The sequence below is a fragment of the Rhynchophorus ferrugineus genome, unplaced genomic scaffold (genome assembly GCF_030347505.1).
Source record: "Rhynchophorus ferrugineus isolate W39M unplaced genomic scaffold, kcgeb_rfMv2 rfM30, whole genome shotgun sequence".
Lineage (NCBI taxonomy): Eukaryota > Metazoa > Arthropoda > Insecta > Coleoptera > Curculionidae > Rhynchophorus > Rhynchophorus ferrugineus.
Window position 1 is genome coordinate 1087923 of NW_027472609.1, and position 144179 is coordinate 1232101.

The 144179-nt window shown below is 37.3% G+C and overlaps 4 long non-coding RNA genes across 5 annotated transcripts; all 4 read right to left on the minus strand.

Annotated features, from left to right (window-relative positions):
- Positions 1-6432: 6432 nt before the first annotated feature.
- On the minus strand, positions 6433-15466 carry LOC143205906 (uncharacterized). Its single transcript, XR_013007983.1, has 3 exons — positions 15420-15466; positions 15276-15324; positions 6433-6560 (listed from the first exon to the last, which is right to left on the minus strand). It is a non-coding gene; the product is annotated as an uncharacterized LOC143205906 (long non-coding RNA).
- An 891-nt stretch (positions 15467-16357) lies between these two features.
- LOC143205901 (uncharacterized) lies at positions 16358-50198 on the minus strand. 2 transcript variants are annotated; one of them, XR_013007975.1, is made up of 4 exons: positions 50080-50198; positions 49690-49853; positions 27931-28080; positions 27579-27697 (listed from the first exon to the last, which is right to left on the minus strand). It is a non-coding gene; the product is annotated as an uncharacterized LOC143205901 (long non-coding RNA). The 2 variants fall into 2 exon arrangements; XR_013007976.1 differs by lacking the exons at positions 27579-27697; positions 27931-28080; positions 49690-49853; positions 50080-50198 and adding exons at positions 16358-16488; positions 27290-27411.
- Positions 50080-71571, minus strand: LOC143205900 (uncharacterized). Its single transcript, XR_013007974.1, has 4 exons — positions 71453-71571; positions 71063-71226; positions 50446-50595; positions 50080-50212 (listed from the first exon to the last, which is right to left on the minus strand). It is a non-coding gene; the product is annotated as an uncharacterized LOC143205900 (long non-coding RNA).
- LOC143205899 (uncharacterized) lies at positions 71453-94086 on the minus strand. The gene is made up of 4 exons (XR_013007973.1): positions 93968-94086; positions 93578-93741; positions 71819-71968; positions 71453-71585 (listed from the first exon to the last, which is right to left on the minus strand). It is a non-coding gene; the product is annotated as an uncharacterized LOC143205899 (long non-coding RNA).
- Between the last annotated feature and the right edge of the window lie 50093 nt (positions 94087-144179).

Sequence of the window (144179 nt, forward strand, 5' to 3'; positions counted from 1 at the left end):
TGGAACCTAATTTTAGTTTTGAAGATTTTAGGAAAAAAGTTTCGACAAACAAGACACTTGGACAAAAATCGTGAAAAAAGTATTACCTATTATACCAGTCCAAACAAAGTATTACCTATTATACTAGTCAAAAGTATCTTACTATTTATCATTTACAATTTAAATTTATTGCCCCCGAAACCTAGCGTTCCAAAATGCTGCTACATTAATTTACAATATATAGTTATTCACAAGCAAATTAAAAAAAAACATAAAACCACATATATTACATATAAATCTATATAAACATAAATTCGGCGCATTACTTTCATGCATTTGAAAATAGTAACTAAACATAAATGACTGAAACAGCCGATAGTAAATAGTAATAAAATCAGTCGGACCGAAAATAATGACTGAAAACAGTCGAACCAAAAATAGCGGACTAAAATGTCGATAGTAAAAAATAGTCATTTACTGAACAGTCGATAGTCGATTATTCCCAATACTAGCAGTAACATATCCTTAGAACTGTAGGTGTGGTGCATTACGAGTGATCATAGATTCACATTGAATATACCAAGAAATATTGAATATTTAGAGCTTTAGAACAGATCTTGTTATATTATTTCTTAGTGAATTTTCGGTATTTATAATCTCTTTATTAGTAATTGTTAGAGTAATTTCCAGGAATATATTGAATTAATTATTATCTCGAAACGTATTTCATCGAAACAGCTTATAAATTGTCCAAATCGGTATATCGACTAATAGGCATCTTCTAATACTTATAACTATTATTAACCTTTATTATTAATATTTAATAAATTTATATATAATGGATAAAACTATCAAAATCGTCATCGAAAGAAATATCGACAATAGGGTCACAACTACTAGACAGCTCAGATCAAGGAGCATATCCGTTAGTAGCGAGAGCGGGTTGGGGAACATTGTGACCGCTCCTGCTAAAGTGAACGGGGGCAGGAGCAGGAGAGGGAGCGCAAGAAGCTCAGTGGAATCTAGAGACAGCGTTCTAGACACTATAATGGAGAATACTAAGATAGTAGAGACAGACAGTACCATTGACTTCGAATTCTACAGACGAGGACTGCGCGGATTGAGTGCAACTGAACTGGCTGACGTCATGAAAGATCTGACTGAGCAAGTTAGGCTCGTAACCAGCAGATATTGTCTAAAATATAAGACATATCGATTCATCTCCACAGCCAGAACCCGCGTCGCGAATATTCAGAGCATTACGAATGCGGAAGCAATGGTGGAGGAGATGATAAACAGAAAATTGGGACAAATACAGCACGAAACAGACAAGAGAATACAAAAAATAGAATCCTTATTGCAAGAGAGTATTCTCCAGCAGTCCTCGCCAGGCCAGTGATGATGGATGTGAGCACGCAGACCGACATCAGCAGAAGAATCGAGATGACTACCGTGGAGTTACAGACCGAAAATACATCCAATACGATCTGTACGTACAATGAGGTCGCGGCGACAAAAAAGAATAATGAAAATAAAACACTGCCAAACCCACAAAAAGCCCAGTCAAAGGCATCGAAATCCACCAGACCTAATCTAGAATGGCAAAATCCGAAACAGATTAATAATATATACGAAATTAAAATCAGAAAGGAAAAAGCAAGTGGCGCGGAGACATTAGCCGCCATCAGAGGCAAGCTAACCCGTAAAGAGTTAGCAGGAGATGGCCTCAAACACGTAAGAGTACACAGACATGGACTGTGGACTGGAAATAAGCTATGTACATGGTATCAAAATCGATAATAGTGAAAAACGTCCCAAATTCAGAATCACAGGGGTATCCAGGGAGATCACAGACGAACAAATAATAAAGGATCTGGCTGATCAAAACGAAGAAAATATGAACATCATCCAAGAAGAAAGAAAAAAGACTGACAACAACGAAGAACCAGAAGAAATCATCAAGGTAGTAAAGAAATATATATGCAAAAACCCAGAAAGAAACAACGTTATAATCGAAACAATTCCCAGCATATACAGAGCAGTGTTAAAAAAGGGCAAAGTCTCTGTAGGGTACTTGAGACAATTCGTTGATGATTTCAACGCAATTCTACTATGCTATAAATGCAGCAGATTCGGGCACAAGCAGATAAATTGTAGAAGCGCACAGTGTTGTTAAATATATGCAGGACCGCACGGGGGAAGGGACTGCAAGAGTAGCACCACGAATTGTGCGAACTGCAAAAGAGCAGGAGCACCGGAGGTAAACTCAAACAATAGAGTAAATGATAGGACCTGTCCAATATACAAGAAAAGAACAGAAGAAGCCATCGAAGAAATGAAACAGAAATGGCTCTAAAAATCCTACAGATAAACATCGAAAAAGGCATCCAGGCCAGCAAGCTCATGAGAGCGAAAGCCGACAAAGAAAAATATGACATAATCTTGGTGCGAGAACCAGCAACAAGAACTAAGAAATGTCGGGACCGGTCAAAGTCATAGTCAAACTATTAGACTACGATTTACTAATAACCAACGTATACGCGCATCCGACAGGAGACAACATAAATTGCTTAGAAGAAAAAGAAGAACAATGGCAGAAATACAAGAAGAAATGGATAGTCGCTGATGATTTTAATGCCAAGCACACTTTATGTTTATTGTATAACAACAAAGGTTCAAATCTGATAATCTGGACCATATCATACCGACTGGAATTAGTGCAGAATGAACAAACAGCTCCCACCTTTATCAGTAGTAGGGGAAACAGCAACATTGATGAGTGACCAGAAGTGAACGTGATTAACTGGACGGTACAAGAAACTGAAGAGACACTAAGCGACCACAAACCTTAGAAATAGAGGGTAAACCCCAGAGAAGTAAGACATCGAAGAAAAAATTTGATTATCACGGCACCAGCTGGCAAAGAGTCACTGACGGGTTGCTAGTCGCGAGCACAGAAATAAGGGCGACGATGCAAATAGACGAAATTGAAAAACAAGCGGAGCAAATGCAAGCAGCTTTCAAGAAATTTACTAAACTGTTAAAAACAACCACCATCATAATAAAACAAGACAACGAATGATGGGATGGAGAACGCCAACAGAAGAAATTGGAACTTAGAAGAAAAGCCGATTCGATCAGACGAGAAGACGGGGATAAGACCGACCTCGTGAGGGAATATGTAGTAATGAAGCGAGCATTCAAGAAGCTTGTCAAAGAAAAGAAGAAGAAGCATGTAAAAGAAATAATTATAAATAGAAAACACATTCGACATTGAACCATGGCATAGAGTCTGCAAAATAATAAAGACTCTAGGAGTCAGCAGGGGGAAAATAGTTGAAATAATGGAAGATGTAGAACCGGGCAATATGTATAACCTGGAGAAAGAAAAGGTAAAAAAATATCATCCAAAACAAGAGGAGGAAGAAAAAGAACAACTTGTAAGGATCATGACAAGGGTCACCAATGGAGAATGGAGCAAACAAGAAGAAGACGAAGAAGAAATACAAGAAGCTGAACTAGACTGGGTCATAATGAACTTAAAAAACAACAAGTAATCAGCAACAAAATCGAGTTCGGAATAGAGAAGGGGTGCCCACAAGGGTCGAGCATAGGCCCGACTCTATGGTTGATTAATATCAACTCCTGGTTCGATAAGATAGCTGATATTGACACACAACAGACACATGTGAGAGCACAAACGTTCGCCGACGACCAAATCATCGCAATCAGCCATTGAACACCTACTGAAATTAAAGAAGAATGGAACAAATGCTGGCGCAAATGCTTAGAATGGAAAGAATATTCAAGAGCACATTACAATATAGAAAAATCGGAAGCTATGATATATCCAAAGGAGATCCCCTTTACGATGGAAGAATTGAAGAAAAGAAGAAATGACCGCAAGAGATAAATCCCAGTAGTACCCAGGAGGACCAGATTTCCGAAGATAGGAAATAAATTAAACGAAGAAATCATAACTCCTAAAGACCAGATGAGGTAATTGGGAGTAATATTGGATAAGACAAAAATATACATTAACCATCTGAATGCGATTAAAGAAAAGGTCGAAACCGTCGTCGCCAAAACGGCGGGACCAATAAGCAGGAAGTACGGAAATAAGGTAAGGGACATAATGAAAAATGTATACGAGAGAGTCGTAAAGCCAGCCATATTATAAGGGTCCGAGAAATGGGGACGGTACGTAGATAAAGTACACACTCAGAGAAAGCTAAACGCGATTCAAAGATACGCCCAGGGCCCAAGGGCGGAGTAAAAATACATGTGCTGGCCATGAGAAAAACCGTCGATTCGTTGGGGACCGAGCAGTACGAGATAGGAAGACACATAGCGAAGGTATGGATGGATGTTAATGTGAAGCAGGAAAAAGCAGGAGCGACGGGACGGAGGAAGAGGCATGCATCAGGCTAGAAGAAAATGGAATTAACAGAGAGTAGCTGAATTTCCAGCCGTACAAGAAGCCATAAGAATACTAGAAGAGAAACATGGCGATATGCATGCCGTCAACACTTACAAGCACTGCAAAACAGTAGGGTTTGAAAGTTTAGAGCTAAACCGAAAAGCAGTGCAACTGATAACAAACCATGGAAACATGGAAGCATACATCAAGAGATTCAGACTGGAAATCACGGAAGGAGTATGCGGATGCAGCCAAGATCAAGAAGATAGTCATCATAAATGAATGCACAAACGCCGAAAGGTTGAGCGCCAGAGATCTTTATAAAATTCCGAATGATCAGATGGAAATGAGAAATGCACTCAACAAAACAAACAAGAAGAAAATTGAAATATTGAATGATTGGACAAACAAAGTTATTAATGAAGAAGAAAATATCGCTGAAGTCCAGCAATCCCAGAACTGACAACTGATAATAACAAAAACAACAAGAAGAAATCAGTAATATAAACCCTCATTATTAATTAAACCAATAAAGCACAATACGAATAATAGCTATGTCAAGATAACTCTCTATACATATAAGAGATGCCCCTTGAGAAACATAGAGATAGACACAGACAATTCCACAATCCCACAAATAGACATTCAAAATGATTAATATTAGGCATACTATTATTAGATGTTAGCGCTACTGCATGCAACTATTACATAGTTTTTTAAGTCAAAATAATGGTTGCTATAATAAAAGCATCATTAAGTAATTAATATAATAATAATAAGCAAGAAAAAAAAGCCAAATTATAGGAACCATTAAACAATTAAAATAAGCTGACCATTCGAAACGACGAGCATGGGAGAATATGCTTCAATCATGTAAAATGGCATGGAGAAGATCGAGAGGTGCTGATGGTTTGCTTTAGTTTGAGCAATAGCACTACAGATCCGCACCTTCATCATATACACAATCATAGGAGTCTCGTTTTGTCGCCCAACCTACCTAAAAATAAAGAGAATAAGTAAATGGGGTTAAGGACTGCTCAAATAGACAAATAATATCAAAATCCATGAAGAATTACAAATTTTCTAATTTACCAAATAAGATGGCATAAATTCATATCATCTCATATCGTCAAGGTCGTATCTATCTTCGCAAAATAACCTCCTAACAACCTTTGCATAAAACACAATCATCTAAAACAATCATTCAAAGGACAGAGACACACCTCATAAAACAAGACAAATAATACTCATCTTATGGTGTAGAAAACTAGCAAATTCATAGTATCAATAGTCCCAAAATGCTTTCCACCACTAGGACACAATCAATTCCATCAACTCTGCCAAAGAATTCCTAACCTAAAACATAAAAAATCATAAATAAACTGTTGATATCCCTATGGGAGGATGATTGGCAATAAAAGTAGTTGAACAATATGAAACACATTCACGAAGTTACTGCACCGACCCACGGGGTTGTAATCTGAATAGACCTCATACCTTGCAAATCAAAACACATAAGTCATCTAATTAATACATTTTTGAACAGATAAGTCTAATAAAAACAAATATAATATTCAACATACCCGAAAGTACCCAAGCAAAAGTAAAATCCTAATCTGATAGCGTTTAATCATCGAGTACAGAAGGGCTGCATGGTGCCACAGATAGCTTCGGATATATCATCTCCAAATAAATCACGGTCAATTCTGCCAAAGAATCTGGACGCAGATAACCTAAAAAATAGAAAAAACATAAATACACTGCTGATATCCTGGTGGGAAAATAACTAACAAGAAAATAAAATAAAACAAAGGTAGTTAAACAACATCAAAACATATTTATGGCGTCACTTCACCGTCCCACGGAGTGGTAATCTCAGTGGACTTCATGCCTTACAAAATCAAAACACAAGGGTCATCTAATTAATCAATTCCGAATAAGAAAAGGCGGATAAAGATGATATCTAAACTCACCCTGAAATAATACCAAATATTCATAAAAAAGTACAATCCTAGTCTGGTGGTATTCAATCGTCAAGCACAAGCAAATTTCCTAGTGACACAGATGGTGTCCGACAAAATCTCCAAGTGGTGTGAGGGGGTAAAACAAACAAGTCGTAGGTCGCCAAATCACACAAGATCGGCCTAATCCATAAGAAAACCTAAAAACACAACAATAATAAAATAAAATAAACAAAACATATAAACAGAACGAAGACATAACCTCCCATGCGGGTACGTCAATTCTCCAGAATGAGAGACGAAAACAATATCCAACAACATAAATTACAGGTAATTCTAATTTAATTAATAAAAGGAAAAGATAATCAAAACGGGAATATAAGAAATAATCTACAAAATCTACAAATTAATTGCGAAAATATTAACTAGAGAAAGAGAACAAGCGGCGCGCGACATCTAGCATGAACTTAAGCAATCAAAGGATAGGAATTTCAAAAGTGAAAAACCGTAAAATTGTCATCAATATCTTTAAAAAAATATTTTAAAAACTATAATATATTCTACTATATTCTACTCTAAATTAATGAAATAAATTAAATTTCTTTTTTATAACATCTTTATTAGATACGCTTAGTACAATCTTAATTGTTATTCTTATTACAATTAATTTATTACTACTTTTCCTATGTGCTTGGATTAATTAGCAAGCAAGACGAGTGCGAGAAAATACATCAGTATGTATTCCTCAATTATAAAATTACAATTATTTATTAATTATTAACTTATAGCTATAGTTTACACTAATAATACATACTAAATATTCACACAAGTTCGTATGGTTTTGTTCGTTTCAATCTCTTGACATCCTGTGCGCTGTCCAGCACTTGTATTGCTTCCACGTTAGAATGATTTAGTAATCTTCTTTCGTGTTTCAAGGCGAAATCCTGCACAACTTCGCAAATCCATTTGATTTCCAGGTCATCGTGCAGTTCTTCATTGGTTACATAGCGATAGGCATTGGTAATCAATCGAAGAATCTTGTTTTGACAGCGCTGTATGACTAACTGATTTGAATTTTTAGTGCAACCCCATATTTGCACCCCATAGGTCCAAATTGGCTTTATAATTGTATTATAGATCAACCTCTTTGATTTTAGATCAAGTTGAGAGTATCTTCCGACTAACCAGTACAGTTGTTTTATTTTGGTTCTAATGTGTTTTGCTTTTTGTCTAACGTGATGCTTCCAATTTAATCTACCGTCAAGATGATTTCGCCTTAATGCAAAATTAACGTGGATAGATTTGGAGCTATTAAGTTGAATTTTCCAATCTTTTGTCCATTTGTAGATTTTGTTGACTGCCACTTGCACTTTTTCTATTGCCCTAGGCAGAGATATATCTTTGCCATAATAACTGTGTCATCAGCAAAGGTTCCAAGAAGTATTTCTTTTGTTGTTGGAATGTCAGCAGTGTAGAGCAGATACAGGAGAGGTCCTAAGACGCTACCTTGTGGAATTCCAGCCGAGATATTTTTAAATGTCGAGAACGCCATTTCGTGCGATACTCTAAATTTTCTTTCGAATAAATATGACTCCAGCAATTGACAATAGTTACGCGGTAACAATTTGCTCATCTTACAGATTAATCCAAAATGCCAAACCCGATCAAAAGCTTGTGAGACATCCAGGAATATTGCAGGGCAGTATTTCTTTTCTTCAAACGCTCTTTCAATAGCCGCAGTTACTCTGTGCACTGATCGATAGTTGAATGGTGATTTCGAAAACCAAACTGGAAATCTGGTATTGTTACCAAGTGTTTAACACGTTTATATATCAGCTTCTCAAATAGCTTTGATATAGCAGGTAGTAGCGAAATAGGCCTGTAAGATTCGACTTGTTCTGCAGGTTTGTCAGGTTTTTTGAGCATAATTATTTGTGCAACTTTAAAGCATTCCGGGACATGCTTCAGCTTTAAACAGGCATTAAATATATATATCAACATGATGATTGCTTTTCGTGGCAGTTCTTTCAATAATCCAGGTGAAATGTCATCTATACCAGGTGCTTTTTAGGATTGAGGTTATCAATTTCAGTGGCAACTTCCAGTGGAGAAATTAGATTTAGATCTACATCGGGTTGATAAATAGGAGATGTATCCATGGTAGATTATATATCATTTGGCCGAAAAATGTTAGCTAAATATTCTGCGAACAATTCAGCTTTTTCATTGTCGCGTCGAACCCATTCATTTCGATCATTTTTAATAGGCGGTACTCGAATAATTGGTCTTTTAAATCTTCGAGTTGCTTTCCATAGCGAATAATCTTTGTCTGCTTGTGGGCTTAATTCACTTAAATACTTTTGAAAGCAATTCTGTTTATATTACTAATTCTATTAAACGTGGTTTTGTCAGCAGCATTTCTGGTCCTGTGCCATACTCTTCTAGCTTTTCGTCTTTCTTTTATCATTTCTCTAATTTCGAGGGGGTAAAGTACTTCATATTCTGATTTCTCTCTTGCAATTGGAGTAGCATCTTTTGCAGCTGACCGAATTTGTTCAGCTATATGTTTGGTTTGTTGCTCAAGATCATCTATAGTTTTAAGTCTTACTTTTGAACTGATTTGTTCCTGCAGTATTAATCTGAATTTGTCCCAGTCAGTATATTTGTTGGTAAGATTAGGCTTTTTTGCTTTTCTTAGGATTGTCGCGCCCAGTGTTAACAATACTGGAGTGTGATCAGATGTTAGATCGCACAAGATTTCTGTACTAATTTGATTTAATGAAATGCCTTTTGTAATGTAGAAATCCAGCAGGTCTGGGACTTTATTACTATCTGTGGGCCAGTAAGTGGGTTCGCGCCCTGAATGATAATTACAATTTGTAAGGTTAATGGCTTCGAGTAATTCGTTTCCTTTTCCAGGTGTTATTATTCGTGAACCCCAAGCTGTATGTTTAACATTAAAGTCTCCACCAATAATAAACCGTGGGCCTAATTTTGAAAAGATATCTTTATATTGTTGTTGTGTCATTTTATGTCTCGGTGGACAATATATAGCGCCAATATTTATTTCAGCCCCGTTTTTTTCGATACTAATTATCGTAGCTTGTATTTCTTCATTTTTTATCTCTTCTTGTTAGAAATGTTGTATATTTTGTTTAATTATTAAAGTTGTTCTGCCTCGAGCTCGTTCACTGGGGTGTAGTGTCCAGTAAGCATCATAACTCCGTATTTTAATGTAGTTTTTTTTAGAAAAATGTGTTTCCGATATGAGAGCTATATCTATGTTATTTGTTTTTAAGAATAATTCTAGTTCCCGGACTCTTTGATTTAGTCCGTTTGCGTTCCAAGTTATAATTCTTAAAAAAGAATTACTCATTTTGATTTCTCTTTAGCTTGTTTTGGGTAGATTTCCCCAATCCGGATTTCTTCAATTTTTCCACCCTGTCTGCTAACTGACTGAATTTCTGTCTCATTTCGGTCTGGAATTCTTTGAGCAATTTCATCATGTCGACGATAGTTGGCTCGTTGGCCGCAGCTTTCTGCGGTTTCGTATCAATTTGTTTATCATTTGATATTTTGACGTTTATATTTTTGACCGATGGTCTTACGGTTTCATGGTTTTTTTTTATTTTCAACGGTAGATGTTGTTTCAGAGTTTTTAACTTTGTCAATTTGTCTTAAGCGTTGTTCTGCTGTAATTTTCTTTGGCTCGAGTTCTTTTTTTTTTGATATACTGCACATCCTTTATAATTGGCAGGGTGACCTTTTTCATTGCACAACACGCATGTCGCTACACTATTGCGTTGTTTTCTGCACTGAGTTGTGTGATGTTTACCGGCACATTTCACACATCTTGGTTCCCTACTGCAAAAATTTTTAGTGTGTCCAAGATTTTGACAGTTTGTTCATTGTGGTATATTATTATTTTTCTTCGGAGGTTCCACTTTTATCCTACAGTCTAGTAAATAATTTATGTCGTATATATTTTTATTATTTTCCTTTTGTGTCATGTCTACATAGAACAACGGAAAAGTTTTAATTTGTTTTTCGCCATTTACATTTGTTGTCTTTTTCGCTATAGGCGTGACGGTCACTACTTCGTGCCCGCAAGCTCGTAATTCCGATTTAATATCGTCCTGATCTGTTGTGGACGGTAATCCTCTAATGACTACTCTATACCACTTATCACTTTTTAACTGATAAGTGTGATATTCAAGTTTATTGAATGAATTGTTTTTCTTCAACTCAATGAGATGCTTTTTTACATTCCTATAGTCTGTTTCATTGTTAAGGGTTACGTTAATATCATTGTTAGACAAAGCTTTAAACTGCACTCGGTCAGAGGCTACTCCCTTTATTTCTGATCTAAATAAATTAAAATTGCCAACACTGCTTACCTTGATCGGAGGGGGCAGAGGGATTTTGTTTTCTTGCTTCTTTTTTTTAATATTTATACCACTTTTTGCGATTGGCGATGGCGTCATCTGAGACTTCTTCCTCCTTTTATCCTTCTTGTTTGTTACTTCGGTCCAGTCAGACTGTTCCCCTACCTCTAATGCTAGTTCGTCTTCATCCGTGTAATAGTCTTCTGCATAATTAGTATATCTTTTTGGTGTATCTTGCGTGTGACCTTGCAGTTGCAAACGAATACAGAAACAGAAACAGAAAATTGGGATAAATATAGCACGAAACAGATAGAGAATACAAAAAATAGAATCCCTATTGCAAGAGAGTATTCTCCAGCAGTCCTCGCCAGGCCAGTGATGATGGATGTAAGCACGCAGACCGACATCAGCAGAAGAATCGAGATGACTACCGTGGAGTTACAGACCGAAAGTACATCCAATACGATCTGTACGTACAATGAGGTCGCGGCGACAAAAAAGAATAATGAAAATAAAACACTGTCGAAGCCACAAAAAGCCCAGTCAAAGGCATCGAAATCCACCAGACATAATCTAGAATGGCAAAATCCGAAACAGATTAATAATATACACGAACTTAAAATCAGAAAGGAAAAAGCAAGTGACGCTGAGACATTAGCCGCCATCAGAGGCAAGCTAACCCGTAAAGAGTTAGCAGGAGATGGCCTCAAACACGTAAGAGTACACAGACATGGACTGGTATCACTGATCTGTAAAGATCAGAAACAAAAGAAAGACCTGATAGAAAAAATAAGCTCTGTACATGGTATCAAAATCGATAATAGTGAAAAACGTCCCAAATTAAGAATCCCAGGGGTATCCAGGGAGATCACAGACCAACAAATAATAGAAGATCTGGCTGATCAAAACGAAGAGAATATGAACATCATCCAAGAAGAAAGAAAAAAGACTGACAACAACGAAGAACCAGAAGAAATCATCAAGGTAGTAAAGAAATATATATGCAAAAACCCAGAAAGAAACAACGTTATAATCGAAACAATTCCCAGCATATACAGAGCAGTGTTAAAAAAGGGCAAAGTCTTTGTAGGGTACTTGAGACAATTCGTTGATGATTTCAACGCAATTTTACTATGCTATAAATGCAGCAGATTCGGGCACAAGCAGATACATTGTAGAAGCGCACAGTGTTGTTATATATGTGCTGGACCGCACGGGGGAAGGGACTGCAAGAGTAGCACCACGAATTGTGCGAACTGCAAATGAGCAGGAGCACCGGAGGTAAACTCCAACAATAGAGTAAATGATAGAACCTGTCCAATATACAAGAAAAGAAAAGAAGAAGCCATCGAAGAAATGAAACAGAAATGGCTCTAAAAATCCTACAGATAAACATCGAAAAAGGCATCCAGGCCAGCACGCTCATGAGAGCGAAAGCCGACAAAGAAAAATACGACATAATCTTGGTGCGAGAACCAGCAACAAGAACTAAGAAATGTCGGGACCGGACAAAGTCAGAGTCAAACTATTAGACTGCGATTTACTAATCACCAACGTATACGCGCATCAGACAGGAGACAACATAAATTGCTTAGAAGAAAAAGAAGAACAATGGCAGAAATACCAGAAGAAATGGATAGTAGCTGGTGATTTTAATGCCAAGCACACTTTATGTTTATTGTATAACAACAAAGGTTCAAATCTGATAATCTAGACCATATCATACCGACTGGAATTAGTGCAGAATGAACAAACAGCTCCCACCTTTATCAGTAGTAGTGGAAACAGCAACATTGATGAGTGACGAGAAGTGAACGTGATCAACTGGACGGTACAAGAAACTGAAGAGACACTAAGCGACCACAAACACATCCTCTTCGAAATAGAGGGTAAACCCCAGAGAAATAAGACATCGAAGAAAAAGTTTGATTACCACGGGACCAGCTGGCAAAGAGTCACTGACGGGTTGCTAGTCGCGAGTACAGAAATAAGGGCGACGATGCAAATAGACGAAATTGAAAAACAAGCGGAGCAAATGCAAGCAGCTTTCAAGAAATCTACTAAACTGTTAAAAACAACCACCATAATAATAAAACAAGACAACGAATGATGGGATGGAGAACGCCAACAGAAGAAATTGGAACTTAGAAGAAAATCCGATTCGATCAGACGAGAAGACGGGGATAAGACCGACCTCGTGATTCCCTCACTCCCTATGGAGTAATGAAGCGAGCATTCAAGAAGCTTGTCAAAGAAAAGAAGAAGAAGCATGTAGAAGAAATAATTATAAATAGAAAACACATTCGACATTGAACCATGGCATAGAGTCTGGAAAATAATAAAGACTCTAGGAGTCAGCAGGGGGAAAATAGTTGAAATAATGGAAGATGCCGAACCGGGCAATATGTATAACCTGGAGAAAGAAAAGGTAGAAAAATATCATCCAAAACAAGAGGAGGAAGAAAAAGAACAACTTGTAAGGATCATGACAAGGGTCACCAATGGAGAATGGAGCAAACAAGAAGAAGACGAAGAAGAAATACAAGAAGCTGAACTAGACTGGGTCATAATGAACTTAAAAAACAACAGGTAATCAGCAACAAAATCGAGTTCGGAATAGAGAAGGGGTGCCCATAAGGGTCGAGCATAGGCCCGACTCTATGGTTGATTAATATCAACTCCTGGTTCGATAAGATAGCTGATATTGACACACAACAGACACATGTGAGAGCACAAACGTTCGCCGACGACGAAATCATCGCAATCAGCCATCGAACACCTACTGAAATTAAAGAAGAATGGAACAAATGCTGGCGCAAATGCTTAGAATGGAAAGAATATTCAAGAGCACATTACAATATAGAAAAATCGGAAACTATGATATATCCAAAGGAGATCCCCTTTACGATGGAAGAATTGAAGAAAAGAAGAAATGACCGCAAGAGATAAATCCCAGTAGTAACCAGGAGGACCAGATTTCTGAAGATAGGAATTAAATTAAACGAAGAAATCATAACTCCTAAAGACCAGATGAGGTAATTGGGAGTAATATTGGATAAGACAAAAATATACATTAACAATCTGAATGCGATTAAAGAAAAGGTCGAAACCGTCGTCGCCAAAACGGCGGGATCCATAAGCAGGAAGTACGGAAATAAGGTAAGGGACATAATTAAAAATGTATACGAGAGAGTCGTAAAGCCAGCCATATTATAAGGGTCCGAGAAATGGGGACGGTACGTAAATAAAGTACACACTCAGAGGAAGCTAAACGCGATTCAAAGATACGCCCCAATACTAATCACCGGCGCGTTTAAAACAGCACCGACGAGCGCGCTACAAGTAATCGCAGGAGTAGTTCCTCTACCAATAGAAGCCGAACCAAGAGCATGAGCGGCAGAAAAATGCGGTTATAGACAAGGCCCGCCAAGGGCGGAGTAAAAATACATGTGCTGGCCATGGGAAAAACCGTGGATTCGTTGGGGACCGAGCAGTACGAGATAGGAAGACACATAGCGAAGGTATGGATGGATGCTAATGTGAAGCAGGAAAAAGCAGGAGCGACGGGACGGAGGAAGAGGCATGCATCAGGCTAGAAGAAAATGGAATTAACAGAGATTAGCTGAATTTCTAGCCATACAATAAGCCATAAGAATACTAGAAGAAAAACATGGCGATATGCATGCCGTCAACACTTACAAGCACTGCAAAACAGTAGGGTTTGAAAGTTTAGAGCTAAACCGAAAAGCAGTGCAACTGATAACAAACCATGGAAACATGGAAGCATACATCAAGAGATTCATACTGGAAATCACGTAAGGAGTATGCGGATGCAGCCAAGATCAAGAAGATAGTCATCATAAATTAATGCACAAACGCCGAAAGGTTGAGCGCCAGAGATCTTTATAAAATTCCGAATGATCAGATGGAAATGAGAAATGCACTCAACAAAACAAACAAGAAGAAAATTGAAATATTGAATGATTGGGCAAACAAAGTTATTAATGAAGAAAATATCGCTGAAGTCCAGCAATCCCAGAACTGACAACTGATAATAACAAAAACAACAAGAAGAAATCAGTAATATAAACCCTCATTATTAATTAAACCAATAAAGCACAATACGAATAATAGCTATGTCAAGATAACTCTCTATACATATAAGAGATGCCCCTTGAGAAACATAGAGATAGGCACAGACAATTCCACAATCCCACAAATAGACATTCAAAATGATTAATATTAGGCATACTATTATTAGATGTTAGCGCTACTGCATGCAACTATTACATAGTTTTTTAAGTCAAAATAATGGTTGCTATAATAAAAGCATCATTAAGTAATTAATATAATAATAATAAGCAAGAAAAAAAAGCCAAATTATAGGAACCATTAAACAATTAAAATAAGCTGACCATCCGGAACGACGAGCATGGGAGAATATGCTTCAATCATGTAAAACGGCATGGAGAAGATCGAGAGGTGCTGATGGTTTGCTTTAGTGTGAGCAATAGCACTACAGATCCGCACCTTCATCACATACACAATCATAGGAGTCTCGTTTTGTCGCCCAACCTACCTAAAAATAAAGAGAATAAGTAAATGGGGTTAAGGACTGCTCAAATAGACAAATAATATCAAAATCCATGAAGAAATACAAATTTTCTAATTTACCAAATGAGATGGCATAAATTCATATCATCTCATATCGTCAAGGTCGTATCTATCTTCGCAAAATAACCTCCTAACAACCTTTGCATAAAACACAATCATTTAAAACAATCATTCAAAGGACAGAGACACACCTCATAAAACAAGACAAATAATACTCATCTTATGGTGTAGAAAACTAGCAAATTCATAGTATCAATAGTCCCAAAATGCTTTCCACCACTAGGACACAATCAATTCCATCAACTCTGCCAAAGAATCCCTAACCTAAAACATAAAAAATCATAAATAAACTGTTGATATCCCTATGAGAGGATGATTGGCAATAAAAGTAGTTGAACAATATGAAACACATTCACGAAGTTACTGCACCGACCCACGGGGTTGTAATCTCAATAGACCTCATACCTTGCAAATCAAAACACATAAGTCATCTAATTAATACATTTTCGAACAGATAAGTCTAATAAAAACAAATATAATATTCAACATACCCGAAAGTACCCAAGCAAAAGTAAAATCCTAATCTGATAGCGTTTAATCATCGAGTACAGAAGGGCTGCATGGTGCCACGGATAGCTTCGGATATATCATCTCCAAATAAATCACGGTCAATTCTGCCAAAGAATCTGGACGCAGATAACCTAAAAAATAGAAAAAACATAAATACACTGCTGATATCCTGGTGGGAAAATAACTAACAAGAAAATAAAATAAAACAAAGGTAGTTAAACAACATCAAAACATATTGACGGCGTCACTTCACCGTCCCACGGAGTGGTAATCTCAGTGGACTTCATGCCTTACAAAATCAAAACACAAGGGTCATCTAATTAATCAATTCCGAATAAGAAAAGGCGGATAAAGATGATATCTAAACTCACCCTGAAATAATACCAAATATTCATACAAAAGTACAATCCTAGTCTGGTGGTATTCAATCGTCAAGCACAAGCAAATTTCCTAGTGACACAGATGGTGTCCGACAAAATCTCCAAGTGGTGTGAGGGGGTAAAACAAACAAGTCGTAGGTCGCCAAATCACACAAGATCGGTCTAATCCATAAGAAAACCTAAAAACACAACAATAATAAAATAAAGAATGAGAGACGAAAACAATATCCAACAACATAAATTACGGGTAATTCTAATTTAATTAATAAAAGGAAAAGATAGTAATCAAAACGGGAATATAAGAAATAATCTACAAAATCTACAAATTAATTGCGAAAATATTAACTAGAGAAAGAGAACAAGCGGCGCGCGACATCTAGCATGAACTTAAGCAATCAAAGGATAGGAATTTCAAAAGTGGAAAACCGTAAAATTGTCATCAATATCTTTAAAAAAATATTTTAAAAATTATATTATATTCTACTATATTCTACTCTAAATTAATGAAATAAATTAATGTTCTTTTTTATAACATCTTTATTAGATACGCTTAGTATAATCTTAATTATTATTATTATTACAATTAATTTATTACTACTTTTCCTATGTGCTTGGATTAATTAGCAAGCAAGACGAGTGCGAGAAAATACATCAGTATGTATTTGTAGCGAATTGAGGCATGTCGAATTTTACATCGTGGAATAACGGTCTACAAAATACCCAGAAATATAATCCCAGATGTTGAACACGGGCGGGGTGCCAATTGGAACCCGACACCGAATAGCTGGCGGCAACCCCGAGACGTTTATCTGGGATATTATTGAAGGGTATTTCGGTCATTCAGTGCTCAACCCTCGTTTGGTTTAGACGTGCCACCATCGACTGCCCAAGCCTCGTCAACAGGTAACTCCGCTGCCATCCGTTTCATTATTTGTATTTTTTATATTGCTTTTATATTGTCAATAAATAACGGTCACATAATGTAAACACCACTGTTTCATTTCGATTTACCTCCATTCACCGAGCCACATCATTTTTACCCTAAAGTGGTGACCCCGACGTGATCTTTCGGAAAATTGAATTTGGACTCGTGAATGGAGGGTACGTGGAACATGGTGTTTGGTATGTATTTTACGTGGCCGTTATATTTTTTTTTGTTTCAAAATTTTAAATATATTTAATTCGATTCCTTTTCAATTTTACCTTCTAGATTCATTTTCATTTTATTCCGATTAATTTCATTATTTCCAATTCATTTTTTTAAATTTTTTTTTCTCAAAATTTTATTTCACAATCTTTTGGAATATTTTTACGTCACTGCTTAATCATCAGCGTCTCGGCTAAACATTTCTTTCGGCGCTATGTTTAAATCATAATGTCTTCCTTCGCTCGCCGTCTCCGTCATAATGGCAGATATTTTGATTTAAAAGGCTTTGGGCAGCTTCGGTCGGATACCGTCGTTATTTGTTTTTTATGAATTAACCTAACGTATGTGACTACGGATTAGTCACAGAGCAGCTCCAGAAGCTAGGTACCGATTGCACTCACCGTAGACTCGTCATGTCTTCGCCGAAGTACCAGAATTGCTAACGTCTCGTCGTCGAAGAAAATAAGCTACCACGTCGTCGAACAGTCGATCCTCCCACAGCGTCGATTACGGGAGCCCTGTCTGAAGAATAGCTTGTTTTCAACGTCGTCGATGGACCACATTCAAGTGCCAAAGCGACGATGATGCAACGGTATCTGTAGGACCGGAAGATATCAACAGCCGTACCAGATCACAACCGTTTCGAACTATCATATTTTTTACACAGCCCTTTTTGTTTGGCATATTTTTTTTTTTTGTATTTGATATTTTTTTTGCAAATATTTTTGTATTTTTGTTGAAGTAATTTTATGTAAAATTCTGGCAGGGGAGTATTGTAGCGAATTGAGGCATGTCGAATTTTACATCGTGGAATAACGGTCTACAAAATACCCAGAAATATAATCCCAGATGTTGAACACGGGCGGGGTGCCAATTGGAACCCGACACCGAATAGCTGGCGGCAACCCCGAGACGTTTATCTGGGATATTATTGAAGGGTATTTCGGTCATTCAGTGCTCAACCCTCGTTTGGTTTAGACGTGCCACCATCGACTGCCCAAGCCTCGTCAACAGGTAACTCCGCTGCCATCCGTTTCATTATTTGTATTTTTTATATTGCTTTTATATTGTCAATAAATAACGGTCACATAATGTAAACACCACTGTTTCATTTCGATTTACCTCCATTCACTGAGCCACATCATTTTACCCTAAATATTCATCAATTATAAAATTACAATTATTTATTAATTATTAACTTATAGCTACAGTTTACACTAATAATACACACTAAATGTTCACACAAGTTCGTATGGTTTTGTTCGTTTCAATCTCTTGACATCCTGTGCGCTGTCCAGCAGTTGTATTGCTTCCACGTTAGAATGATTTAGTAATCTTCCTTCGTGTTTCAAGGCGAAATCCTGCACAACTTCGCAAATCCATTTGATTTCCAGGTCATCGTGCAGTTCTTCATTGGTTACATAGCGATAGGCATTGGTAATCAATCGAAGAATCTTGTTTTGACAGCGCTGTATGACTAACTGATTTGAATTTTTAGTGCAACCCCATATTTGCACCCCATAGGTCCAAATTGGCTTTATAATTGTATTATAGATCAACCTCTTTGATTTTAGATCAAGTTGAGAGTATCTTCCGACTAACCAGTATAGTTGTTTTATTTTGGTTCTAATGTGTTTTGCTTTTTGTCTAACGTGATGCTTCCAATTTAATCTACCGTCAAGATGATTTCGCCTTAATGCAAAATTAACGTGGACAGATTTGGAGCTATTAAGTTGAATTTTCCAATCTTTTGTCCATTTGTAGATTTTGTTGACTGCCACTTGCACTTTTTCTATTGCCCTAGGCAGAGATATATCTTTTGCCATAATAACTGTGTCATCAGCAAAGGTTCCAAGAAGTGTTTCTTTTGTTGTTGGAATGTCAGCAGTGTAGAGCAGATACAGGAGAGGGCCTAAGACGCTACCTTGTGGAACTCCAGCCGAGATATTTTTAAATGTCGAGAACGCCATTTCGTGCGATACTCTAAATTTTCTTCCGAATAAATATGACTCCAGCAATTGACAATAGTTACGCGGTAACAATTTGCTCATCTTACAGATTAATCCCAAATGCCAAACCCGATCAAAAGCTTGTGAGACATCCAGGAATATTGCAGGGCAGTATTTCTTTTCTTCAAACGCTCTTTCAATAGACGCAGTTACTCTGTGCACTTGATCGATAGTTGAATGGTGATTTCGAAAACCAAACTGGAAATCTGGTATTGTTACCAAGTGTTTAACACGTTTATATATCAGCTTCTCAAATAGCTTTGATATTGCAGGTAGTAGCGAAACAGGCCTGTAAGATTCGACTTGTTCTGCAGGTTTGTCAGGTTTTTTGAGCATAATTATTTGTGCAACTTTAAAGCATTCCGGGACATGCTTCAGCCTTAAACAGGCATTAAATATATATGTCAACATGATGATTGCTTTTCGTGGCAGTTCTTTCAATAATCCAGGTGAAATGTCATCAATACCAGGTGCCTTTTTAGGATTGAGGTTATCAATTTCAGTGGCAACTTCCAGTGGAGAAATTAGATTTAGATCTAAATCGGGTTGATAAATAGGAGATGTATCCATGGTAGATTATATATCATTAGGCCGAAAAATGTTAGCTAAATATTCTGCGAACAATTCAGCTTTTTCATTGTCGCGTCGAACCCATTCATTTCGATCATTTTTAATAGGCGGTACTCGAATAATTGGTCTTTTAAATCTTCGAGTTGCTTTCCATAGCGAATAATCTTTGTCTGCTTGTGGGCTTAATTCACTTAAATACTTTTGAAAGCAATTCTGTTTATATTTTTGATCTTTTGATTGGTCTGATTACTAATTCTATTAAACGTGGTTTTGTCAGCAGCATTTCTGGTCCTGTGCCATACTCTTCTAGCTTTTCGTCTTTCTTTTATCATTTCTCTAATTTCGAGGGGGTAAAGTACTTCATATTCTGATTTCTCTCTTGCAATTGGGGTAGCATCTTTTGCAGCTAACCGAATTTGTTCAGTTATATGTTTGGTTTGTTGCTCAAGATCATCTATAGTTTTAAGTCTTACTTTTAAACTGATTTGTTCCTGCATTATTAATCTGAATTTGTCCCAGTCAGTATATTTGTTGGTAAGATTAGGCTTTTTTGCTTTTCTTAGGATTGTCGCGCCCAGTGTTAACAATACTGGAGTGTGATCAGATGTTAGATCGCACAAGCTTTCTGTACTAATTTGATTTAATGAGATGCCTTTTGTAATGTGGAAATCCAGCAGGTCTGGGACTTTATTACTGTCTGTGGGCCAGTAAGTGGGTTCGCGCCATGAATGATAATTACAATTTGTAAGGTTAATGACTTCGAGTAATTCGTTTCCTTTTCCAGGTATTATTATTCGTGAACCCCAAGCTGTATGTTTAACATTAAAGTCTCCACCAATAATAAACCGTGGGCCTAATTTTGAAAAGATATCTTTATATTGTTGTTGTGTCATTTTATGTCTCGGTGGACAATATATAGCGCCAATATTTATTTCAGCCCCGTTTTTTTCGATACTAATTATCGTAGCTTGTATTTCTTCATTTTTTATCTCTTCTTGTTAGAAGTGTTGTATATTTTGTTTAATTATTAAAGCTGTTCCGCCTCGAGCTCGTTCACTGGGGTGTAGTGTCCAGTAAGCATCATAACCCCGTATTTTAATGTAGTTTTTTTTAGAAAAATTTGTTTCCGATATGAGAGCTATATCTATTTTCCACCCTGTCTGCTAACTGACTGAATTTTTGTCTCATTTCGGTCTGGAATTCTTTGAGCAATTTCATCATGTCGACGATAGTTGGCTCGTTGGCCGCAGCGTTCTGCGGTTTCGTATCAATTTGTTTATCATTTGATATTTTGACGTTTATATTTTGACCGATGGTCTTACGGTTTCATGGGTTTTTTTATTTTCAACGGTAGATGTTGATTCAGAGTTTTTGACTTTGTCAATTTATCTTAAGCGTTGTTCTGCTGTAATTTTCTTTGGCTGGAGTTCTTTTTTTTTTGATATACTGCACATCCTTTATAATTGGCAGGGTGACCTTTTTCATTGCACAACACGCATGTCGCTACACTATTGCGTTGTTTTCTGCACTGAGTTGTGTGATGTTTACCGGCACATTTCACACATCTTGGTTCCCTACTGCAAAAATTTTTAGTGAGTCCAAGATTTTGACAGTTTGTGCATTGTGGTATATTATTATTTTTCTTCGGAGGTTCCACTTTTATCCTACAGTCTAATAAATAATTTATGTCGTATATATTTTTATTATTTTCCTTTTGTGTCATGTCTACATAGAACAACGGAAAAGTTTTAATTTGTTTTTCGCCATTTACATTTGTTGTCTTTTTCGCTATAGGCGTGACGGTCACTACTTCGTGCCCGCAAGCCCGCAATTCCGATTTAATGTCGTCCTGATCTGTTGTGGACGGTAATCCTCTAATGACTACTCTATACCACTTATCACTTTTTAACTGATAAGTGTGATATTCGAGTTTATTGAATGAATTGTTTTTCTTCATCTCAATGAGATGCTTTTTTACATTCCTATAGTCTGTTTCATTGTTAAGGGTTACGTTAATATCATTGTTAGACAAAGCTTTAAACTGCACTCGGTCAGAGGCTACTCCTTTTATTTCTGATCTAAATAAATTAAAATTGCCAACATTGCTTACCTTGATCGGAGGGGGCAGAGGGATTTTGTTTTCTTGCTTCTTTTTTTTAATATTTATACCACTTTTTGCGATTGGCGATGGCGTCATCTGAGACTTCTTCCTCTTTTTATCCTTCTTGTTTGTTACTTCGGTCCAGTCAGACTGTTCCCCTACCTCTAATGCTAGTTCGTCTTCATCCGTGTAGTAGTCTTCTGCATAATTAGTATACCTTTTTGGTGTATCTTGCGTGTGACCTTGCAGTTGCAAACGGATATCAGCCATATCCCTAGATAATTGCAACAGTTGTTGGTTCAGACGCTCATTATTCATTCTTAATTCCTTGTTTTCTTTCAATAATATATTCAAATCCATGTTGTTGTCCATGATGTTATAATTAAATGTTTTTTTCACTAACTTCCACTTTTTCCCTTTTCTGGAAAACGTAGAACGTCTTTTGTTTGAGAGTTTGAGTCTTTTATTTCCTTCAGGTTGGGTTGGCCGTTTCACCGTATACTGTACCTGGGAGTTCTTTGAAACCGTTAACAGAAATTGACCGTAAAGAATATATAGATATATTTTTATTTGATATTTACGGAGACTCGCTTTCGGGAAAGAAAAAACACGTCTTGACTCTATGAAGGTCGGGACCGAACTGAATTTTAATATAAATTAAATGATAGACTTTGAACAAGACATCTGACTGAGCAAGTTAGGCTCGTAACCAACAGATATTGTCTAAAATATAAGACATATCGATTCATCTCCACAGACAGAAACCGCGTCGCGAATATTTTAATGAAAATGGACATAGTAACAGAAAAGGTGCTGAAAGCCAAATCCGCAGTCGTGATACCAAATACTATATAAGTCCAGAGCATCACGAATGCGGAAGCAATGGTGGAGGAGATGATAAACAGAAAATTGGGACAAATACAGCACGAAACAGATAAGAGAATACAAAAAATTGAATCCCTATTGCAAGAGAGTATTCTCCAGCAGTCCTTGCCAGGTCAGTGATGATGGATGTAAGCACGCAGACCGACATCAGCAGAAGAATCGAGATGACTACCGTGGAGTTAAAGACCGAAAGTACATCCAATACGATCTGTACGTACAATGAGGTCGCGGCGACAAAATAGAATAATGAAAATAAAACACTGTCGAAGCCACAAAAAGCCCAGTCAAAGGCATCGAAATCCACCACACCTAATCTAGAATGGCAAAATCCGAAACAGATTAATATTATATACGAAATTAAAATCAGAAAGGAAAAAGCAAGTGGCGAGGAGACATTAGCCGCCATCAGAGGCAAGCTAACCCGTAAAGAGTTAGCAGGAGATGGCCTCAAACACGTACGAGTACACAGACATGGACTGGTATCACTGATCTGTAAAGACCAGAAACAAAAGAAAGACCTGATAGAAAAAATAAGCTCTGTACATGCTATCAAAATCGATAATAGTGAAAAACGTCCCAAATTCAGAATCACAGGGGTATCTAGGGAGATCACAGACGAACAAATAATAGAAGATCTGGCTGATCAAAACGAAGAGAATATGAACATCATCCAAGAAGAAAGAAAAAAGACTGACAACGAAGAACCAGAAGAAATCATCAAGGTAGTAAAGAAATATATATGCAAAAACCCAGAAAGAAACAACGTTATAATCGAAACAATTCCCAGCATATACAGAGCAGTGTTAAAAAAGGGCAAAGTCTTTGTAGGGTACTTGAGACAATTCGTTGATGATTTCAACGCAATTCTACTATGCTATAAATGCAGCAGATTCGGGCACAAGCAGATACATTGTAGAAGCGCACAGTGTTGTTATATATGTGCAGGACCGCACGGGGGAAAGGACTGCAAGAGTAGCACCACGAATTGTGCGAACTGCAAATGAGCAGGAGCACCGGAGGTAAACTCCAACAATAGAGTAAATGATAGAACCTGTCCAATATACAAGAAAGAAAAGAAGAAGCCATCGAAGAAATGAAACAGAAATGGCTCTAAAAATCCTACAGATAAACATCGAAAAAGGCATCCAGGCCAGCACGCTCATGAGAGCGAAAGCCGACAAAGAAAAATACGACATAATCTTGGTGCGAGAACCAGCAACAAGAACTAAGAAATGTCGGGACCGGACAAAGTCATAGTCAAACTATTAGACTGCGATTTACTAATCACTAACGTATACGCGCATCAGACAGGAGACAACATAAATTGCTTAGAAGAAAAAGAAGAACAATGGCAGAAATACTAGAAGAAATGGATAGTAGCTGGTGATTTTAATGCCAACGACACTATGTTTATTGTATAACAACAAAGGTTCAAATCTGATAATCTAGACCATATTATACCGACTGGAATTAGTGCAGAATGAACAAGCAGCTCCCACCTTTATCAGTAGTAGGGGAAACAGCAACATTGGTGAGTGACGAGAAGTGAACGTGATCAACTGGACGGTACAAGAAACTGAAGAGACACTAAGCGACCACAAACACATCCTCTTCGAAATAGAGGGTAAACCCCAGAGAAATAAGACATCGAAGAAAAAGTTTGATTATCACGGGACCAGCTGGCAAAGAGTCACTGACGGGTTGCTAGTTGCGAGCATAGAAATAAGGGCGACGATGCAAATAGACGAAATTGAAAAACAAGCGGAGCAAATGCAAGCAGCTTTCAAGAAATCTACTAAACTGTTAAAGACAACCACCATCATAATAAAACAAGACAACGAATGATGGGATGGAGAACGCCAACAGAAGAAATTGGAACTTAGAAGAAAAGCCGATTCGATCAGACGAGAAGACGGGGATAAGACCGACCTCGTGATTCCCTCACTCCCTATGGAGTAATGAAGCGAGCATTCAAGAAGCTTGTCAAAGAAAAGAAGAAGAAGCATGTAGAAGAAATAATTATAAATAGAAAACACATTCGACATTGAACCATAGCATAGAGTCTGGAAAATAATAAAGACTCTAGGAGTCAGCAGGGGGAAAATAGTTGAAATAATGGAAGATGCCGAACCGGGCAATATGTATAACCTGGAGAAAGAAAAGGTAGAAAAATATCATCCAAAACAAGAGGAGGAAGAAAAAGAACAACTTGTAAGGATCATGACAAGGGTCACCAATGGAGAATGGAGAAAACAAGAAGAAGACGAAGAAGAAATACAAGAAGCTGAACTAGACTGGGTCATAATGAACTTAAAAAACAACAGGTAATCAGCAACAAAATCGAGTTCGGAATAGAGAAGGGGTGCCCACAAGGGTCGAGCATAGGCCCGACTCTATGGTTGATTAATATCAACTCCTGGTTCGATAAGATAGCTGATATTGACACACAACAGACACATGTGAGAGCACAAACGTTCGCCGACGACCAAATCATCGCAATCAGCCATCGAACACCTACTGAAATTAAAGAAGAATGGAACAAATGCTGGCGCAAATGCTTAGAATGGAAAGAATATTCAAGAGCACATTGCAATATAGAAAAATCGGAAGCTATGATATATCCAAAGGAGATCCCCTTTACGATGGAAGAATTGAAGAAAAGAAGAAATGACCGCAATAGATAAATCCCAGTAGTACCCAGAAGGACCAGATTTCCGAAGATAGGAATTAAATTAAACGAAGAAATCATAACTCCTAAAGACCAGATGAGGTAATTGGGAGTAATATTGGATAACACAAAAATATACATTAACCATCTGAATGCGATTAAAGAAAAGGTCGAAACCGTCGTCGCCAAAACGGCGGGACCCATAAGCAGGAAGTACGGAATTAAGGTAAGGGACATAATTAAAAATGTATACGAGAGAGTCGTAAAGCCAGCCATATTATAAGGGTCCGAGAAATGGGGACGGTACGTAAATAAAGTACACACTCAGAGGAAGCTAAACGCGATTCAAAGATACGCCCCAATACTAATCACCGGCGCGTTTAAAACAGCACCGACGAGCGCGCTACAAGTAATCGCAGGAGTAGTTCCTCTACCAATAGAAGCCGAAGCAAGAGCATGAGCGGCAGAAAAATGCGGTTATACACCAGGCCCGCCAAGGCCGGAGTAAAAATACATGTGCTGGCCATGAGAAAAACTGTGGATTCGTTGGGGACCGAGCAGTACGAGATAGGAAGACACATAGCGAAGGTATGGATGGATGCTAATGTGAAGCAGGAAAAAGCAGGAGCGACGGGACGGAGGAAGAGGCATGCATCGGGCTAGAAGAAAATGGAATTAACAGAGAGTAGCTGAATTTCTAGCCGTACAAGAAGCCATAAGAATACTAGAAGAAAAACATGGCGATATGCATGCCGTCAACACTTACAAGCACTGCAAAACAGTAGGGTTTGAAAGTTTAGAGCTAAACCGAAAAGTAGTGCAATTGATAACAAACCATGGAAACATGGAAGCATACATCAAGAGATTCAGACTGGAAATCACGGAAGAAGTATGCGGATGCAGCCAAGATCAAAAAGATAGTCATCATAAATGAATGCACAAACGCCGAAAGGTTGAGCGCCAGAGATCTTTATAAAATTCCGAATGATCAGATGGAAATGAGAAATGCACTCAACAAAACAAACAAGAAGAAAATTGAAATATTGAATGATTGGACAAACAAAGTTATTAATGAAGAAGAAAATATCGCTGAAGTCCAGCAATCCCAGAACTGACAACTGATAATAACAAAAACAACAAGAAGAAATCAGTAATATAAACCCTCATTATTAATTAAACCAATAAAGCACAATACGAATAATAGCTATGTCAAGATAACTCTCTATACATATAAGAGATGCCCCTTGAGGAACATAGAGATAGGCACAGACAATTCCACAATCCCACAAATAGACATTCAAAATGATTAATATTAGGCATACTATTATTAGATGTTAGCGCTACTGCATGCAACTATTACATAGTTTTTTAAGTCAAAATAATGGCTGCTATAATAAAAGCATCATTAAGTAATTAATATAATAATAATAAGCAAGAAAAAAAAGCCAAATTATAGGAACCATTAAACAATTAAAATAAGCTGACCATCCGGAACGACGAGCATGGGAGAATATGCTTCAATCATGTAAAATGGCATGGAGAAGTTCGAGAGGTGCTGATGGTTTGCTTTAGTTTGAGCAATAGCACTACAGATCCGCACCTTCATCACATACACAATCATAGGAGTCTCGTTTTGTCGCCCAACCTACCTAAAAATAAAGAGAATAAGTAAATGGGGTTAAGGACTGCTCAAATAGACAAATAATATCAAAATCCATGAAGAAATACAAATTTTCTAATTTACCAAATGAGATGGCATAAATTCATATCATCTCATATCGTCAAGGTCGTATCTATCTTCGCAAAATAACCTCCTAACAACCTTTGCATAAAACACAATCATTTAAAACAATCATTCAAAGGACAGAGACACACCTCATAAAACAAGACAAATAATACTCATCTTATGGTGTAGAAAACTAGCAAATTCATAGTATCAATAGTCCCAAAATGCTTTCCACCACTAGGACACAATCAATTCCATCAACTCTGCCAAAGAATTCCTAACCTAAAACATAAAAAATCATAAATAAACTGTTGATATCCCTATGGGAGGATGATTGGCAATAAAAGTAGTTGAACAATATGAAACACATTCACGAAGTTACTGCACCGACCCACGGGGTTGTAATCTCAATAGACCTCATACCTTGCAAATCAAAACATGCAAATCAAAGTCATCTAATTAATAAATTTTCGAACAGATAAGTCTAATAAAAACAAATATAATATTCAACATACCCGAAAGTACCCAAGCAAAAGTAAAATCCTAATCTGATAGCGTTTAATCATCGAGTACAGAAGGGCTGCATGGTGCCACGGATAGCTTCGGATATATCATCTCCAAATAAATCACGGTCAGTTCTGCCAAAGAATCTGGACGCAGATAATCTAAAAAATAGAAAAAACATAAATACACTGCTCATATACTGGTGGGAAAATAACTAGCAAGAAAATAAAATAAAACAAAGGTAGTTAAACAACATCAAAACATATTTACGGCGTCACTTCACCGTCCCACGGAGTGGTAATCTCAGTGGACTTCATGCCTTACAAAATCAAAACACAAGGGTCATCTAATTAATCAATTCCGAATAAGAAAAGGCGGATAAAGATGATATCTAAACTCACCCTGAAATAATACCAAATATTCATAAAAAAGTACAATCCTAGTCTGGTGGTATTCAATCGTCAAGCACAAGCAAATTTCCTAGTGACACAGATAGTGTCCGACAAAATCTCCAAGTGGTGTGAGGAGGTAAAACAAACAAGTCGTAGGTCGCCAAATCACACAAGATCGGCCTAATCCATAAGAAAACCTAAAAACACAACAATAATAAAATAAAATAAACAAAACGTATAAACAGAACGAAGACATAACCTCCCATGCGGGTACGTCAATTCTCCTGAATGGGAGACGAAAACAATATCCAACAACATAAATTACGGGTAATTCTAATTTAATTAATAAAAGGAAAAGATAGTAATCAAAACGGGAATATAAGAAATAATCTACAAAATCTACAAATTAATTGCGAAAATATTAACTAGAGAAAGAGAACAACAAGTGGCGCGCGACATCTAGCATGAACTTAAGCAATCAAAGGATAGGAATTTCAAAAGTGGAAAACCGTAAAATTGTCAACAATATCTTTAAAAAAATATTTTAAAAATTATATTATATTCTACTCTAAATTAATGAAATAAATTTAATTTTTTTTATAACATCTTTATTAGATACGCTTAGTACAATCTTAATTGTTATTATTATTACAATTAATTTATTACTACTTTTCCTATGTGCGTTAATTAGCAAGCAAGACGAGTGCGAGAAAATATATCAGTATGTATTCCTCAATTATAAAATTACAATTATTTATTAATTATTAACTTATAGCTATAGTTTACACTAATAATACACACTAAATATTCACACAAGTTCGTATGGTTTTGTTCGTTTCAATCTCTTGACATCCTGTGCGCTGTCCAGCAGTTGTATTGCTTCCACGTTAGAATGATTTAGTAATCTTCCTTCGTGTTTCAAGGCGAAATCCTGCACAACTTCGCAAATCCATTTGATTTCCAGGTCATCGTGCAGTTCTTCATTGGTTACATAGCGATAGGCATTGGTAATCAATCGAAGAATCTTGTTTTGACAGCGCTGTATGACTAACTGATTTGAATTTTTAGTGCAACCCCATATTTGCACCCCATAGGTCCAAATTGGCTTTATAATTGTATTATAGATCAACCTCTTTGATTTTAGATCAAGTTGAGAGTATCTTCCGACTAACCAGTACAGTTGTTTTATTTTGGTTCTAATGTGTTTTGCTTTTTGTCTAACGTGATGCTTCCAATTTAATCTACCGTCAAGATGGATTCCAAGGTATTTTGCTGATTCTGCTTGAGGAATCGGGCATCCATTGAGTGATATAATTAAGTTTTTATTATTTCGCCTTCATGCAAAATTAACGTGGACAGATTTGGAGCTATTAAGTTGAAAAGATTGGAATCTTTTGTCCATTTGTAGATTTTGTTGACTGCCACTTGCACTTTTTCTATTGCCCTAGGCAGAGATATATCTTTTGCCATAATAACTGTGTCATCAGCAAAGGTTCCAAGAAGTGTTTCTTTTGTTGTTGGAATGTCAGCAGTGTAAAGCAGATACAGGAGAGGTCCTAAGACGCTACCTTGTGGAACTCCAGCCGAGATATTTTTAAATGTCGAGAACGCCATTTCGTGCGATACTCTAAATTTTCTTCCGAATAAATATGACTCCATCAATTGACAATAGTTACGCGGTAACAATTTGCTCATCTTACAGATTAACCAAAATGCCAAACCCGATCAAAAGCTTGTGAGACATCCAGGAATATTGCAGGGCAGTATTTCTTTTCTTCAAACGCTCTTTCAATAGCCGCAGTTACTCTGTGCACTTGATCGATAGTTGAATGGTGATTTCGAAAACCAAACTGGAAATCTGGTATTGTTACCAAGTGTTTAACACGTTTATATATCAGCTTCTCAAATAGCTTTGATATAGCAGGTAGTAGCGAAACAGGCCTGTAAGATTCGACTTGTCGACTTGCAGGTTTGTCAGGTTTTTTGAGCATAATTATTTGTGCAACTTTAAAGCATTCCGGGACATGCTTCAGCCTTAAACAGGCATTAAATATATATGTCAACATGATGATTGCTTTTCGTGGCAGTTCTTTCAATAATCCAGGTGAAATGTCATCAATACCAGGTGCCTTTTTAGGATTGAGGTTATCAATTTCAGTGGCAACTTCCAGTGGAGAAATTAGATTTAGATCTATATCGGGTTGATAAATAGGAGATGTATCCATGGTATATTATATATCATTTGGCCGAAAAATGTTAGCTAAATATTCTGCGAACAATTCAGCTTTTTCATTGTCGCGTCGAACCCATTCATTTCGATTATTTTTAATAGGCGGTACTCGAATAATTGGTCTTTTAAATCTTCGAGTTGCTTTCCATAGCGAATAATCTTTGTCTGCTTGTGGGCTTAATTCACTTAAATACTTTTGAAAGCAATTCTGTTTATATTACTAATTCCATTAAACGTGGTTTTGTCAGCAGCATTTCTGGTCCTGTGCCATACTCTTCTAGCTTTTCGTCTTTCTTTTATCATTTCTCTAATTTCGAGGGGGTAAAGTACTTCATATTCTGATTTCTCTCTTGCAATTGGGGTAGCATCTTTTGCAGCTGACCGAATTTGTTCAGTTATATGTTTGGTTTGTTGCTCAAGATCATCTATAGTTTTAGGTCTTACTTTTGAACTGATTTGTTCCTGCAGTATTAATCTGAATTTGTCCCAGTCAGTATATTTGTTGGTAAGATTAGGCTTTTTTGCTTTTCTTAGGATTGTCGCGCCCAGTGTTAACAATACTGGAGTGTGATCAGATGTTAGATCGCACAAGATTTCTGTACTAATTTGATTTAATGAGATGCCTTTTGTAATGTAGAAATCCAGCAGGTCTGGGACTTTATTACTATCTGTGGGCCAGTAAGTGGGTTCGAGCCCTGAATGATAATTACAATTTGTAAGGTTAATGGCTTCGAGTAATTCGTTTCCTTTTGCAGGTGTTATTATTCGTGAACCCCAAGCTGTATGTTTAACATTAAAGTCTCCACCAATAATAAACCGTGGGCCTAATTTTGAAAAGATATCTTTATATTGTTGTTGTGTCATTTTATGTCTCGGTGGACAATATATAGCGCCAATATTTATTTCAGCCCTGTTTTTTTCGATACTAATTATCGTAGCTTGTATTTCTTCATTTTTTATCTCTTCTTGTTAGAAATGTTGTATATTTTGTTTAATTATTAAAGTTGTTCTGCCTCGAGCTCGTTCACTGGGGTGTAGTGTCCAGTAAGCATCATAACTCCGTATTTTAATGTAGTTTTTTTTAGAAAAATGTGTTTCCGATATGAGAGCTATATCTATATTATTTGTTTTTAAGAATAATTCTAGTTCCCGGACTCTTTGATTTAGTCCGTTTGCGTTCCAAGTTATAATTCTTAAAAAAGAATTACTCATTTTGATTTCTCTTTAGCTTGTTTTGGGTAGATTTCCCCAATCCGGATTTCTCCAATTTTTCCACCCTGTCTGCTAACTGACTGAATTTCTGTCTCATTTCGGTCTGGAATTCTTTGAGCAATTTCATCATGTCGACGATAGTTGGCTCGTTGGCCGCAGCTTTCTGCGGTTTCGTATCAATTTGTTTATCATTTGATATTTTGACGTTTATATTTTTGACCGATGGTCTTACGGTTTCATGGGTTTTTTTATTTTCAACGGTAACTACTATCAGAGTTTTTGACTTTGTCAATTTGTCTTAAGCGTTGTTCTGCTGTAATTTTCTTTGACTGGAGTTTTTTTTTGATATACTGCACATCCTTTATAATTGGCAGGGTGACCTTTTTCATTGCACAACACGCATGTCGCTACACTATTGCGTTGTTTTCTGAACTGAGTTGTGTGATGTTTACCGGCACAATTCACACATCTTGGTTCCCTACTGCAAAAATTTTTAGTGAGTCCAAGATTTTGACAGTTTGTGCATTGTGGTATATTATTATTTTTCTTCGGAGGTTCCACTTTTATCCTACAGTCTAGTAAATAATTTATGTCGTATATATTTTTATTATTTTCCTTTTGTGTCATATCTACATAGAACAACGGAAAAGTTTTAATTTGTTTTTCGCCATTTACATTTGTCGTCTTTTTCGCTATAGGCGTGACGGTCACTACTTCGTGCCCGCAAGCCCGTAATTCCGATTTAATATCGTCCTGATCTGTTGTGGACGGTAATCCTCTAATGACTACTCTATACCACTTATCACTTTTTAACTGATAAATGTGATATTCGAGTTTATTGAATGAATTGTTTTTCTTCATCTCAATGAGATGCTTTTTTACATTCCTATAGTCTGTTTCATTGTTAAGGGTTACGTTAATATCATTGTTAGACAAAGCTTTAAACTGCACTCGGTCAGAGGCTACTCCCTTTATTTCTGATCTAAATAAATTAAAATTGCCAACACTGCTTACCTTGATCGGAGGGGGCAGAGGGATTTTGTTTTCTTGCTTCTTTTTTTTAATATTTATACCACTTTTTGCGATTGGCGATGGCGTCATCTGAGACTTCTTCCTCTTTTTATCCTTCTTGTTTGTTACTTCGGTCCAGTCAGACTGTTCCCCTACCTCTAATGCTAGTTCGTCTTCATCCGTATAGCAGTCTTCTGCATAATTAGTATACCTTTTTGGGGTATCTTGCGTGTGACCTTGCAGTTGCAAACGAATACAGAAACAGAAAATTGGGATAAATACAGCACGAAACAGATAAGAGAATACAAAAAATAGAATCCCTATTGCAAGAGAGTATTCTCCAGCAGTCCTCGCCAGGCCAGTGATGATGGATGTAAGCACGCAGACCGACATCAGCAGAAGAATCGAGATGACTACCGTGGAGTTACAGACCGAAAGTACATCCAATACGATCTGTACGTACAATGAGGTCGCGGCGACAAAAAAGAATAATGAAAATAAAACACTGTCGAAGCCACAAAAAGCCCAGTCAAAGGCATCGAAATCCACCAGACCTAATCTAGAATGGCAAAATCCGAAACAGATTAATAATATATACGAAATTAAAATCAGAAAGGAAAAAGCAAGTGGCGCGGAGACATTAGCCGCCATCAGAGGCAAGCTAACCCGTAAAGAGTTAGCAGGAGATGGCCTCAAACACGTAAGAGTACACAGACATGGACTGGTATCACTGATCTGTAAAGACCAGAAACAAAAGAAAGACCTGATAGAAAAAATAAGCTCTGTACATGGTATCAAAATCGATAATAGTGAAAAACGTCCCAAATTAAGAATCCCAGGGGTATCCAGGGAGATCACAGACCAACAAATAATAGAAGATCTGGCTGATCAAAACGAAGAGAATATGAACATCATCCAAGAAGAAAGAAAAAAGACTGACAACAACGAAGAACCAGAAGAAATTATCAAGGTAGTAAAGAAATATATATGCAAAAACCCAGAAAGAAACAACGTTATAATCGAAACAATTCCCAGCATACACAGAGCAGTGTTAAAAAAGGGCAAAGTCTTTGTAGGGTACTTGAGACAATTCGTTGATGATTTCAACGCAATTTTACTATGCTATAAATGCAGCAGATTCGGGCACAAGCAGATACATTGTAGAAGCGCACAGTGTTGTTATATATGTGCTGGACCGCACGGGGGAAGGGACTGCAAGAGTAGCACCACGAATTGTGCGAACTGCAAATGAGCAGGAGCACCGGAGGTAAACTCCAACAATAGAGTAAATGATAGAACCTGTCCAATATACAAGAAAAGAAAAGAAGAAGCCATCGAAGAAATGAAACAGAAATGGCTCTAAAAATCCTACAGATAAACATCGAAAAAGGCATCCAGGCCAGCACGCTCATGAGAGCGAAAGCCGACAAAGAAAAATACGACATAATCTTGGTGCGAGAACCAGCAACAAGAACTAAGAAATGTCGGGACCGGACAAAGTCATAGTCAAACTATTAGACTGCGATTTACTAATCACCAACGTATACGCGCATCAGACAGGAGACAACATAAATTGCTTAGAAGAAAAAGAAGAACAATGGCAGAAATACCAGAAGAAATGGATAGTAGCTGGTGATTTTAATGCCAAGCACACTTTATGTTTATTGTATAACAACAAAGGTTCAAATCTGATAATCTAGACCATATCATACCGACTGGAATTAGTGCAGAATGAACAAACAGCTCCCACCTTTATCAGTAGTAGGGGAAACAGCAACATTGATGAGTGACGAGAAGTGAACGTGATCAACTGGACGGTACAAGAAACTGAAGAGACACTAAGCGACCACAAACACATCCTCTTCGAAATAGAGGGTAAACCCCAGAGAAATAAGACATCGAAGAAAAAGTTTGATTACCACGGGACCAGCTGGCAAAGAGTCACTGACGGGTTGCTAGTCGCGAGTACAGAAATAAGGGCGACGATGCAAATAGACGAAATTGAAAAACAAGCGGAGCAAATGCAAGCAGCTTTCAAGAAATCTACTAAACTGTTAAAAACAACCACCATAATAATAAAACAAGACAACGAATGATGGGATGGAGAACGCCAACAGAAGAAATTGGAACTTAGAAGAAAATCCGATTCGATCAGACGAGAAGACGGGGATAAGACCGACCTCGTGATTCCCTCACTCCCTATGGAGTAATGAAGCGAGCATTCAAGAAGCTTGTCAAAGAAAAGAAGAAGAAGCATGTAGAAGAAATAATTATAAATAGAAAACACATTCGACATTGAACCATGGCATAGAGTCTGGAAAATAATAAAGACTCTAGGAGTCAGCAGGGGGAAAATAGTTGAAATAATGGAAGATGCCGAACCGGGCAATATGTATAACCTGGAGAAAGAAAAGGTAGAAAAATATCATCCAAAACAAGAGGAGGAAGAAAAAGAACAACTTGTAAGGATCATGACAAGGGTCACCAATGGAGAATGGAGCAAACAAGAAGAAGACGAAGAAGAAATACAAGAAGCTGAACTAGACTGGGTCATAATGAACTTAAAAAACAACAGGTAATCAGCAACAAAATCGAGTTCGGAATAGAGAAGGGGTGCCCACAAGGGTCGAGCATAGGCCCGACACTATGGTTGATTAATATCAACTCCTGGTTCGATAAGATAGCTGATATTGACACACAACAGACACATGTGAGAGCACAAACGTTCGCCGACGACCAAATCATCGCAATCAGCCATCGAACACCTACTGAAATTAAAGAAGAATGGACCAAATGCTGGCGCAAATGCTTAGAATGGAAAGAATATTCAAGAGCACATTACAATATAGAAAAATCGGAAGCTATGATATATCCAAAGGAGATCCCCTTTACGATGGAAGAATTGAAGAAAAGAAGAAATGACCGCAAGAGATAAATCCCAGTAGTACCCAGGAGGACCAGATTTCTGAAGATAGGAATTAAATTAAACGAAGAAATCATAACTCCTAAAGACCAGATGAGGTAATTGCGAGTAATATTGGATAAGACAAAAATATACATTAACCATCTGAATGCGATTAAAGAAAAGGTCGAAACCGTCGTCGCCAAAACGGCGGGATCCATAAGCAGGAAGTACGGAAATAAGGTAAGGGACATAATTAAAAATGTATACGAGAGAGTCGTAAAGCCAGCCATATTATAAGGGTCCGAGAAATGGGGACGGTACGTAAATAAAGTACACACTCAGAGGAAGCTAAACGCGATTCAAAGATACGCCCCAATACTAATCACCGGCGCGTTTAAAACAGCACCGACGAGCGCGCTACAAGTAATCGCAGGAGTAGTTCCTCTACCAATAGAAGCCGAAGCAAGAGCATGAGCGGCAGAAAAATGCGGTTATACACCAGGCCCGCCAAGGCCGGAGTAAAAATACATGTGCTGGCCATGAGAAAAACCGTGGATTCGTTGGGGACCGAGCAGTACGAGATAGGAAGACACATAGCGAAGGTATGGATGGATGCTAATGTGAAGCAGGAAAAAGCAGGAGCGACGGGACGGAGGAAGAGGCATGCATCGGGCTAGAAGAAAATGGAATTAACAGAGAGTAGCTGAATTTCTAGCCGTACAAGAAGCCATAAGAATCCTAGAAGAAAAACATGGCGATATGCATGCCGTCAACACTTACAAGCACTGCAAAACAGTAGGGTTTTAAAGTTTAGAGCTAAACCGAAAAGCAGTGCAACTGATAACAAACCATGGAAACATGGAAGCATACATCAAGAGATTCAGACTGGAAATCACGGAAGGAGTATGCGGATGCAGCCAAGATCAAAAAGATAGTCATCATAAATGAATGCACAAACGCCGAAAGGTTGAGCGCCAGAGATCTTTATAAAATTCCGAATGATCAGATGGAAATGAGAAATGCACTCAACAAAACAAACAAGAAGAAAATTGAAATATTGAATGATTGGGCAAACAAAGTTATTAATGAAGAAGAAAATATCGCTGAAGTCCAGCAATCCCAGAACTGACAACTGATAATAACAAAAACAACAAGAAGAAATCAGTAATATAAACCCTCGTTATTAATTAAACCAATAAAGCACAATACGAATAATAGCTATGTCAAGATAACTCTCTATACATATAAGAGATGCCCCTTGAGAAACATAGAGATAGGCACAGACAATTCCACAATCCCACAAATAGACATTCAAAATGATTAATATTAGGCATACTATTATTAGATGTTAGCGCCACTGCATGCAACTATTACATAGTTTTTTAAGTCAAAATAATGGTTGCTATAATAAAAGCATCATTAAGTAATTAATATAATAATAATAAGCAAGAAAAAAAAGCCAAATTATAGGAACCATTAAACAATTAAAATAAGCTGATCATTCGGAACGACGAGCATGGGAGAATATGCTTCAATCATGTAAAATGGCATGGAGAAGATCGAGAGGTGCTGATGGATTGCTTTAGTTTGAGCAATAGCACTACAGATCCGCATCTTCATCACATACACAATCATAGGAGTCTCGTTTTGTCGCCCAACCTACCTAAAAATAAAGAGAATAAGTAAATGGGGTTAAGGATTGCTCAAATAGACAAATAATATCAAAATCCATGAAGAATTACAAATTTTCTAATTTACCAAATGAGATGGCATAAATTCATATCATCTCATATCGTCAAGGTCGTATCTATCTTCGCAAAATAACCTCCTAACAACCTTTGCATAAAACACAATCATCCAAAACAATCATTCAAAGGACAGAGACACACCTCATAAAACAAGACAAATAATACTCATCTTATGGTGTAGAAAACTAGCAAATTCATAGTATCAATAGTCCCAAAATGCTTTCCAGCACTAGGACACAATCAATTCCATCAACTCTGCCAAAGAATCCCTAACCTAAAACATAATAAATCATAAATAAACTGTTGATATCCCTATGGGAGGATGATTGGCAATAAAAGTAGTTGAACAATATGAAACACATTCACGAAGTTACTGCACCGACCCACGGGGTTGTAATCTGAATAGACCTCATACCTTGCAAATCAAAACACATATGTCATCTAATTAATACGTTTTCCCATGCGGGTACGTCAATTCTCTTGAATGAGAGACGAAAACAATATCCAACAACATAAATTACGGGTAATTCTAATTTAATTAATAAAAGGAAAAGATAGTAATCAAAACGGGAATATAAGAAATAATCTACAAAATCTACAAATTAATTGTGAAAATTTTAACTAGAGAAAGAGAACAAGCGGCGCGCGACATCTAGCATGAACTTAAGCAATCAAAGGATAGGTATTTCAAAAGTGGAAAACCGTAAAATTGTCAATAATATCTTTAAAAAAATATTTTAAAAATTATATTATATTCTATTATATTCTACTCTAAATTAATGAAATAAATTAAATTTCTTTTTTATAACATCTTTATTAGATACGCTTAGTACAATCTTAATTATTATTATTACAATTAATTTATTACTACTTTTCCTATGTGCTTGGATTAATTAGCAAGCAAGACGAGTGCGAGAAAATACATCAGTATGTATTCCTCAATTATAAAATTACAATTATTTATTAATTATTAACTTATAGCTATAGTTTACACTAATAATACACACTAAATGTTCACACAAGTTCGTATGGTTTTGTTCGTTTCAATCTCTTGACATCCTGTGCGCTGTCCAGCAGTTGTATTGCTTCCACGTTAGAATGATTTAGTAATCTTCTTTCGTGTTTCAAGGCGAAATCCTGCACAACTTCGCAAATCCATTTGATTTCCAGGTCATCGTGCAGTTCTTCATTGGTTACATAGCGATAGGCATTGGTAATCAATCGAAGAATCTTGTTTTGACAGCGCTGTATGACTAACTGATTTGAATTTTTAGTGCAACCCCATATCTGCACCCCATAGGTCCAAATTGGCTTTATAATTGTATTATAGATCAACCTCTTTGATTTTAGATCAAGTTGAGAGTATCTTCCGACTAACCAGTACAGTTGTTTTATTTTGGTTCTAATGTGTTTTGCTTTTTGTCTAACGTGATGCTTCCAATTTAATCTACTGTCAAGATGGATTCCAAGGTATTTTGCTGATTCTGCTTGAGGAATCGGGCATCCATTGAGTGATATAATTAAGTTTTTATTATTTCGCCTTCATGCAAAATTAACGCGGACAGATTTGGAGCTATTAAGTTGAATTTTCCAATCTTTTGTCCATTTGTAGATTTTGTTGACTGCCACTTGCACTTTTTCTATTGCCCTAGGCAGAGATATATCTTTTGCCATAATAACTGTGTCATCAGCAAAGGTTCCAAGAAGTGTTTCTTTTGTTGTTGGAATGTCAGCAGTGCAAAGCAGATACAGGAGAGGTCCTAAGACGCTACCTTGTGGAACTCCAGCCGAGATATTTTTAAATGTCGAGAACGCCATTTCGTGCGATATTCTAAATTTTCTTCCGAATAAATATGACTCCAGCAATTGACAATAGTTACGCGGTAACAATTTGCTCATCTTACAGATTAATCCAAAATGCCAAACCCGATCAAAAGCTTGTGAGACATCCAGGAATATTGCAGGGCAGTATTTCTTTTCTTCAAACGCTCTTTCAATAGCCGCAGTTACTCTGTGCACTTGATCGATAGTTGAATGGTGATTTCGAAAACCAAACTGGAAATCTGGTATTGTTACCAAGTGTTTAACACGTTTATATATCAGCTTCTCAAATAGCTTTGATATTGCAGGTAGTAGCGAAACAGGCCTGTAAGATTCGACTTGTCGACTTGCAGGTTTGTCAGGTTTTTTGAGCATAATTATTTGTGCAACTTTAAAGCATTCCGGGACATGCTTCAGCCTTAAACAGGCATTAAATATATATGTCAACATGATGATTGCTTTTCGTGGCAGTTCTTTCAATAATCCAGGTGAAATGTCATCAATACCAGGTGCCTTTTTAGGATTGAGGTTATCAATTTCAGAAGCAACTTCCAGTGGAGAAATTAGATTTAGATCTATATCGGGTTGATAAATAGGAGATGTATCCATGGTAGATTATATATCATTAGGCCGAAAAATGTTAGCTAAATATTCTGCGAACAATTCAGCTTTTTCATTGTCGCGTCGAACCCATTCATTTCGATTATTTTTAATAGGCGGTACTCGAATAATTGGTCTTTTAAATCTTCGAGTTGCTTTCCATAGCGAATAATCTTTGTCTGCTTGTGGGCTTAATTCACTTAAATACTTTTGAAAGCAATTCTGTTTATATTCTTTGATCTTTTGATTTGTCTGATTACTAATTCTATTAAACGTGGTTTTGTCAGCAGCATTTCTGGTCCTGTGCCATACTCTTCTAGCTTTTCGTCTTTCTTTTATCATTTCTCTAATTTCGAGGGGGTAAAGTACTTCATATTCTGATTTCTCTCTTGCAATTGGGGTAGCATCTTTTGCAGCTGACCGAATTTGTTCGGTTATATGTTTGGTTTGTTGCTCAAGATCATCTATAGTTTTAAGTCTTACTTTTAAACTGATTTGTTCCTGCAGTATTAATCTGAATTTGTCCCAGTCAGTATATTTGTTGGTAAGATTAGGCTTTTTTGCTTTTCTTAGGATTGTCGCGCCCAGTGTTAACAATACTGGAGTGTGATCAGATGTTAGATCGCACAAGCTTTCTGTACTAATTTGATTTAATGAGATGCCTTTTGTAATGTAGAAGTCCAGCAGGTCTGGGACTTTATTACTGTCTGTGGGCCAGTAAGTGGGTTCGCGCCCTGAATGATAATTACAATTTGTAAGGTTAATGGCTTCGAGTAATTCGTTTCCTTTTCCAGGTGTTATTATTCGTGAACCCCAAGCTGTATGTTTAACATTAAAGTCTCCACCAATAGTAAACCGTGGGCCTAATTTTGAAAAGATATCTTTATATTGTTGTTGTGTCATTTTATGTCTCGGTGGACAATATATAGCGCCAATATTTATTTCAGCCCCGTTTATTTCGATACTAATTATCGTAGCTTGTATTTCTTCATTTTTTATCTCTTCTTGTTCGAAATGTTGTATATTTTGTTTAATTATTAAAGCTGTTCCGCCTCGAGCTCGTTCACTGGGGTGTAGTGTCCAGTAAGCATCATAACCCCGTATTTTAATGTAGTTTTTTTTAGAAAAATGTGTTTCCGATATGAGAGCTATATCTATGTTATTTGTTTTTAAGAATAATTCTAGTTCCCGGACTCTTTGATTTAGTCCGTTTGCGTTCCAAGTTTTAATTCTTAAAAAAGAATTACTCATTTTGATTTCTCTTTAGCTTGTTTTGGGTAGATTTCCCCAATTCGGATTTCTCCAATTTTTCCACCCTGTCTGCTAACTGACTGAATTTCTGTCTCATTTCGGTCTGGAATTCTTTGAGCAATTTCATCATGTCGACGATAGTTGGCTCGTTGGCCGCAGCGTTCTGCGGTTTCGTATCAATTTGTTTATCATTTGATATTTTGACGTTTATATTTTTGACCGTTGGTCTTACGGTTTCATAGGTTTTTTTATTTTCAACGGTAGATGTTGTTTCAGAGTTTTTGACTTTGTCAATTTGTCTTAAGCGTTGTTCTGCTGTAATTTTCTTTGGCTGGAGTCCTTTTTTTTTTGATATACTGCACATCCTTTATAATTGGTAGGGTGACCTTTTTCATTGCACAACACGCATGTCGTTACACTATTGCGTTGTTTTCTGCACTGAGTTGTGTGATGTTTACCGGCACATTTCACACATCTTGGTTCCCTACTGCAAAAATTTTAGTGTGTCCAAGATTTTGACAGTTTGTGCATTGTGGTATATTATTATTTTTCTTCGGAGGTTCCACTTTTATCCTACAGTCTAGTAAATAATTTATGTCGTATATATTTTTATTATTTTCCTTTTGTGTCATGTCTACATAGAACAACGGAAAAGTTTTAATTTGTTTTTCGCCATTTACATTTGTTGTCTTTTTCTTTATAGTCTTTTTCGCTATAGGCGTGACGGTCACTACTTCGTGCCCGCAAACCCGTAATTCCGATTTAATATCGTCCTGATCTGTTGTGGACGGTAATCCTCTAATGACTACTTTATACCACTTATCACTTTTTAACTGATAAGTGTGATATTCGAGTTTATTGAATGAATTGTTTTTCTTCATCTCAATGAGATGCTTTTTTACATTCCTATAGTCTGTTTCATTGTTAAAGGTTACGTTAATATCATTGTTAGACAAAGCTTTAAACTGCACTCGGTCAGAGGCTACTCCCTTTATTTCTGATCTAAATAAATTAAAATTGCCAACATTGCTTACCTTGATCGGAGGGGTCAGAGGGATTTTGTTTTCTTGCTTCTTTTTTTTAATATTTATACCACTTTTTGCGATTGGCGATGGCGTCATCTGAGACTTCTTCCTCTTTTTATCCTTCTTGTTTGTTACTTCGGTCCAGTCAGACTGTTCCCCTACCTCTAATGCTAGTTCGTCTTCATCCGTGTAGTAGTCTTCTGCATAATTAGTATGCCTTTTTGGTGTATCTTGCGTGTGACCTTGCAGTTGCAAACGGATAGCAGCCATATCCTTAGATAATTGCAACAGTTGTTGGTTCAGACGCTCATTATTCATTCTTAATTCCTTGTTTTCTTTCAATAATATATTCAAATCCATGTTGTTGTCCATGATGTTATAATTAAATGTTTTTTTCACTAACTTTCACTTTTTCCCTTTTCTGGAAAACGTAGAACGTCTTTTGTTTGAGAGTTTGAGTATTTTATTTCCTTCACGTTGGGTTGGCCGTTTCACCGTATCCCGAACCTGGGAGTTCTTTGAAACCGTTAACAGAAATTGACCGTAGAAAATATATAGATATATTTTTATTTGATATTTACGGAGACTCGTTTTCGGGAAAGAAAAAACACGTCTTGACTCTATGAAGGTCGGGACCGAACTGAATTTTAATATAAATTAAATGATAGACTTTGAACAAGACATCTGACTGAGCAAGTTAGGCTCGTAACCAACAGATATTGTCTAAAATATAAGACATATCGATTCATCTCCACAGACAGAAACCGCGTCGCGAATATTTTAATGAAAATGGACATAGTAACAGAAAAGGTGCTGAAAGCCAAATCCGCAGTCGTGATGCCAAATACTATATAAGTCCAGAGCATCACGAATGAGGAAGCAATTGTGGAGGAGATGATAAACAGAAAATTGGGACAAATACAGCACGAAACAGACAAGAGAATACAAAAAATAGAATCCCTATTGCAAGAGAGTATTCTCCAGCAGTCCTCGCCAGGCCAGTGATGATGGATGTAAGCACGCAGACCGACATTAGCAGAAGAATCGAGATGACTACCGTGGAGTTACAGACCGAAAGTACATCCAATACGATCTGTACGTACAATGAGGTCGCGGCGACAAAAAAGAATAATGAAAATAAAACACTGTCGAAGCCACAAAAAGCCCAGTCAAAGGCATCGAAATCCACCACACCTAATCTAGAATGGCAAAATCCGAAACAGATTAATAATATATACGAAATTAAAATCAGAAAGGAAAAAGCAAGTGGCGCGGAGACATTAGCCGCCATCAGAGGCAAGCTAACAAGTAAAGAGTTAGCAGGAGATGGCCTCAAACACGTAAGAGTACACAGACATGGACTGGTATCACTGATCTGTAAAGACCAGAAACAAAAGAAAGACCTGATAGAAAAAATAAGCTCTGTACATGCTATCAAAATCGATAATAGTGAAAAACGTCCCAAATTCAGAATCCCAGGGGTATCCAGGGATATCACAGACGAACAAATAATAGAAGATCTGGCTGATCAAAACGAAGAGAATGTGAACATCATCCAAGAAGAAAGAAAAAAGACTGACAACAACGAAGAACCAGAAGAAATCATCAAGGTAGTAAAGAAATATATATGCAAAAACCCAGAAAGAAACAACGTTATAATCGAAACAATTCCCAGCATATACAGAGCAGTGTTAAAAAAGGGCAAAGTCTTTGTAGGGTACTTGAGACAATTCGTTGATGATTTCAACGCAATTCTACTATGCTATAAATGCAGCAGATTCGGGCACAAGCAGATACATTGTAGAAGCGCACAGTGTTGTTATATATGTGCAGGACCGCACGGGGGAAGGGACTGCAAGAGTAGCACCACGAATTGTGCGAACTGCAAATGAGCAGGAGCACCGGAGGTAAACTCCAAAAATAGAGTAAATGATAGAACCTGTCCAATATACAAGAAAAGAAAAGAAGAAGCCATCGAAGAAATGAAACAGAAATGGCTCTAATAATTATACAGATAAACATCGAAAAAGGCATCCAGGCTAGCACGCTCATGAGAGCGAAAGCCGACAAAGAAAAATACGACATAATCTTGGTGCGAGAACCAGCAACAAGAACTAAGAAATGTCGGGACCGGACAAAGTCATAGTCAAACTATTAGACTGAGATTTACTAATCATCAACGTATACGCGCATCAGACAGGAGACAACATAAATTGCTTAGAAGAAAAAGAAGAACAATGGCAGAAATACCAGAAGAAATTGATATTAGCTGGTGATTTTAATGCCAAGCACACTTTATGTTTATTGTATAACAACAAAGGTTCAAATCTGATAATCTAGACCATATCATACCGACTGGAATTAGTGCAGAATGAACAAACAGCTCCCACCTTTATCAGTAGTAGGGGAAACAGCAACATTGATGAGTGACGAGAAGTGAACGTGATCAACTGGACGGTACAAGAAACTGAAGAGACACTAAGCGACCACAAACACATCCTCTTCGAAATAGAGGGTAAACCCCAGAGAAATAAGACATCGAAGAAAGAGTTTGATTATCACGGGACCAGCTGGCAAAGAGTCACTGACGGGTTGCTAGTCGCGAGCACAGAAATAAGGGCGACGATGCAAATAGACGAAATTGAAAAACAAGCGGAGCAAATGCAAGCAGCTTTCAAGAAATCTACTAAACTGTTAAAAACAACCACCATAATAATAAAACAAGACAACGAATGATGGGATGGAGAACGCCAACAGAAGAAATTGGAACTTAGAGAAAAGCCGATTCGATCAGACGAGAAGACGGGGATAAGACCGACCTCGTGATTCCCTCACTCCCTATGGAGTAATGAAGCGAGCATTCAAGAAGCTTGTTAAAGAAAAGAAGAAGAAGCATGTAGAAGAAATAATTATAAATAGAAAACACATTCGACATTGAACCATGGCATAGAGTCTGGAAAATAATAAAGACTCTAGGAGTCAGCAGGGGGAAAATAGTTGAAATAATGGAAGATGCCGAACCGGGCAATATGTATAACCTGGAGAAAGAAAAGGTAGAAAAATATCATCCAAAACAAGAGGAGGAAGAAAAAGAACAACTTGTAAGGATCATGACAAGGGTCACCAATGGAGAATGGAGCAAACAAGAAGAAGACGAAGAAGAAATACAAGAAGCTGAACTAGACTGGGCCATAATGAACTTAAAAAACAACAGGTAATCAGCAACAAAATCGAGTTCGGAATAGAGAAGGGGTGCCCACAAGGGTCGAGCATAGGCCCGACTCTATGGTTGATTAATATCAACTCCTGGTTCGATAAGATAGCTGATATTGACACACAACAGACACATGTGAGAGCACAAACGTTCGCCGACGACCAAATCATCGCAATCAGCCATCGAACACCTACTGAAAATTAAAGAAGAATGGAACAAATGCTGGCGCAAATGCTTAGAATGGAAAGAATATTCAAGAGCACATTACAATATAGAAAAATCGGAAGCTATGATATACCCAAAGGAGATCCCCTTTACGATGGAAGAATTGAAGAAAAGAAGAAATGACCGCAAGAGATAAATCCCAGTAGTACCCAGGAGGACCAGATTTCCGAAGATAGGAATTAAATTAAACGAAGAAATCATAACTCCTAAAGACCATATGGGGTAATTGGGAGTAATATTGAATAAGACAAAAATATACATTAACCATCTGAATGCGATTAAAGAAAAGGTCGAAACCGTCGTCGCCAAAACGGCGGGACCCATAAGCAGGAAGTACGGAAATAAGGTAAGGGACATAATTAAAAATGTATACGAGAGAGTCGTAAAGCCAGCCATATTATAAGGGTCCGAGAAATGGGGACGGTACGTAAATAAAGTACACACTCAGAGGAAGCTAAACGCGATTCAAAGATACGCCCCAATACTAATCACCGGCGCGTTTAAAACAGCACCGACGAGCGCGCTACAAGTAATCGCAGGAGTAGTTCCTCTACCAATAGAAGCCGAACCAAGAGCATGAGCGGCAGAAAAATGCGGTTATAGACAAGGCCCGCCAAGGGCGGAGTAAAAATACATGTGCTGGCCATGAGAAAAACCGTGGATTCGTTGGGGACAACAACGAAGAACCAGAAGAAATCATCAAGGTAGTAAAGAAATATATATGCAAAAACCCAGAAAGAAACAACGTTATAATCGAAACAATTCCCAGCATATACAGAGCAGTGTTAAAAAAGGGCAAAGACTTTGTAGGGTACTTGAGACAATTCGTTGATGATTTCAACGCAATTCTACTATGCTATAAATGCAGCAGATTCGGGCACAAGCAGATACATTGTAGAAGCGCACAGTGTTGTTATATATGTGCAGGACCGCACGGGGGAAGGGAGTGCAAGAGTAGCACCACGAATTGTGCGAACTGCAAATGAGCAGGAGCACCGGAGGTAAACTCCAACAATAGAGTAAATGATAGAACCTGTCCAATATACAAGAAAAGAAAAGAAGAAGCCATCGAAGAAATGAAACAGAAATGGCTCTAAAAATCCTACAGATAAACATCGAAAAAGGCATCCAGGCTAGCACGCTCATGAGAGCGAAAGCCGACAAAGAAAAATACGACATAATCTTGGTGAGAGAACCAGCAACAAGAACTAAGAAATGTCGGGACCGGACAAAGTCATAGTCAAACTATTAGACTGCGATTTACTAATCACCAACGTATACGCGCATCAGACAGGAGACAACATAAATTGCTTAGAAGAAAAAGAAGAACAATGGCAGAAATACCAGAAGAAATGGATAGTAGCTGGTGATTTTAATGCCAACGACACTATGTTTATTGTATAACAACAAAGGTTCAAATCTGATAATCTAGACCATATCATACCGACTGGAATTAGTGCAGAATGAACAAACAGCTGCCACCTTTATCAGTAGTAGGGGAAACAGCAACATTGATGAGTGACGAGAAGTGAACGTGATCAACTGGACGGTACAAGAAACTGAAGAGACACTAAGCGACCACAAACACATCCTCTTCGAAATAGAGGGTAAACCCCAGAGAAATAAGACATCGAAGAAAAAGTTTGATTATCACGGGACCAGCTGGCAAAGAGTCACTGACGGGTTGCTAGTCGCGAGCACAGAAATAAGGGCGACGATGCAAATAGACGAAATTGAAAAACAAGCGGAGCAAATGCAAGCAGCTTTCAAGAAATCTACTAAACTGTTAAAGACAACCACCATCATAATAAAACAAGACAACGAATGATGGGATGGAGAACGCCAACAGAAGAAATTGGAACTTAGAAGAAAAGCCGATTCGATCAGACGAGAAGACGGGGATAAGACCGACCTCGTGATTCCCTCACTCCCTATGGAGTAATGAAGCGAGCATTCAAGAAGCTTGTCAAAGAAAAGAAGAAGAAGCATGTAGAAGAAATAATTATAAATAGAAAACACATTCGACATTGAACCATAGCATAGAGTCTGGAAAATAATAAAGACTCTAGGAGTCAGCAGGGGGAAAATAGTTGAAATAATGGAAGATGCCGAACCGGGCAATATGTATAACCTGGAGAAAGAAAAGGTAGAAAAATATCATCCAAAACAAGAGGAGGAAGAAAAAGAACAACTTGTAAGGATCATGACAAGGGTCACCAATGGAGAATGGAGAAAACAAGAAGAAGACGAAGAAGAAATACAAGAAGCTGAACTAGACTGGGTCATAATGAACTTAAAAAACAACAGGTAATCAGCAACAAAATCGAGTTCGGAATAGAGAAGGGGTGCCCACAAGGGTCGAGCATAGGCCCGACTCTATGGTTGATTAATATCAACTCCTGGTTCGATAAGATAGCTGATATTGACACACAACAGACACATGTGAGAGCACAAACGTTCGCCGACGACCAAATCATCGCAATCAGCCATCGAACACCTACTGAAATTAAAGAAGAATGGAACAAATGCTGGCGCAAATGCTTAGAATGGAAAGAATATTCAAGAGCACATTGCAATATAGAAAAATCGGAAGCTATGATATATCCAAAGGAGATCCCCTTTACGATGGAAGAATTGAAGAAAAGAAGAAATGACCGCAATAGATAAATCCCAGTAGTACCCAGAAGGACCAGATTTCCGAAGATAGGAATTAAATTAAACGAAGAAATCATAACTCCTAAAGACCAGATGAGGTAATTGGGAGTAATATTGGATAACACAAAAATATACATTAACCATCTGAATGCGATTAAAGAAAAGGTCGAAACCGTCGTCGCCAAAACGGCGGGACCCATAAGCAGGAAGTACGGAATTAAGGTAAGGGACATAATTAAAAATGTATACGAGAGAGTCGTAAAGCCAGCCATATTATAAGGGTCCGAGAAATGGGGACGGTACGTAAATAAAGTACACACTCAGAGGAAGCTAAACGCGATTCAAAGATACGCCCCAATACTAATCACCGGCGCGTTTAAAACAGCACCGACGAGCGCGCTACAAGTAATCGCAGGAGTAGTTCCTCTACCAATAGAAGCCGAAGCAAGAGCATGAGCGGCAGAAAAATGCGGTTATACACCAGGCCCGCCAAGGCCGGAGTAAAAATACATGTGCTGGCCATGAGAAAAACTGTGGATTCGTTGGGGACCGAGCAGTACGAGATAGGAAGACACATAGCGAAGGTATGGATGGATGCTAATGTGAAGCAGGAAAAAGCAGGAGCGACGGGACGGAGGAAGAGGCATGCATCGGGCTAGAAGAAAATGGAATTAACAGAGAGTAGCTGAATTTCTAGCCGTACAAGAAGCCATAAGAATACTAGAAGAAAAACATGGCGATATGCATGCCGTCAACACTTACAAGCACTGCAAAACAGTAGGGTTTGAAAGTTTAGAGCTAAACCGAAAAGTAGTGCAATTGATAACAAACCATGGAAACATGGAAGCATACATCAAGAGATTCAGACTGGAAATCACGGAAGAAGTATGCGGATGCAGCCAAGATCAAAAAGATAGTCATCATAAATGAATGCACAAACGCCGAAAGGTTGAGCGCCAGAGATCTTTATAAAATTCCGAATGATCAGATGGAAATGAGAAATGCACTCAACAAAACAAACAAGAAGAAAATTGAAATATTGAATGATTGGACAAACAAAGTTATTAATGAAGAAGAAAATATCGCTGAAGTCCAGCAATCCCAGAACTGACAACTGATAATAACAAAAACAACAAGAAGAAATCAGTAATATAAACCCTCATTATTAATTAAACCAATAAAGCACAATACGAATAATAGCTATGTCAAGATAACTCTCTATACATATAAGAGATGCCCCTTGAGGAACATAGAGATAGGCACAGACAATTCCACAATCCCACAAATAGACATTCAAAATGATTAATATTAGGCATACTATTATTAGATGTTAGCGCTACTGCATGCAACTATTACATAGTTTTTTAAGTCAAAATAATGGCTGCTATAATAAAAGCATCATTAAGTAATTAATATAATAATAATAAGCAAGAAAAAAAAGCCAAATTATAGGAACCATTAAACAATTAAAATAAGCTGACCATCCGGAACGACGAGCATGGGAGAATATGCTTCAATCATGTAAAATGGCATGGAGAAGTTCGAGAGGTGCTGATGGTTTGCTTTAGTTTGAGCAATAGCACTACAGATCCGCACCTTCATCACATACACAATCATAGGAGTCTCGTTTTGTCGCCCAACCTACCTAAAAATAAAGAGAATAAGTAAATGGGGTTAAGGACTGCTCAAATAGACAAATAATATCAAAATCCATGAAGAAATACAAATTTTCTAATTTACCAAATGAGATGGCATAAATTCATATCATCTCATATCGTCAAGGTCGTATCTATCTTCGCAAAATAACCTCCTAACAACCTTTGCATAAAACACAATCATTTAAAACAATCATTCAAAGGACAGAGACACACCTCATAAAACAAGACAAATAATACTCATCTTATGGTGTAGAAAACTAGCAAATTCATAGTATCAATAGTCCCAAAATGCTTTCCACCACTAGGACACAATCAATTCCATCAACTCTGCCAAAGAATCCCTAACCTAAAACATAAAAAATCATAAATAAACTGTTGATATCCCTATGGGAGGATGATTGGCAATAAAAGTAGTTGAACAATATGAAACACATTCACGAAGTTACTGCACCGACCCACGGGGTTGTAATCTCAATAGACCTCATACCTTGCAAATCAAAACATGCAAATCAAAGTCATCTAATTAATAAATTTTCGAACAGATAAGTCTAATAAAAACAAATATAATATTCAACATACCCGAAAGTACCCAAGCAAAAGTAAAATCCTAATCTGATAGCGTTTAATCATCGAGTACAGAAGGGCTGCATGGTGCCACGGATAGCTTCGGATATATCATCTCCAAATAAATCACGGTCAGTTCTGCCAAAGAATCTGGACGCAGATAATCTAAAAAATAGAAAAAACATAAATACACTGCTCATATACTGGTGGGAAAATAACTAGCAAGAAAATAAAATAAAACAAAGGTAGTTAAACAACATCAAAACATATTTACGGCGTCACTTCACCGTCCCACGGAGTGGTAATCTCAGTGGACTTCATGCCTTACAAAATCAAAACACAAGGGTCATCTAATTAATCAATTCCGAATAAGAAAAGGCGGATAAAGATGATATCTAAACTCACCCTGAAATAATACCAAATATTCATAAAAAAGTACAATCCTAGTCTGGTGGTATTCAATCGTCAAGCACAAGCAAATTTCCTAGTGACACAGATAGTGTCCGACAAAATCTCCAAGTGGTGTGAGGAGGTAAAACAAACAAGTCGTAGGTCGCCAAATCACACAAGATCGGCCTAATCCATAAGAAAACCTAAAAACACAACAATAATAAAATAAAATAAACAAAACGTATAAACAGAACGAAGACATAACCTCCCATGCGGGTACGTCAATTCTCCTGAATGGGAGACGAAAACAATATCCAACAACATAAATTACGGGTAATTCTAATTTAATTAATAAAAGGAAAAGATAGTAATCAAAACGGGAATATAAGAAATAATCTACAAAATCTACAAATTAATTGCGAAAATATTAACTAGAGAAAGAGAACAACAAGTGGCGCGCGACATCTAGCATAAACTTAAGCAATCAAAGGATAGGAATTTCAAAAGTGGAAAACCGTAAAATTGTCAACAATATCTTTAAAAAAATATTTTAAAAATTATATTATATTCTACTCTAAATTAATGAAATAAATTTAATTTTTTTTATAACATCTTTATTAGATACGCTTAGTACAATCTTAATTGTTATTATTATTACAATTAATTTATTACTACTTTTCCTATGTGCGTTAATTAGCAAGCAAGACGAGTGCGAGAAAATATATCAGTATGTATTCCTCAATTATAAAATTACAATTATTTATTAATTATTAACTTATAGCTATAGTTTACACTAATAATACACACTAAATGTTCACACAAGTTCGTATGGTTTTGTTCGTTTCAATCTCTTGACATCCTGTGCGCTGTCCAGCAGTTGTATTGCTTCCACGTTAGAATGATTTAGTAATCTTCTTTCGTGTTTCAAGGCGAAATCCTGCACAACTTCGCAAATCCATTTGATTTCCAGGTCATCGTGCAGTTCTTCATTGGTTACATAGCGATAGGCATTGGTAATCAATCGAAGAATCTTGTTTTGACAGCGCTGTATGACTAACTGATTTGAATTTTTAGTGCAACCCCATATCTGCACCCCATAGGTCCAAATTGGCTTTATAATTGTATTATAGATCAACCTCTTTGATTTTAGATCAAGTTGAGAGTATCTTCCGACTAACCAGTACAGTTGTTTTATTTTGGTTCTAATGTGTTTTGCTTTTTGTCTAACGTGATGCTTCCAATTTAATCTACTGTCAAGATGGATTCCAAGGTATTTTGCTGATTCTGCTTGAGGAATCGGGCATCCATTGAGTGATATAATTAAGTTTTTATTATTTCGCCTTCATGCAAAATTAACGCGGACAGATTTGGAGCTATTAAGTTGAATTTTCCAATCTTTTGTCCATTTGTAGATTTTGTTGACTGTCACTTGCACTTTTTCTATTGCCCTAGGCAGAGATATATCTTTTGCCATAATAACTGTGTCATCAGCAAAGGTTCCAAGAAGTGTTTCTTTTGTTGTTGGAATGTCAGCAGTGCAAAGCAGATACAGGAGAGGTCCTAAGACGCTACCTTGTGGAACTCCAGCCGAGATATTTTTAAATGTCGAGAACGCCATTTCGTGCGATACTCTAAATTTTCTTCCGAATAAATATGACTCCATCAATTGACAATAGTTACGCGGTAACAATTTGCTCATCTTACAGATTAACCAAAATGCCAAACCCGATCAAAAGCTTGTGAGACATCCAGGAATATTGCAGGGCAGTATTTCTTTTCTTCAAACGCTCTTTCAATAGCCGCAGTTACTCTGTGCACTTGATCGATAGTTGAATGGTGATTTCGAAAACCAAACTGGAAATCTGGTATTGTTACCAAGTGTTTAACACGTTTATATATCAGCTTCTCAAATAGCTTTGATATAGCAGGTAGTAGCGAAACAGGCCTGTAAGATTCGACTTGTCGACTTGCAGGTTTGTCAGGTTTTTTGAGCATAATTATTTGTGCAACTTTAAAGCATTCCGGGACATGCTTCAGCCTTAAACAGGCATTAAATATATATGTCAACATGATGATTGCTTTTCGTGGCAGTTCTTTCAATAATCCAGGTGAAATGTCATCAATACCAGGTGCCTTTTTAGGATTGAGGTTATCAATTTCAGTGGCAACTTCCAGTGGAGAAATTAGATTTAGATCTATATCGGGTTGATAAATAGGAGATGTATCCATGGTATATTATATATCATTTGGCCGAAAAATGTTAGCTAAATATTCTGCGAACAATTCAGCTTTTTCATTGTCGCGTCGAACCCATTCATTTCGATTATTTTTAATAGGCGGTACTCGAATAATTGGTCTTTTAAATCTTCGAGTTGCTTTCCATAGCGAATAATCTTTGTCTGCTTGTGGGCTTAATTCACTTAAATACTTTTGAAAGCAATTCTGTTTATATTACTAATTCCATTAAACGTGGTTTTGTCAGCAGCATTTCTGGTCCTGTGCCATACTCTTCTAGCTTTTCGTCTTTCTTTTATCATTTCTCTAATTTCGAGGGGGTAAAGTACTTCATATTCTGATTTCTCTCTTGCAATTGGGGTAGCATCTTTTGCAGCTGACCGAATTTGTTCAGTTATATGTTTGGTTTGTTGCTCAAGATCATCTATAGTTTTAGGTCTTACTTTTGAACTGATTTGTTCCTGCAGTATTAATCTGAATTTGTCCCAGTCAGTATATTTGTTGGTAAGATTAGGCTTTTTTGCTTTTCTTAGGATTGTCGCGCCCAGTGTTAACAATACTGGAGTGTGATCAGATGTTAGATCGCACAAGATTTCTGTACTAATTTGATTTAATGAGATGCCTTTTGTAATGTAGAAATCCAGCAGGTCTGGGACTTTATTACTATCTGTGGGCCAGTAAGTGGGTTCGAGCCCTGAATGATAATTACAATTTGTAAGGTTAATGGCTTCGAGTAATTCGTTTCCTTTTGCAGGTGTTATTATTCGTGAACCCCAAGCTGTATGTTTAACATTAAAGTCTCCACCAATAATAAACCGTGGGCCTAATTTTGAAAAGATATCTTTATATTGTTGTTGTGTCATTTTATGTCTCGGTGGACAATATATAGCGCCAATATTTATTTCAGCCCTGTTTTTTTCGATACTAATTATCGTAGCTTGTATTTCTTCATTTTTTATCTCTTCTTGTTAGAAATGTTGTATATTTTGTTTAATTATTAAAGTTGTTCTGCCTCGAGCTCGTTCACTGGGGTGTAGTGTCCAGTAAGCATCATAACTCCGTATTTTAATGTAGTTTTTTTTAGAAAAATGTGTTTCCGATATGAGAGCTATATCTATATTATTTGTTTTTAAGAATAATTCTAGTTCCCGGACTCTTTGATTTAGTCCGTTTGCGTTCCAAGTTATAATTCTTAAAAAAGAATTACTCATTTTGATTTCTCTTTAGCTTGTTTTGGGTAGATTTCCCCAATCCGGATTTCTCCAATTTTTCCACCCTGTCTGCTAACTGACTGAATTTCTGTCTCATTTCGGTCTGGAATTCTTTGAGCAATTTCATCATGTCGACGATAGTTGGCTCGTTGGCCGCAGCTTTCTGCGGTTTCGTATCAATTTGTTTATCATTTGATATTTTGACGTTTATATTTTTGACCGATGGTCTTACGGTTTCATGGGTTTTTTTATTTTCAACGGTAACTACTATCAGAGTTTTTGACTTTGTCAATTTGTCTTAAGCGTTGTTCTGCTGTAATTTTCTTTGACTGGAGTTTTTTTTTGATATACTGCACATCCTTTATAATTGGCAGGGTGACCTTTTTCATTGCACAACACGCATGTCGCTACACTATTGCGTTGTTTTCTGAACTGAGTTGTGTGATGTTTACCGGCACAATTCACACATCTTGGTTCCCTACTGCAAAAATTTTTAGTGAGTCCAAGATTTTGACAGTTTGTGCATTGTGGTATATTATTATTTTTCTTCGGAGGTTCCACTTTTATCCTACAGTCTAGTAAATAATTTATGTCGTATATATTTTTATTATTTTCCTTTTGTGTCATATCTACATAGAACAACGGAAAAGTTTTAATTTGTTTTTCGCCATTTACATTTGTCGTCTTTTTCGCTATAGGCGTGACGGTCACTACTTCGTGCCCGCAAGCCCGTAATTCCGATTTAATATCGTCCTGATCTGTTGTGGACGGTAATCCTCTAATGACTACTCTATACCACTTATCACTTTTTAACTGATAAATGTGATATTCGAGTTTATTGAATGAATTGTTTTTCTTCATCTCAATGAGATGCTTTTTTACATTCCTATAGTCTGTTTCATTGTTAAGGGTTACGTTAATATCATTGTTAGACAAAGCTTTAAACTGCACTCGGTCAGAGGCTACTCCCTTTATTTCTGATCTAAATAAATTAAAATTGCCAACACTGCTTACCTTGATCGGAGGGGGCAGAGGGATTTTGTTTTCTTGCTTCTTTTTTTTAATATTTATACCACTTTTTGCGATTGGCGATGGCGTCATCTGAGACTTCTTCCTCTTTTTATCCTTCTTGTTTGTTACTTCGGTCCAGTCAGACTGTTCCCCTACCTCTAATGCTAGTTCGTCTTCATCCGTATAGTAGTCTTCTGCATAATTAGTATACCTTTTTGGTGTATCTTGCGTGTGACCTTGCAGTTGCAAACGAATACAGAAACAGAAAATTGGGATAAATACAGCACGAAACAGATAAGAGAATACAAAAAATAGAATCCCTATTGCAAGAGAGTATTCTCCAGCAGTCCTCGCCAGGCCAGTGATGATGGATGTAAGCACGCAGACCGACATCAGCAGAAGAATCGAGATGACTACCGTGGAGTTACAGACCGAAAGTACATCCAATACGATCTGTACGTACAATGAGGTCGCGGCGACAAAAAAGAATAATGAAAATAAAACACTGTCGAAGCCACAAAAAGCCCAGTCAAAGGCATCGAAATCCACCAGACCTAATCTAGAATGGCAAAATCCGAAACAGATTAATAATATATACGAAATTAAAATCAGAAAGGAAAAAGCAAGTGAACAGCAACATTGATGAGTGACGAGAAGTGAACGTGATCAACTGGACGGTACAAGAAACTGAAGAGACACTAAGCGACCACAAACACATCCTCTTCGAAATAGAGGGTAAACCCCAGAGAAATAAGACATCGAAGAAAAAGTTTGATTACCACGGGACCAGCTGGCAAAGAGTCACTGACGGGTTGCTAGTCGCGAGTACAGAAATAAGGGCGACGATGCAAATAGACGAAATTGAAAAACAAGCGGAGCAAATGCAAGCAGCTTTCAAGAAATCTACTAAACTGTTAAAAACAACCACCATAATAATAAAACAAGACAACGAATGATGGGATGGAGAACGCCAACAGAAGAAATTGGAACATAGAAGAAAATCCGATTCGATCAGACGAGAAGACGGGGATAAGACCGACCTCGTGATTCCCTCACTCCCTATGGAGTAATGAAGCGAGCATTCAAGAAGCTTGTCAAAGAAAAGAAGAAGAAGCATGTAGAAGAAATAATTATAAATAGAAAACACATTCGACATTGAACCATGGCATAGAGTCTGGAAAATAATAAAGACTCTAGGAGTCAGCAGGGGGAAAATAGTTGAAATAATGGAAGATGCCGAACCGGGCAATATGTATAACCTGGAGAAAGAAAAGGTAGAAAAATATCATCCAAAACAAGAGGAGGAAGAAAAAGAACAACTTGTAAGGATCATGACAAGGGTCACCAATGGAGAATGGAGCAAACAAGAAGAAGACGAAGAAGAAATACAAGAAGCTGAACTAGACTGGGTCATAATGAACTTAAAAAACAACAGGTAATCAGCAACAAAATCGAGTTCGGAATAGAGAAGGGGTGCCCACAAGGGTCGAGCATAGGCCCGACACTATGGTTGATTAATATCAACTCCTGGTTCGATAAGATAGCTGATATTGACACACAACAGACACATGTGAGAGCACAAACGTTCGCCGACGACCAAATCATCGCAATCAGCCATCGAACACCTACTGAAATTAAAGAAGAATGGAACAAATGCTGGCGCAAATGCTTAGAATGGAAAGAATATTCAAGAGCACATTACAATATAGAAAAATCGGAAGCTATGATATATCCAAAGGAGATCCCCTTTACGATGGAAGAATTGAAGAAAAGAAGAAATGACCGCAAGAGATAAATCCCAGTAGTACCCAGGAGGACCAGATTTCTGAAGATAGGAATTAAATTAAACGAAGAAATCATAACTCCTAAAGACCAGATGAGGTAATTGGGAGTAATATTGGATAAGACAAAAATATACATTAACCATCTGAATGCGATTAAAGAAAAGGTCGAAACCGTCGTCGCCAAAACGGCGGGACCCATAAGCAGGAAGTACGGAATTAAGGTAAGGGACATAATTAAAAATGTATACGAGAGAGTCGTAAAGCCAGCCATATTATAAGGGTCCGAGAAATGGGGACGGTACGTAAATAAAGTACACACTCAGAGGAAGCTAAACGCGATTCAAAGATACGCCCCAATACTAATCACCGGCGCGTTTAAAACAGCACCGACGAGCGCGCTACAAGTAATCGCAGGAGTAGTTCCTCTACCAATAGAAGCCGAAGCAAGAGCATGAGCGGCAGAAAAATGCGGTTATACACCAGGCCCGCCAAGGCCGGAGTAAAAATACATGTGCTGGCCATGAGAAAAACCGTGGATTCGTTGGGGACCGAGCAGTACGAGATAGGAAGACACATAGCGAAGGTATGGATGGATGCTAATGTGAAGCAGGAAAAAGCAGGAGCGACGGGACGGAGGAAGAGGCATGCATCGGGCTAGAAGAAAATGGAATTAACAGAGAGTAGCTGAATTTCTAGCCGTACAAGAAGCCATAAGAATCCTAGAAGAAAAACATGGCGATATGCATGCCGTCAACACTTACAAGCACTGCAAAACAGTAGGGTTTTAAAGTTTAGAGCTAAACCGAAAAGCAGTGCAACTGATAACAAACCATGGAAACATGGAAGCATACATCAAGAGATTCAGACTGGAAATCACGGAAGGAGTATGCGGATGCAGCCAAGATCAAAAAGATAGTCATCATAAATGAATGCACAAACGCCGAAAGGTTGAGCGCCAGAGATCTTTATAAAATTCCGAATGATCAGATGGAAATGAGAAATTCACTCAACAAAACAAACAAGAAGAAAATTGAAATATTGAATGATTGGGCAAACAAAGTTATTAATGAAGAAGAAAATATCGCTGAAGTCCAGCAATCCCAGAACTGACAACTGATAATAACAAAAACAACAAGAAGAAATCAGTAATATAAACCCTCGTTATTAATTAAACCAATAAAGCACAATACGAATAATAGCTATGTCAAGATAACTCTCTATACATATAAGAGATGCCCCTTGAGAAACATAGAGATAGGCACAGACAATTCCACAATCCCACAAATAGACATTCAAAATGATTAATATTAGGCATACTATTATTAGATGTTAGCGCCACTGCATGCAACTATTACATAGTTTTTTAAGTCAAAATAATGGTTGCTATAATAAAAGCATCATTAAGTAATTAATATAATAATAATAAGCAAGAAAAAAAAGCCAAATTATAGGAACCATTAAACAATTAAAATAAGCTGATCATTCGGAACGACGAGCATGGGAGAATATGCTTCAATCATGTAAAATGGCATGGAGAAGATCGAGAGGTGCTGATGGATTGCTTTAGTTTGAGCAATAGCACTACAGATCCGCATCTTCATCACATACACAATCATAGGAGTCTCGTTTTGTCGCCCAACCTACCTAAAAATAAAGAGAATAAGTAAATGGGGTTAAGGATTGCTCAAATAGACAAATAATATCAAAATCCATGAAGAATTACAAATTTTCTAATTTACCAAATGAGATGGCATAAATTCATATCATCTCATATCGTCAAGGTCGTATCTATCTTCGCAAAATAACCTCCTAACAACCTTTGCATAAAACACAATCATCCAAAACAATCATTCAAAGGACAGAGACACACCTCATAAAACAAGACAAATAATACTCATCTTATGGTGTAGAAAACTAGCAAATTCATAGTATCAATAGTCCCAAAATGCTTTCCAGCACTAGGACACAATCAATTCCATCAACTCTGCCAAAGAATCCCTAACCTAAAACATAATAAATCATAAATAAACTGTTGATATCCCTATGGGAGGATGATTGGCAATAAAAGTAGTTGAACAATATGAAACACATTCACGAAGTTACTGCACCGACCCACGGGGTTGTAATCTGAATAGACCTCATACCTTGCAAATCAAAACACATATGTCATCTAATTAATACGTTTTCCCATGCGGGTACGTCAATTCTCTTGAATGAGAGACGAAAACAATATCCAACAACATAAATTATGGGTAATTCTAATTTAATTAATAAAAGGAAAAGATAGTAATCAAAACGGGAATATAAGAAATAATCTACAAAATCTACAAATTAATTGTGAAAATTTTAACTAGAGAAAGAGAACAAGCGGCGCGCGACATCTAGCATGAACTTAAGCAATCAAAGGATAGGTATTTCAAAAGTGGAAAACCGTAAAATTGTCAATAATATCTTTAAAAAAATATTTTAAAAATTATATTATATTCTATTATATTCTACTCTAAATTAATGAAATAAATTAAATTTCTTTTTTATAACATCTTTATTAGATACGCTTAGTACAATCTTAATTATTATTATTACAATTAATTTATTACTACTTTTCCTATGTGCTTGGATTAATTAGCAAGCAAGACGAGTGCGAGAAAATACATCAGTATGTATTCCTCAATTATAAAATTACAATTATTTATTAATTATTAACTTATAGCTATAGTTTACACTAATAATACACACTAAATGTTCACACAAGTTCGTATGGTTTTGTTCGTTTCAATCTCTTGACATCCTGTGCGCTGTCCAGCAGTTGTATTGCTTCCACGTTAGAATGATTTAGTAATCTTCTTTCGTGTTTCAAGGCGAAATCCTGCACAACTTCGCAAATCCATTTGATTTCCAGGTCATCGTGCAGTTCTTCATTGGTTACATAGCGATAGGCATTGGTAATCAATCGAAGAATCTTGTTTTGACAGCGCTGTATGACTAACTGATTTGAATTTTTAGTGCAACCCCATATCTGCACCCCATAGGTCCAAATTGGCTTTATAATTGTATTATAGATCAACCTCTTTGATTTTAGATCAAGTTGAGAGTATCTTCCGACTAACCAGTACAGTTGTTTTATTTTGGTTCTAATGTGTTTTGCTTTTTGTCTAACGTGATGCTTCCAATTTAATCTACTGTCAAGATGGATTCCAAGGTATTTTGCTGATTCTGCTTGAGGAATCGGGCATCCATTGAGTGATATAATTAAGTTTTTATTATTTCGCCTTCATGCAAAATTAACGCGGACAGATTTGGAGCTATTAAGTTGAATTTTCCAATCTTTTGTCCATTTGTAGATTTTGTTGACTGTCACTTGCACTTTTTCTATTGCCCTAGGCAGAGATATATCTTTTGCCATAATAACTGTGTCATCAGCAAAGGTTCCAAGAAGTGTTTCTTTTGTTGTTGGAATGTCAGCAGTGCAAAGCAGATACAGGAGAGGTCCTAAGACGCTACCTTGTGGAACTCCAGCCGAGATATTTTTAAATGTCGAGAACGCCATTTCGTGCGATATTCTAAATTTTCTTCCGAATAAATATGACTCCAGCAATTGACAATAGTTACGCGGTAACAATTTGCTCATCTTACAGATTAATCCAAAATGCCAAACCCGATCAAAAGCTTGTGAGACATCCAGGAATATTGCAGGGCAGTATTTCTTTTCTTCAAACGCTCTTTCAATAGCCGCAGTTACTCTGTGCACTTGATCGATAGTTGAATGGTGATTTCGAAAACCAAACTGGAAATCTGGTATTGTTACCAAGTGTTTAACACGTTTATATATCAGCTTCTCAAATAGCTTTGATATTGCAGGTAGTAGCGAAACAGGCCTGTAAGATTCGACTTGTCGACTTGCAGGTTTGTCAGGTTTTTTGAGCATAATTATTTGTGCAACTTTAAAGCATTCCGGGACATGCTTCAGCCTTAAACAGGCATTAAATATATATGTCAACATGATGATTGCTTTTCGTGGCAGTTCTTTCAATAATCCAGGTGAAATGTCATCAATACCAGGTGCCTTTTTAGGATTGAGGTTATCAATTTCAGAAGCAACTTCCAGTGGAGAAATTAGATTTAGATCTATATCGGGTTGATAAATAGGAGATGTATCCATGGTAGATTATATATCATTAGGCCGAAAAATGTTAGCTAAATATTCTGCGAACAATTCAGCTTTTTCATTGTCGCGTCGAACCCATTCATTTCGATTATTTTTAATAGGCGGTACTCGAATAATTGGTCTTTTAAATCTTCGAGTTGCTTTCCATAGCGAATAATCTTTGTCTGCTTGTGGGCTTAATTCACTTAAATACTTTTGAAAGCAATTCTGTTTATATTCTTTGATCTTTTGATTTGTCTGATTACTAATTCTATTAAACGTGGTTTTGTCAGCAGCATTTCTGGTCCTGTGCCATACTCTTCTAGCTTTTCGTCTTTCTTTTATCATTTCTCTAATTTCGAGGAGGTAAAGTACTTCATATTCAGATTTCTCTCTTGCAATTGGGGTAGCATCTTTTGCAGCTGACCGAATTTGTTCGGTTATATGTTTGGTTTGTTGCTCAAGATCATCTATAGTTTTAAGTCTTACTTTTAAACTGATTTGTTCCTGCAGTATTAATCTGAATTTGTCCCAGTCAGTATATTTGTTGGTAAGATTAGGCTTTTTTGCTTTTCTTAGGATTGTCGCGCCCAGTGTTAACAATACTGGAGTGTGATCAGATGTTAGATCGCACAAGCTTTCTGTACTAATTTGATTTAATGAGATGCCTTTTGTAATGTAGAAGTCCAGCAGGTCTGGGACTTTATTACTGTCTGTGGGCCAGTAAGTGGGTTCGCGCCCTGAATGATAATTACAATTTGTAAGGTTAATGGCTTCGAGTAATTCGTTTCCTTTTCCAGGTGTTATTATTCGTGAACCCCAAGCTGTATGTTTAACATTAAAGTCTCCACCAATAGTAAACCGTGGGCCTAATTTTGAAAAGATATCTTTATATTGTTGTTGTGTCATTTTATGTCTCGGTGGACAATATATAGCGCCAATATTTATTTCAGCCCCGTTTATTTCGATACTAATTATCGTAGCTTGTATTTCTTCATTTTTTATCTCTTCTTGTTCGAAATGTTGTATATTTTGTTTAATTATTAAAGCTGTTCCGCCTCGAGCTCGTTCACTGGGGTGTAGTGTCCAGTAAGCATCATAACCCCGTATTTTAATGTAGTTTTTTTTAGAAAAATGTGTTTCCGATATGAGAGCTATATCTATGTTATTTGTTTTTAAGAATAATTCTAGTTCCCGGACTCTTTGATTTAGTCCGTTTGCGTTCCAAGTTTTAATTCTTAAAAAAGAATTACTCATTTTGATTTCTCTTTAGCTTGTTTTGGGTAGATTTCCCCAATTCGGATTTCTCCAATTTTTCCACCCTGTCTGCTAACTGACTGAATTTCTGTCTCATTTCGGTCTGGAATTCTTTGAGCAATTTCATCATGTCGACGATAGTTGGCTCGTTGGCCGCAGCGTTCTGCGGTTTCGTATCAATTTGTTTATCATTTGATATTTTGACGTTTATATTTTTGACCGTTGGTCTTACGGTTTCATAGGTTTTTTTATTTTCAACGGTAGATGTTGTTTCAGAGTTTTTGACTTTGTCAATTTGTCTTAAGCGTTGTTCTGCTGTAATTTTCTTTGGCTGGAGTCCTTTTTTTTTTGATATACTGCACATCCTTTATAATTGGTAGGGTGACCTTTTTCATTGCACAACACGCATGTCGTTACACTATTGCGTTGTTTTCTGCACTGAGTTGTGTGATGTTTACCGGCACATTTCACACATCTTGGTTCCCTACTGCAAAAATTTTAGTGTGTCCAAGATTTTGACAGTTTGTGCATTGTGGTATATTATTATTTTTCTTCGGAGGTTCCACTTTTATCCTACAGTCTAGTAAATAATTTATGTCGTATATATTTTTATTATTTTCCTTTTGTGTCATGTCTACATAGAACAACGGAAAAGTTTTAATTTGTTTTTCGCCATTTACATTTGTTGTCTTTTTCTTTATAGTCTTTTTCGCTATAGGCGTGACGGTCACTACTTCGTGCCCGCAAACCCGTAATTCCGATTTAATATCGTCCTGATCTGTTGTGGACGGTAATCCTCTAATGACTACTTTATACCACTTATCACTTTTTAACTGATAAGTGTGATATTCGAGTTTATTGAATGAATTGTTTTTCTTCATCTCAATGAGATGCTTTTTTACATTCCTATAGTCTGTTTCATTGTTAAAGGTTACGTTAATATCATTGTTAGACAAAGCTTTAAACTGCACTCGGTCAGAGGCTACTCCCTTTATTTCTGATCTAAATAAATTAAAATTGCCAACATTGCTTACCTTGATCGGAGGGGTCAGAGGGATTTTGTTTTCTTGCTTCTTTTTTTTAATATTTATACCACTTTTTGCGATTGGCGATGGCGTCATCTGAGACTTCTTCCTCTTTTTATCCTTCTTGTTTGTTACTTCGGTCCAGTCAGACTGTTCCCCTACCTCTAATGCTAGTTCGTCTTCATCCGTGTAGTAGTCTTCTGCATAATTAGTATGCCTTTTTGGTGTATCTTGCGTGTGACCTTGCAGTTGCAAACGGATAGCAGCCATATCCTTAGATAATTGCAACAGTTGTTGGTTCAGACGCTCATTATTCATTCTTAATTCCTTGTTTTCTTTCAATAATATATTCAAATCCATGTTGTTGTCCATGATGTTATAATTAAATGTTTTTTTCACTAACTTTCACTTTTTCCCTTTTCTGGAAAACGTAGAACGTCTTTTGTTTGAGAGTTTGAGTATTTTATTTCCTTCACGTTGGGTTGGCCGTTTCACCGTATCCCGAACCTGGGAGTTCTTTGAAACCGTTAACAGAAATTGACCGTAGAAAATATATAGATATATTTTTATTTGATATTTACGGAGACTCGTTTTCGGGAAAGAAAAAACACGTCTTGACTCTATGAAGGTCGGGACCGAACTGAATTTTAATATAAATTAAATGATAGACTTTGAACAAGACATCTGACTGAGCAAGTTAGGCTCGTAACCAACAGATATTGTCTAAAATATAAGACATATCGATTCATCTCCACAGACAGAAACCGCGTCGCGAATATTTTAATGAAAATGGACATAGTAACAGAAAAGGTGCTGAAAGCCAAATCCGCAGTCGTGATGCCAAATACTATATAAGTCCAGAGCATCACGAATGAGGAAGCAATTGTGGAGGAGATGATAAACAGAAAATTGGGACAAATACAGCACGAAACAGACAAGAGAATACAAAAAATAGAATCCCTATTGCAAGAGAGTATTCTCCAGCAGTCCTCGCCAGGCCAGTGATGATGGATGTAAGCACGCAGACCGACATTAGCAGAAGAATCGAGATGACTACCGTGGAGTTACAGACCGAAAGTACATCCAATACGATCTGTACGTACAATGAGGTCGCGGCGACAAAAAAGAATAATGAAAATAAAACACTGTCGAAGCCACAAAAAGCCCAGTCAAAGGCATCGAAATCCACCACACCTAATCTAGAATGGCAAAATCCGAAACAGATTAATAATATATACGAAATTAAAATCAGAAAGGAAAAAGCAAGTGGCGCGGAGACATTAGCCGCCATCAGAGGCAAGCTAACAAGTAAAGAGTTAGCAGGAGATGGCCTCAAACACGTAAGAGTACACAGACATGGACTGGTATCACTGATCTGTAAAGACCAGAAACAAAAGAAAGACCTGATAGAAAAAATAAGCTCTGTACATGCTATCAAAATCGATAATAGTGAAAAACGTCCCAAATTCAGAATCCCAGGGGTATCCAGGGATATCACAGACGAACAAATAATAGAAGATCTGGCTGATCAAAACGAAGAGAATGTGAACATCATCCAAGAAGAAAGAAAAAAGACTGACAACAACGAAGAACCAGAAGAAATCATCAAGGTAGTAAAGAAATATATATGCAAAAACCCAGAAAGAAACAACGTTATAATCGAAACAATTCCCAGCATATACAGAGCAGTGTTAAAAAAGGGCAAAGTCTTTGTAGGGTACTTGAGACAATTCGTTGATGATTTCAACGCAATTCTACTATGCTATAAATGCAGCAGATTCGGGCACAAGCAGATACATTGTAGAAGCGCACAGTGTTGTTATATATGTGCAGGACCGCACGGGGGAAGGGACTGCAAGAGTAGCACCACGAATTGTGCGAACTGCAAATGAGCAGGAGCACCGGAGGTAAACTCCAAAAATAGAGTAAATGATAGAACCTGTCCAATATACAAGAAAAGAAAAGAAGAAGCCATCGAAGAAATGAAACAGAAATGGCTCTAATAATTATACAGATAAACATCGAAAAAGGCATCCAGGCTAGCACGCTCATGAGAGCGAAAGCCGACAAAGAAAAATACGACATAATCTTGGTGCGAGAACCAGCAACAAGAACTAAGAAATGTCGGGACCGGACAAAGTCATAGTCAAACTATTAGACTGAGATTTACTAATCATCAACGTATACGCGCATCAGACAGGAGACAACATAAATTGCTTAGAAGAAAAAGAAGAACAATGGCAGAAATACCAGAAGAAATTGATATTAGCTGGTGATTTTAATGCCAAGCACACTTTATGTTTATTGTATAACAACAAAGGTTCAAATCTGATAATCTAGACCATATCATACCGACTGGAATTAGTGCAGAATGAACAAACAGCTCCCACCTTTATCAGTAGTAGGGGAAACAGCAACATTGATGAGTGACGAGAAGTGAACGTGATCAACTGGACGGTACAAGAAACTGAAGAGACACTAAGCGACCACAAACACATCCTCTTCGAAATAGAGGGTAAACCCCAGAGAAATAAGACATCGAAGAAAGAGTTTGATTATCACGGGACCAGCTGGCAAAGAGTCACTGACGGGTTGCTAGTCGCGAGCACAGAAATAAGGGCGACGATGCAAATAGACGAAATTGAAAAACAAGCGGAGCAAATGCAAGCAGCTTTCAAGAAATCTACTAAACTGTTAAAAACAACCACCATAATAATAAAACAAGACAACGAATGATGGGATGGAGAACGCCAACAGAAGAAATTGGAACTTAGAGAAAAGCCGATTCGATCAGACGAGAAGACGGGGATAAGACCGACCTCGTGATTCCCTCACTCCCTATGGAGTAATGAAGCGAGCATTCAAGAAGCTTGTTAAAGAAAAGAAGAAGAAGCATGTAGAAGAAATAATTATAAATAGAAAACACATTCGACATTGAACCATGGCATAGAGTCTGGAAAATAATAAAGACTCTAGGAGTCAGCAGGGGGAAAATAGTTGAAATAATGGAAGATGCCGAACCGGGCAATATGTATAACCTGGAGAAAGAAAAGGTAGAAAAATATCATCCAAAACAAGAGGAGGAAGAAAAAGAACAACTTGTAAGGATCATGACAAGGGTCACCAATGGAGAATGGAGCAAACAAGAAGAAGACGAAGAAGAAATACAAGAAGCTGAACTAGACTGGGCCATAATGAACTTAAAAAACAACAGGTAATCAGCAACAAAATCGAGTTCGGAATAGAGAAGGGGTGCCCACAAGGGTCGAGCATAGGCCCGACTCTATGGTTGATTAATATCAACTCCTGGTTCGATAAGATAGCTGATATTGACACACAACAGACACATGTGAGAGCACAAACGTTCGCCGACGACCAAATCATCGCAATCAGCCATCGAACACCTACTGAAAATTAAAGAAGAATGGAACAAATGCTGGCGCAAATGCTTAGAATGGAAAGAATATTCAAGAGCACATTACAATATAGAAAAATCGGAAGCTATGATATACCCAAAGGAGATCCCCTTTACGATGGAAGAATTGAAGAAAAGAAGAAATGACCGCAAGAGATAAATCCCAGTAGTACCCAGGAGGACCAGATTTCCGAAGATAGGAATTAAATTAAACGAAGAAATCATAACTCCTAAAGACCATATGGGGTAATTGGGAGTAATATTGGATAAGACAAAAATATACATTAACCATCTGAATGCGATTAAAGAAAAGGTCGAAACCGTCGTCGCCAAAACGGCGGGACCCATAAGCAGGAAGTACGGAAATAAGGTAAGGGACATAATTAAAAATGTATACGAGAGAGTCGTAAAGCCAGCCATATTATAAGGGTCCGAGAAATGGGGACGGTACGTAAATAAAGTACACACTCAGAGGAAGCTAAACGCGATTCAAAGATACGCCCCAATACTAATCACCGGCGCGTTTAAAACAGCACCGACGAGCGCGCTACAAGTAATCGCAGGAGTAGTTCCTCTACCAATAGAAGCCGAACCAAGAGCATGAGCGGCAGAAAAATGCGGTTATAGACAAGGCCCGCCAAGGGCGGAGTAAAAATACATGTGCTGGCCATGAGAAAAACCGTGGATTCGTTGGGGACAACAACGAAGAACCAGAAGAAATCATCAAGGTAGTAAAGAAATATATATGCAAAAACCCAGAAAGAAACAACGTTATAATCGAAACAATTCCCAGCATATACAGAGCAGTGTTAAAAAAGGGCAAAGACTTTGTAGGGTACTTGAGACAATTCGTTGATGATTTCAACGCAATTCTACTATGCTATAAATGCAGCAGATTCGGGCACAAGCAGATACATTGTAGAAGCGCACAGTGTTGTTATATATGTGCAGGACCGCACGGGGGAAGGGAGTGCAAGAGTAGCACCACGAATTGTGCGAACTGCAAATGAGCAGGAGCACCGGAGGTAAACTCCAACAATAGAGTAAATGATAGAACCTGTCCAATATACAAGAAAAGAAAAGAAGAAGCCATCGAAGAAATGAAACAGAAATGGCTCTAAAAATCCTACAGATAAACATCGAAAAAGGCATCCAGGCTAGCACGCTCATGAGAGCGAAAGCCGACAAAGAAAAATACGACATAATCTTGGTGAGAGAACCAGCAACAAGAACTAAGAAATGTCGGGACCGGACAAAGTCATAGTCAAACTATTAGACTGCGATTTACTAATCACCAACGTATACGCGCATCAGACAGGAGACAACATAAATTGCTTAGAAGAAAAAGAAGAACAATGGCAGAAATACCAGAAGAAATGGATAGTAGCTGGTGATTTTAATGCCAACGACACTATGTTTATTGTATAACAACAAAGGTTCAAATCTGATAATCTAGACCATATCATACCGACTGGAATTAGTGCAGAATGAACAAACAGCTGCCACCTTTATCAGTAGTAGGGGAAACAGCAACATTGATGAGTGACGAGAAGTGAACGTGATCAACTGGACGGTACAAGAAACTGAAGAGACACTAAGCGACCACAAACACATCCTCTTCGAAATAGAGGGTAAACCCCAGAGAAATAAGACATCGAAGAAAAAGTTTGATTATCACGGGACCAGCTGGCAAAGAGTCACTGACGGGTTGCTAGTCGCGAGCACAGAAATAAGGGCGACGATGCAAATAGACGAAATTGAAAAACAAGCGGAGCAAATGCAAGCAGCTTTCAAGAAATCTACTAAACTGTTAAAGACAACCACCATCATAATAAAACAAGACAACGAATGATGGGATGGAGAACGCCAACAGAAGAAATTGGAACTTAGAAGAAAAGCCGATTCGATCAGACGAGAAGACGGGGATAAGACCGACCTCGTGATTCCCTCACTCCCTATGGAGTAATGAAGCGAGCATTCAAGAAGCTTGTCAAAGAAAAGAAGAAGAAGCATGTAGAAGAAATAATTATAAATAGAAAACACATTCGACATTGAACCATAGCATAGAGTCTGGAAAATAATAAAGACTCTAGGAGTCAGCAGGGGGAAAATAGTTGAAATAATGGAAGATGCCGAACCGGGCAATATGTATAACCTGGAGAAAGAAAAGGTAGAAAAATATCATCCAAAACAAGAGGAGGAAGAAAAAGAACAACTTGTAAGGATCATGACAAGGGTCACCAATGGAGAATGGAGAAAACAAGAAGAAGACGAAGAAGAAATACAAGAAGCTGAACTAGACTGGGTCATAATGAACTTAAAAAACAACAGGTAATCAGCAACAAAATCGAGTTCGGAATAGAGAAGGGGTGCCCACAAGGGTCGAGCATAGGCCCGACTCTATGGTTGATTAATATCAACTCCTGGTTCGATAAGATAGCTGATATTGACACACAACAGACACATGTGAGAGCACAAACGTTCGCCGACGACCAAATCATCGCAATCAGCCATCGAACACCTACTGAAATTAAAGAAGAATGGAACAAATGCTGGCGCAAATGCTTAGAATGGAAAGAATATTCAAGAGCACATTGCAATATAGAAAAATCGGAAGCTATGATATATCCAAAGGAGATCCCCTTTACGATGGAAGAATTGAAGAAAAGAAGAAATGACCGCAATAGATAAATCCCAGTAGTACCCAGAAGGACCAGATTTCCGAAGATAGGAATTAAATTAAACGAAGAAATCATAACTCCTAAAGACCAGATGAGGTAATTGGGAGTAATATTGGATAACACAAAAATATACATTAACCATCTGAATGCGATTAAAGAAAAGGTCGAAACCGTCGTCGCCAAAACGGCGGGACCCATAAGCAGGAAGTACGGAATTAAGGTAAGGGACATAATTAAAAATGTATACGAGAGAGTCGTAAAGCCAGCCATATTATAAGGGTCCGAGAAATGGGGACGGTACGTAAATAAAGTACACACTCAGAGGAAGCTAAACGCGATTCAAAGATACGCCCCAATACTAATCACCGGCGCGTTTAAAACAGCACCGACGAGCGCGCTACAAGTAATCGCAGGAGTAGTTCCTCTACCAATAGAAGCCGAAGCAAGAGCATGAGCGGCAGAAAAATGCGGTTATACACCAGGCCCGCCAAGGCCGGAGTAAAAATACATGTGCTGGCCATGAGAAAAACTGTGGATTCGTTGGGGACCGAGCAGTACGAGATAGGAAGACACATAGCGAAGGTATGGATGGATGCTAATGTGAAGCAGGAAAAAGCAGGAGCGACGGGACGGAGGAAGAGGCATGCATCGGGCTAGAAGAAAATGGAATTAACAGAGAGTAGCTGAATTTCTAGCCGTACAAGAAGCCATAAGAATACTAGAAGAAAAACATGGCGATATGCATGCCGTCAACACTTACAAGCACTGCAAAACAGTAGGGTTTGAAAGTTTAGAGCTAAACCGAAAAGTAGTGCAATTGATAACAAACCATGGAAACATGGAAGCATACATCAAGAGATTCAGACTGGAAATCACGGAAGAAGTATGCGGATGCAGCCAAGATCAAAAAGATAGTCATCATAAATGAATGCACAAACGCCGAAAGGTTGAGCGCCAGAGATCTTTATAAAATTCCGAATGATCAGATGGAAATGAGAAATGCACTCAACAAAACAAACAAGAAGAAAATTGAAATATTGAATGATTGGACAAACAAAGTTATTAATGAAGAAGAAAATATCGCTGAAGTCCAGCAATCCCAGAACTGACAACTGATAATAACAAAAACAACAAGAAGAAATCAGTAATATAAACCCTCATTATTAATTAAACCAATAAAGCACAATACGAATAATAGCTATGTCAAGATAACTCTCTATACATATAAGAGATGCCCCTTGAGGAACATAGAGATAGGCACAGACAATTCCACAATCCCACAAATAGACATTCAAAATGATTAATATTAGGCATACTATTATTAGATGTTAGCGCTACTGCATGCAACTATTACATAGTTTTTTAAGTCAAAATAATGGCTGCTATAATAAAAGCATCATTAAGTAATTAATATAATAATAATAAGCAAGAAAAAAAAGCCAAATTATAGGAACCATTAAACAATTAAAATAAGCTGACCATCCGGAACGACGAGCATGGGAGAATATGCTTCAATCATGTAAAATGGCATGGAGAAGTTCGAGAGGTGCTGATGGTTTGCTTTAGTTTGAGCAATAGCACTACAGATCCGCACCTTCATCACATACACAATCATAGGAGTCTCGTTTTGTCGCCCAACCTACCTAAAAATAAAGAGAATAAGTAAATGGGGTTAAGGACTGCTCAAATAGACAAATAATATCAAAATCCATGAAGAAATACAAATTTTCTAATTTACCAAATGAGATGGCATAAATTCATATCATCTCATATCGTCAAGGTCGTATCTATCTTCGCAAAATAACCTCCTAACAACCTTTGCATAAAACACAATCATTTAAAACAATCATTCAAAGGACAGAGACACACCTCATAAAACAAGACAAATAATACTCATCTTATGGTGTAGAAAACTAGCAAATTCATAGTATCAATAGTCCCAAAATGCTTTCCACCACTAGGACACAATCAATTCCATCAACTCTGCCAAAGAATCCCTAACCTAAAACATAAAAAATCATAAATAAACTGTTGATATCCCTATGGGAGGATGATTGGCAATAAAAGTAGTTGAACAATATGAAACACATTCACGAAGTTACTGCACCGACCCACGGGGTTGTAATCTCAATAGACCTCATACCTTGCAAATCAAAACATGCAAATCAAAGTCATCTAATTAATAAATTTTCGAACAGATAAGTCTAATAAAAACAAATATAATATTCAACATACCCGAAAGTACCCAAGCAAAAGTAAAATCCTAATCTGATAGCGTTTAATCATCGAGTACAGAAGGGCTGCATGGTGCCACGGATAGCTTCGGATATATCATCTCCAAATAAATCACGGTCAGTTCTGCCAAAGAATCTGGACGCAGATAATCTAAAAAATAGAAAAAACATAAATACACTGCTCATATACTGGTGGGAAAATAACTAGCAAGAAAATAAAATAAAACAAAGGTAGTTAAACAACATCAAAACATATTTACGGCGTCACTTCACCGTCCCACGGAGTGGTAATCTCAGTGGACTTCATGCCTTACAAAATCAAAACACAAGGGTCATCTAATTAATCAATTCCGAATAAGAAAAGGCGGATAAAGATGATATCTAAACTCACCCTGAAATAATACCAAATATTCATAAAAAAGTACAATCCTAGTCTGGTGGTATTCAATCGTCAAGCACAAGCAAATTTCCTAGTGACACAGATAGTGTCCGACAAAATCTCCAAGTGGTGTGAGGAGGTAAAACAAACAAGTCGTAGGTCGCCAAATCACACAAGATCGGCCTAATCCATAAGAAAACCTAAAAACACAACAATAATAAAATAAAATAAACAAAACGTATAAACAGAACGAAGACATAACCTCCCATGCGGGTACGTCAATTCTCCTGAATGGGAGACGAAAACAATATCCAACAACATAAATTACGGGTAATTCTAATTTAATTAATAAAAGGAAAAGATAGTAATCAAAACGGGAATATAAGAAATAATCTACAAAATCTACAAATTAATTGCGAAAATATTAACTAGAGAAAGAGAACAACAAGTGGCGCGCGACATCTAGCATGAACTTAAGCAATCAAAGGATAGGAATTTCAAAAGTGGAAAACCGTAAAATTGTCAACAATATCTTTAAAAAAATATTTTAAAAATTATATTATATTCTACTCTAAATTAATGAAATAAATTTAATTTTTTTTATAACATCTTTATTAGATACGCTTAGTACAATCTTAATTGTTATTATTATTACAATTAATTTATTACTACTTTTCCTATGTGCGTTAATTAGCAAGCAAGACGAGTGCGAGAAAATATATCAGTATGTATTCCTCAATTATAAAATTACAATTATTTATTAATTATTAACTTATAGCTATAGTTTACACTAATAATACACACTAAATATTCACACAAGTTCGTATGGTTTTGTTCGTTTCAATCTCTTGACATCCTGTGCGCTGTCCAGCAGTTGTATTGCTTCCACGTTAGAATGATTTAGTAATCTTCCTTCGTGTTTCAAGGCGAAATCCTGCACAACTTCGCAAATCCATTTGATTTCCAGGTCATCGTGCAGTTCTTCATTGGTTACATAGCGATAGGCATTGGTAATCAATCGAAGAATCTTGTTTTGACAGCGCTGTATGACTAACTGATTTGAATTTTTAGTGCAACCCCATATTTGCACCCCATAGGTCCAAATTGGCTTTATAATTGTATTATAGATCAACCTCTTTGATTTTAGATCAAGTTGAGAGTATCTTCCGACTAACCAGTACAGTTGTTTTATTTTGGTTCTAATGTGTTTTGCTTTTTGTCTAACGTGATGCTTCCAATTTAATCTACCGTCAAGATGGATTCCAAGGTATTTTGCTGATTCTGCTTGAGGAATCGGGCATCCATTGAGTGATATAATTAAGTTTTTATTATTTCGCCTTCATGCAAAATTAACGTGGACAGATTTGGAGCTATTAAGTTGAAAAGATTGGAATCTTTTGTCCATTTGTAGATTTTGTTGACTGCCACTTGCACTTTTTCTATTGCCCTAGGCAGAGATATATCTTTTGCCATAATAACTGTGTCATCAGCAAAGGTTCCAAGAAGTGTTTCTTTTGTTGTTGGAATGTCAGCAGTGTAAAGCAGATACAGGAGAGGTCCTAAGACGCTACCTTGTGGAACTCCAGCCGAGATATTTTTAAATGTCGAGAACGCCATTTCGTGCGATACTCTAAATTTTCTTCCGAATAAATATGACTCCATCAATTGACAATAGTTACGCGGTAACAATTTGCTCATCTTACAGATTAACCAAAATGCCAAACCCGATCAAAAGCTTGTGAGACATCCAGGAATATTGCAGGGCAGTATTTCTTTTCTTCAAACGCTCTTTCAATAGCCGCAGTTACTCTGTGCACTTGATCGATAGTTGAATGGTGATTTCGAAAACCAAACTGGAAATCTGGTATTGTTACCAAGTGTTTAACACGTTTATATATCAGCTTCTCAAATAGCTTTGATATAGCAGGTAGTAGCGAAACAGGCCTGTAAGATTCGACTTGTCGACTTGCAGGTTTGTCAGGTTTTTTGAGCATAATTATTTGTGCAACTTTAAAGCATTCCGGGACATGCTTCAGCTTTAAACAGGCATTAAATATATATGTCAACATGATGATTGCTTTTCGTGGCAGTTCTTTCAATAATCCAGGTGAAATGTCATCAATACCAGGTGCCTTTTTAGGATTGAGGTTATCAATTTCAGTGGCAACTTCCAGTGGAGAAATTAGATTTAGATCTATATCGGGTTGATAAATAGGAGATGTATCCATGGTATATTATATATCATTAGGCCGAAAAATGTTAGCTAAATATTCTGCGAACAATTCAGCTTTTTCATTGTCGCGTCGAACCCATTCATTTCGATTATTTTTAATAGGCGGTACTCGAATAATTGGTCTTTTAAATCTTCGAGTTGCTTTCCATAGCGAATAATCTTTGTCTGCTTGTGGGCTTAATTCACTTAAATACTTTTGAAAGCAATTCTGTTTATATTACTAATTCCATTAAACGTGGTTTTGTCAGCAGCATTTCTGGTCCTGTGCCATACTCTTCTAGCTTTTCGTCTTTCTTTTATCATTTCTCTAATTTCGAGGGGGTAAAGTACTTCATATTCTGATTTCTCTCTTGCAATTGGGGTAGCATCTTTTGCAGCTGACCGAATTTGTTCAGTTATATGTTTGGTTTGTTGCTCAAGATCATCTATAGTTTTAGGTCTTACTTTTGAACTGATTTGTTCCTGCAGTATTAATCTGAATTTGTCCCAGTCAGTATATTTGTTGGTAAGATTAGGCTTTTTTGCTTTTCTTAGGATTGTCGCGCCCAGTGTTAACAATACTGGAGTGTGATCAGATGTTAGATCGCACAAGATTTCTGTACTAATTTGATTTAATGAGATGCCTTTTGTAATGTAGAAATCCAGCAGGTCTGGGACTTTATTACTATCTGTGGGCCAGTAAGTGGGTTCGAGCCCTGAATGATAATTACAATTTGTAAGGTTAATGGCTTCGAGTAATTCGTTTCCTTTTGCAGGTGTTATTATTCGTGAACCCCAAGCTGTATGTTTAACATTAAAGTCTCCACCAATAATAAACCGTGGGCCTAATTTTGAAAAGATATCTTTATATTGTTGTTGTGTCATTTTATGTCTCGGTGGACAATATATAGCGCCAATATTTATTTCAGCCCTGTTTTTTTCGATACTAATTATCGTAGCTTGTATTTCTTCATTTTTTATCTCTTCTTGTTAGAAATGTTGTATATTTTGTTTAATTATTAAAGTTGTTCTGCCTCGAGCTCGTTCACTGGGGTGTAGTGTCCAGTAAGCATCATAACTCCGTATTTTAATGTAGTTTTTTTTAGAAAAATGTGTTTCCGATATGAGAGCTATATCTATATTATTTGTTTTTAAGAATAATTCTAGTTCCCGGACTCTTTGATTTAGTCCGTTTGCGTTCCAAGTTATAATTCTTAAAAAAGAATTACTCATTTTGATTTCTCTTTAGCTTGTTTTGGGTAGATTTCCCCAATCCGGATTTCTCCAATTTTTCCACCCTGTCTGCTAACTGACTGAATTTCTGTCTCATTTCGGTCTGGAATTCTTTGAGCAATTTCATCATGTCGACGATAGTTGGCTCGTTGGCCGCAGCTTTCTGCGGTTTCGTATCAATTTGTTTATCATTTGATATTTTGACGTTTATATTTTTGACCGATGGTCTTACGGTTTCATGGGTTTTTTTATTTTCAACGGTAACTACTATCAGAGTTTTTGACTTTGTCAATTTGTCTTAAGCGTTGTTCTGCTGTAATTTTCTTTGACTGGAGTTTTTTTTTGATATACTGCACATCCTTTATAATTGGCAGGGTGACCTTTTTCATTGCACAACACGCATGTCGCTACACTATTGCGTTGTTTTCTGAACTGAGTTGTGTGATGTTTACCGGCACAATTCACACATCTTGGTTCCCTACTGCAAAAATTTTTAGTGAGTCCAAGATTTTGACAGTTTGTGCATTGTGGTATATTATTATTTTTCTTCGGAGGTTCCACTTTTATCCTACAGTCTAGTAAATAATTTATGTCGTATATATTTTTATTATTTTCCTTTTGTGTCATATCTACATAGAACAACGGAAAAGTTTTAATTTGTTTTTCGCCATTTACATTTGTCGTCTTTTTCGCTATAGGCGTGACGGTCACTACTTCGTGCCCGCAAGCCCGTAATTCCGATTTAATATCGTCCTGATCTGTTGTGGACGGTAATCCTCTAATGACTACTCTATACCACTTATCACTTTTTAACTGATAAATGTGATATTCGAGTTTATTGAATGAATTGTTTTTCTTCATCTCAATGAGATGCTTTTTTACATTCCTATAGTCTGTTTCATTGTTAAGGGTTACGTTAATATCATTGTTAGACAAAGCTTTAAACTGCACTCGGTCAGAGGCTACTCCCTTTATTTCTGATCTAAATAAATTAAAATTGCCAACACTGCTTACCTTGATCGGAGGGGGCAGAGGGATTTTGTTTTCTTGCTTCTTTTTTTTAATATTTATACCACTTTTTGCGATTGGCGATGGCGTCATCTGAGACTTCTTCCTCTTTTTATCCTTCTTGTTTGTTACTTCGGTCCAGTCAGACTGTTCCCCTACCTCTAATGCTAGTTCGTCTTCATCCGTATAGTAGTCTTCTGCATAATTACTATACCTTTTTGGTGTATCTTGCGTGTGACCTTGCAGTTGCAAACGAATACAGAAACAGAAAATTGGGATAAATACAGCACGAAACAGATAAGAGAATACAAAAAATAGAATCCCTATTGCAAGAGAGTATTCTCCAGCAGTCCTCGCCAGGCCAGTGATGATGGATGTAAGCACGCAGACCGACATCAGCAGAAGAATCGAGATGACTACCGTGGAGTTACAGACCGAAAGTACATCCAATACGATCTGTACGTACAATGAGGTCGCGGCGACAAAAAAGAATAATGAAAATAAAACACTGTCGAAGCCACAAAAAGCCCAGTCAAAGGCATCGAAATCCACCAGACCTAATCTAGAATGGCAAAATCCGAAACAGATTAATAATATATACGAAATTAAAATCAGAAAGGAAAAAGCAAGTGGCGCGGAGACATTAGCCGCCATCAGAGGCAAGCTAACCCGTAAAGAGTTAGCAGGAGATGGCCTCAAACACGTAAGAGTACACAGACATGGACTGGTATCACTGATCTGTAAAGACCAGAAACAAAAGAAAGACCTGATAGAAAAAATAAGCTCTGTACATGGTATCAAAATCGATAATAGTGAAAAACGTCCCAAATTAAGAATCCCAGGGGTATCCAGGGAGATCACAGACCAACAAATAATAGAAGATCTGGCTGATCAAAACGAAGAGAATATGAACATCATCCAAGAAGAAAGAAAAAAGACTGACAACAACGAAGAACCAGAAGAAATTATCAAGGTAGTAAAGAAATATATATGCAAAAACCCAGAAAGAAACAACGTTATAATCGAAACAATTCCCAGCATACACAGAGCAGTGTTAAAAAAGGGCAAAGTCTTTGTAGGGTACTTGAGACAATTCGTTGATGATTTCAACGCAATTTTACTATGCTATAAATGCAGCAGATTCGGGCACAAGCAGATACATTGTAGAAGCGCACAGTGTTGTTATATATGTGCTGGACCGCACGGGGGAAGGGACTGCAAGAGTAGCACCACGAATTGTGCGAACTGCAAATGAGCAGGAGCACCGGAGGTAAACTCCAACAATAGAGTAAATGATAGAACCTGTCCAATATACAAGAAAAGAAAAGAAGAAGCCATCGAAGAAATGAAACAGAAATGGCTCTAAAAATCCTACAGATAAACATCGAAAAAGGCATCCAGGCCAGCACGCTCATGAGAGCGAAAGCCGACAAAGAAAAATACGACATAATCTTGGTGCGAGAACCAGCAACAAGAACTAAGAAATGTCGGGACCGGACAAAGTCATAGTCAAACTATTAGACTGCGATTTACTAATCACCAACGTATACGCGCATCAGACAGGAGACAACATAAATTGCTTAGAAGAAAAAGAAGAACAATGGCAGAAATACCAGAAGAAATGGATAGTAGCTGGTGATTTTAATGCCAAGCACACTTTATGTTTATTGTATAACAACAAAGGTTCAAATCTGATAATCTAGACCATATCATACCGACTGGAATTAGTGCAGAATGAACAAACAGCTCCCACCTTTATCAGTAGTAGGGGAAACAGCAACATTGATGAGTGACGAGAAGTGAACGTGATCAACTGGACGGTACAAGAAACTGAAGAGACACTAAGCGACCACAAACACATCCTCTTCGAAATAGAGGGTAAACCCCAGAGAAATAAGACATCGAAGAAAAAGTTTGATTACCACGGGACCAGCTGGCAAAGAGTCACTGACGGGTTGCTAGTCGCGAGTACAGAAATAAGGGCGACGATGCAAATAGACGAAATTGAAAAACAAGCGGAGCAAATGCAAGCAGCTTTCAAGAAATCTACTAAACTGTTAAAAACAACCACCATAATAATAAAACAAGACAACGAATGATGGGATGGAGAACGCCAACAGAAGAAATTGGAACATAGAAGAAAATCCGATTCGATCAGACGAGAAGACGGGGATAAGACCGACCTCGTGATTCCCTCACTCCCTATGGAGTAATGAAGCGAGCATTCAAGAAGCTTGTCAAAGAAAAGAAGAAGAAGCATGTAGAAGAAATAATTATAAATAGAAAACACATTCGACATTGAACCATGGCATAGAGTCTGGAAAATAATAAAGACTCTAGGAGTCAGCAGGGGGAAAATAGTTGAAATAATGGAAGATGCCGAACCGGGCAATATGTATAACCTGGAGAAAGAAAAGGTAGAAAAATATCATCCAAAACAAGAGGAGGAAGAAAAAGAACAACTTGTAAGGATCATGACAAGGGTCACCAATGGAGAATGGAGCAAACAAGAAGAAGACGAAGAAGAAATACAAGAAGCTGAACTAGATTGGGTCATAATGAACTTAAAAAACAACAGGTAATCAGCAACAAAATCGAGTTCGGAATAGAGAAGGGGTGCCCACAAGGGTCGAGCATAGGCCCGACACTATGGTTGATTAATATCAACTCCTGGTTCGATAAGATAGCTGATATTGACACACAACAGACACATGTGAGAGCACAAACGTTCGCCGACGACCAAATCATCGCAATCAGCCATCGAACACCTACTGAAATTAAAGAAGAATGGAACAAATGCTGGCGCAAATGCTTAGAATGGAAAGAATATTCAAGAGCACATTACAATATAGAAAAATCGGAAGCTATGATATATCCAAAGGAGATCCCCTTTACGATGGAAGAATTGAAGAAAAGAAGAAATGACCGCAAGAGATAAATCCCAGTAGTACCCAGGAGGACCAGATTTCTGAAGATAGGAATTAAATTAAACGAAGAAATCATAACTCCTAAAGACCAGATGAGGTAATTGGGAGTAATATTGGATAAGACAAAAATATACATTAACCATCTGAATGCGATTAAAGAAAAGGTCGAAACCGTCGTCGCCAAAACGGCGGGATCCATAAGCAGGAAGTACGGAAATAAGGTAAGGGACATAATTAAAAATGTATACGAGAGAGTCGTAAAGCCAGCCATATTATAAGGGTCCGAGAAATGGGGACGGTACGTAAATAAAGTACACACTCAGAGGAAGCTAAACGCGATTCAAAGATACGCCCCAATACTAATCACCGGCGCGTTTAAAACAGCACCGACGAGCGCGCTACAAGTAATCGCAGGAGTAGTTCCTCTACCAATAGAAGCCGAAGCAAGAGCATGAGCGGCAGAAAAATGCGGTTATACACCAGGCCCGCCAAGGCCGGAGTAAAAATACATGTGCTGGCCATGAGAAAAACCGTGGATTCGTTGGGGACCGAGCAGTACGAGATAGGAAGACACATAGCGAAGGTATGGATGGATGCTAATGTGAAGCAGGAAAAAGCAGGAGCGACGGGACGGAGGAAGAGGCATGCATCGGGCTAGAAGAAAATGGAATTAACAGAGAGTAGCTGAATTTCTAGCCGTACAAGAAGCCATAAGAATCCTAGAAGAAAAACATGGCGATATGCATGCCGTCAACACTTACAAGCACTGCAAAACAGTAGGGTTTTAAAGTTTAGAGCTAAACCGAAAAGCAGTGCAACTGATAACAAACCATGGAAACATGGAAGCATACATCAAGAGATTCAGACTGGAAATCACGGAAGGAGTATGCGGATGCAGCCAAGATCAAAAAGATAGTCATCATAAATGAATGCACAAACGCCGAAAGGTTGAGCGCCAGAGATCTTTATAAAATTCCGAATGATCAGATGGAAATGAGAAATGCACTCAACAAAACAAACAAGAAGAAAATTGAAATATTGAATGATTGGGCAAACAAAGTTATTAATGAAGAAGAAAATATCGCTGAAGTCCAGCAATCCCAGAACTGACAACTGATAATAACAAAAACAACAAGAAGAAATCAGTAATATAAACCCTCGTTATTAATTAAACCAATAAAGCACAATACGAATAATAGCTATGTCAAGATAACTCTCTATACATATAAGAGATGCCCCTTGAGAAACATAGAGATAGGCACAGACAATTCCACAATCCCACAAATAGACATTCAAAATGATTAATATTAGGCATACTATTATTAGATGTTAGCGCCACTGCATGCAACTATTACATAGTTTTTTAAGTCAAAATAATGGTTGCTATAATAAAAGCATCATTAAGTAATTAATATAATAATAATAAGCAAGAAAAAAAAGCCAAATTATAGGAACCATTAAACAATTAAAATAAGCTGATCATTCGGAACGACGAGCATGGGAGAATATGCTTCAATCATGTAAAATGGCATGGAGAAGATCGAGAGGTGCTGATGGATTGCTTTAGTTTGAGCAATAGCACTACAGATCCGCATCTTCATCACATACACAATCATAGGAGTCTCGTTTTGTCGCCCAACCTACCTAAAAATAAAGAGAATAAGTAAATGGGGTTAAGGATTGCTCAAATAGACAAATAATATCAAAATCCATGAAGAATTACAAATTTTCTAATTTACCAAATGAGATGGCATAAATTCATATCATCTCATATCGTCAAGGTCGTATCTATCTTCGCAAAATAACCTCCTAACAACCTTTGCATAAAACACAATCATCCAAAACAATCATTCAAAGGACAGAGACACACCTCATAAAACAAGACAAATAATACTCATCTTATGGTGTAGAAAACTAGCAAATTCATAGTATCAATAGTCCCAAAATGCTTTCCAGCACTAGGACACAATCAATTCCATCAACTCTGCCAAAGAATCCCTAACCTAAAACATAATAAATCATAAATAAACTGTTGATATCCCTATGGGAGGATGATTGGCAATAAAAGTAGTTGAACAATATGAAACACATTCACGAAGTTACTGCACCGACCCACGGGGTTGTAATCTGAATAGACCTCATACCTTGCAAATCAAAACACATATGTCATCTAATTAATACGTTTTCCCATGCGGGTACGTCAATTCTCTTGAATGAGAGACGAAAACAATATCCAACAACATAAATTATGGGTAATTCTAATTTAATTAATAAAAGGAAAAGATAGTAATCAAAACGGGAATATAAGAAATAATCTACAAAATCTACAAATTAATTGTGAAAATTTTAACTAGAGAAAGAGAACAAGCGGCGCGCGACATCTAGCATGAACTTAAGCAATCAAAGGATAGGTATTTCAAAAGTGGAAAACCGTAAAATTGTCAATAATATCTTTAAAAAAATATTTTAAAAATTATATTATATTCTATTATATTCTACTCTAAATTAATGAAATAAATTAAATTTCTTTTTTATAACATCTTTATTAGATACGCTTAGTACAATCTTAATTATTATTATTACAATTAATTTATTACTACTTTTCCTATGTGCTTGGATTAATTAGCAAGCAAGACGAGTGCGAGAAAATACATCAGTATGTATTCCTCAATTATAAAATTACAATTATTTATTAATTATTAACTTATAGCTATAGTTTACACTAATAATACACACTAAATGTTCACACAAGTTCGTATGGTTTTGTTCGTTTCAATCTCTTGACATCCTGTGCGCTGTCCAGCAGTTGTATTGCTTCCACGTTAGAATGATTTAGTAATCTTCTTTCGTGTTTCAAGGCGAAATCCTGCACAACTTCGCAAATCCATTTGATTTCCAGGTCATCGTGCAGTTCTTCATTGGTTACATAGCGATAGGCATTGGTAATCAATCGAAGAATCTTGTTTTGACAGCGCTGTATGACTAACTGATTTGAATTTTTAGTGCAACCCCATATCTGCACCCCATAGGTCCAAATTGGCTTTATAATTGTATTATAGATCAACCTCTTTGATTTTAGATCAAGTTGAGAGTATCTTCCGACTAACCAGTACAGTTGTTTTATTTTGGTTCTAATGTGTTTTGCTTTTTGTCTAACGTGATGCTTCCAATTTAATCTACTGTCAAGATGGATTCCAAGGTATTTTGCTGATTCTGCTTGAGGAATCGGGCATCCATTGAGTGATATAATTAAGTTTTTATTATTTCGCCTTCATGCAAAATTAACGCGGACAGATTTGGAGCTATTAAGTTGAATTTTCCAATCTTTTGTCCATTTGTAGATTTTGTTGACTGCCACTTGCACTTTTTCTATTGCCCTAGGCAGAGATATATCTTTTGCCATAATAACTGTGTCATCAGCAAAGGTTCCAAGAAGTGTTTCTTTTGTTGTTGGAATGTCAGCAGTGCAAAGCAGATACAGGAGAGGTCCTAAGACGCTACCTTGTGGAACTCCAGCCGAGATATTTTTAAATGTCGAGAACGCCATTTCGTGCGATATTCTAAATTTTCTTCCGAATAAATATGACTCCAGCAATTGACAATAGTTACGCGGTAACAATTTGCTCATCTTACAGATTAATCCAAAATGCCAAACCCGATCAAAAGCTTGTGAGACATCCAGGAATATTGCAGGGCAGTATTTCTTTTCTTCAAACGCTCTTTCAATAGCCGCAGTTACTCTGTGCACTTGATCGATAGTTGAATGGTGATTTCGAAAACCAAACTGGAAATCTGGTATTGTTACCAAGTGTTTAACACGTTTATATATCAGCTTCTCAAATAGCTTTGATATTGCAGGTAGTAGCGAAACAGGCCTGTAAGATTCGACTTGTCGACTTGCAGGTTTGTCAGGTTTTTTGAGCATAATTATTTGTGCAACTTTAAAGCATTCCGGGACATGCTTCAGCCTTAAACAGGCATTAAATATATATGTCAACATGATGATTGCTTTTCGTGGCAGTTCTTTCAATAATCCAGGTGAAATGTCATCAATACCAGGTGCCTTTTTAGGATTGAGGTTATCAATTTCAGAAGCAACTTCCAGTGGAGAAATTAGATTTAGATCTATATCGGGTTGATAAATAGGAGATGTATCCATGGTAGATTATATATCATTAGGCCGAAAAATGTTAGCTAAATATTCTGCGAACAATTCAGCTTTTTCATTGTCGCGTCGAACCCATTCATTTCGATTATTTTTAATAGGCGGTACTCGAATAATTGGTCTTTTAAATCTTCGAGTTGCTTTCCATAGCGAATAATCTTTGTCTGCTTGTGGGCTTAATTCACTTAAATACTTTTGAAAGCAATTCTGTTTATATTCTTTGATCTTTTGATTTGTCTGATTACTAATTCTATTAAACGTGGTTTTGTCAGCAGCATTTCTGGTCCTGTGCCATACTCTTCTAGCTTTTCGTCTTTCTTTTATCATTTCTCTAATTTCGAGGGGGTAAAGTACTTCATATTCAGATTTCTCTCTTGCAATTGGGGTAGCATCTTTTGCAGCTGACCGAATTTGTTCGGTTATATGTTTGGTTTGTTGCTCAAGATCATCTATAGTTTTAAGTCTTACTTTTAAACTGATTTGTTCCTGCAGTATTAATCTGAATTTGTCCCAGTCAGTATATTTGTTGGTAAGATTAGGCTTTTTTGCTTTTCTTAGGATTGTCGCGCCCAGTGTTAACAATACTGGAGTGTGATCAGATGTTAGATCGCACAAGCTTTCTGTACTAATTTGATTTAATGAGATGCCTTTTGTAATGTAGAAGTCCAGCAGGTCTGGGACTTTATTACTGTCTGTGGGCCAGTAAGTGGGTTCGCGCCCTGAATGATAATTACAATTTGTAAGGTTAATGGCTTCGAGTAATTCGTTTCCTTTTCCAGGTGTTATTATTCGTGAACCCCAAGCTGTATGTTTAACATTAAAGTCTCCACCAATAGTAAACCGTGGGCCTAATTTTGAAAAGATATCTTTATATTGTTGTTGTGTCATTTTATGTCTCGGTGGACAATATATAGCGCCAATATTTATTTCAGCCCCGTTTATTTCGATACTAATTATCGTAGCTTGTATTTCTTCATTTTTTATCTCTTCTTGTTCGAAATGTTGTATATTTTGTTTAATTATTAAAGCTGTTCCGCCTCGAGCTCGTTCACTGGGGTGTAGTGTCCAGTAAGCATCATAACCCCGTATTTTAATGTAGTTTTTTTTAGAAAAATGTGTTTCCGATATGAGAGCTATATCTATGTTATTTGTTTTTAAGAATAATTCTAGTTCCCGGACTCTTTGATTTAGTCCGTTTGCGTTCCAAGTTTTAATTCTTAAAAAAGAATTACTCATTTTGATTTCTCTTTAGCTTGTTTTGGGTAGATTTCCCCAATTCGGATTTCTCCAATTTTTCCACCCTGTCTGCTAACTGACTGAATTTCTGTCTCATTTCGGTCTGGAATTCTTTGAGCAATTTCATCATGTCGACGATAGTTGGCTCGTTGGCCGCAGCGTTCTGCGGTTTCGTATCAATTTGTTTATCATTTGATATTTTGACGTTTATATTTTTGACCGTTGGTCTTACGGTTTCATAGGTTTTTTTATTTTCAACGGTAGATGTTGTTTCAGAGTTTTTGACTTTGTCAATTTGTCTTAAGCGTTGTTCTGCTGTAATTTTCTTTGGCTGGAGTCCTTTTTTTTTTGATATACTGCACATCCTTTATAATTGGTAGGGTGACCTTTTTCATTGCACAACACGCATGTCGTTACACTATTGCGTTGTTTTCTGCACTGAGTTGTGTGATGTTTACCGGCACATTTCACACATCTTGGTTCCCTACTGCAAAAATTTTAGTGTGTCCAAGATTTTGACAGTTTGTGCATTGTGGTATATTATTATTTTTCTTCGGAGGTTCCACTTTTATCCTACAGTCTAGTAAATAATTTATGTCGTATATATTTTTATTATTTTCCTTTTGTGTCATGTCTACATAGAACAACGGAAAAGTTTTAATTTGTTTTTCGCCATTTACATTTGTTGTCTTTTTCTTTATAGTCTTTTTCGCTATAGGCGTGACGGTCACTACTTCGTGCCCGCAAACCCGTAATTCCGATTTAATATCGTCCTGATCTGTTGTGGACGGTAATCCTCTAATGACTACTTTATACCACTTATCACTTTTTAACTGATAAGTGTGATATTCGAGTTTATTGAATGAATTGTTTTTCTTCATCTCAATGAGATGCTTTTTTACATTCCTATAGTCTGTTTCATTGTTAAAGGTTACGTTAATATCATTGTTAGACAAAGCTTTAAACTGCACTCGGTCAGAGGCTACTCCCTTTATTTCTGATCTAAATAAATTAAAATTGCCAACATTGCTTACCTTGATCGGAGGGGTCAGAGGGATTTTGTTTTCTTGCTTCTTTTTTTTAATATTTATACCACTTTTTGCGATTGGCGATGGCGTCATCTGAGACTTCTTCCTCTTTTTATCCTTCTTGTTTGTTACTTCGGTCCAGTCAGACTGTTCCCCTACCTCTAATGCTAGTTCGTCTTCATCCGTGTAGTAGTCTTCTGCATAATTAGTATGCCTTTTTGGTGTATCTTGCGTGTGACCTTGCAGTTGCAAACGGATAGCAGCCATATCCTTAGATAATTGCAACAGTTGTTGGTTCAGACGCTCATTATTCATTCTTAATTCCTTGTTTTCTTTCAATAATATATTCAAATCCATGTTGTTGTCCATGATGTTATAATTAAATGTTTTTTTCACTAACTTTCACTTTTTCCCTTTTCTGGAAAACGTAGAACGTCTTTTGTTTGAGAGTTTGAGTATTTTATTTCCTTCACGTTGGGTTGGGCGTTTCACCGTATCCCGAACCTGGGAGTTCTTTGAAACCGTTAACAGAAATTGACCGTAGAAAATATATAGATATATTTTTATTTGATATTTACGGAGACTCGTTTTCGGGAAAGAAAAAACACGTCTTGACTCTATGAAGGTCGGGACCGAACTGAATTTTAATATAAATTAAATGATAGACTTTGAACAAGACATCTGACTGAGCAAGTTAGGCTCGTAACCAACAGATATTGTCTAAAATATAAGACATATCGATTCATCTCCACAGACAGAAACCGCGTCGCGAATATTTTAATGAAAATGGACATAGTAACAGAAAAGGTGCTGAAAGCCAAATCCGCAGTCGTGATGCCAAATACTATATAAGTCCAGAGCATCACGAATGAGGAAGCAATTGTGGAGGAGATGATAAACAGAAAATTGGGACAAATACAGCACGAAACAGACAAGAGAATACAAAAAATAGAATCCCTATTGCAAGAGAGTATTCTCCAGCAGTCCTCGCCAGGCCAGTGATGATGGATGTAAGCACGCAGACCGACATTAGCAGAAGAATCGAGATGACTACCGTGGAGTTACAGACCGAAAGTACATCCAATACGATCTGTACGTACAATGAGGTCGCGGCGACAAAAAAGAATAATGAAAATAAAACACTGTCGAAGCCACAAAAAGCCCAGTCAAAGGCATCGAAATCCACCACACCTAATCTAGAATGGCAAAATCCGAAACAGATTAATAATATATACGAAATTAAAATCAGAAAGGAAAAAGCAAGTGGCGCGGAGACATTAGCCGCCATCAGAGGCAAGCTAACAAGTAAAGAGTTAGCAGGAGATGGCCTCAAACACGTAAGAGTACACAGACATGGACTGGTATCACTGATCTGTAAAGACCAGAAACAAAAGAAAGACCTGATAGAAAAAATAAGCTCTGTACATGCTATCAAAATCGATAATAGTGAAAAACGTCCCAAATTCAGAATCCCAGGGGTATCCAGGGATATCACAGACGAACAAATAATAGAAGATCTGGCTGATCAAAACGAAGAGAATGTGAACATCATCCAAGAAGAAAGAAAAAAGACTGACAACAACGAAGAACCAGAAGAAATCATCAAGGTAGTAAAGAAATATATATGCAAAAACCCAGAAAGAAACAACGTTATAATCGAAACAATTCCCAGCATATACAGAGCAGTGTTAAAAAAGGGCAAAGTCTTTGTAGGGTACTTGAGACAATTCGTTGATGATTTCAACGCAATTCTACTATGCTATAAATGCAGCAGATTCGGGCACAAGCAGATACATTGTAGAAGCGCACAGTGTTGTTATATATGTGCAGGACCGCACGGGGGAAGGGACTGCAAGAGTAGCACCACGAATTGTGCGAACTGCAAATGAGCAGGAGCACCGGAGGAAAACTCCAAAAATAGAGTAAATGATAGAACCTGTCCAATATACAAGAAAAGAAAAGAAGAAGCCATCGAAGAAATGAAACAGAAATGGCTCTAATAATTATACAGATAAACATCGAAAAAGGCATCCAGGCTAGCACGCTCATGAGAGCGAAAGCCGACAAAGAAAAATACGACATAATCTTGGTGCGAGAACCAGCAACAAGAACTAAGAAATGTCGGGACCGGACAAAGTCATAGTCAAACTATTAGACTGAGATTTACTAATCATCAACGTATACGCGCATCAGACAGGAGACAACATAAATTGCTTAGAAGAAAAAGAAGAACAATGGCAGAAATACCAGAAGAAATTGATATTAGCTGGTGATTTTAATGCCAAGCACACTTTATGTTTATTGTATAACAACAAAGGTTCAAATCTGATAATCTAGACCATATCATACCGACTGGAATTAGTGCAGAATGAACAAACAGCTCCCACCTTTATCAGTAGTAGGGGAAACAGCAACATTGATGAGTGACGAGAAGTGAACGTGATCAACTGGACGGTACAAGAAACTGAAGAGACACTAAGCGACCACAAACACATCCTCTTCGAAATAGAGGGTAAACCCCAGAGAAATAAGACATCGAAGAAAGAGTTTGATTATCACGGGACCAGCTGGCAAAGAGTCACTGACGGGTTGCTAGTCGCGAGCACAGAAATAAGGGCGACGATGCAAATAGACGAAATTGAAAAACAAGCGGAGCAAATGCAAGCAGCTTTCAAGAAATCTACTAAACTGTTAAAAACAACCACCATAATAATAAAACAAGACAACGAATGATGGGATGGAGAACGCCAACAGAAGAAATTGGAACTTAGAGAAAAGCCGATTCGATCAGACGAGAAGACGGGGATAAGACCGACCTCGTGATTCCCTCACTCCCTATGGAGTAATGAAGCGAGCATTCAAGAAGCTTGTTAAAGAAAAGAAGAAGAAGCATGTAGAAGAAATAATTATAAATAGAAAACACATTCGACATTGAACCATGGCATAGAGTCTGGAAAATAATAAAGACTCTAGGAGTCAGCAGGGGGAAAATAGTTGAAATAATGGAAGATGCCGAACCGGGCAATATGTATAACCTGGAGAAAGAAAAGGTAGAAAAATATCATCCAAAACAAGAGGAGGAAGAAAAAGAACAACTTGTAAGGATCATGACAAGGGTCACCAATGGAGAATGGAGCAAACAAGAAGAAGACGAAGAAGAAATACAAGAAGCTGAACTAGACTGGGCCATAATGAACTTAAAAAACAACAGGTAATCAGCAACAAAATCGAGTTCGGAATAGAGAAGGGGTGCCCACAAGGGTCGAGCATAGGCCCGACTCTATGGTTGATTAATATCAACTCCTGGTTCGATAAGATAGCTGATATTGACACACAACAGACACATGTGAGAGCACAAACGTTCGCCGACGACCAAATCATCGCAATCAGCCATCGAACACCTACTGAAAATTAAAGAAGAATGGAACAAATGCTGGCGCAAATGCTTAGAATGGAAAGAATATTCAAGAGCACATTACAATATAGAAAAATCGGAAGCTATGATATACCCAAAGGAGATCCCCTTTACGATGGAAGAATTGAAGAAAAGAAGAAATGACCGCAAGAGATAAATCCCAGTAGTACCCAGGAGGACCAGATTTCCGAAGATAGGAATTAAATTAAACGAAGAAATCATAACTCCTAAAGACCATATGGGGTAATTGGGAGTAATATTGGATAAGACAAAAATATACATTAACCATCTGAATGCGATTAAAGAAAAGGTCGAAACCGTCGTCGCCAAAACGGCGGGACCCATAAGCAGGAAGTACGGAAATAAGGTAAGGGACATAATTAAAAATGTATACGAGAGAGTCGTAAAGCCAGCCATATTATAAGGGTCCGAGAAATGGGGACGGTACGTAAATAAAGTACACACTCAGAGGAAGCTAAACGCGATTCAAAGATACGCCCCAATACTAATCACCGGCGCGTTTAAAACAGCACCGACGAGCGCGCTACAAGTAATCGCAGGAGTAGTTCCTCTACCAATAGAAGCCGAACCAAGAGCATGAGCGGCAGAAAAATGCGGTTATAGACAAGGCCCGCCAAGGGCGGAGTAAAAATACATGTGCTGGCCATGAGAAAAACCGTGGATTCGTTGGGGACAACAACGAAGAACCAGAAGAAATCATCAAGGTAGTAAAGAAATATATATGCAAAAACCCAGAAAGAAACAACGTTATAATCGAAACAATTCCCAGCATATACAGAGCAGTGTTAAAAAAGGGCAAAGACTTTGTAGGGTACTTGAGACAATTCGTTGATGATTTCAACGCAATTCTACTATGCTATAAATGCAGCAGATTCGGGCACAAGCAGATACATTGTAGAAGCGCACAGTGTTGTTATATATGTGCAGGACCGCACGGGGGAAGGGAGTGCAAGAGTAGCACCACGAATTGTGCGAACTGCAAATGAGCAGGAGCACCGGAGGTAAACTCCAACAATAGAGTAAATGATAGAACCTGTCCAATATACAAGAAAAGAAAAGAAGAAGCCATCGAAGAAATGAAACAGAAATGGCTCTAAAAATCCTACAGATAAACATCGAAAAAGGCATCCAGGCTAGCACGCTCATGAGAGCGAAAGCCGACAAAGAAAAATACGACATAATCTTGGTGAGAGAACCAGCAACAAGAACTAAGAAATGTCGGGACCGGACAAAGTCATAGTCAAACTATTAGACTGCGATTTACTAATCACCAACGTATACGCGCATCAGACAGGAGACAACATAAATTGCTTAGAAGAAAAAGAAGAACAATGGCAGAAATACCAGAAGAAATGGATAGTAGCTGGTGATTTTAATGCCAACGACACTATGTTTATTGTATAACAACAAAGGTTCAAATCTGATAATCTAGACCATATCATACCGACTGGAATTAGTGCAGAATGAACAAACAGCTCCCACCTTTATCAGTAGTAGGGGAAACAGCAACATTGATGAGTGACGAGAAGTGAACGTGATCAACTGGACGGTACAAGAAACTGAAGAGACACTAAGCGACCACAAACACATCCTCTTCGAAATAGAGGGTAAACCCCAGAGAAATAAGACATCGAAGAAAAAGTTTGATTATCACGGGACCAGCTGGCAAAGAGTCACTGACGGGTTGCTAGTCGCGAGCACAGAAATAAGGGCGACGATGCAAATAGACGAAATTGAAAAACAAGCGGAGCAAATGCAAGCAGCTTTCAAGAAATCTACTAAACTGTTAAAGACAACCACCATCATAATAAAACAAGACTACGAATGATGGGATGGAGAACGCCAACAGAAGAAATTGGAACTTAGAAGAAAAGCCGATTCGATCAGACGAGAAGACGGGGATAAGACCGACCTCGTGATTCCCTCACTCCCTATGGAGTAATGAAGCGAGCATTCAAGAAGCTTGTCAAAGAAAAGAAGAAGAAGCATGTAGAAGAAATAATTATAAATAGAAAACACATTCGACATTGAACCATAGCATAGAGTCTGGAAAATAATAAAGACTCTAGGAGTCAGCAGGGGGAAAATAGTTGAAATAATGGAAGATGCCGAACCGGGCAATATGTATAACCTGGAGAAAGAAAAGGTAGAAAAATATCATCCAAAACAAGAGGAGGAAGAAAAAGAACAACTTGTAAGGATCATGACAAGGGTCACCAATGGAGAATGGAGAAAACAAGAAGAAGACGAAGAAGAAATACAAGAAGCTGAACTAGACTGGGTCATAATGAACTTAAAAAACAACAGGTAATCAGCAACAAAATCGAGTTCGGAATAGAGAAGGGGTGCCCACAAGGGTCGAGCATAGGCCCGACTCTATGGTTGATTAATATCAACTCCTGGTTCGATAAGATAGCTGATCTTGACACACAACAGACACATGTGAGAGCACAAACGTTCGCCGACGACCAAATCATCGCAATCAGCCATCGAACACCTACTGAAATTAAAGAAGAATGGAACAAATGCTGGCGCAAATGCTTAGAATGGAAAGAATATTCAAGAGCACATTGCAATATAGAAAAATCGGAAGCTATGATATATCCAAAGGAGATCCCCTTTACGATGGAAGAATTGAAGAAAAGAAGAAATGACCGCAATAGATAAATCCCAGTAGTACCCAGAAGGACCAGATTTCCGAAGATAGGAATTAAATTAAACGAAGAAATCATAACTCCTAAAGACCAGATGAGGTAATTGGGAGTAATATTGGATAACACAAAAATATACATTAACCATCTGAATGCGATTAAAGAAAAGGTCGAAACCGTCGTCGCCAAAACGGCGGGACCCATAAGCAGGAAGTACGGAATTAAGGTAAGGGACATAATTAAAAATGTATACGAGAGAGTCGTAAAGCCAGCCATATTATAAGGGTCCGAGAAATGGGGACGGTACGTAAATAAAGTACACACTCAGAGGAAGCTAAACGCGATTCAAAGATACGCCCCAATACTAATCACCGGCGCGTTTAAAACAGCACCGACGAGCGCGCTACAAGTAATCGCAGGAGTAGTTCCTCTACCAATAGAAGCCGAAGCAAGAGCATGAGCGGCAGAAAAATGCGGTTATACACCAGGCCCGCCAAGGCCGGAGTAAAAATACATGTGCTGGCCATGAGAAAAACTGTGGATTCGTTGGGGACCGAGCAGTACGAGATAGGAAGACACATAGCGAAGGTATGGATGGATGCTAATGTGAAGCAGGAAAAAGCAGGAGCGACGGGACGGAGGAAGAGGCATGCATCGGGCTAGAAGAAAATGGAATTAACAGAGAGTAGCTGAATTTCTAGCCGTACAAGAAGCCATAAGAATACTAGAAGAAAAACATGGCGATATGCATGCCGTCAACACTTACAAGCACTGCAAAACAGTAGGGTTTGAAAGTTTAGAGCTAAACCGAAAAGTAGTGCAATTGATAACAAACCATGGAAACATGGAAGCATACATCAAGAGATTCAGACTGGAAATCACGGAAGAAGTATGCGGATGCAGCCAAGATCAAAAAGATAGTCATCATAAATGAATGCACAAACGCCGAAAGGTTGAGCGCCAGAGATCTTTATAAAATTCCGAATGATCAGATGGAAATGAGAAATGCACTCAACAAAACAAACAAGAAGAAAATTGAAATATTGAATGATTGGACAAACAAAGTTATTAATGAAGAAGAAAATATCGCTGAAGTCCAGCAATCCCAGAACTGACAACTGATAATAACAAAAACAACAAGAAGAAATCAGTAATATAAACCCTCATTATTAATTAAACCAATAAAGCACAATACGAATAATAGCTATGTCAAGATAACTCTCTATACATATAAGAGATGCCCCTTGAGGAACATAGAGATAGGCACAGACAATTCCACAATCCCACAAATAGACATTCAAAATGATTAATATTAGGCATACTATTATTAGATGTTAGCGCTACTGCATGCAACTATTACATAGTTTTTTAAGTCAAAATAATGGCTGCTATAATAAAAGCATCATTAAGTAATTAATATAATAATAATAAGCAAGAAAAAAAAGCCAAATTATAGGAACCATTAAACAATTAAAATAAGCTGACCATCCGGAACGACGAGCATGGGAGAATATGCTTCAATCATGTAAAATGGCATGGAGAAGTTCGAGAGGTGCTGATGGTTTGCTTTAGTTTGAGCAATAGCACTACAGATCCGCACCTTCATCACATACACAATCATAGGAGTCTCGTTTTGTCGCCCAACCTACCTAAAAATAAAGAGAATAAGTAAATGGGGTTAAGGACTGCTCAAATAGACAAATAATATCAAAATCCATGAAGAAATACAAATTTTCTAATTTACCAAATGAGATGGCATAAATTCATATCATCTCATATCGTCAAGGTCGTATCTATCTTCGCAAAATAACCTCCTAACAACCTTTGCATAAAACACAATCATTTAAAACAATCATTCAAAGGACAGAGACACACCTCATAAAACAAGACAAATAATACTCATCTTATGGTGTAGAAAACTAGCAAATTCATAGTATCAATAGTCCCAAAATGCTTTCCACCACTAGGACACAATCAATTCCATCAACTCTGCCAAAGAATCCCTAACCTAAAACATAAAAAATCATAAATAAACTGTTGATATCCCTATGGGAGGATGATTGGCAATAAAAGTAGTTGAACAATATGAAACACATTCACGAAGTTACTGCACCGACCCACGGGGTTGTAATCTCAATAGACCTCATACCTTGCAAATCAAAACATGCAAATCAAAGTCATCTAATTAATAAATTTTCGAACAGATAAGTCTAATAAAAACAAATATAATATTCAACATACCCGAAAGTACCCAAGCAAAAGTAAAATCCTAATCTGATAGCGTTTAATCATCGAGTACAGAAGGGCTGCATGGTGCCACGGATAGCTTCGGATATATCATCTCCAAATAAATCACGGTCAGTTCTGCCAAAGAATCTGGACGCAGATAATCTAAAAAATAGAAAAAACATAAATACACTGCTCATATACTGGTGGGAAAATAACTAGCAAGAAAATAAAATAAAACAAAGGTAGTTAAACAACATCAAAACATATTTACGGCGTCACTTCACCGTCCCACGGAGTGGTAATCTCAGTGGACTTCATGCCTTACAAAATCAAAACACAAGGGTCATCTAATTAATCAATTCCGAATAAGAAAAGGCGGATAAAGATGATATCTAAACTCACCCTGAAATAATACCAAATATTCATAAAAAAGTACAATCCTAGTCTGGTGGTATTCAATCGTCAAGCACAAGCAAATTTCCTAGTGACACAGATAGTGTCCGACAAAATCTCCAAGTGGTGTGAGGAGGTAAAACAAACAAGTCGTAGGTCGCCAAATCACACAAGATCGGCCTAATCCATAAGAAAACCTAAAAACACAACAATAATAAAATAAAATAAACAAAACGTATAAACAGAACGAAGACATAACCTCCCATGCGGGTACGTCAATTCTCCTGAATGGGAGACGAAAACAATATCCAACAACATAAATTACGGGTAATTCTAATTTAATTAATAAAAGGAAAAGATAGTAATCAAAACGGGAATATAAGAAATAATCTACAAAATCTACAAATTAATTGCGAAAATATTAACTAGAGAAAGAGAACAACAAGTGGCGCGCGACATCTAGCATGAACTTAAGCAATCAAAGGATAGGAATTTCAAAAGTGGAAAACCGTAAAATTGTCAACAATATCTTTAAAAAAATATTTTAAAAATTATATTATATTCTACTCTAAATTAATGAAATAAATTTAATTTTTTTTATAACATCTTTATTAGATACGCTTAGTACAATCTTAATTGTTATTATTATTACAATTAATTTATTACTACTTTTCCTATGTGCGTTAATTAGCAAGCAAGACGAGTGCGAGAAAATATATCAGTATGTATTCCTCAATTATAAAATTACAATTATTTATTAATTATTAACTTATAGCTATAGTTTACACTAATAATACACACTAAATATTCACACAAGTTCGTATGGTTTTGTTCGTTTCAATCTCTTGACATCCTGTGCGCTGTCCAGCAGTTGTATTGCTTCCACGTTAGAATGATTTAGTAATCTTCTTTCGTGTTTCAAGGCGAAATCCTGCACAACTTCGCAAATCCATTTGATTTCCAGGTCATCGTGCAGTTCTTCATTGGTTACATAGCGATAGGCATTGGTAATCAATCGAAGAATCTTGTTTTGACAGCGCTGTATGACTAACTGATTTGAATTTTTAGTGCAACCCCATATTTGCACCCCATAGGTCCAAATTGGCTTTATAATTGTATTATAGATCAACCTCTTTGATTTTAGATCAAGTTGAGAGTATCTTCCGACTAACCAGTACAGTTGTTTTATTTTGGTTCTAATGTGTTTTGCTTTTTGTCTAACGTGATGCTTCCAATTTAATCTACTGTCAAGATGGATTCCAAGGTATTTTGCTGATTCTGCTTGAGGAATCGGGCATCCATTGAGTGATATAATTAAGTTTTTATTATTTCGCCTTCATGCAAAATTAACGTGGACAGATTTGGAGCTATTAAGTTGAATTTTCCAATCTTTTGTCCATTTGTAGATTTTGTTGACTGCCACTTGCACTTTTTCTATTGCCCTAGGCAGAGATATATCTTTTGCCATAATAACTGTGTCATCAGCAAAGGTTCCAAGAAGTGTTTCTTTTGTTGTTGGAATGTCAGCAGTGTAAAGCAGATACAGGAGAGGTCCTAAGACGCTACCTTGTGGAACTCCAGCCGAGATATTTTTAAATGTCGAGAACGCCATTTCGTGCGATACTCTAAATTTTCTTCCGAATAAATATGACTCCATCAATTGACAATAGTTACGCGGTAACAATTTGCTCATCTTACAGATTAACCAAAATGCCAAACCCGATCAAAAGCTTGTGAGACATCCAGGAATATTGCAGGGCAGTATTTCTTTTCTTCAAACGCTCTTTCAATAGCCGCAGTTACTCTGTGCACTTGATCGATAGTTGAATGGTGATTTCGAAAACCAAACTGGAAATCTGGTATTGTTACCAAGTGTTTAACACGTTTATATATCAGCTTCTCAAATAGCTTTGATATAGCAGGTAGTAGCGAAACAGGCCTGTAAGATTCGACTTGTCGACTTGCAGGTTTGTCAGGTTTTTTGAGCATAATTATTTGTGCAACTTTAAAGCATTCCGGGACATGCTTCAGCTTTAAACAGGCATTAAATATATATGTCAACATGATGATTGCTTTTCGTGGCAGTTCTTTCAATAATCCAGGTGAAATGTCATCAATACCAGGTGCCTTTTTAGGATTGAGGTTATCAATTTCAGTGGCAACTTCCAGTGGAGAAATTAGATTTAGATCTATATCGGGTTGATAAATAGGAGATGTATCCATGGTATATTATATATCATTAGGCCGAAAAATGTTAGCTAAATATTCTGCGAACAATTCAGCTTTTTCATTGTCGCGTCGAACCCATTCATTTCGATTATTTTTAATAGGCGGTACTCGAATAATTGGTCTTTTAAATCTTCGAGTTGCTTTCCATAGCGAATAATCTTTGTCTGCTTGTGGGCTTAATTCACTTAAATACTTTTGAAAGCAATTCTGTTTATATTACTAATTCCATTAAACGTGGTTTTGTCAGCAGCATTTCTGGTCCTGTGCCATACTCTTCTAGCTTTTCGTCTTTCTTTTATCATTTCTCTAATTTCGAGGGGGTAAAGTACTTCATATTCTGATTTCTCTCTTGCAATTGGGGTAGCATCTTTTGCAGCTGACCGAATTTGTTCAGTTATATGTTTGGTTTGTTGCTCAAGATCATCTATAGTTTTAGGTCTTACTTTTGAACTGATTTGTTCCTGCAGTATTAATCTGAATTTGTCCCAGTCAGTATATTTGTTGGTAAGATTAGGCTTTTTTGCTTTTCTTAGGATTGTCGCGCCCAGTGTTAACAATACTGGAGTGTGATCAGATGTTAGATCGCACAAGATTTCTGTACTAATTTGATTTAATGAGATGCCTTTTGTAATGTAGAAATCCAGCAGGTCTGGGACTTTATTACTATCTGTGGGCCAGTAAGTGGGTTCGAGCCCTGAATGATAATTACAATTTGTAAGGTTAATGGCTTCGAGTAATTCGTTTCCTTTTGCAGGTGTTATTATTCGTGAACCCCAAGCTGTATGTTTAACATTAAAGTCTCCACCAATAATAAACCGTGGGCCTAATTTTGAAAAGATATCTTTATATTGTTGTTGTGTCATTTTATGTCTCGGTGGACAATATATAGCGCCAATATTTATTTCAGCCCTGTTTTTTTCGATACTAATTATCGTAGCTTGTATTTCTTCATTTTTTATCTCTTCTTGTTAGAAATGTTGTATATTTTGTTTAATTATTAAAGTTGTTCTGCCTCGAGCTCGTTCACTGGGGTGTAGTGTCCAGTAAGCATCATAACTCCGTATTTTAATGTAGTTTTTTTTAGAAAAATGTGTTTCCGATATGAGAGCTATATCTATATTATTTGTTTTTAAGAATAATTCTAGTTCCCGGACTCTTTGATTTAGTCCGTTTGCGTTCCAAGTTATAATTCTTAAAAAAGAATTACTCATTTTGATTTCTCTTTAGCTTGTTTTGGGTAGATTTCCCCAATCCGGATTTCTCCAATTTTTCCACCCTGTCTGCTAACTGACTGAATTTCTGTCTCATTTCGGTCTGGAATTCTTTGAGCAATTTCATCATGTCGACGATAGTTGGCTCGTTGGCCGCAGCTTTCTGCGGTTTCGTATCAATTTGTTTATCATTTGATATTTTGACGTTTATATTTTTGACCGATGGTCTTACGGTTTCATGGGTTTTTTTATTTTCAACGGTAACTACTATCAGAGTTTTTGACTTTGTCAATTTGTCTTAAGCGTTGTTCTGCTGTAATTTTCTTTGACTGGAGTTTTTTTTTGATATACTGCACATCCTTTATAATTGGCAGGGTGACCTTTTTCATTGCACAACACGCATGTCGCTACACTATTGCGTTGTTTTCTGAACTGAGTTGTGTGATGTTTACCGGCACAATTCACACATCTTGGTTCCCTACTGCAAAAATTTTTAGTGAGTCCAAGATTTTGACAGTTTGTGCATTGTGGTATATTATTATTTTTCTTCGGAGGTTCCACTTTTATCCTACAGTCTAGTAAATAATTTATGTCGTATATATTTTTATTATTTTCCTTTTGTGTCATATCTACATAGAACAACGGAAAAGTTTTAATTTGTTTTTCGCCATTTACATTTGTCGTCTTTTTCGCTATAGGCGTGACGGTCACTACTTCGTGCCCGCAAGCCCGTAATTCCGATTTAATATCGTCCTGATCTGTTGTGGACGGTAATCCTCTAATGACTACTCTATACCACTTATCACTTTTTAACTGATAAATGTGATATTCGAGTTTATTGAATGAATTGTTTTTCTTCATCTCAATGAGATGCTTTTTTACATTCCTATAGTCTGTTTCATTGTTAAGGGTTACGTTAATATCATTGTTAGACAAAGCTTTAAACTGCACTCGGTCAGAGGCTACTCCCTTTATTTCTGATCTAAATAAATTAAAATTGCCAACACTGCTTACCTTGATCGGAGGGGGCAGAGGGATTTTGTTTTCTTGCTTCTTTTTTTTAATATTTATACCACTTTTTGCGATTGGCGATGGCGTCATCTGAGACTTCTTCCTCTTTTTATCCTTCTTGTTTGTTACTTCGGTCCAGTCAGACTGTTCCCCTACCTCTAATGCTAGTTCGTCTTCATCCGTATAGTAGTCTTCTGCATAATTACTATACCTTTTTGGTGTATCTTGCGTGTGACCTTGCAGTTGCAAACGAATACAGAAACAGAAAATTGGGATAAATACAGCACGAAACAGATAAGAGAATACAAAAAATAGAATCCCTATTGCAAGAGAGTATTCTCCAGCAGTCCTCGCCAGGCCAGTGATGATGGATGTAAGCACGCAGACCGACATCAGCAGAAGAATCGAGATGACTACCGTGGAGTTACAGACCGAAAGTACATCCAATACGATCTGTACGTACAATGAGGTCGCGGCGACAAAAAAGAATAATGAAAATAAAACACTGTCGAAGCCACAAAAAGCCCAGTCAAAGGCATCGAAATCCACCAGACCTAATCTAGAATGGCAAAATCCGAAACAGATTAATAATATATACGAAATTAAAATCAGAAAGGAAAAAGCAAGTGGCGCGGAGACATTAGCCGCCATCAGAGGCAAGCTAACCCGTAAAGAGTTAGCAGGAGATGGCCTCAAACACGTAAGAGTACACAGACATGGACTGGTATCACTGATCTGTAAAGACCAGAAACAAAAGAAAGACCTGATAGAAAAAATAAGCTCTGTACATGGTATCAAAATCGATAATAGTGAAAAACGTCCCAAATTAAGAATCCCAGGGGTATCCAGGGAGATCACAGACCAACAAATAATAGAAGATCTGGCTGATCAAAACGAAGAGAATATGAACATCATCCAAGAAGAAAGAAAAAAGACTGACAACAACGAAGAACCAGAAGAAATTATCAAGGTAGTAAAGAAATATATATGCAAAAACCCAGAAAGAAACAACGTTATAATCGAAACAATTCCCAGCATACACAGAGCAGTGTTAAAAAAGGGCAAAGTCTTTGTAGGGTACTTGAGACAATTCGTTGATGATTTCAACGCAATTTTACTATGCTATAAATGCAGCAGATTCGGGCACAAGCAGATACATTGTAGAAGCGCACAGTGTTGTTATATATGTGCTGGACCGCACGGGGGAAGGGACTGCAAGAGTAGCACCACGAATTGTGCGAACTGCAAATGAGCAGGAGCACCGGAGGTAAACTCCAACAATAGAGTAAATGATAGAACCTGTCCAATATACAAGAAAAGAAAAGAAGAAGCCATCGAAGAAATGAAACAGAAATGGCTCTAAAAATCCTACAGATAAACATCGAAAAAGGCATCCAGGCCAGCACGCTCATGAGAGCGAAAGCCGACAAAGAAAAATACGACATAATCTTGGTGCGAGAACCAGCAACAAGAACTAAGAAATGTCGGGACCGGACAAAGTCATAGTCAAACTATTAGACTGCGATTTACTAATCACCAACGTATACGCGCATCAGACAGGAGACAACATAAATTGCTTAGAAGAAAAAGAAGAACAATGGCAGAAATACCAGAAGAAATGGATAGTAGCTGGTGATTTTAATGCCAAGCACACTTTATGTTTATTGTATAACAACAAAGGTTCAAATCTGATAATCTAGACCATATCATACCGACTGGAATTAGTGCAGAATGAACAAACAGCTCCCACCTTTATCAGTAGTAGGGGAAACAGCAACATTGATGAGTGACGAGAAGTGAACGTGATCAACTGGACGGTACAAGAAACTGAAGAGACACTAAGCGACCACAAACACATCCTCTTCGAAATAGAGGGTAAACCCCAGAGAAATAAGACATCGAAGAAAAAGTTTGATTACCACGGGACCAGCTGGCAAAGAGTCACTGACGGGTTGCTAGTCGCGAGTACAGAAATAAGGGCGACGATGCAAATAGACGAAATTGAAAAACAAGCGGAGCAAATGCAAGCAGCTTTCAAGAAATCTACTAAACTGTTAAAAACAACCACCATAATAATAAAACAAGACAACGAATGATGGGATGGAGAACGCCAACAGAAGAAATTGGAACATAGAAGAAAATCCGATTCGATCAGACGAGAAGACGGGGATAAGACCGACCTCGTGATTCCCTCACTCCCTATGGAGTAATGAAGCGAGCATTCAAGAAGCTTGTCAAAGAAAAGAAGAAGAAGCATGTAGAAGAAATAATTATAAATAGAAAACACATTCGACATTGAACCATGGCATAGAGTCTGGAAAATAATAAAGACTCTAGGAGTCAGCAGGGGGAAAATAGTTGAAATAATGGAAGATGCCGAACCGGGCAATATGTATAACCTGGAGAAAGAAAAGGTAGAAAAATATCATCCAAAACAAGAGGAGGAAGAAAAAGAACAACTTGTAAGGATCATGACAAGGGTCACCAATGGAGAATGGAGCAAACAAGAAGAAGACGAAGAAGAAATACAAGAAGCTGAACTAGATTGGGTCATAATGAACTTAAAAAACAACAGGTAATCAGCAACAAAATCGAGTTCGGAATAGAGAAGGGGTGCCCACAAGGGTCGAGCATAGGCCCGACACTATGGTTGATTAATATCAACTCCTGGTTCGATAAGATAGCTGATATTGACACACAACAGACACATGTGAGAGCACAAACGTTCGCCGACGACCAAATCATCGCAATCAGCCATCGAACACCTACTGAAATTAAAGAAGAATGGAACAAATGCTGGCGCAAATGCTTAGAATGGAAAGAATATTCAAGAGCACATTACAATATAGAAAAATCGGAAGCTATGATATATCCAAAGGAGATCCCCTTTACGATGGAAGAATTGAAGAAAAGAAGAAATGACCGCAAGAGATAAATCCCAGTAGTACCCAGGAGGACCAGATTTCTGAAGATAGGAATTAAATTAAACGAAGAAATCATAACTCCTAAAGACCAGATGAGGTAATTGGGAGTAATATTGGATAAGACAAAAATATACATTAACCATCTGAATGCGATTAAAGAAAAGGTCGAAACCGTCGTCGCCAAAACGGCGGGATCCATAAGCAGGAAGTACGGAAATAAGGTAAGGGACATAATTAAAAATGTATACGAGAGAGTCGTAAAGCCAGCCATATTATAAGGGTCCGAGAAATGGGGACGGTACGTAAATAAAGTACACACTCAGAGGAAGCTAAACGCGATTCAAAGATACGCCCCAATACTAATCACCGGCGCGTTTAAAACAGCACCGACGAGCGCGCTACAAGTAATCGCAGGAGTAGTTCCTCTACCAATAGAAGCCGAAGCAAGAGCATGAGCGGCAGAAAAATGCGGTTATACACCAGGCCCGCCAAGGCCGGAGTAAAAATACATGTGCTGGCCATGAGAAAAACCGTGGATTCGTTGGGGACCGAGCAGTACGAGATAGGAAGACACATAGCGAAGGTATGGATGGATGCTAATGTGAAGCAGGAAAAAGCAGGAGCGACGGGACGGAGGAAGAGGCATGCATCGGGCTAGAAGAAAATGGAATTAACAGAGAGTAGCTGAATTTCTAGCCGTACAAGAAGCCATAAGAATCCTAGAAGAAAAACATGGCGATATGCATGCCGTCAACACTTACAAGCACTGCAAAACAGTAGGGTTTTAAAGTTTAGAGCTAAACCGAAAAGCAGTGCAACTGATAACAAACCATGGAAACATGGAAGCATACATCAAGAGATTCAGACTGGAAATCACGGAAGGAGTATGCGGATGCAGCCAAGATCAAAAAGATAGTCATCATAAATGAATGCACAAACGCCGAAAGGTTGAGCGCCAGAGATCTTTATAAAATTCCGAATGATCAGATGGAAATGAGAAATGCACTCAACAAAACAAACAAGAAGAAAATTGAAATATTGAATGATTGGGCAAACAAAGTTATTAATGAAGAAGAAAATATCGCTGAAGTCCAGCAATCCCAGAACTGACAACTGATAATAACAAAAACAACAAGAAGAAATCAGTAATATAAACCCTCGTTATTAATTAAACCAATAAAGCACAATACGAATAATAGCTATGTCAAGATAACTCTCTATACATATAAGAGATGCCCCTTGAGAAACATAGAGATAGGCACAGACAATTCCACAATCCCACAAATAGACATTCAAAATGATTAATATTAGGCATACTATTATTAGATGTTAGCGCCACTGCATGCAACTATTACATAGTTTTTTAAGTCAAAATAATGGTTGCTATAATAAAAGCATCATTAAGTAATTAATATAATAATAATAAGCAAGAAAAAAAAGCCAAATTATAGGAACCATTAAACAATTAAAATAAGCTGATCATTCGGAACGACGAGCATGGGAGAATATGCTTCAATCATGTAAAATGGCATGGAGAAGATCGAGAGGTGCTGATGGATTGCTTTAGTTTGAGCAATAGCACTACAGATCCGCATCTTCATCACATACACAATCATAGGAGTCTCGTTTTGTCGCCCAACCTACCTAAAAATAAAGAGAATAAGTAAATGGGGTTAAGGATTGCTCAAATAGACAAATAATATCAAAATCCATGAAGAATTACAAATTTTCTAATTTACCAAATGAGATGGCATAAATTCATATCATCTCATATCGTCAAGGTCGTATCTATCTTCGCAAAATAACCTCCTAACAACCTTTGCATAAAACACAATCATCCAAAACAATCATTCAAAGGACAGAGACACACCTCATAAAACAAGACAAATAATACTCATCTTATGGTGTAGAAAACTAGCAAATTCATAGTATCAATAGTCCCAAAATGCTTTCCAGCACTAGGACACAATCAATTCCATCAACTCTGCCAAAGAATCCCTAACCTAAAACATAATAAATCATAAATAAACTGTTGATATCCCTATGGGAGGATGATTGGCAATAAAAGTAGTTGAACAATATGAAACACATTCACGAAGTTACTGCACCGACCCACGGGGTTGTAATCTGAATAGACCTCATACCTTGCAAATCAAAACACATATGTCATCTAATTAATACGTTTTCCCATGCGGGTACGTCAATTCTCTTGAATGAGAGACGAAAACAATATCCAACAACATAAATTATGGGTAATTCTAATTTAATTAATAAAAGGAAAAGATAGTAATCAAAACGGGAATATAAGAAATAATCTACAAAATCTACAAATTAATTGTGAAAATTTTAACTAGAGAAAGAGAACAAGCGGCGCGCGACATCTAGCATGAACTTAAGCAATCAAAGGATAGGTATTTCAAAAGTGGAAAACCGTAAAATTGTCAATAATATCTTTAAAAAAATATTTTAAAAATTATATTATATTCTATTATATTCTACTCTAAATTAATGAAATAAATTAAATTTCTTTTTTATAACATCTTTATTAGATACGCTTAGTACAATCTTAATTATTATTATTACAATTAATTTATTACTACTTTTCCTATGTGCTTGGATTAATTAGCAAGCAAGACGAGTGCGAGAAAATACATCAGTATGTATTCCTCAATTATAAAATTACAATTATTTATTAATTATTAACTTATAGCTATAGTTTACACTAATAATACACACTAAATGTTCACACAAGTTCGTATGGTTTTGTTCGTTTCAATCTCTTGACATCCTGTGCGCTGTCCAGCAGTTGTATTGCTTCCACGTTAGAATGATTTAGTAATCTTCTTTCGTGTTTCAAGGCGAAATCCTGCACAACTTCGCAAATCCATTTGATTTCCAGGTCATCGTGCAGTTCTTCATTGGTTACATAGCGATAGGCATTGGTAATCAATCGAAGAATCTTGTTTTGACAGCGCTGTATGACTAACTGATTTGAATTTTTAGTGCAACCCCATATCTGCACCCCATAGGTCCAAATTGGCTTTATAATTGTATTATAGATCAACCTCTTTGATTTTAGATCAAGTTGAGAGTATCTTCCGACTAACCAGTACAGTTGTTTTATTTTGGTTCTAATGTGTTTTGCTTTTTGTCTAACGTGATGCTTCCAATTTAATCTACTGTCAAGATGGATTCCAAGGTATTTTGCTGATTCTGCTTGAGGAATCGGGCATCCATTGAGTGATATAATTAAGTTTTTATTATTTCGCCTTCATGCAAAATTAACGCGGACAGATTTGGAGCTATTAAGTTGAATTTTCCAATCTTTTGTCCATTTGTAGATTTTGTTGACTGCCACTTGCACTTTTTCTATTGCCCTAGGCAGAGATATATCTTTTGCCATAATAACTGTGTCATCAGCAAAGGTTCCAAGAAGTGTTTCTTTTGTTGTTGGAATGTCAGCAGTGCAAAGCAGATACAGGAGAGGTCCTAAGACGCTACCTTGTGGAACTCCAGCCGAGATATTTTTAAATGTCGAGAACGCCATTTCGTGCGATATTCTAAATTTTCTTCCGAATAAATATGACTCCAGCAATTGACAATAGTTACGCGGTAACAATTTGCTCATCTTACAGATTAATCCAAAATGCCAAACCCGATCAAAAGCTTGTGAGACATCCAGGAATATTGCAGGGCAGTATTTCTTTTCTTCAAACGCTCTTTCAATAGCCGCAGTTACTCTGTGCACTTGATCGATAGTTGAATGGTGATTTCGAAAACCAAACTGGAAATCTGGTATTGTTACCAAGTGTTTAACACGTTTATATATCAGCTTCTCAAATAGCTTTGATATTGCAGGTAGTAGCGAAACAGGCCTGTAAGATTCGACTTGTCGACTTGCAGGTTTGTCAGGTTTTTTGAGCATAATTATTTGTGCAACTTTAAAGCATTCCGGGACATGCTTCAGCCTTAAACAGGCATTAAATATATATGTCAACATGATGATTGCTTTTCGTGGCAGTTCTTTCAATAATCCAGGTGAAATGTCATCAATACCAGGTGCCTTTTTAGGATTGAGGTTATCAATTTCAGAAGCAACTTCCAGTGGAGAAATTAGATTTAGATCTATATCGGGTTGATAAATAGGAGATGTATCCATGGTAGATTATATATCATTAGGCCGAAAAATGTTAGCTAAATATTCTGCGAACAATTCAGCTTTTTCATTGTCGCGTCGAACCCATTCATTTCGATTATTTTTAATAGGCGGTACTCGAATAATTGGTCTTTTAAATCTTCGAGTTGCTTTCCATAGCGAATAATCTTTGTCTGCTTGTGGGCTTAATTCACTTAAATACTTTTGAAAGCAATTCTGTTTATATTCTTTGATCTTTTGATTTGTCTGATTACTAATTCTATTAAACGTGGTTTTGTCAGCAGCATTTCTGGTCCTGTGCCATACTCTTCTAGCTTTTCGTCTTTCTTTTATCATTTCTCTAATTTCGAGGGGGTAAAGTACTTCATATTCAGATTTCTCTCTTGCAATTGGGGTAGCATCTTTTGCAGCTGACCGAATTTGTTCGGTTATATGTTTGGTTTGTTGCTCAAGATCATCTATAGTTTTAAGTCTTACTTTTAAACTGATTTGTTCCTGCAGTATTAATCTGAATTTGTCCCAGTCAGTATATTTGTTGGTAAGATTAGGCTTTTTTGCTTTTCTTAGGATTGTCGCGCCCAGTGTTAACAATACTGGAGTGTGATCAGATGTTAGATCGCACAAGATTTCTGTACTAATTTGATTTAATGAGATGCCTTTTGTAATGTAGAAATCCAGCAGGTCTGGGACTTTATTACTATCTGTGGGCCAGTAAGTGGGTTCGAGCCCTGAATGATAATTACAATTTGTAAGGTTAATGGCTTCGAGTAATTCGTTTCCTTTTCCAGGTGTTATTATTCGTGAACCCCAAGCTGTATGTTTAACATTAAAGTCTCCACCAATAGTAAACCGTGGGCCTAATTTTGAAAAGATATCTTTATATTGTTGTTGTGTCATTTTATGTCTCGGTGGACAATATATAGCGCCAATATTTATTTCAGCCCCGTTTATTTCGATACTAATTATCGTAGCTTGTATTTCTTCATTTTTTATCTCTTCTTGTTAGAAATGTTGTATATTTTGTTTAATTATTAAAGTTGTTCTGCCTCGAGCTCGTTCACTGGGGTGTAGTGTCCAGTAAGCATCATAACCCCGTATTTTAATGTAGTTTTTTTTAGAAAAATGTGTTTCCGATATGAGAGCTATATCTATGTTATTTGTTTTTAAGAATAATTCTAGTTCCCGGACTCTTTGATTTAGTCCGTTTGCGTTCCAAGTTATAATTCTTAAAAAAGAATTACTCATTTTGATTTCTCTTTAGCTTGTTTTGGGTAGATTTCCCCAATTCGGATTTCTCCAATTTTTCCACCCTGTCTGCTAACTGACTGAATTTCTGTCTCATTTCGGTCTGGAATTCTTTGAGCAATTTCATCATGTCGACGATAGTTGGCTCGTTGGCCGCAGCGTTCTGCGGTTTCGTATCAATTTGTTTATCATTTGATATTTTGACGTTTATATTTTTGACCGTTGGTCTTACGGTTTCATAGGTTTTTTTATTTTCAACGGTAGATGTTGTTTCAGAGTTTTTGACTTTGTCAATTTGTCTTAAGCGTTGTTCTGCTGTAATTTTCTTTGGCTGGAGTCCTTTTTTTTTTGATATACTGCACATCCTTTATAATTGGTAGGGTGACCTTTTTCATTGCACAACACGCATGTCGTTACACTATTGCGTTGTTTTCTGCACTGAGTTGTGTGATGTTTACCGGCACATTTCACACATCTTGGTTCCCTACTGCAAAAATTTTAGTGTGTCCAAGATTTTGACAGTTTGTGCATTGTGGTATATTATTATTTTTCTTCGGAGGTTCCACTTTTATCCTACAGTCTAGTAAATAATTTATGTCGTATATATTTTTATTATTTTCCTTTTGTGTCATGTCTACATAGAACAACGGAAAAGTTTTAATTTGTTTTTCGCCATTTACATTTGTTGTCTTTTTCTTTATAGTCTTTTTCGCTATAGGCGTGACGGTCACTACTTCGTGCCCGCAAACCCGTAATTCCGATTTAATATCGTCCTGATCTGTTGTGGACGGTAATCCTCTAATGACTACTTTATACCACTTATCACTTTTTAACTGATAAGTGTGATATTCGAGTTTATTGAATGAATTGTTTTTCTTCATCTCAATGAGATGCTTTTTTACATTCCTATAGTCTGTTTCATTGTTAAAGGTTACGTTAATATCATTGTTAGACAAAGCTTTAAACTGCACTCGGTCAGAGGCTACTCCCTTTATTTCTGATCTAAATAAATTAAAATTGCCAACATTGCTTACCTTGATCGGAGGGGTCAGAGGGATTTTGTTTTCTTGCTTCTTTTTTTTAATATTTATACCACTTTTTGCGATTGGCGATGGCGTCATCTGAGACTTCTTCCTCTTTTTATCCTTCTTGTTTGTTACTTCGGTCCAGTCAGACTGTTCCCCTACCTCTAATGCTAGTTCGTCTTCATCCGTGTAGTAGTCTTCTGCATAATTAGTATGCCTTTTTGGTGTATCTTGCGTGTGACCTTGCAGTTGCAAACGGATAGCAGCCATATCCTTAGATAATTGCAACAGTTGTTGGTTCAGACGCTCATTATTCATTCTTAATTCCTTGTTTTCTTTCAATAATATATTCAAATCCATGTTGTTGTCCATGATGTTATAATTAAATGTTTTTTTCACTAACTTTCACTTTTTCCCTTTTCTGGAAAACGTAGAACGTCTTTTGTTTGAGAGTTTGAGTATTTTATTTCCTTCACGTTGGGTTGGGCGTTTCACCGTATCCCGAACCTGGGAGTTCTTTGAAACCGTTAACAGAAATTGACCGTAGAAAATATATAGATATATTTTTATTTGATATTTACGGAGACTCGTTTTCGGGAAAGAAAAAACACGTCTTGACTCTATGAAGGTCGGGACCGAACTGAATTTTAATATAAATTAAATGATAGACTTTGAACAAGACATCTGACTGAGCAAGTTAGGCTCGTAACCAACAGATATTGTCTAAAATATAAGACATATCGATTCATCTCCACAGACAGAAACCGCGTCGCGAATATTTTAATGAAAATGGACATAGTAACAGAAAAGGTGCTGAAAGCCAAATCCGCAGTCGTGATGCCAAATACTATATAAGTCCAGAGCATCACGAATGAGGAAGCAATTGTGGAGGAGATGATAAACAGAAAATTGGGACAAATACAGCACGAAACAGACAAGAGAATACAAAAAATAGAATCCCTATTGCAAGAGAGTATTCTCCAGCAGTCCTCGCCAGGCCAGTGATGATGGATGTAAGCACGCAGACCGACATTAGCAGAAGAATCGAGATGACTACCGTGGAGTTACAGACCGAAAGTACATCCAATACGATCTGTACGTACAATGAGGTCGCGGCGACAAAAAAGAATAATGAAAATAAAACACTGTCGAAGCCACAAAAAGCCCAGTCAAAGGCATCGAAATCCACCACACCTAATCTAGAATGGCAAAATCCGAAACAGATTAATAATATATACGAAATTAAAATCAGAAAGGAAAAAGCAAGTGGCGCGGAGACATTAGCCGCCATCAGAGGCAAGCTAACAAGTAAAGAGTTAGCAGGAGATGGCCTCAAACACGTAAGAGTACACAGACATGGACTGGTATCACTGATCTGTAAAGACCAGAAACAAAAGAAAGACCTGATAGAAAAAATAAGCTCTGTACATGCTATCAAAATCGATAATAGTGAAAAACGTCCCAAATTCAGAATCCCAGGGGTATCCAGGGATATCACAGACGAACAAATAATAGAAGATCTGGCTGATCAAAACGAAGAGAATGTGAACATCATCCAAGAAGAAAGAAAAAAGACTGACAACAACGAAGAACCAGAAGAAATCATCAAGGTAGTAAAGAAATATATATGCAAAAACCCAGAAAGAAACAACGTTATAATCGAAACAATTCCCAGCATATACAGAGCAGTGTTAAAAAAGGGCAAAGTCTTTGTAGGGTACTTGAGACAATTCGTTGATGATTTCAACGCAATTCTACTATGCTATAAATGCAGCAGATTCGGGCACAAGCAGATACATTGTAGAAGCGCACAGTGTTGTTATATATGTGCAGGACCGCACGGGGGAAGGGACTGCAAGAGTAGCACCACGAATTGTGCGAACTGCAAATGAGCAGGAGCACCGGAGGTAAACTCCAAAAATAGAGTAAATGATAGAACCTGTCCAATATACAAGAAAAGAAAAGAAGAAGCCATCGAAGAAATGAAACAGAAATGGCTCTAATAATTATACAGATAAACATCGAAAAAGGCATCCAGGCTAGCACGCTCATGAGAGCGAAAGCCGACAAAGAAAAATACGACATAATCTTGGTGCGAGAACCAGCAACAAGAACTAAGAAATGTCGGGACCGGACAAAGTCATAGTCAAACTATTAGACTGAGATTTACTAATCATCAACGTATACGCGCATCAGACAGGAGACAACATAAATTGCTTAGAAGAAAAAGAAGAACAATGGCAGAAATACCAGAAGAAATTGATATTAGCTGGTGATTTTAATGCCAAGCACACTTTATGTTTATTGTATAACAACAAAGGTTCAAATCTGATAATCTAGACCATATCATACCGACTGGAATTAGTGCAGAATGAACAAACAGCTCCCACCTTTATCAGTAGTAGGGGAAACAGCAACATTGATGAGTGACGAGAAGTGAACGTGATCAACTGGACGGTACAAGAAACTGAAGAGACACTAAGCGACCACAAACACATCCTCTTCGAAATAGAGGGTAAACCCCAGAGAAATAAGACATCGAAGAAAGAGTTTGATTATCACGGGACCAGCTGGCAAAGAGTCACTGACGGGTTGCTAGTCGCGAGCACAGAAATAAGGGCGACGATGCAAATAGACGAAATTGAAAAACAAGCGGAGCAAATGCAAGCAGCTTTCAAGAAATCTACTAAACTGTTAAAAACAACCACCATAATAATAAAACAAGACAACGAATGATGGGATGGAGAACGCCAACAGAAGAAATTGGAACTTAGAGAAAAGCCGATTCGATCAGACGAGAAGACGGGGATAAGACCGACCTCGTGATTCCCTCACTCCCTATGGAGTAATGAAGCGAGCATTCAAGAAGCTTGTTAAAGAAAAGAAGAAGAAGCATGTAGAAGAAATAATTATAAATAGAAAACACATTCGACATTGAACCATGGCATAGAGTCTGGAAAATAATAAAGACTCTAGGAGTCAGCAGGGGGAAAATAGTTGAAATAATGGAAGATGCCGAACCGGGCAATATGTATAACCTGGAGAAAGAAAAGGTAGAAAAATATCATCCAAAACAAGAGGAGGAAGAAAAAGAACAACTTGTAAGGATCATGACAAGGGTCACCAATGGAGAATGGAGCAAACAAGAAGAAGACGAAGAAGAAATACAAGAAGCTGAACTAGACTGGGCCATAATGAACTTAAAAAACAACAGGTAATCAGCAACAAAATCGAGTTCGGAATAGAGAAGGGGTGCCCACAAGGGTCGAGCATAGGCCCGACTCTATGGTTGATTAATATCAACTCCTGGTTCGATAAGATAGCTGATATTGACACACAACAGACACATGTGAGAGCACAAACGTTCGCCGACGACCAAATCATCGCAATCAGCCATCGAACACCTACTGAAAATTAAAGAAGAATGGAACAAATGCTGGCGCAAATGCTTAGAATGGAAAGAATATTCAAGAGCACATTACAATATAGAAAAATCGGAAGCTATGATATACCCAAAGGAGATCCCCTTTACGATGGAAGAATTGAAGAAAAGAAGAAATGACCGCAAGAGATAAATCCCAGTAGTACCCAGGAGGACCAGATTTCCGAAGATAGGAATTAAATTAAACGAAGAAATCATAACTCCTAAAGACCATATGGGGTAATTGGGAGTAATATTGGATAAGACAAAAATATACATTAACCATCTGAATGCGATTAAAGAAAAGGTCGAAACCGTCGTCGCCAAAACGGCGGGACCCATAAGCAGGAAGTACGGAAATAAGGTAAGGGACATAATTAAAAATGTATACGAGAGAGTCGTAAAGCCAGCCATATTATAAGGGTCCGAGAAATGGGGACGGTACGTAAATAAAGTACACACTCAGAGGAAGCTAAACGCGATTCAAAGATACGCCCCAATACTAATCACCGGCGCGTTTAAAACAGCACCGACGAGCGCGCTACAAGTAATCGCAGGAGTAGTTCCTCTACCAATAGAAGCCGAACCAAGAGCATGAGCGGCAGAAAAATGCGGTTATAGACAAGGCCCGCCAAGGGCGGAGTAAAAATACATGTGCTGGCCATGAGAAAAACCGTGGATTCGTTGGGGACAACAACGAAGAACCAGAAGAAATCATCAAGGTAGTAAAGAAATATATATGCAAAAACCCAGAAAGAAACAACGTTATAATCGAAACAATTCCCAGCATATACAGAGCAGTGTTAAAAAAGGGCAAAGACTTTGTAGGGTACTTGAGACAATTCGTTGATGATTTCAACGCAATTCTACTATGCTATAAATGCAGCAGATTCGGGCACAAGCAGATACATTGTAGAAGCGCACAGTGTTGTTATATATGTGCAGGACCGCACGGGGGAAGGGAGTGCAAGAGTAGCACCACGAATTGTGCGAACTGCAAATGAGCAGGAGCACCGGAGGTAAACTCCAACAATAGAGTAAATGATAGAACCTGTCCAATATACAAGAAAAGAAAAGAAGAAGCCATCGAAGAAATGAAACAGAAATGGCTCTAAAAATCCTACAGATAAACATCGAAAAAGGCATCCAGGCTAGCACGCTCATGAGAGCGAAAGCCGACAAAGAAAAATACGACATAATCTTGGTGAGAGAACCAGCAACAAGAACTAAGAAATGTCGGGACCGGACAAAGTCATAGTCAAACTATTAGACTGCGATTTACTAATCACCAACGTATACGCGCATCAGACAGGAGACAACATAAATTGCTTAGAAGAAAAAGAAGAACAATGGCAGAAATACCAGAAGAAATGGATAGTAGCTGGTGATTTTAATGCCAACGACACTATGTTTATTGTATAACAACAAAGGTTCAAATCTGATAATCTAGACCATATCATACCGACTGGAATTAGTGCAGAATGAACAAACAGCTCCCACCTTTATCAGTAGTAGGGGAAACAGCAACATTGATGAGTGACGAGAAGTGAACGTGATCAACTGGACGGTACAAGAAACTGAAGAGACACTAAGCGACCACAAACACATCCTCTTCGAAATAGAGGGTAAACCCCAGAGAAATAAGACATCGAAGAAAAAGTTTGATTATCACGGGACCAGCTGGCAAAGAGTCACTGACGGGTTGCTAGTCGCAAGCACAGAAATAAGGGCGACGATGCAAATAGACGAAATTGAAAAACAAGCGGAGCAAATGCAAGCAGCTTTCAAGAAATCTACTAAACTGTTAAAAACAACCACCATAATAATAAAACAAGACAACGAATGATGGGATGGAGAACGCCAACAGAAGAAATTGGAACTTAGAAGAAAAGCCGATTCGATCAGACGAGAAGACGGGGATAAGACCGACCTCGTGATTCCCTCACTCCCTATGGAGTAATCAAGCGAGCATTCAAGAAGCTTGTCAAAGAAAAGAAGAAGAAGCATGTAGAAGAAATAATTATAAATAGAAAACACATTCGACATTGAACCATGACATAGAGTCTGGAAAATAATAAAGACTCTAGGAGTCAGCAGGGGGAAAATAGTTGAAATAATGGAAGATGCCGAACCGGGAAATATGTATAACCTGGAGAAAGAAAAGGTAGAAAAATATCATCCAAAACAAGAGGAGGAAGAAAAAGAACAACTTGTAAGGATCATGACAAGGGTCACCAATGGAGAATGGAGCAAACAAGAAGAAGACGAAGAAGAAATACAAGAAGCTGAACTAGACTGGGCCATAATGAACTTAAAAAACAACAGGTAATCAGCAACAAAATCGAGTTCGGAATAGAGAAGGGGTGCCCACAAGGGTCGAGCATAGGCCCGACTCTATGGTTGATTAATATCAACTCCTGGTTCGATAAGATAGCTGATATTGACACACAACAGACACATGTGAGAGCACAAACGTTCGCCGACGACCAAATCATCGCAATCAGCCATCGAACACCTACTGAAATTAAAGAAGAATGGAACAAATGCTGGCGCAAATGCTTAGAATGGAAAGAATATTCAAGAGCACATTACAATATAGAAAAATCGGAAGCTATGATATATCCAAAGGAGATCCCCTTTACGATGGAAAAACTGAAGAAAAGAAGAAATGACCGCAAGAGATAAATCCCAGTAGTACCCAGAAGGACCAGATTTCCGAAGATAGGAATTAAATTAAACGAAGAAATCATAACTCCTAAAGACCATATGAGGTAATTGGGAGTAATATTGGATAAGACAAAAATATACATTAACCATCTGAATGCGATTAAAGAAAAGGTCGAAACTGTCGTCGCCAAAACGGCGGGACCCATAAGCAGGAAGTACGGAAATAAGGTAAGGGACATAATGAAAAATGTATACGAGAGAGTCGTAAAGCCAACCATATTATAAGGGTCCGAGAAATGGGGACGGTACGTAAATAAAGTACACACTCAGAGGAAGCTAAACGCGATTCAAAGATACGCCCCAATACTAATCACCGGCGCGTTTAAAACAGCACCGACGAGCGCGCTACAAGTAATCGCAGGAGTAGTTCCTCTACCAATAGAAGCCGAACCAAGAGTATGAGTGGCAAAAAAATGCGGTTATAGACAAGGCCCGCCAAGGGCGGAGTAAAAATACATGTGCTGGCCATGAGAAAAACCGTGGATTCGTTGGGGACCGAGCAGTACGAGATAGGAAGACACATAGCGAAGGTATGGATGGATGCTAATGTGAAGCAGGAAAAAGCAGGAGCGATGGGACGGAGGAAGAGGCATGCATCAGGCTAGAAGAAAATGGAATTAACAGAGAGTAGCTGAATTTCTAGCCGTACAAGAAGCCATAAGAATACTAGAAGAAAAACACGGCGATATGCATGCCGTCAACACTTACAAGCACTGCAAAACAGTAGGGTTTGAAAGTTTAGAGCTAAACCGAAAAGCAGTGCAACTGATAACAAACCATGGAAACATGGAAGCATACATCAAGAGATTCATACTGGAAATCGCGTAAGGAGTATGCGGATGCAGCCAAGATCAAGAAGATAGTCATCATAAATTAATGCACAAACGCCGAAAGGTTGAGCGCCAGAGATCTTTATAAAATTCCGAATGATCAGATGGAAATGAGAAATGCACTCAACAAAACAAACAAGAAGAAAATTGAAACATTGAATGGTTGGGCAAACAAAGTTATTAATGAAGAAAATATCGCTGAAGTCCAGCAATCCCAGAACTGACAACTGATAATAACAAAAACAACAAGAAGAAATCAGTAATATAAACCCTCATTATTAATTAAACCAATAAAGCACAATACGAATAATAGCTATGTCAAGATAACTCTCTATACATATAAGAGATGCCCCTTGAGAAACATAGAGATAGGCATAGACAATTCCACAATCCCACAAATAGACATTCAAAATGATTAATATTAGGCATACTATTATTAGATGTTAGCGCTACTGCATGCAACTATTATATAGTTTTTTAAGTCAAAATAATGGTTGCTATAATAAAAGCATCATTAAGTAATTAATATAATAATAATAAGCAAGAAAAAAAAGCCAAATTATAGGAACCATTAAACAATTAAAATAAGCTGACCATCCGGAACGACGAGCATGGGAGAATATGCTTCAATCATGTAAAATGGCATCGAGAAGATCGAGAGGTGCTGATGGTTTGCTTTAGTGTGAGCAATAGCACTACAGATCCGCATCTTCATCACATACACAATCATAGGAGTCTCGTTTTGTCGCCCAACCTACCTAAAAATAAAGAGAATAAGTAAATGGGGTTAAGGACTGCTCAAATAGACAAATAATATAAAAATCCATGAAGAAATACAAATTTTCTAATTTACCAAATGAGATGGCATAAATTCATATCATCTCATATCGTCAAGGTCGTATCTATCTTCGCAAAATAACCTCCTAACAACCTTTGCATAAAACACAATCATTTAAAACAATCATTCAAAGGACAGAGACACACCTCATAAAACAAGACAAATAATACTCATCTTATGGTGTAGAAAACTAGCAAATTCATAGTATCAATAGTCCCAAAATGCTTTCCACCACTAGGACACAATCAATTCCATCAACTCTGCCAAAGAATCCCTAACCTAAAACATAAAAAATCATAAATAAACTGTTGATATCCCTATGGGAGGATGATTGGCAATAAAAGTAGTTGAACAATATGAAACACATTTACGAAGTTACTGCACCGACCCACGGGGTTGTAATCTCAATAGACCTCATACCTTGCAAATCAAAACACATAAGTCATCTAATTAATACATTTTCGAACAGATAAGTCTAATAAAAACAAATATAATATTCAACATACCCGAAAGTACCCAAGCAAAAGTAAAATCCTAATCTGATAGCGTTTAATCATCGAGTACAGAAGGGCTGCATGGTGCCACGGATAGCTTCGGATATATCATCTCCAAATAAATCACGGTCAATTCTGCCAAAGAATCTGGACGCAGATAACCTAAAAAATAGAAAAAACATAAATACACTGCTGATATCCTGGTGGGAAAATAACTAACAAGAAAATAAAATAAAACAAAGGTAGTTAAACAACATCAAAACATATTGACGGCGTCACTTCACCGTCCCACGGAGTGGTAATCTCAGTGGACTTCATGCCTTACAAAATCAAAACACAAGGGTCATCTAATTAATCAATTCCGAATAAGAAAAGGCGGATAAAGATGATATCTAAACTCACCCTGAAATAATACCAAATATTCATACAAAAGTACAATCCTAGTCTGGTGGTATTCAATCGTCAAGCACAAGCAAATTTCCTAGTGACACAGATGGTGTCCGACAAAATCTCCAAGTGGTGTGAGGGGGTAAAACAAACAAGTCGTAGGTCGCCAAATCACACAAGATCGGTCTAATCCATAAGAAAACCTAAAAACACAACAATAATAAAATAAAATAAACAAAACGTATAAACAGAACGAAGACATAACCTCCCATGCGGGTACGTCAATTCTCCTGAATGAGAGACGAAAACAATATCCAACAACATAAATTACGGGTAATTCTAATTTAATTAATAAAAGGAAAAGATAGTAATCAAAACGGGAATATAAGAAATAATCTACAAAATCTACAAATTAATTGCGAAAATATTAACTAGAGAAAGAGAACAAGCGGCGCGCGACATCTAGCATGAACTTAAGCAATCAAAGGATAGGAATTTCAAAAGTGGAAAACCGTAAAATTGTCATCAATATCTTTAAAAAAATATTTTAAAAATTATATTCTACTATATTCTACTCTAAATTAATGAAATAAATTAATGTTCTTTTTCATAACATCTTTATTAGATACGCTTAGTACAATCTTAATTATTATTATTATTACAATTAATTTATTACTACTTTTCCTATGTGCTTGGATTAATTAGCAAGCAAGACGAGTGCGAGAAAATACATCAGTATGTATTCCTCAATTATAAAATTACAATTATTTATTAATTATTAACTTATAGCTATAGTTTACACTAATAATACACACTAAATGTTCACACAAGTTCGTATGGTTTTGTTCGTTTCAACCTCTTGACATCCTGTGCGCTGTCCAGCAGTTGTATTGCTTCCACGTTAGAATGATTTAGTAATCTTCTTTCGTATTTCAAGGCGAAATCCTTCACAACTTCGCAAATCCATTTGATTTCCAGGTCATCGTGCAGTTCTTCATTGGTTACATAGCGATAGGCATTGGTAATCAATCGAAGAATCTTGTTTTGACAGCGCTGTATGACTAACTGATTTGAATTTTTAGTGCAACCCCATATTTGCACCCCATAGGTCCAAATTGGCTTTATAATTGTATTATAGATCAACCTCTTTGATTTTAGATCAAGTTGAGAGTATCTTCCGACTAACCAGTATAGTTGTTTTATTTTGGTTCTAATGTGTTTTGCTTTTTGTCTAACGTGATGCTTCCAATTTAATCTACCGTCAAGATGATTTCGCCTTAATGCAAAATTAACGTGGACAGATTTGGAGCTATTAAGTTGAATTTTCCAATCTTTTGTCCATTTGTAGATTTTGTTGACTGCCGCTTGCACTTTTTCTATTGCCCTAGGCAGAGATATATCTTTTGCCATAATAACTGTGTCATCAGCAAAGGTTCCAAGAGGTGTTTCTTTTGTTGTTGGAATGTCAGCAGTGTAGAGCAGATACAGGAGAGGGCCTAAGACGCTACCTTGTGGAACTCCAGCCGAGATATTTTTAAATGTCGAGAACGCCATTTCGTGCAATACTCTAAATTTTCTTCCGAATAAATATGACTCCAGCAATTGACAATAGTTACGCGGTAACAATTTGCTCATCTTACAGATTAATCCCAAATGCCAAACCCGATCAAAATGTTGTGAGACATCCAGGAATATTGCAGGGCAGTATTTCTTTTCTTCAAACGCTCTTTCAATAGACGCAGTTACTCTGTGCACTTGATCGATAGTTGAATGGTGATTTCGAAAACCAAACTGGAAATCTGGTATTGTTACCAAGTGTTTAACACGTTTATATATCAGCTTCTCAAATAGCTTTGATATTGCAGGTAGTAGCGAAACAGACCTGTAAGATTCGACTTGTTCTGCAGGTTTGTCAGGTTTTTTGAGCATAATTATTTGTGCAACTTTAAAGCATTCCGGGACATGCTTCAGCCTTAAACAGGCATTAAATATATATGTCAACATGATGATTGCTTTTCGTGGCAGTTCTTTCAATAATCCAGGTGAAATGTCATCAATACCAGGTGCCTTTTTAGGATTGAGAATATCAATTTCAGTGGCAACTTCCAGTGGAGAAATTAGATTTAGATCTAAATCGGGTTGATAAATAGGAGATGTATCCATGGTAGATTATATATCATTAGGCCGAAAAATGTTAGCTAAATATTCTGCGAACAATTCAGCTTTTTCATTGTCGCGTCGAACCCATTCATATCGATCATTTTTAATAGGCGGTACTCGAATAATTGGTCTTTTAAATCTTCGAGTTGCTTTCCATAGCGAATAATCTTTGTCTGCTTGTGGGCTTAATTCACTTAAATACTTTTGAAAGCAATTCTGTTTATATTCTTTGATCTTTTGATTTGTCTGATTACTAATTCTATTAAACGTGGTTTTGTCAGCAGCATTTCTGGTCCTGTGCCATACTCTTCTAGCTTTTCGTCTTTCTTTTATCATTTCTCTAATTTCGAGGGGGTAAAGTACTTCATATTCTGATTTCTCTCTTGCAATTGGGGTAGCATCTTTTGCAGCTAACCGAATTTGTTCAGTTATATGTTTGGTTTGTTGCTCAAGATCATCTATAGTTTTAAGTCTTACTTTTAAACTGATTTGTTCCTGCAGTATTAATATGAATTTGTCCCAGTCAGTATATTTGTTGGTAAGATTAGGCTTTTTTGCTTTTCTTAGGATTGTCGCGCTCAGTGTTAACAATACTGGAGTGTGATCAGATGTTAGATCGCACAAGCTTTCTGTACTAATTTGATTTAATGAGATGCCTTTTGTAATGTAGACATCCAGCAGGTCTGGGACTTTATTACTGTCTGTGGGCCAGTAAGTGGGTTCGCGCCCTGAATGATAATTACAATTTGTAAGGTTAATGACTTCGAGTAATTCGTTTCCTTTTCCAGGTATTATTATTCGTGAACCCCAAGCTGTATGTTTAACATTAAAGTCTCCACCAATAATAAACCGTGGGCCTAATTTTGAAAAGATATCTTTATATTGTTGTTGTGTCATTTTATGTCTCGGTGGACAATATATAGCGCCAATATTTATTTCAGCCCCGTTTTTTTCGATACTAATTATCGTAGCTTGTATTTCTTCATTTTTTATCTCTTCTTGTTAGAAATGTTGTATATTTTGTTTAATTATTAAAGCTGTTCCGCCTCGAGCTCGTTCACTGGGGTGTAGTGTCCAGTAAGCATCATAACCCCGTATTTTAATGTAGTTTTTTTTAGAAAAATGTGTTTCCGATATGAGAGCTATATCTATGTTATTTATTTTTAAGAATAATTCTAGTTCCCGGACTGTTTGATTTAGTCCGTTTGCGTTCCAAGTTATAATTCTTAAAAAAGAATTACTCATTTTGATTTCTCTTTAGCTTGTTTTGGGTAGATTTCCCCAATTCGGATTTCTCCAATTTTTCCACCCTGTCTGCTAACTGACTGAATTTCTGTCTCATTTCGGTCTGGAATTCTTTGAGCAATTTCATCATGTCGACGATAGTTGGCTCGTTGGCCGCAGCGTTCTGCGGTTTCGTATCAATTTGTTTATCATTTGATATTTTGACGTTTATATTTTTGACCGATGGTCTTACGGTTTCACGGGTTTTTTTATTTTCAACGGTAGATGTTGATTCAGAGTTTTTGACTTTGTCAATTTATCTTAAGCGTTGTTCTGCTGTAATTTTCTTTGGCTGGAGTTCTTTTTTTTTGATATACTGCACATCCTTTATAATTGGCAGGGTGACCTTTTTCATTGCACAACACGCATGTCGCTACACTATTGCGTTGTTTTCTGCACTGAGTTGTGTGATGTTTACCGGCACATTTCACACATCTTGGTTCCCTACTGCAAAAATTTTTAGTGTGTCCAAGATTTTGACAGTTTGTGCATTGTGGTATATTATTATTTTTCTTCGGAGGTTCCACTTTTATCCTACAGTCTAGTAAATAATTTATGTCGTATATATTTTTATTATTTTCCTTTTGTGTCATGTCTACATAGAACAACGGAAAAGTTTTAATTTGTTTTTCGCCATTTACATTTGTTGTCTTTTTCGCTATAGGCGTGACGGTCACTACTTCGTGCCCGCAAGCCCGTAATTCCGATTTAATATCGTCCTGATCTGTTGTGGACGGTAATCCTCTAATGACTACTCTATACCACTTATCACTTTTTAATTGATAAGTGTGATATTCGAGTTTATTGAATGAATTGTTTTTCTTCATCTCAATGAGATGCTTTTTTACATTCCTATAGTCTGTTTCATTGTTAAGGGTTACGTTAATATCATTGTTAGACAAAGCTTTAAACTGCACTCGGTCAGAGGCTACTCCCTTTATTTCTGATCTAAATAAATTAAAATTGCCAACATTGCTTACCTTGATCGGAGGGGGCAGAGGGATTTTGTTTTCTTGCTTCTTTTTTTTAATATTTATACCACTTTTTGCGATTGGCGATGGCGTCATCTGAGACTTCTTCCTCTTTTTATCCTTCTTGTTTGTTACTTCGGTCCAGTCAGACTGTTCCCCTACCTCTAATGCTAGTTCGTCTTCATCCGTGTAGTAGTCTTCTGCATAATTAGTATACCTTTTTGGTGTATCTTGCGTGTGACTTTGCAGTTGCAAACGGATATCAGCCATATCCTTAGATAATTGCAACAGTTGTTGGTTCAGACGCTCATTATTCATTCTTAATTCCTTGTTTTCTTTCAATAATATATTCAAATCCATGTTGTTGTCCATGATGTTATAATTAAATGTTTTTTTCACTAACTTTCACTTTTTCCCTTTTCTGGAAAACGTAGAACGTCTTTTGTTTGAGAGTTTGAGTCTTTTATTTCCTTCACGTTGGGTTGGCCGTTTCACCGTATCCTGTACCTGGGAGTTCTTTGAAACCGTTAACAGAAATTGACCGTAAAAAATATATAGATATATTTTTATTTGATATTTACGGAGACTCGTTTTCGGGAAAGAAAAAACACGTCTTGACTCTATGAAGGTCGGGACCGAACTGAATTTTAATATAAATTAAATGATAGACTTTGAACAAGACATCTGACTGAGCAAGTTAGGCTTGTAACCAACAGATATTGTCTAAAATATAAGACATATCGAGTCATCTCCACAGACAGAAACCGCGTCGCGAATATTTTAATGAAAATGGACATAGTAACAGAAAAGGTGCTGAAAGCCAAATCCGCAGTCGTGATGCCAAATACTATATAAGTCCAGAGCATCACGAATGCGGAAGCAATGGTGGAGGAGATGATAAACAGAAAATTGGGACAAATACAGCACGAAACAGATAAGAGAATACAAAAAATAGAATCCCTATTGCAAGAGAGTATTCTCCAGCAGTCCTCGCCAGGCCAATGATGATGGATGTAAGCACGCAGACCGACATCAGCAGAAGAATCGAGATGACTACCGTGGAGTTACAGACCGAAAGTACATCCAATACGATCTGTACGTACAATGAGGTCGCGGCGACAAAATAGAATAATGAAAATAAAACACTGTCGAAGCCACAAAAAGCCCAGTCAAAGGTATCGAAATCCACTAGACCTAATCTAGAATGGCAAAATCCGAAACAGATTAATAATATATACGAAATTAAAATCAGAAAGGAAAAAGCAAGTGGCGCGGAGACATTAGCCGCCATCAGAGGCAAGCTAACCCGTAAAGAGTTAGCAGGAGATGGCCTCAAACACGTAAGAGTACACAGACATGGACTGGTATCACTGATCTGTAAAGACCAGAAACAAAAGAAAGACCTGATAGAAAAAATAAGCTCTGTACATGGTATCAAAATCGATAATAGTGAAAAACGTCCCAAATTCAGAATCACAGGGGTATCCAGGGAGATCACAGACGAACAAATAATAGAAGATCTGGCTGATCAAAACGAAGAGAATATGAACATCATCCAAGAAGAAAGAAAAAAGACTGACAACAACGAAGAACCAGAAGAAATCATCAAGGTAGTAAAGAAATATATATGCAAAAACCCAGAAAGAAACAACGTTATAATCGAAACAATTCCCAGCATATACAGAGCAGTATTAAAAAAGGGCAAAGTCTTTGTAGGGTACTTGAGACAATTCGTTGATGATTTCAACGCAATTCTACTATGCTATAAATGCAGCAGATTCGGGCACAAGCAGATACATTGTAGAAGCGCACAGTGTTGTTATATATGTGCAGGACCGCACGGGGGAAGGGACTGCAAGAGTAGCACCACGAATTGTGCGAACTGCAAATGAGCAGGAGCACCGGAGGTAAACTCCAACAACAGAGTAAATGATAGAACCTGTCCAATATACAAGAAAAGAAAAGAAGAAGCCATCGAAGAAATGAAACAGAAATGGCTCTAAAAATCCTACAGATAAACATCGAAAAAGGCATCCAGGCCAGCACGCTCATGAGAGCGAAAGCCGACAAAGAAAAATACGACATAATCTTGGTGCGAGAACCAGCAACAAGAACTAAGAAATGTCGGGACCGGACAAAGTCATAGTCAAACTATTAGACTGCGATTTACTAATCACCAACGTATACGCGCATCAGACAGGAGACAACATAAATTGCTTAGAAGAAAAAGAAGAACAATGGCAGAAATACCAGAAGAAATGGATAGTCGCTGGTGATTTTAATGCCAAGCACACTTTATGTTTATTGTATAACAACAAAGGTTCAAATCTGATAATCTAGACCATATCATACCGACTGGAATTAGTGCAGAATGAACAAACAGCTCCCACCTTTATCAGTAGTAGGGGAAACAGCAACATTGATGAGTGACGAGAAGTGAACGTGATCAACTGGACGGTACAAGAAACTGAAGAGACACTAAGCGACCACAAACACATCCTCTTCGAAATAGAGGGTAAACTCCAGAGAAATAAGACATCGAAGAAAAAGTTTGATTACCACGGGACCAGCTGGCAAAGAGTCACTGACGGGTTGCTAGTCGCGAGTACAGAAATAAGGGCGACGATGCAAATAGACGAAATTGAAAAACAAGCGGAGCAAATGCAAGCAGCTTTCAAGAAATCTACTAAACTGTTAAAAACAACCACCATAATAATAAAACAAGACAACGAATGATGGGATGGAGAACGCCAACAGAAGAAATTGGAACTTAGAAGAAAATCCGATTCGATCAGACGAGAAGACGGGGATAAGACCGACCTCGTGATTCCCTCACTCCCTATGGAGTAATGAAGCGAGCATTCAAGAAGCTTGTCAAAGAAAAGAAGAAGAAGCATGTAGAAGAAATAATTATAAATAGAAAACACATTCGACATTGAACCATGGCATAGAGTCTGGAAAATAATAAAGACTCTAGGAGTCAGCAGGGGGAAAATAGTTGAAATAATGGAAGATGCCGAACCGGGCAATATGTATAACCTGGAGAAAGAAAAGGTAGGAAAATATCATCCAAAACAAGAGGAGGAAGAAAAAGAACAACTTGTAAGGATCATGACAAGGGTCACCAATGGAGAATGGAGCAAACAAGAAGAAGACGAAGAAGAAATACAAGAAGCTGAACTAGACTGGGTCATAATGAACTTAAAAAACAACAGGTAATCAGCAACAAAATCGAGTTCGGAATAGAGAAGGGGTGCCCACAAGGGTCGAGCATAGGCCCGACACTATGGTTGATTAATATCAACTCCTGGTTCGATAAGATAGCTGATATTGACACACAACAGACACATGTGAGAGCACAAACGTTCGCCGACGACCAAATCATCGCAATCAGCCATCGAACACCTACTGAAATTAAAGAAGAATGGAACAAATGCTGGCGCAAATGCTTAGAATGGAAAGAATATTCAAGAGCACATTACAATATAGAAAAATCGGAAGCTATGATATATCCAAAGGAGATCCCCTTTACGATGGAAAAACTGAAGAAAAGAAGAAATGACCGCAAGAGATAAATCCCAGTAGTACCCAGAAGGACCAGATTTCCGAAGATAGGAATTAAATTAAACGAAGAAATCATAACTCCTAAAGACCATATGAGGTAATTGGGAGTAATATTGGATAAGACAAAAATATACATTAACCATCTGAATGCGATTAAAGAAAAGGTCGAAACTGTCGTCGCCAAAACGGCGGGACCCATAAGCAGGAAGTACGGAAATAAGGTAAGGGACATAATGAAAAATGTATACGAGAGAGTCGTAAAGCCAACCATATTATAAGGGTCCGAGAAATGGGGACGGTACGTAAATAAAGTACACACTCAGAGGAAGCTAAACGCGATTCAAAGATACGCCCCAATACTAATCACCGGCGCGTTTAAAACAGCACCGACGAGCGCGCTACAAGTAATCGCAGGAGTAGTTCCTCTACCAATAGAAGCCGAAGCAAGAGCATGAGCGGCAGAAAAATGCGGTTATAGACAAGGCCCGCCAAGGGCGGAGTAAAAATACATGTGCTGGCCATGAGAAAAACCGTGGATTCGTTGGGGACCGAGCAGTACGAGATAGGAAGACACATAGCGAAGGTATGGATGGATGCTAATGTGAAGCAGGAAAAAGCAGGAGCGACGGGACGGAGGAAGAGGCATGCATCAGGCTAGAAGAAAATGGAATTAACAGAGAGTAGCTGAATTTCTAGCCGTACAAGAAGCCATAAGAATACTAGAAGAAAAACACGGCGATATGCATGCCGTCAACACTTACAAGCACTGCAAAACAGTAGGGTTTGAAAGTTTAGAGCTAAACCGAAAAGCAGTGCAACTGATAACAAACCATGGAAACATGGAAGCATACATCAAGAGATTCATACTGGAAATCGCGTAAGGAGTATGCGGATGCAGCCAAGATCAAGAAGATAGTCATCATAAATTAATGCACAAACGCCGAAAGGTTGAGCGCCAGAGATCTTTATAAAATTCCGAATGATCAGATGGAAATGAGAAATGCACTCAACAAAACAAACAAGAAGAAAATTGAAACATTGAATGGTTGGGCAAACAAAGTTATTAATGAAGAAAATATCGCTGAAGTCCAGCAATCCCAGAACTGACAACTGATAATAACAAAAACAACAAGAAGAAATCAGTAATATAAACCCTCATTATTAATTAAACCAATAAAGCACAATACGAATAATAGCTATGTCAAGATAACTCTCTATACATATAAGAGATGCCCCTTGAGAAACATAGAGATAGGCATAGACAATTCCACAATCCCACAAATAGACATTCAAAATGATTAATATTAGGCATACTATTATTAGATGTTAGCGCTACTGCATGCAACTATTATATAGTTTTTTAAGTCAAAATAATGGTTGCTATAATAAAAGCATCATTAAGTAATTAATATAATAATAATAAGCAAGAAAAAAAAGCCAAATTATAGGAACCATTAAACAATTAAAATAAGCTGACCATCCGGAACGACGAGCATGGGAGAATATGCTTCAATCATGTAAAATGGCATCGAGAAGATCGAGAGGTGCTGATGGTTTGCTTTAGTGTGAGCAATAGCACTACAGATCCGCATCTTCATCACATACACAATCATAGGAGTCTCGTTTTGTCGCCCAACCTACCTAAAAATAAAGAGAATAAGTAAATGGGGTTAAGGACTGCTCAAATAGACAAATAATATAAAAATCCATGAAGAAATACAAATTTTCTAATTTACCAAATGAGATGGCATAAATTCATATCATCTCATATCGTCAAGGTCGTATCTATCTTCGCAAAATAACCTCCTAACAACCTTTGCATAAAACACAATCATTTAAAACAATCATTCAAAGGACAGAGACACACCTCATAAAACAAGACAAATAATACTCATCTTATGGTGTAGAAAACTAGCAAATTCATAGTATCAATAGTCCCAAAATGCTTTCCACCACTAGGACACAATCAATTCCATCAACTCTGCCAAAGAATCCCTAACCTAAAACATAAAAAATCATAAATAAACTGTTGATATCCCTATGGGAGGATGATTGGCAATAAAAGTAGTTGAACAATATGAAACACATTTACGAAGTTACTGCACCGACCCACGGGGTTGTAATCTCAATAGACCTCATACCTTGCAAATCAAAACACATAAGTCATCTAATTAATACATTTTCGAACAGATAAGTCTAATAAAAACAAATATAATATTCAACATACCCGAAAGTACCCAAGCAAAAGTAAAATCCTAATCTGATAGCGTTTAATCATCGAGTACAGAAGGGCTGCATGGTGCCACGGATAGCTTCGGATATATCATCTCCAAATAAATCACGGTCAATTCTGCCAAAGAATCTGGACGCAGATAACCTAAAAAATAGAAAAAACATAAATACACTGCTGATATCCTGGTGGGAAAATAACTAACAAGAAAATAAAATAAAACAAAGGTAGTTAAACAACATCAAAACATATTGACGGCGTCACTTCACCGTCCCACGGAGTGGTAATCTCAGTGGACTTCATGCCTTACAAAATCAAAACACAAGGGTCATCTAATTAATCAATTCCGAATAAGAAAAGGCGGATAAAGATGATATCTAAACTCACCCTGAAATAATACCAAATATTCATACAAAAGTACAATCCTAGTCTGGTGGTATTCAATCGTCAAGCACAAGCAAATTTCCTAGTGACACAGATTGTGTCCGACAAAACCACCAAGTGGTACGAGGGGGTAAAACAAACAAGTCGTAGATCGCCAAATCACACAAGATCGGTCTAATCCATAAGAAAACCTAAAAACACAACAATAATAAAATAAAATAAACAAAACGTATAAACAGAACGAAGACATAACCTCCCATGCGGGTACGTCAATTCTCCTGAATGAGAGACGAAAACAATATCCAACAACATAAATTACGGGTAATTCTAATTTAATTAATAAAAGGAAAAGATAGTAATCAAAACGGGAATATAAGAAATAATCTACAAAATCTACAAATTAATTGCGAAAATATTAACTAGAGAAAGAGAACAAGCGGCGCGCGACATCTAGCATGAACTTAAGCAATCAAAGGATAGGAATTTCAAAAGTGGAAAACCGTAAAATTGTCATCAATATCTTTAAAAAAATATTTTAAAAATTATATTCTACTATATTCTACTCTAAATTAATGAAATAAATTAATGTTCTTTTTCATAACATCTTTATTAGATACGCTTAGTACAATCTTAATTATTATTATTATTACAATTAATTTATTACTACTTTTCCTATGTGCTTGGATTAATTAGCAAGCAAGACGAGTGCGAGAAAATACATCAGTATGTATTCCTCAATTATAAAATTACAATTATTTATTAATTATTAACTTATAGCTATAGTTTACACTAATAATACACACTAAATGTTCACACAAGTTCGTATGGTTTTGTTCGTTTCAACCTCTTGACATCCTGTGCGCTGTCCAGCAGTTGTATTGCTTCCACGTTAGAATGATTTAGTAATCTTCTTTCGTATTTCAAGGCGAAATCCTTCACAACTTCGCAAATCCATTTGATTTCCAGGTCATCGTGCAGTTCTTCATTGGTTACATAGCGATAGGCATTGGTAATCAATCGAAGAATCTTGTTTTGACAGCGCTGTATGACTAACTGATTTGAATTTTTAGTGCAACCCCATATTTGCACCCCATAGGTCCAAATTGGCTTTATAATTGTATTATAGATCAACCTCTTTGATTTTAGATCAAGTTGAGAGTATCTTCCGACTAACCAGTATAGTTGTTTTATTTTGGTTCTAATGTGTTTTGCTTTTTGTCTAACGTGATGCTTCCAATTTAATCTACCGTCAAGATGATTTCGCCTTAATGCAAAATTAACGTGGACAGATTTGGAGCTATTAAGTTGAATTTTCCAATCTTTTGTCCATTTGTAGATTTTGTTGACTGCCGCTTGCACTTTTTCTATTGCCCTAGGCAGAGATATATCTTTTGCCATAATAACTGTGTCATCAGCAAAGGTTCCAAGAGGTGTTTCTTTTGTTGTTGGAATGTCAGCAGTGTAGAGCAGATACAGGAGAGGGCCTAAGACGCTACCTTGTGGAACTCCAGCCGAGATATTTTTAAATGTCGAGAACGCCATTTCGTGCGATACTCTAAATTTTCTTCCGAATAAATATGACTCCAGCAATTGACAATAGTTACGCGGTAACAATTTGCTCATCTTACAGATTAATCCCAAATGCCAAACCCGATCAAAATGTTGTGAGACATCCAGGAATATTGCAGGGCAGTATTTCTTTTCTTCAAACGCTCTTTCAATAGACGCAGTTACTCTGTGCACTTGATCGATAGTTGAATGGTGATTTCGAAAACCAAACTGGAAATCTGGTATTGTTACCAAGTGTTTAACACGTTTATATATCAGCTTCTCAAATAGCTTTGATATTGCAGGTAGTAGCGAAACAGACCTGTAAGATTCGACTTGTTCTGCAGGTTTGTCAGGTTTTTTGAGCATAATTATTTGTGCAACTTTAAAGCATTCCGGGACATGCTTCAGCCTTAAACAGGCATTAAATATATATGTCAACATGATGATTGCTTTTCGTGGCAGTTCTTTCAATAATCCAGGTGAAATGTCATCAATACCAGGTGCCTTTTTAGGATTGAGAATATCAATTTCAGTGGCAACTTCCAGTGGAGAAATTAGATTTAGATCTAAATCGGGTTGATAAATAGGAGATGTATCCATGGTAGATTATATATCATTAGGCCGAAAAATGTTAGCTAAATATTCTGCGAACAATTCAGCTTTTTCATTGTCGCGTCGAACCCATTCATATCGATCATTTTTAATAGGCGGTACTCGAATAATTGGTCTTTTAAATCTTCGAGTTGCTTTCCATAGCGAATAATCTTTGTCTGCTTGTGGGCTTAATTCACTTAAATACTTTTGAAAGCAATTCTGTTTATATTCTTTGATCTTTTGATTTGTCTGATTACTAATTCTATTAAACGTGGTTTTGTCAGCAGCATTTCTGGTCCTGTGCCATACTCTTCTAGCTTTTCGTCTTTCTTTTATCATTTCTCTAATTTCGAGGGGGTAAAGTACTTCATATTCTGATTTCTCTCTTGCAATTGGGGTAGCATCTTTTGCAGCTAACCGAATTTGTTCAGTTATATGTTTGGTTTGTTGCTCAAGATCATCTATAGTTTTAAGTCTTACTTTTAAACTGATTTGTTCCTGCAGTATTAATATGAATTTGTCCCAGTCAGTATATTTGTTGGTAAGATTAGGCTTTTTTGCTTTTCTTAGGATTGTCGCGCTCAGTGTTAACAATACTGGAGTGTGATCAGATGTTAGATCGCACAAGCTTTCTGTACTAATTTGATTTAATGAGATGCCTTTTGTAATGTAGACATCCAGCAGGTCTGGGACTTTATTACTGTCTGTGGGCCAGTAAGTGGGTTCGCGCCCTGAATGATAATTACAATTTGTAAGGTTAATGACTTCGAGTAATTCGTTTCCTTTTCCAGGTATTATTATTCGTGAACCCCAAGCTGTATGTTTAACATTAAAGTCTCCACCAATAATAAACCGTGGGCCTAATTTTGAAAAGATATCTTTATATTGTTGTTGTGTCATTTTATGTCTCGGTGGACAATATATAGCGCCAATATTTATTTCAGCCCCGTTTTTTTCGATACTAATTATCGTAGCTTGTATTTCTTCATTTTTTATCTCTTCTTGTTAGAAATGTTGTATATTTTGTTTAATTATTAAAGCTGTTCCGCCTCGAGCTCGTTCACTGGGGTGTAGTGTCCAGTAAGCATCATAACCCCGTATTTTAATGTAGTTTTTTTTAGAAAAATGTGTTTCCGATATGAGAGCTATATCTATGTTATTTATTTTTAAGAATAATTCTAGTTCCCGGACTGTTTGATTTAGTCCGTTTGCGTTCCAAGTTATAATTCTTAAAAAAGAATTACTCATTTTGATTTCTCTTTAGCTTGTTTTGGGTAGATTTCCCCAATTCGGATTTCTCCAATTTTTCCACCCTGTCTGCTAACTGACTGAATTTCTGTCTCATTTCGGTCTGGAATTCTTTGAGCAATTTCATCATGTCGACGATAGTTGGCTCGTTGGCCGCAGCGTTCTGCGGTTTCGTATCAATTTGTTTATCATTTGATATTTTGACGTTTATATTTTTGACCGATGGTCTTACGGTTTCACGGGTTTTTTTATTTTCAACGGTAGATGTTGATTCAGAGTTTTTGACTTTGTCAATTTATCTTAAGCGTTGTTCTGCTGTAATTTTCTTTGGCTGGAGTTCTTTTTTTTTGATATACTGCACATCCTTTATAATTGGCAGGGTGACCTTTTTCATTGCACAACACGCATGTCGCTACACTATTGCGTTGTTTTCTGCACTGAGTTGTGTGATGTTTACCGGCACATTTCACACATCTTGGTTCCCTACTGCAAAAATTTTTAGTGTGTCCAAGATTTTGACAGTTTGTGCATTGTGGTATATTATTATTTTTCTTCGGAGGTTCCACTTTTATCCTACAGTCTAGTAAATAATTTATGTCGTATATATTTTTATTATTTTCCTTTTGTGTCATGTCTACATAGAACAACGGAAAAGTTTTAATTTGTTTTTCGCCATTTACATTTGTTGTCTTTTTCGCTATAGGCGTGACGGTCACTACTTCGTGCCCGCAAGCCCGTAATTCCGATTTAATATCGTCCTGATCTGTTGTGGACGGTAATCCTCTAATGACTACTCTATACCACTTATCACTTTTTAATTGATAAGTGTGATATTCGAGTTTATTGAATGAATTGTTTTTCTTCATCTCAATGAGATGCTTTTTTACATTCCTATAGTCTGTTTCATTGTTAAGGGTTACGTTAATATCATTGTTAGACAAAGCTTTAAACTGCACTCGGTCAGAGGCTACTCCCTTTATTTCTGATCTAAATAAATTAAAATTGCCAACATTGCTTACCTTGATCGGAGGGGGCAGAGGGATTTTGTTTTCTTGCTTCTTTTTTTTTATATTTATACCACTTTTTGCGATTGGCGATGGCGTCATCTGAGACTTCTTCCTCTTTTTATCCTTCTTGTTTGTTACTTCGGTCCAGTCAGACTGTTCCCCTACCTCTAATGCTAGTTCGTCTTCATCCGTGTAGTAGTCTTCTGCATAATTAGTATACCTTTTTGGTGTATCTTGCGTGTGACTTTGCAGTTGCAAACGGATATCAGCCATATCCTTAGATAATTGCAACAGTTGTTGGTTCAGACGCTCATTATTCATTCTTAATTCCTTGTTTTCTTTCAATAATATATTCAAATCCATGTTGTTGTCCATGATGTTATAATTAAATGTTTTTTTCACTAACTTTCACTTTTTCCCTTTTCTGGAAAACGTAGAACGTCTTTTGTTTGAGAGTTTGAGTCTTTTATTTCCTTCACGTTGGGTTGGCCGTTTCACCGTATCCTGTACCTGGGAGTTCTTTGAAACCGTTAACAGAAATTGACCGTAAAAAATATATAGATATATTTTTATTTGATATTTACGGAGACTCGTTTTCGGGAAAGAAAAAACACGTCTTGACTCTATGAAGGTCGGGACCGAACTGAATTTTAATATAAATTAAATGATAGACTTTGAACAAGACATCTGACTGAGCAAGTTAGGCTTGTAACCAACAGATATTGTCTAAAATATAAGACATATCGAGTCATCTCCACAGACAGAAACCGCGTCGCGAATATTTTAATGAAAATGGACATAGTAACAGAAAAGGTGCTGAAAGCCAAATCCGCAGTCGTGATGCCAAATACTATATAAGTCCAGAGCATCACGAATGCGGAAGCAATGGTGGAGGAGATGATAAACAGAAAATTGGGACAAATACAGCACGAAACAGATAAGAGAATACAAAAAATAGAATCCCTATTGCAAGAGAGTATTCTCCAGCAGTCCTCGCCAGGCCAATGATGATGGATGTAAGCACGCAGACCGACATCAGCAGAAGAATCGAGATGACTACCGTGGAGTTACAGACCGAAAGTACATCCAATACGATCTGTACGTACAATGAGGTCGCGGCGACAAAATAGAATAATGAAAATAAAACACTGTCGAAGCCACAAAAAGCCCAGTCAAAGGTATCGAAATCCACTAGACCTAATCTAGAATGGCAAAATCCGAAACAGATTAATAATATATACGAAATTAAAATCAGAAAGGAAAAAGCAAGTGGCGCGGAGACATTAGCCGCCATCAGAGGCAAGCTAACCCGTAAAGAGTTAGCAGGAGATGGCCTCAAACACGTAAGAGTACACAGACATGGACTGGTATCACTGATCTGTAAAGACCAGAAACAAAAGAAAGACCTGATAGAAAAAATAAGCTCTGTACATGGTATCAAAATCGATAATAGTGAAAAACGTCCCAAATTCAGAATCACAGGGGTATCCAGGGAGATCACAGACGAACAAATAATAGAAGATCTGGCTGATCAAAACGAAGAGAATATGAACATCATCCAAGAAGAAAGAAAAAAGACTGACAACAACGAAGAACCAGAAGAAATCATCAAGGTAGTAAAGAAATATATATGCAAAAACCCAGAAAGAAACAACGTTATAATCGAAACAATTCCCAGCATATACAGAGCAGTATTAAAAAAGGGCAAAGTCTTTGTAGGGTACTTGAGACAATTCGTTGATGATTTCAACGCAATTCTACTATGCTATAAATGCAGCAGATTCGGGCACAAGCAGATACATTGTAGAAGCGCACAGTGTTGTTATATATGTGCAGGACCGCACGGGGGAAGGGACTGCAAGAGTAGCACCACGAATTGTGCGAACTGCAAATGAGCAGGAGCACCGGAGGTAAACTCCAACAACAGAGTAAATGATAGAACCTGTCCAATATACAAGAAAAGAAAAGAAGAAGCCATCGAAGAAATGAAACAGAAATGGCTCTAAAAATCCTACAGATAAACATCGAAAAAGGCATCCAGGCCAGCACGCTCATGAGAGCGAAAGCCGACAAAGAAAAATACGACATAATCTTGGTGCGAGAACCAGCAACAAGAACTAAGAAATGTCGGGACCGGACAAAGTCATAGTCAAACTATTAGACTGCGATTTACTAATCACCAACGTATACGCGCATCAGACAGGAGACAACATAAATTGCTTAGAAGAAAAAGAAGAACAATGGCAGAAATACCAGAAGAAATGGATAGTCGCTGGTGATTTTAATGCCAAGCACACTTTATGTTTATTGTATAACAACAAAGGTTCAAATCTGATAATCTAGACCATATCATACCGACTGGAATTAGTGCAGAATGAACAAACAGCTCCCACCTTTATCAGTAGTAGGGGAAACAGCAACATTGATGAGTGACGAGAAGTGAACGTGATCAACTGGACGGTACAAGAAACTGAAGAGACACTAAGCGACCACAAACACATCCTCTTCGAAATAGAGGGTAAACTCCAGAGAAATAAGACATCGAAGAAAAAGTTTGATTACCACGGGACCAGCTGGCAAAGAGTCACTGACGGGTTGCTAGTCGCGAGTACAGAAATAAGGGCGACGATGCAAATAGACGAAATTGAAAAACAAGCGGAGCAAATGCAAGCAGCTTTCAAGAAATCTACTAAACTGTTAAAAACAACCACCATAATAATAAAACAAGACAACGAATGATGGGATGGAGAACGCCAACAGAAGAAATTGGAACTTAGAAGAAAATCCGATTCGATCAGACGAGAAGACGGGGATAAGACCGACCTCGTGATTCCCTCACTCCCTATGGAGTAATGAAGCGAGCATTCAAGAAGCTTGTCAAAGAAAAGAAGAAGAAGCATGTAGAAGAAATAATTATAAATAGAAAACACATTCGACATTGAACCATGGCATAGAGTCTGGAAAATAATAAAGACTCTAGGAGTCAGCAGGGGGAAAATAGTTGAAATAATGGAAGATGCCGAACCGGGCAATATGTATAACCTGGAGAAAGAAAAGGTAGGAAAATATCATCCAAAACAAGAGGAGGAAGAAAAAGAACAACTTGTAAGGATCATGACAAGGGTCACCAATGGAGAATGGAGCAAACAAGAAGAAGACGAAGAAGAAATACAAGAAGCTGAACTAGACTGGGTCATAATGAACTTAAAAAACAACAGGTAATCAGCAACAAAATCGAGTTCGGAATAGAGAAGGGGTGCCCACAAGGGTCGAGCATAGGCCCGACACTATGGTTGATTAATATCAACTCCTGGTTCGATAAGATAGCTGATATTGACACACAACAGACACATGTGAGAGCACAAACGTTCGCCGACGACCAAATCATCGCAATCAGCCATCGAACACCTACTGAAATTAAAGAAGAATGGAACAAATGCTGGCGCAAATGCTTAGAATGGAAAGAATATTCAAGAGCACATTACAATATAGAAAAATCGGAAGCTATGATATATCCAAAGGAGATCCCCTTTACGATGGAAAAACTGAAGAAAAGAAGAAATGACCGCAAGAGATAAATCCCAGTAGTACCCAGAAGGACCAGATTTCCGAAGATAGGAATTAAATTAAACGAAGAAATCATAACTCCTAAAGACCATATGAGGTAATTGGGAGTAATATTGGATAAGACAAAAATATACATTAACCATCTGAATGCGATTAAAGAAAAGGTCGAAACTGTCGTCGCCAAAACGGCGGGACCCATAAGCAGGAAGTACGGAAATAAGGTAAGGGACATAATGAAAAATGTATACGAGAGAGTCGTAAAGCCAACCATATTATAAGGGTCCGAGAAATGGGGACGGTACGTAAATAAAGTACACACTCAGAGGAAGCTAAACGCGATTCAAAGATACGCCCCAATACTAATCACCGGCGCGTTTAAAACAGCACCGACGAGCGCGCTACAAGTAATCGCAGGAGTAGTTCCTCTACCAATAGAAGCCGAACCAAGAGTATGAGCGGCAAAAAAATGCGGTTATAGACAAGGCCCGCCAAGGGCGGAGTAAAAATACATGTGCTGGCCATGAGAAAAACCGTGGATTCGTTGGGGACCGAGCAGTACGAGATAGGAAGACACATAGCGAAGGTATGGATGGATGCTAATGTGAAGCAGGAAAAAGCAGGAGCGATGGGACGGAGGAAGAGGCATGCATCAGGCTAGAAGAAAATGGAATTAACAGAGAGTAGCTGAATTTCTAGCCGTACAAGAAGCCATAAGAATACTAGAAGAAAAACACGGCGATATGCATGCCGTCAACACTTACAAGCACTGCAAAACAGTAGGGTTTGAAAGTTTAGAGCTAAACCGAAAAGCAGTGCAACTGATAACAAACCATGGAAACATGGAAGCATACATCAAGAGATTCATACTGGAAATCGCGTAAGGAGTATGCGGATGCAGCCAAGATCAAGAAGATAGTCATCATAAATTAATGCACAAACGCCGAAAGGTTGAGCGCCAGAGATCTTTATAAAATTCCGAATGATCAGATGGAAATGAGAAATGCACTCAACAAAACAAACAAGAAGAAAATTGAAACATTGAATGGTTGGGCAAACAAAGTTATTAATGAAGAAAATATCGCTGAAGTCCAGCAATCCCAGAACTGACAACTGATAATAACAAAAACAACAAGAAGAAATCAGTAATATAAACCCTCATTATTAATTAAACCAATAAAGCACAATACGAATAATAGCTATGTCAAGATAACTCTCTATACATATAAGAGATGCCCCTTGAGAAACATAGAGATAGGCATAGACAATTCCACAATCCCACAAATAGACATTCAAAATGATTAATATTAGGCATACTATTATTAGATGTTAGCGCTACTGCATGCAACTATTATATAGTTTTTTAAGTCAAAATAATGGTTGCTATAATAAAAGCATCATTAAGTAATTAATATAATAATAATAAGCAAGAAAAAAAAGCCAAATTATAGGAACCATTAAACAATTAAAATAAGCTGACCATCCGGAACGACGAGCATGGGAGAATATGCTTCAATCATGTAAAATGGCATCGAGAAGATCGAGAGGTGCTGATGGTTTGCTTTAGTGTGAGCAATAGCACTACAGATCCGCATCTTCATCACATACACAATCATAGGAGTCTCGTTTTGTCGCCCAACCTACCTAAAAATAAAGAGAATAAGTAAATGGGGTTAAGGACTGCTCAAATAGACAAATAATATAAAAATCCATGAAGAAATACAAATTTTCTAATTTACCAAATGAGATGGCATAAATTCATATCATCTCATATCGTCAAGGTCGTATCTATCTTCGCAAAATAACCTCCTAACAACCTTTGCATAAAACACAATCATTTAAAACAATCATTCAAAGGACAGAGACACACCTCATAAAACAAGACAAATAATACTCATCTTATGGTGTAGAAAACTAGCAAATTCATAGTATCAATAGTCCCAAAATGCTTTCCACCACTAGGACACAATCAATTCCATCAACTCTGCCAAAGAATCCCTAACCTAAAACATAAAAAATCATAAATAAACTGTTGATATCCCTATGGGAGGATGATTGGCAATAAAAGTAGTTGAACAATATGAAACACATTTACGAAGTTACTGCACCGACCCACGGGGTTGTAATCTCAATAGACCTCATACCTTGCAAATCAAAACACATAAGTCATCTAATTAATACATTTTCGAACAGATAAGTCTAATAAAAACAAATATAATATTCAACATACCCGAAAGTACCCAAGCAAAAGTAAAATCCTAATCTGATAGCGTTTAATCATCGAGTACAGAAGGGCTGCATGGTGCCACGGATAGCTCCGGATATATCATATCCAAATAAATCACGGTCAATTCTGCCAAAGAATCTGGACGCAGATAACCTAAAAAATAGAAAAAACATAAATACACTGCTGATATCCTGGTGGGAAAATAACTAACAAGAAAATAAAATAAAACAAAGGTAGTTAAACAACATCAAAACATATTGACGGCGTCACTTCACCGTCCCACGGAGTGGTAATCTCAGTGGACTTCATGCCTTACAAAATCAAAACACAAGGGTCATCTAATTAATCAATTCCGAATAAGAAAAGGCGGATAAAGATGATATCTAAACTCACCCTGAAATAATACCAAATATTCATACAAAAGTACAATCCTAGTCTGGTGGTATTCAATCGTCAAGCACAAGCAAATTTCCTAGTGACACAGATTGTGTCCGACAAAACCACCAAGTGGTACGAGGGGGTAAAACAAACAAGTCGTAGATCGCCAAATCACACAAGATCGGTCTAATCCATAAGAAAACCTAAAAACACAACAATAATAAAATAAAATAAACAAAACGTATAAACAGAACGAAGACATAACCTCCCATGCGGGTACGTCAATTCTCCTGAATGAGAGACGAAAACAATATCCAACAACATAAATTACGGGTAATTCTAATTTAATTAATAAAAGGAAAAGATAGTAATCAAAACGGGAATATAAGAAATAATCTACAAAATCTACAAATTAATTGCGAAAATATTAACTAGAGAAAGAGAACAAGCGGCGCGCGACATCTAGCATGAACTTAAGCAATCAAAGGATAGGAATTTCAAAAGTGGAAAACCGTAAAATTGTCATCAATATCTTTAAAAAAATATTTTAAAAATTATATTCTACTATATTCTACTCTAAATTAATGAAATAAATTAATGTTCTTTTTCATAACATCTTTATTAGATACGCTTAGTACAATCTTAATTATTATTATTATTACAATTAATTTATTACTACTTTTCCTATGTGCTTGGATTAATTAGCAAGCAAGACGAGTGCGAGAAAATACATCAGTATGTATTCCTCAATTATAAAATTACAATTATTTATTAATTATTAACTTATAGCTATAGTTTACACTAATAATACACACTAAATGTTCACACAAGTTCGTATGGTTTTGTTCGTTTCAACCTCTTGACATCCTGTGCGCTGTCCAGCAGTTGTATTGCTTCCACGTTAGAATGATTTAGTAATCTTCTTTCGTATTTCAAGGCGAAATCCTTCACAACTTCGCAAATCCATTTGATTTCCAGGTCATCGTGCAGTTCTTCATTGGTTACATAGCGATAGGCATTGGTAATCAATCGAAGAATCTTGTTTTGACAGCGCTGTATGACTAACTGATTTGAATTTTTAGTGCAACCCCATATTTGCACCCCATAGGTCCAAATTGGCTTTATAATTGTATTATAGATCAACCTCTTTGATTTTAGATCAAGTTGAGAGTATCTTCCGACTAACCAGTATAGTTGTTTTATTTTGGTTCTAATGTGTTTTGCTTTTTGTCTAACGTGATGCTTCCAATTTAATCTACCGTCAAGATGATTTCGCCTTAATGCAAAATTAACGTGGACAGATTTGGAGCTATTAAGTTGAATTTTCCAATCTTTTGTCCATTTGTAGATTTTGTTGACTGCCGCTTGCACTTTTTCTATTGCCCTAGGCAGAGATATATCTTTTGCCATAATAACTGTGTCATCAGCAAAGGTTCCAAGAGGTGTTTCTTTTGTTGTTGGAATGTCAGCAGTGTAGAGCAGATACAGGAGAGGGCCTAAGACGCTACCTTGTGGAACTCCAGCCGAGATATTTTTAAATGTCGAGAACGCCATTTCGTGCGATACTCTAAATTTTCTTCCGAATAAATATGACTCCAGCAATTGACAATAGTTACGCGGTAACAATTTGCTCATCTTACAGATTAATCCCAAATGCCAAACCCGATCAAAATGTTGTGAGACATCCAGGAATATTGCAGGGCAGTATTTCTTTTCTTCAAACGCTCTTTCAATAGACGCAGTTACTCTGTGCACTTGATCGATAGTTGAATGGTGATTTCGAAAACCAAACTGGAAATCTGGTATTGTTACCAAGTGTTTAACACGTTTATATATCAGCTTCTCAAATAGCTTTGATATTGCAGGTAGTAGCGAAACAGACCTGTAAGATTCGACTTGTTCTGCAGGTTTGTCAGGTTTTTTGAGCATAATTATTTGTGCAACTTTAAAGCATTCCGGGACATGCTTCAGCCTTAAACAGGCATTAAATATATATGTCAACATGATGATTGCTTTTCGTGGCAGTTCTTTCAATAATCCAGGTGAAATGTCATCAATACCAGGTGCCTTTTTAGGATTGAGAATATCAATTTCAGTGGCAACTTCCAGTGGAGAAATTAGATTTAGATCTAAATCGGGTTGATAAATAGGAGATGTATCCATGGTAGATTATATATCATTAGGCCGAAAAATGTTAGCTAAATATTCTGCGAACAATTCAGCTTTTTCATTGTCGCGTCGAACCCATTCATATCGATCATTTTTAATAGGCGGTACTCGAATAATTGGTCTTTTAAATCTTCGAGTTGCTTTCCATAGCGAATAATCTTTGTCTGCTTGTGGGCTTAATTCACTTAAATACTTTTGAAAGCAATTCTGTTTATATTACTAATTCTATTAAACGTGGTTTTGTCAGCAGCATTTCTGGTCCTGTGCCATACTCTTCTAGCTTTTCGTCTTTCTTTTATCATTTCTCTAATTTCGAGGGGGTAAAGTACTTCATATTCTGATTTCTCTCTTGCAATTGGGGTAGCATCTTTTGCAGCTGACCGAATTTGTTCAGTTATATGTTTGGTTTATTGCTCAAGATCATCTATAGTTATAAGTCTTACTTTTAAACTGATTTGTTCCTGCAGTATTAATCTGAATTTGTCCCAGTCAGTATATTTGTTGGTAAGATTAGGCTTTTTTGCTTTTCTTAGGATTGTCGCGCTCAGTGTTAACAATACTGGAGTGTGATCAGATGTTAGATCGCACAAGCTTTCTGTACTAATTTGATTTAATGAGATGCCTTTTGTAATGTAGACATCCAGCAGGTCTGGGACTTTATTACTGTCTGTGGGCCAGTAAGTGGGTTCGCGCCCTGAATGATAATTACAATTTGTAAGGTTAATGACTTCGAGTAATTCGTTTCCTTTTCCAGGTATTATTATTCGTGAACCCCAAGCTGTATGTTTAACATTAAAGTCTCCACCAATAATAAACCGTGGGCCTAATTTTGAAAAGATATCTTTATATTGTTGTTGTGTCATTTTATGTCTCGGTGGACAATATATAGCGCCAATATTTATTTCAGCCCCGTTTTTTTCGATACTAATTATCGTAGCTTGTATTTCTTCATTTTTTATCTCTTCTTGTTAGAAATGTTGTATATTTTGTTTAATTATTAAAGCTGTTCCGCCTCGAGCTCGTTCACTGGGGTGTAGTGTCCAGTAAGCATCATAACCCCGTATTTTAATGTAGTTTTTTTTAGAAAAATGTGTTTCCGATATGAGAGCTATATCTATGTTATTTATTTTTAAGAATAATTCTAGTTCCCGGACTGTTTGATTTAGTCCGTTTGCGTTCCAAGTTATAATTCTTAAAAAAGAATTACTCATTTTGATTTCTCTTTAGCTTGTTTTGGGTAGATTTCCCCAATTCGGATTTCTCCAATTTTTCCACCCTGTCTGCTAACTGACTGAATTTCTGTCTCATTTCGGTCTGGAATTCTTTGAGCAATTTCATCATGTCGACGATAGTTGGCTCGTTGGCCGCAGCGTTCTGCGGTTTCGTATCAATTTGTTTATCATTTGATATTTTGACGTTTATATTTTTGACCGATGGTCTTACGGTTTCACGGGTTTTTTTATTTTCAACGGTAGATGTTGATTCAGAGTTTTTGACTTTGTCAATTTATCTTAAGCGTTGTTCTGCTGTAATTTTCTTTGGCTGGAGTTCTTTTTTTTTGATATACTGCACATCCTTTATAATTGGCAGGGTGACCTTTTTCATTGCACAACACGCATGTCGCTACACTATTGCGTTGTTTTCTGCACTGAGTTGTGTGATGTTTACCGGCACATTTCACACATCTTGGTTCCCTACTGCAAAAATTTTTAGTGTGTCCAAGATTTTGACAGTTTGTGCATTGTGGTATATTATTATTTTTCTTCGGAGGTTCCACTTTTATCCTACAGTCTAGTAAATAATTTATGTCGTATATATTTTTATTATTTTCCTTTTGTGTCATGTCTACATAGAACAACGGAAAAGTTTTAATTTGTTTTTCGCCATTTACATTTGTTGTCTTTTTCGCTATAGGCGTGACGGTCACTACTTCGTGCCCGCAAGCCCGTAATTCCGATTTAATATCGTCCTGATCTGTTGTGGACGGTAATCCTCTAATGACTACTCTATACCACTTATCACTTTTTAATTGATAAGTGTGATATTCGAGTTTATTGAATGAATTGTTTTTCTTCATCTCAATGAGATGCTTTTTTACATTCCTATAGTCTGTTTCATTGTTAAGGGTTACGTTAATATCATTGTTAGACAAAGCTTTAAACTGCACTCGGTCAGAGGCTACTCCCTTTATTTCTGATCTAAATAAATTAAAATTGCCAACATTGCTTACCTTGATCGGAGGGGGCAGAGGGATTTTGTTTTCTTGCTTCTTTTTTTTTATATTTATACCACTTTTTGCGATTGGCGATGGCGTCATCTGAGACTTCTTCCTCTTTTTATCCTTCTTGTTTGTTACTTCGGTCCAGTCAGACTGTTCCCCTACCTCTAATGCTAGTTCGTCTTCATCCGTGTAGTAGTCTTCTGCATAATTAGTATACCTTTTTGGTGTATCTTGCGTGTGACTTTGCAGTTGCAAACGGATATCAGCCATATCCTTAGATAATTGCAACAGTTGTTGGTTCAGACGCTCATTATTCATTCTTAATTCCTTGTTTTCTTTCAATAATATATTCAAATCCATGTTGTTGTCCATGATGTTATAATTAAATGTTTTTTTCACTAACTTTCACTTTTTCCCTTTTCTGGAAAACGTAGAACGTCTTTTGTTTGAGAGTTTGAGTCTTTTATTTCCTTCACGTTGGGTTGGCCGTTTCACCGTATCCTGTACCTGGGAGTTCTTTGAAACCGTTAACAGAAATTGACCGTAAAAAATATATAGATATATTTTTATTTGATATTTACGGAGACTCGTTTTCGGGAAAGAAAAAACACGTCTTGACTCTATGAAGGTCGGGACCGAACTGAATTTTAATATAAATTAAATGATAGACTTTGAACAAGACATCTGACTGAGCAAGTTAGGCTTGTAACCAACAGATATTGTCTAAAATATAAGACATATCGAGTCATCTCCACAGACAGAAACCGCGTCGCGAATATTTTAATGAAAATGGACATAGTAACAGAAAAGGTGCTGAAAGCCAAATCCGCAGTCGTGATGCCAAATACTATATAAGTCCAGAGCATCACGAATGCGGAAGCAATGGTGGAGGAGATGATAAACAGAAAATTGGGACAAATACAGCACGAAACAGATAAGAGAATACAAAAAATAGAATCCCTATTGCAAGAGAGTATTCTCCAGCAGTCCTCGCCAGGCCAATGATGATGGATGTAAGCACGCAGACCGACATCAGCAGAAGAATCGAGATGACTACCGTGGAGTTACAGACCGAAAGTACATCCAATACGATCTGTACGTACAATGAGGTCGCGGCGACAAAATAGAATAATGAAAATAAAACACTGTCGAAGCCACAAAAAGCCCAGTCAAAGGTATCGAAATCCACTAGACCTAATCTAGAATGGCAAAATCCGAAACAGATTAATAATATATACGAAATTAAAATCAGAAAGGAAAAAGCAAGTGGCGCGGAGACATTAGCCGCCATCAGAGGCAAGCTAACCCGTAAAGAGTTAGCAGGAGATGGCCTCAAACACGTAAGAGTACACAGACATGGACTGGTATCACTGATCTGTAAAGACCAGAAACAAAAGAAAGACCTGATAGAAAAA